Source organism: Haliotis cracherodii, unplaced genomic scaffold, assembly GCF_022045235.1.
Source record: "Haliotis cracherodii isolate W230 unplaced genomic scaffold, xgHalCrac1.p SCAF_5, whole genome shotgun sequence".
Lineage (NCBI taxonomy): Eukaryota > Metazoa > Mollusca > Gastropoda > Lepetellida > Haliotidae > Haliotis > Haliotis cracherodii.
The window spans coordinates 55,861,179-56,005,357 of record NW_027266308.1 but is presented as its reverse complement, the minus strand read 5'-3'; the positions used below and the strand labels follow the sequence as shown (position 1 = coordinate 56,005,357).

The 144,179-nt window shown below is 40.5% G+C and overlaps 7 protein-coding genes across 9 annotated transcripts in view; 4 read left to right on the top strand and 3 right to left on the bottom strand.

Annotated features, from left to right (window-relative positions):
• Positions 1-9,925, top strand: part of LOC139442537 (trichohyalin-like) — a 16,070-nt gene extending 6,145 nt beyond the window's left edge. For both annotated transcript variants that reach the window (XM_071223354.1, XM_071223353.1), the window contains exons 3-4: positions 3,969-4,469; positions 7,489-9,925. In XM_071223354.1, the coding sequence (XP_071079455.1) occupies positions 3,969-4,469; positions 7,489-7,713 (726 nt within the window). In that variant the 3' untranslated portion in view covers positions 7,714-9,925. The remainder of the gene's footprint in view (positions 1-3,968; positions 4,470-7,488) is intronic.
• Positions 9,926-54,574: 44,649 nt separating this feature from the next.
• Positions 54,575-68,268, top strand: LOC139443290 (beta-1,4-N-acetylgalactosaminyltransferase bre-4-like). Of its 2 annotated transcripts, XM_071224265.1 has the most exons (7): positions 54,575-54,632; positions 56,453-56,864; positions 58,303-58,544; positions 65,210-65,397; positions 66,224-66,346; positions 67,198-67,290; positions 68,094-68,268. In XM_071224265.1, exons 2-7 carry the CDS (start codon positions 56,624-56,626, stop codon positions 68,266-68,268), a joined length of 1,062 nt encoding a protein of 353 aa, XP_071080366.1. In that variant the 5' UTR covers positions 54,575-54,632; positions 56,453-56,623. The 2 variants fall into 2 exon arrangements, with proteins under 2 accessions (XP_071080366.1, XP_071080365.1); XM_071224264.1 differs by lacking the exon at positions 54,575-54,632 and having other exon boundaries at positions 56,420-56,864.
• A 3,930-nt stretch (positions 68,269-72,198) lies between these two features.
• On the bottom strand, positions 72,199-73,292 carry LOC139443394 (glutamate receptor ionotropic, kainate 3-like). Its single transcript, XM_071224383.1, has 2 exons — positions 73,146-73,292; positions 72,199-72,468 (listed from the first exon to the last, which is right to left on the bottom strand). The coding sequence occupies exons 1-2, from the start codon at positions 73,290-73,292 to the stop codon at positions 72,199-72,201; spliced, it is 417 nt and encodes a 138-aa protein (XP_071080484.1).
• Positions 73,293-82,047: 8,755 nt separating this feature from the next.
• On the top strand, positions 82,048-83,403 carry LOC139443781 (uncharacterized). Its single transcript, XM_071224698.1, has one exon. The coding sequence runs from the start codon at positions 82,048-82,050 to the stop codon at positions 83,401-83,403; it is 1,356 nt and encodes a 451-aa protein (XP_071080799.1).
• Positions 83,404-96,263: 12,860 nt separating this feature from the next.
• LOC139443479 (ATP-binding cassette sub-family G member 5-like) lies at positions 96,264-105,939 on the bottom strand. The gene is made up of 10 exons (XM_071224462.1): positions 105,676-105,939; positions 104,454-104,686; positions 104,009-104,141; positions 102,819-103,088; positions 102,151-102,367; positions 101,407-101,606; positions 100,584-100,722; positions 99,884-100,069; positions 98,731-98,858; positions 96,264-97,249 (listed from the first exon to the last, which is right to left on the bottom strand). The coding sequence occupies exons 1-10, from the start codon at positions 105,929-105,931 to the stop codon at positions 97,083-97,085; spliced, it is 1,929 nt and encodes a 642-aa protein (XP_071080563.1). The 5' UTR covers positions 105,932-105,939; the 3' UTR covers positions 96,264-97,082.
• A 7,607-nt stretch (positions 105,940-113,546) lies between these two features.
• On the bottom strand, positions 113,547-124,227 carry LOC139444007 (ATP-binding cassette sub-family G member 5-like). Its single transcript, XM_071224906.1, has 11 exons — positions 124,159-124,227; positions 121,500-121,748; positions 120,869-121,101; positions 120,224-120,356; positions 119,857-120,129; positions 118,909-119,122; positions 118,472-118,671; positions 117,359-117,497; positions 115,861-116,046; positions 115,264-115,391; positions 113,547-113,738 (listed from the first exon to the last, which is right to left on the bottom strand). The coding sequence occupies exons 2-11, from the start codon at positions 121,744-121,746 to the stop codon at positions 113,572-113,574; spliced, it is 1,920 nt and encodes a 639-aa protein (XP_071081007.1). The 5' UTR covers positions 121,747-121,748; positions 124,159-124,227; the 3' UTR covers positions 113,547-113,571.
• A 72-nt stretch (positions 124,228-124,299) lies between these two features.
• Positions 124,300-138,543, top strand: LOC139444050 (ATP-binding cassette sub-family G member 8-like). The gene is made up of 11 exons (XM_071224955.1): positions 124,300-124,409; positions 125,035-125,305; positions 125,871-126,106; positions 126,706-126,838; positions 129,433-129,556; positions 130,307-130,452; positions 132,692-132,917; positions 133,746-133,945; positions 135,161-135,237; positions 136,771-137,038; positions 138,014-138,543. Exons 2-11 carry the CDS (start codon positions 125,065-125,067, stop codon positions 138,277-138,279), a joined length of 1,917 nt encoding a protein of 638 aa, XP_071081056.1. The 5' UTR covers positions 124,300-124,409; positions 125,035-125,064; the 3' UTR covers positions 138,280-138,543.
• Positions 138,544-144,179: the final 5,636 nt, after the last annotated feature.

The following is a 144,179-nucleotide window of genomic DNA, read 5'->3' as shown; positions in this document are numbered from 1 at the left end:
GTCATGCATTCTTGCATTTTGCCCTGCTTTTTCAGGACGTTTATCGATTGAAGTTTATTTACCAGGTGTTGAAAATAAATTGTAGGGTTTGGCATAGATTCAATCTGCAATTCTATATTATGCCTGGCACTAAACTCCTACCTTGTGGAAAGACTAGATGTATTTAATGACAGCCCTTAACATTGGTTGGTTTGTTGGTTTGTTGTTTAACGCCGCACTCAGTAATATTCCAGCTATATGAAGGCGGTCTGTAAATAATCGAGTCTGGACCAGACAATCCAGTGATGATATCATGAGCATCGATCCACGCAATTGGTATCGATGACATGCATCCACCAAGTCAGCGAGCCTGACCACCTGATCCCGTCAGTCACCTTTTACGACAAGTATAGTCACAAACTTTTATGGCTAGCATGGGTTGCTGAAGACCTATTCTACCCCGGAATCTTCAGCCCTTAAAGCATACAAATGAAAAAAAGGATTGGCTTAGTTTAGTTGATTTTGTCAGATGGAAGACTTCCAGGGCCATTAACACCCTCCCACCTCTAAACTCAAGGAATTATTTTTTTTATCTATTAACATCAAACTTTTGAACTGGTCCCTTAGTAAAACTAGTGCTACATTTTGTTTCAAAGATCTTTGGTTCTGGTTCCCACACCCAAAGACAGAACCACTGATTTGCCTGAAAAGTCTCTCAGCTGATGTGTGACGCTTGCATTTCTCTGGCGTATGGAAATTGATTGTTCTGCATCAGTGATGAAGTAGGTGGAGCCGCCCTGGAGAATACTGGCCATTGTTTTCTTCATGCTAGTGTGCCAAACATAGATACAAATATGTTTGTTACTTTGTGATGTCATTGCCTTGAAACACCATTCATATGTAAAGGATTTGTAAACACGACCATGGAACACTGGTTCAACACGAACCAATGGCTTTAAGAAAGCAGCATGGCTTGTCAAGGGGGTTCTAGCTTATTAACACAGTGCCTTACTCAGGGGTTGTAGAGTGGGTCTAGTTGTGTCTTTGTCAAGACACAAGTGCGTTATTAATGAAGTTCAATCTCCCCAGGTCTTGATGTTGAGGTCCTTAGGTATAGTTCCAGGTCGTGAGCCAAGCTAGGTGCATGTTTAAGCTACTGTGACATTCCCATGGAAGTCCTTTATTGAATTAGAGTCCAAGTCTTCATGATTATCTTATTTTATGATTCCTAGCTTTGCACAGTTTCTTTTTGAAATAATTGTTTGCTTTCAAGAGGATCTTCTGAACTTTGTACTTTCATGAAGTATTACTCCAATGAACAGTTCTCCATTTTGAAATATAAGCTGAACCTTAAAGATGTAGGTTACGTATTGATGACCATGTGGAATCGTAATTGGTATTTTGCACAATAATCCATTTTCATCAAGCTGTAATTAATTTAAGTAACTGTGAAATGTTTAGAGGTAGGGGGAATCTTGGATTCATCACTGCTTCAAGACATGCTATTTTGCAGTGAATACTTCCAAATTATTTTTTTCTATTTTCTGGAACCAATTATGTTTACATAAAAATCCTTATGGTCAGTCCCTAAGCTGAAAAAGAAGTAAAGCATATCACTGTGACTTTACCCGCTAGTCAGTCTGTTCGGTTTAGTATGGTCAGCTAATAATAGTCCACGAGGTGTCTCCTTTAATCCCTTAGGATTATGCAACTATTTGAAAATATTTAATAGTTTATTTCACGCTAAACTGTCATGTGTCGCCGTTGCTGAGGTTGACAATTAGATGTCCTCAAATGAAACGATGGGTGTCATATAGGTGGAATATTGCTGAGTGCGCCATTAAACAACAAACAAAAAAACGATGGGTGTTCAAAACCCTGCTGGTCGCACATGTTTTTGACAAAATATGAAACCATTCCCTGGTCAACATATAACAAAATAGTTCTGTCAGTTTCATATGTAAATAATTTGAAATGTTGTTGCAAAATAATGAATAATTGACAAACAAGTCTCCATTCCTGAAAAATAATAGAGCGTTTAAACAATAGAATGACGTCACAGATGTGTTTTGATCAGTGTTACTGAAGAAAACACACTCTAAAAATAAATTGCCGAATGCTAGCAGTATAAGTACGTGCACACCCATTGCAGATACATCAGTGCACACACTCCCTCTGCAACAGTTCTTAGATATCTCCATACAACGCCATCAACATGAATATTGTATAAACATGCCTAGGTATCAAAGCTTCAATCTCGATACATATTCGCTCGTCTGACACCTAATGTGAAAGAGAGTCCCAATCAATTGGATGACATGGTGTACCATATTAGTAGAGACTAGCCTGGCATTTCATGTAAACAGATTGTGAGGATTGCCATGGGAACCTATACACATTGATCATGGCTGCTGTCCCCTGTTCCCAGCCCAGCTTCATAATCTATAGACACACACAGTACAAGTAAACACCATTGTTAAGTTCCTCTTGTCTGTCTCAAAGAGCTTCCTTGCACTACAGTGGGAAATGCGCCAACGCCCAAGCAGAATTGATTGGATTTTTGTTAAGAATTTTTTAAAGCATTTTGTAATGAAGCACATTTGACATTGACTGTGAGAGGGTGTACAGGAGCTACCCAAGTCTCTGTGTGACCGTGTGAATAAAAGAGTCATATTTATGACTTTTGGTGATTAATGCAAGCAGAACCCAACACACAACTATTGTAGGCAACAAACAGTAAGCTGTTGCGAAACTCTCATTCATTAAAAGCTGGAGCTCCACAATTTTTTTATCACTGTGAGGAACCTTTACAAATGAGAAGGGACCTGGGTTAAATTTTGCTGTGCCTTTGAAATGTAGCTGACATGTATATTTAATTTTCCAAAGAGGGGTGAGAAGGGTCAATCACTTTGGCTCCCCTCTAGTTCCACCTATGCACTGTCACATTGTTACGGGTAAACACAGAAATGTTTAACCTGTGCGAGACTCAAGGTTTAAACTTGTGGGCGTTACATGTGCTATGGCTGAGTTCACTGAAGACTGAGCTACTTGTGACCATGTGACAGCCTCGATCTGCTTCTGTGCATGCAGTTGTCAGTCACTCATACAAGAGAATCGCTACCTGATATCATAATGTTTCAAGGGGGCACGGTTGGCTCAGTCATCTGAGGCACCGCGGTTCGCTGTGCAGAGTTGCATCCCTTGGTCACGCCAGAAACCTATGATTGTGGGTTCGAATTCCGGCTCGCGCTGATTATGTTTCTAGGTTTGTCAGCACCATACCCGTGCTCGTGGGTTTCATCGAAGTGGTAAAGGTCTGAGACCTGCATCACTTCGGGCTTTCCTCCCACATTAAGCTGACACGCCGTGATATGACTGGACTACTGTTAAAAGCGGCGTTAAACCCAACTCACTCACTCACTCATAATGTTTCAAGGAAACGTTAACATGATTGAACTGTATTTAATTCCTTGCATGCTTGTCTCTATGATACATGATCTGGGCAATACACATAAAGCTAAGCCATCACCCTTGGAACATAGTGGATTATGCCACTCACACATATTCATTGGGGACAACAGTCAGGTCAAGCTTTTTCTTTTGTGTGTTCACCAGTATTGAAAAGATTTCTGATCTCAAACATTATGACATTTCAAATTAAAACTTCTTTCATTTTCCAAATTGTCTTCCTTGGTTTGTAAACATGGTAAAACAACTAATGAATTGTACGTGAGGATTTCACTTGGTGGTCAGATGAGTATCAAATGTACCGGTAGTTTTGACGTTCCAGAATATTGTCACTCATCCAATGTGTAAATAAAAATAACCTTCTTGAGAGACTTTGGAAACAAGTCATTTGAGAGGCATAGTTTCATGTTCTGAAATTGGGAACATAATTTGTACATTTGGGAGGTTGTTATCTGAAATAATTATCAAATCATTCCAAGTCTTTTCATCATGATCATATCCCCCATTTCTTTTGCCAATAGGCGAGGAGGGAAGAAGAGCTGGAGAGGAAGATGGAGGCAGAGAGAGAAAGGAGGCACAACAGGCAAATGGAGGAAGAGAGGAAGAAGAGGATGCAAGAAGAAGAAAGAGAAAGGAAGGAAGATGAAAGACTTCAAAGAGAGGAAGAGAAAATGAGAAGAAATGCAGAGAACAAGCGTAGGCAACAGCAACAGCGTCAGCGGCGAGCTCCACCACCGAGGGAACGTACTCCATCGCCCGAGGATGACTACCGGGTTCCAGACAACAATGTAGACTTCTATGCTCAGGCCGCTGCTGACAGTGAGGCCCAGGGAGAACACGTACATCTTCTTCCCTGTAAGATGTGTGGGAGGAAGTTTGCTGCCGACAGGCTTGGTAAACATCAGGCTGCCTGCAAGAAAGCCAACAAGAAGAGGAAAACATTTGATCCCACGAAGATGAGGACAGAAGGAACTGAGATGGCCAAGTATGTTGGGAACACCAAGACACCGAGGAAACAACCAGTAAGTTGAATTGTGTATGCTTGCTTTAAGGATGGGTTTGACTCTGTAGAAAAGTACTGGCTGATTTATTGACTTGACTTCTCCAGTCAGGTGTTCATGCAACGTTTTGCTAGTCCAGAAATTCAATCTATGTAAGCATGAATATTTGTATAATTATCTGCAAACGACTTGTTACTTTATTACAATCAGAAGTATTTACGGGTCATTGTAACAAACAGACAGAGACACAGACAGAGACAGAGACACACACACACACACACACACACCATACCACACCACACCAGACAGACAGACACACAGACAGACAGACACACCCAGTGAGACACACACACACACACACACACACACACACACACACACTACTAGCCCATGGGATACCTTTAACGCTAACACAATTGGTATGTGCCTGCTGTTGTTCTACATAACATTCCTTGTCATAATTTACTAGACTGGTTTCTGTTTTGTTTGTTTCACTGCTCAACCACCGGGTCCCAATTGAATAAGTGATCAAGTATTTAATTTCCGGATTTCCCTCAGTTATCCACATCAAATCCATTATGAATATTATATCACACATTAAGTATGTTCAATGTTTAACCACTTGTCTCATTGTTATGCCAAATATATTAAATGATTGCTAAAGCTAACTCCATAAACATGCCAACATCAAGTATGTCGTTGTTTCACCTCTTGTCCTTCCTGAATTTATGACATTTCTCTTCTCATAGTCGGGTCTTCAAGTTGAATTATAGTCACCGTTAAACCATAAACATGATGTTATAAAACTTATATAGCACAAGTGTTATAACACATCAAGTGGGTGTTTGCTGAACATCGGATCCTATCCTGTATAACATTTATAAGATTGTTACGATGAAGTTGAAATATTGGACCACATGCTAATATTCAAGATGACACCTGGTTATGTGATATAATTACACAATAAGTCTTCAGAACAGGGTGGCGTACAAAGCGATCTTAGTGCTGAGGTGATCATAACTCCCATACCTTAACATAGACCTAGACTGTTGTAGCACTAAGGTTGTTTTGTACAACGATACCCAGGACTTATCCAGTATCTCACAAACAGATTGTGATAGTGTTTGGTCACCCCAGTAGGGGGTACGACTGAATGGTTATCTGGGCTGTTACTATTTCAGCAAGTCTGTTGTGACACCAGGTAGAAAATACACACTACCCTACAAAGGTTCCTGTTTCAAGATTGGTAGGCGATAAGAGATTTAGGGTCACCCCAGCGAAGTCTTTAATCCGGGTGTTTTGTGAGTGCACGCCACTGGTAGAGTTGCCATGTTGCCTGTTTGTGTTGTGTACGGCATGCATGAATAACATGACTTCTCACAATGAAGACAGCCAAGGGGATATTGTTGAGAATGGTAGCATACTGACTAATGCCTGAGTGTCGAAACGTGTTGAATAACATGCAAGAGTTGGGCTATATTTTGTGTTCTCAGCTTACGCTTAACCTAAGACCTTCAGGTGTAATATGCTTACTGATTTGTCTCAGAGCGTAGAGGTTATCAAGGATAAAATTAATATTCAAACAACATTATTAAGCATACCTGTTGTTTTAATCCTCTTATGTGGGTGTTGACTGGAAATGACAACATTTGAGAAGTTTTATTGTTTGATTATGATTATTATTTTGAAATTGTCTCAAGACTGTGTTTTTAAAGGTTTTGTTGTAATTTGTTAGCCTTTTTGTTTGTGGCCGTGAAGTAGTTGTTTAAATTGGTTAGCATGATAAGAAAATTGTATTGTATAAAAAGTTCTTTTGTGCTTGTATGAGGTTTTATATTTAGGATGTCGTTTTATATGGATATTCATTAACAATTGCTGCCTGCTTTACATTTGTGGATAATTGTTAAATATTTATATAAATTGAAAAGATTAAAGTTTGTGAAAGGGAAGATAATTTCGATTAAAGGAAATTTTGCATATATTGGGTTTAGACAAAGATACTATTGTCTGAAACATTGGATGAACTAGGTTCCCCCCTTAGAGTGGTGTTGTTGTGTGGTGTTGAACATATTGAATCTATTTATCCCGGCATGGCGATTCAAAGTGTGTGAATGTTCAACAGGAAAGTCTTGCAGTAATGTATTTCAGTCACGAATGTATTTCTACATGTTATTCTGAGTCATTACTTTGGCAGCCTCAGTGACTAATTTCTATTTTTAAATGTAGTCTCTTGTTTTAGCAAAACAATACTTTGTGTAGTATGTGCCTATGTTACTACTTACTGCAATTTTCATGTGGAAAACATCTCTAGAGGAAACTAAAATCATATAAAAATGCATATTATTTGGTACTGTATATATAGTATTGTTGTAGTTTGTAAACAAGTATGTGTATACACACATAGAAACCTTCTTTTTATAACACATGGTGTATTTTTTTTATAAAAAACACATAGGGTGGTGGTTAAGATAAAAATAATAATAATTAGTTTTAAACATGGTTAGTTTAAACTTAAAAATGTAGGTATTGTCCATTTGGTGAAAGAGATAAGAAATGAAATGAAAAACATTTTATTGTGACAAGTTAAAGCATATAATGGAATATGAGAATATCTTGTATGGAAATATTCTTTTTTACATTTGCTTATTTCTACCAGGTATCCTTGTGGTACATCATAGTTCTCACGAAGGCTTTCGCAGGGACAGTGATATATATGTGTTGGTAATGTGCACAGTGGAGAGAAGGAAAGTGCTGTTTGAAACTAGACCTCTGCATACATTAATTGTACATTTAATGCACAACACTCTCCTCAAATGCATCAGGGGCGGTTGGGTAGCCTCGTGGTTAAAGCATTCACTTGTCACGCCGAAGACCCGGGTTCGATTCCCGACATGGGTAAAATGTGTGAAGCCCATTTCTGGTGTCCCCCGTCGTGATATTGCTGGAATATTGCTAAAAGCGGGGTAAAACCATACTCACTCACCCACTCAAATGCATCATTGGACTTAGAAATTATCGTTTTATTATTTTGTTATTTCAGAAAAAGAAAGACTGGCGTGCTCAGCATGAGAGTTTCATCGAGACAATCCGCTACGCCAAGAAAGTCAGTGAGATGGAAGCACAAGGCGTGAAACCACAGAACCTGCCCCCACCCCCTAGAACTGTTAACCCAGACTATGTGCGTTGTCCAAAGTGCAATCGCAACTTTAACCCCAACACAGCTGAGAAGCATATTCCCAACTGCCGAGCAAGACCGCGTCGATAAGTCTGATCTTTCTCTAATCCTCCACATGTGCAAGTGACTTTGTGTATATGGGATAGTCAAATTTCAAAGATGTATATTTATTTGCATGTAGAGTGCCGAGACCGTTGTTTCCTGAGTGCCAGTAATAAATTCTGTGATAACGTCAAGATTGTGTAAATTTGTACAAATTACATATAAATATGTTTTTTATGCCCTAGATGTAATAAATTACAATAGAATTTCTTTCTGGTTTCATTTCCAGAAGGATAAGTGCACAGCTACAGATAAGCTGCGTATTTGAGTAAAATACTCCCCAAAACTATTCGAAACCCAATTACTTTCAATTACCTTGCATACAGAAACGCATTAAGTGGAAATTGTTTGAAAACAGCACGTGTAAATACCCAATGAAGTTTTTTCAGCATGCGTACAACGGAGCTAATTTCCGAAACACACTTATGAGCTAATATACTTTCCGAGTCAAGCCTATATTTAGGACCGTTATATACATCTCAAACTTTATTTCATTTTTAAAAAATCTCAAAATGCTTACTCATTTTGGGAAAAAACCAATAGAGTGATGAATAGATGAGTGAAATGATATTTGTTGCCCAATGAAAAATGTAATAACCCAATTGAAATAGAAACCTTCGAGTAAAGACTCAATTGCTCAAAAAGTTCTGTAGCTTTGATAAGTGCAACTTAAAAAACCCATCTAATACACTTTATAATATGATACACATAAAAAATAGTATTATGGTGTTGTCATAAAGTTTTTCCAAATATTTTTCTGTGAAATGGTAGATTCACTGAATTTAAGAACCCAAACTGCTGTGAATGTATAGCAATTTATATTACACTAGACTATGTTCCAAAATCAATGTTTCATTAGAAATACCGATACCATACCAAAACCATTCAACTAGAGCAGTTTTGTAGTCACTATCATCCTATCCAACTGAGACTCCGAACGGTTTTAATTTGTTTTAGTTGAAGACATTGAATAGTTTATCCTAGAACTGGGTGCTTTTAAGAAAGTACTTGTCATGTCTGTAATGCTGAAAACATGCTGCTGGTCAACACATGTTTACTATCTGCAGTCTTTTTTGTGTGTAATGTATTACACAAAGATCATTTGTTGTTTCCTGTTAATATTGAGTACACTAGGGCTGGGACGGGTAACTCGGGTACTCGGGTCGGGTGGGTACTGAGGACCCGGGTACCCACAGGACTACCCGGACCTGTGGTCAGTCATGTGATATGTTGTTTAATGACCAAAATGATCTAGAACCATATGGTTACACTACAAGTCACTAATGTTCGCATTTCTTTCTGACTATGCACTCATTCCTTCTGACTTTAATATGTTTGAATAAAGATAAAACTTCAGTCAGCTTCGGTGTATGCATGACCAGATCGTTTTATATGTATCTAAACACATTTTGTCCAGGGCTACGGGCTAACTATTCCCAATCGGACATTTTGTGCGTATCTCTTGACACCTACACTGGGTACCCGGGTAGGGTCGGGTAATAGGGACATGGGTAGTAAATTTGGACTGGTTCCTTCACTGGTAAACCTTCGCTGCCAAGGTGTAGTGTGGTGTTGCTTTTTAGAAAGTGGTCAAATGTAACATGTTATATTTAGGATTGCACTTTCAGTAAAGAACAGATTCTGGTACTTATCGGGTGGAATCCCATCCAGGATTTGAACCCAGACTCTCAGAGTAAGGGGCCTGAACACCAGCACCCTAAGTCCTAACTCTAACTGTTGTGATGTGTCCTACATGTCTGATACTTGTACCAATGTGTATTAACACTGATGTTAACAAACCAATGATAATAATCAGAAATCAGATATATTCTTCTATGTATAGTTTACAAAGACCAAGAAATACTGTATTCAACGTAATAAGCACCCCGCTCTAATAAGCGCCCAAGGCGATATTTGCTAATATATTGGCTAGTGAACAATCCCAATTAGCACCCCTTCCGATTGATCAATGTACACAAGACTTATGTATTTGTGTATTATACAGACTTTTGTGTTATATCCACCCTTAATAATGGGCAATTAAATTCTGGAAAAATATATCTGTCGTATATAAACATTTCAGGCTGTTGTCATAAACCACGAAATTAATCTTTCAGCTCTGTTTTTTTTCACCCAAATAATATTCTAATAAGAGCCACCAATTTTTAATTTTTAGAGTGCCATGGGCGCTTATTTCGGTGCATATATGGTGCATGTGTTTAACTGCATAGTTTTTAACAGCCAAACCAATAAACATTACTCTATGATACAACCCTATTTGGTCAAAGAAGAATATGTATATTTTCAAAAAAACCTTCTATGTCCTGTGAATAAATAGAACAGCATACTATATCATTTTGAAACATTTTCATCGAAGGTTTTAATAATGTTCACTCGGGATATTTGACTTTCAAAATTAGCAATGGCTACCTGGTATGTAAAATATTGACGAAGTTGTTTTTGAATGGAGTTCCTCCTTGTCATTAATCTGAACTTGGTGTTGTGAGAAACATTATTAGCTGTACATAGTGAGGAGGTATTTATTTATCAGACAGGGTAAGTACATATGTAGAATATTGTGATCATAACATGTAAATTTGGAGCAATGCCTGCATGATGTATTATGGAAATACGGGATTACCTGGATGTCACTCAGTCAATGTCCTGAAATATTTCATTCATCTTAAAAGATATTTGATAGCATGCAATTCCTAAACATTCACTAACGGTCTCCCCATGTATTGAGGAGGTAATCAAAGCTATCAACGTTAAACCTTCCCCATATGCTTGTGAACTTGTAGATTGTTAATCACTCAGTAATCCATTTGGAAAGTTGCAATAAATACTATTTGCCTTAAGATTTAGATTCGACTCATGGAAAGAACAATTTTTAGGTTGCCATCGAAAAACATTCATTATAATCATACTGAACAACGCAAGAAAGGTTTGATAGACAGTTCAATTTGTGGATGACACTATCGAACTGGTGCTGTCAGTCAGCTGTGATATATATATACACACATTGTTGTTACTATTTACAAACTGTTTTCATTCATTTCAACTGCTGCCTGTTCCCACCTCTTATGACAACAACTTGACATTACTAGTCACCATGGGAACCAGACTTTCGCACCATCCATTCACCTATATGCTACTTCAGGTTTACAGCCTCTCCCAAATACAATGGACAAATTACTGCCGATCCTTATACCAGCAGTTGATGTTGTTATTCCGTGGTTGAACTGTCAGTGACCAAGTGGGCCTCCCAGGTCCACAATAACACAATCTATTATTTAGTATTGATGAGCAGGGGAAACTACCTGGCGATATCTATTGTTAATCAATGTATGTGGGAAAGTACTTATATAGCCTGATTTCTCCGACTTAGCCGTTTACCAACGATCAAAGCTGGTCAGTCGACCTATTGATTAGGAATTGATTTGCTTGTAGAAACAACAGGAAGAAATCTATATAATTCTGCAGAAAAAAACTAATATTCTTAAAGCATCAGTTGCCAGTATTATACATGAGACTATAGGCAAGTCAATGTCGGACGTAATTATTTCTTGTTGCATTTTCCTGTTTTTCGTGCTGCATCTTTGCATTTTGCCAGGAAAATCCATAGAAACAAGATGTTAAGTTGGTCTGGATTAACCATTTTTAAAAATATTCATATAGAAATATATTACTGTTGAATGAATTAACGTATGTACCCGTGTAGACGTTATAGCCATCGTCACATTCATCATTATGTCAAACTGAGTATCCAAACGTCATTTCAGGCATATTTTTGCAATAATATTTTGCTCAAACTGATTGCTTTGTTGATCAAAGTGCTCACTGAATGCATATGAGAGGAGTATATTGACCATTAAAAAATACATGTTGTTTGTTGCATCCACCATTTTATATTTGTATAGCACACATCTGGTTAGATATGCAAGTTTACTGTTTTACCTGTTTAGAATCCTCTGCCAAAATACCTGTAGATAATATGTATGTAGCCTCGCTGCTGTATTGTTTACTGTTGTCTGCTATTGTTAAAGCTATTGTGATTCTAGAGGAAGGTTTGGAAGGCAACAGGTTTCTTGGTTTACAGATAATCTTTTGTGAAAAAAAGGTGTGTCAAATTGAAACAAAAACATAACATGTCAGATCATATTCAAGATTTACATTTTTTAAAACAGATCTCTGTATTGATTTTGAGTTTTAGTTGTTTTTTCTATTTTTTCCCCCGTTTCATTTACTTTTAAATATGGGTTTCGTTGGCAGTAATTTTACTGTGGTGAATCTGTTATCCAAGATAATCAGCCAGCATTACCTAACTCCTTGACTGCTGAACCTCTCCATAATGAGGTTAACCCTATTTGGTCCCATTTGAATATACCTGTCAATGACCCCTCATTGTTTTTTCGCCAAATGAATTTTGTTGGGCAAAAAAAGATTTGAATGGTTTTATTACACATTATGCCACGTTTTCTTGTACTTTCTATCACCTTGTGTCATTTCAAGAACTCTGGGCATTGGATGTCTGTTTTAAGATGGTCCCTATTAAAGAATTCAGTGGCCCTAATCCAAGTGGTCATGTGACAGGAAGTGTGAACCGAATGTTATGCTTGTTATTCCTATCTGTGATCCTTACGCTGACCCTGGTGTTGGATACACCAGCATGATTTGCATATGCCAATTTTACTCTTTGTTGTGTTGAAATAAATCTATTTGAAGTTAAATGAATGCTTTCATTGTTTCATTCACTATTGACCGCTAGACATACACAACTTTGTATGACCATGAGAGACAGGGTATTGTCTTACGGTCTCATGGTTTTGACTTGCTGATTATATACGTAATTTATCTAACTACCCTGTGTCAAGATCTTTGCAAGCTGTATCATTTGTTGGCTATGCCATGAAATTTGAGAAAGGCTGGGACCAATCACTATAGTTATCTGGGCCCCGTTCCACAAAGCAATCTTGGCGCTACGATTGTCGTAAGTTGATGTTAAAGTATGGAAGTTATGATCACCTCAGCACTATGATCGCTTTGGGGAACGGGGCCCTGGTGAATTGGTTTGGTTTAACACCACTTTGAACTGTATATCAATATGATAGTGTGTCAAATTTAGGGTATGGTTTTAGCACTTTTAACACTTGATGAAACTCAGGCTTTAGTGCTGGCAAACCAAGCTTCATAGATAGAGCGAATCTGGGATTTTTACCCACGATCATCTGATCCAGGGATGCAACCAGTTCTGTGAGTGAGTGAGTGGGGTTTTACGCCGCTTTTAGCAATATTCCAGCAATATCGCGGCGGGGGGCACCAGAAATGGTCTTCACACATTGTACCTATGTCAGGAATCGAACCCACGTCTTCAGCGTGACGAGCGAAAGCTTTAACCCCTAGGCTACCCGACCGCCCCGTGACACCTTTGAATGACCGGCCCACTGGTTTTGAATGCTCCCAATTGTCTACTATATGAAGCGACATGTAAGTTCTAACATCCGGAGCTACTTTGTACTGAATAGTAAGATGGAATGCAGACTGATGGATATTTTGATGCAATCAGATCGTTCATCCTGTTTCATTACGCTTTAATTTTTTTTTAAAACGTATACAAACCAATGTATCTATTTTATATAAAAGTCTTATGCAAACTAATATTCCAAAGTGTTCATCTTAGTCCCATTAAAAAAACGTTTGGTCTTTCTTTTTATCTAGATGCACATTTGAAAATATCTGTTCAGAGTCCCGCTTCACAAAGCAACAAAAGTGCTACAGTTTTGTGGTTAAAGTATGGGAGTTACCATAATATATTGCCTTGTGAAACAGGGCTCTGTAGGACAAATTCGGTTACTGTCGGTCGTAGTTCACTGGTACCTTAAATTGTTCACCAGAGACATTGGAATTGTTGGTCACCCGGGTCTCCTTAATTGTAACTTCGTTGGTCACCTGGGTACCTTAAGTTGGTGGGCATCCATGTACCTTGATCTTTTCCTCACCTAGGTAATTTTACTTGTTGGTCATCCGGGCCCTTTAAGTGTTGGTCACCCGTGTACCTTGAGTTGGTGGGCATTCTTGACCTTGATCTTTTCCTCACCTAGGTAATTTTACTTGTGGGTCACCCGGGTCCTTTAAGTGTACCTTGGGTCGTCAGTTGAGGGGATTTTCGGTTCCTCATTCAACTGACCCCTGAAGATCCGGGGTAGAATAGGTCTTCAGCAACCCCTGCTTACCATAAAAGGAGACCATGCTTGTCGTAAAAGGCGACTATGCTTGTCGTAAAAGGCGACTAACGGGATCGGGTGGTCAGGCTCGCTGACTTGGTTGATGCATGTCATCGATCCCAATTGCGTGGATCGATGCTCATGATGTCAATCACTTGATTGTCTGGTCCAGGCTCAATTATTTACAGACCGCCGTCATATAGCTGGAATATTGCTTAGCGCAGCGTTAAACAACAAACCAACCAACCTCAGTCAACTTGTGCCCCGACTGTGTCGCACATGTCTCCATATAGCGACCCAATCCCTATAAATACATACATTAACATAGACTTGCGATGGTTGTATCGCAAAGATTGCTATGGAGTGGACCCTGTCGTGCATCAGAAGGTCAGAACGGCTTAGTTTTCATATTTAATCATTCAAAAATTATGATCTGCAATTGATAGGTTACGTGAATCCAGTCTCATTAAATCTGACCTTTACTGCGTTCATGCAGAGAGGTATTATGTCAGAGTAAAAGATCGACATCAATCAAGTAGTAAATACGCTCATACAATATCCCGTTCACCTGCGCCTCTATACATATGTGTGTATATGTGCATACGTGTGTAGAGATACATACGTGAGTATACTTGTCATGTGAACGCGTTTACTCATGTGTGTAGAAGCAAATTTGCATCATGTCTGGTTGGTTTGGTTGTTTGTTTGTTGTTTAACGCCGCACCCAGCAATATTCCAGCTATATGACAACGGTCTGTAAATAATCGAGTCTAGTCCAGACAATCCAGTGATTGATATCATGATCATCGATCCACGCAATTGGGATCGATGACATGCTTCAACAAGTCAGCGAGCCTGACCACCCGATCCCGTTAGTCGCCTTTTACGACAAGCATAGTCGCCTTTTACGGCAAGCATGGGTTGCTGAAGACCTATACTACCCCGATATTCACGGGTCGCATCATGTCTGGAGCAGGTACAAATGTAAATGTTAATTTGCACTTTGTGTATATGTTGCAATGTGAACGTTAATGTCAACGTAAGAGGATGATCTAATTAATATATGTTCTTTTGCCAACACCAAACAAATTGTCAACAGCCAACTTTTATGCGTATATACAGAGTTGAGCGGACGGTGTTTTCTTTTGGTTTCAAGGAGTTAAAACTTGGTGTACAAATTAAATCCAACACATGTTGCTTCACGCGAAAATTTTCGGTGAAGTAACTCTCTTCTCATTCAACTTTCATTGGAAAACAACCTGTTTTGTGTTGAAATTGTGAACAGACTCACGAATATGTGTGCCTTACATAATTTATATACTTTATTTACACACCTAAGATGCTTTTCATGTGAACGTATAGTAAATTTACATATACGCATGTATGTATAGTTACACATGTGTAAAATTACTTACGTTAGTAAATGTTGTGCATGTGAACGGGGTATACTCTTGGCATTACCCACAGACGTAAATTCCCGAATCTTCTTAACCGATATAAGTAGATACCAGAGTGCCGTACATAACAACGGGCTATGATTCATAAGAGGTCTATTGCCAAGTGTGGTGATAGAATTTCCAAACTCAAATATACTTGATAAATCTACATAATTGTATGTACATTGCAGTGGACAATGGGTCTGAGTGCCTGCATAGACCACGACACTGTCCACGTTAGCATTCAGTATTGATCTCATAAAACGTCTATAGATATGTTTGTGTTATTCATTTTACTGGTATATTTGCTTTTCACTTATCTGCCAATGGGCCCTGCTGGGGGGAAATGTGCTTTATGCTTTGAGCACAATAAAATATGGTTTCACTTTGTCATATGTGTTCCCCCACCCCCAGAATATGAAATGGTCGGTCCCTAAGGCCTAGTTCACACAGTGCCGATTATGTCTCCCGTTTGAGATCAGACAGCGCTACGACAAGAAAAGTGAAAAACAGTGATTACTATCCTCAATTATCTGGAATGTCCTATCATTGTTCGAACGCAGTCGTATACCTTCATAACAGATTCCTACGGATCGGGAAAGGTCCAGAGAGGTCGGCCAAGCACTCCGGACAGTATGGTGCGTCCCGTAACATTCGGGAAACTCAGCCGGTTTTGTCTAGTCGGACTACAATCGTGACTATGTCGTGACAGATTCTGTTGTATGGGATCAAAATCGTAACAATGTCCTGTGTTGTCTGGACGGTGTCCTGTGGATCGGGACGTGGTCGTGATGAACGGGCATGAATTGTTCATTGCCGTTTCTTGTCGATTGAGTCCAGATTGCGTCCAGACCTTGCCGAATGCGAACTTTCTTTGTCGGTTCACTGTCCGGTCACTGTCAGATCTCTGTCGGGTCGCATTCGGGAGAATCGAGACGCTGTCGGGACAGATTCGGTCGATTTTTTACCACGCGGAAGATACAAATCGGATTGAGAACGAGAGAATCGGGACGAACTCGGCTGGAAACGGCTGAATCGGGATGCTTCGTGAACAGTATCTGATTGTTTGTTTAATTTCCCGCCACGAATCACAGGATCTTGATCATACTTTTGACAAATGTTAATCGGGAATGGCCCTCTCAAGGACGGCAGAAGAAATCCTGAATGTGTGACTGAGCCCTTACATAGCTTCTGCTTGACGTTGTCTGCTTACATCAGCCAATCTAACTCATCAGCATAGAAATCAACTGTCAATATAACATTCATCATATGTTCGTGGAATGGGATAAAAGGATAGGCGAACTTCAATTGATACCATTAATCTAGGAATAGGATCTCAGTGACCTTCAACGGTCCCGGTAATAGTGTTGACGTGTTGGGGTGGCCGTGAGGTAACTATGGATGCTGCAAGTGATTACAAACATCACTCGCGAGGGACTGATTTATGTGTTGCAGATAGCAACAGTAACGGCGAACAATAAAGGCACCTCCAATATGACGTGTTGATACAGTGTTGACTAGACAGCGTCAGACGTGATGTGGCTGCTGATTCTGTCTTTCATTTTCAATCATCGACGTGATCATTCCTAGCAACACCACCGACTTCACCTACTGTCGTGTATTGCTTACTGTGGAGTCGATTCACACCGAACTATCATTATCTGGTGTTTGTTTGCTGATAAATAGAGAATTTAAAGTATCTTTCAAGATCAAGCATATCAAGACTAGTTTATAAAATATACGATGTTTATCTTTTTTTTCATCAACACTTGATATATTTTGAGCTTCGAAGACACGAGGGTGAGATTCTCTTCATCCATAATCATTCTTCTAACTTTTACTGTTGTAAATAACAGTAACCAAAGAGTCTTGATGAAGGGCTATTTGGTTTTCATCTACTGATGTCTGAATTATGTATTAAACTTATTTGAATCAATTTGAATGCATTGAATGGCTCAATTCATGCATGTATAGATGCATTTAAAACTCATTCAAAATAATTAATAAGTAAAAAAATGAATTATTTGTGTGTGTGTGTGTGTGTGTGTGTGTGTGTGTGTGTGTGTGTGTGTGTGTGTGCGTGTGTGTTTGCGTTCATTAACGATTTTGTATTTTGTTATTAGCATCCTTGGGAGAAGATTAAAATCATCTAAAAAAAATGCCTGAGAAAATGGTTAATACGCATTTGTAGTGTTCCAAAACGTCCCTAAAATGTTAAAATCACAACACTCTGCGTGTGCATAAAAATGTTCTTCTTTAACATTACCTCCACCTTCCCATATTAACATATTCAGACATTTTGCTCTCGTATTCTTTTCTTTTAGTTATAAATTATAATGAAATATAATCTATTTTTTTGAAACACAAATCTACATCATACAGGTACCAACTGTTCTTTTAGTGCATGCATGGTAGTTTCTGTTGTGTTATGCTATAGGAACATGCTATCTTGAAATAATCGCTAATTCATATATTTACTAATACCCGTTATGTTGTCATGGTTACTTATGTCGATTATTTCATCATCTTAACCAATTACTGACGACGAGTCAGTACCAAGGGTTTTATCACCACGAATATCCTGTCTGTGCTTATTGTTGTAGATACAATGGGAGCCAAAGTTTTCCAGAACCTCAAGTGAAAGGGGACTGTGGCAATTGAATGAGCAAAATATAATCGATGGGCAATCACCAGTTACGTCATTTGTACAACAAACTCGATCACTGAATATGTATTATCGTATGAATATTCAACATTATAACACCCTAATACGTTTCTCGTTCAGAACCACCGTGTTTAGATGTACTGCGGTCTATGAATTATGCATGGTAAATCTTAGTAATAGGTACTATTTTCTTTGTAAAGCCGACACATAAACACTATAACTTTTGGAGTCTATTTGTGTCCCTTAACCTCTCAGTCAGCTGGGGGCGGTGGGGTAGCCTAGTGGTTAAAGCGTTGGCCCGTCACGCCGAAGACCCGGGTTCGAATCCCGACATGGTAAAATGTGTGAAGCCTATATTTCTGGTGTTCCGAGACGTGATATTGCTGGAATATTGCTAGAAGCGGCGTAAAACCATACTCACTCACTCCGCAATACTGTCAGCTATATCATCACAGCGACCAGTACGTTATCAAGTCTGGACCAAGACCAGTGGTTATCAGCTTGAGCTGCGAAGAACACCGTCTTAGCATGCTGACATTTAACCGTCCGGGTCAGATACTGCAACCACTCATTCCTAAGTAAGGCCGGCTGTTACAAGCATGAATTTTTTAGATTTATTACGCCCTGAAATCCCCTCAGGGCTTTGTAGGTCTATGATGGAAACGGTTACATGTGTGATAATGGTTTCAATGGAGGAGCTTCGATAGGGAACCTCTTTGATAAAGAGGGTTTGAAAACGTTGTGAATGTTTGAATTTAAACTAACTGCCGGGCAAAAGACGTATACGCCATGTATGATGGTGGCAAAAAATGAAACTAATAAAAAATGGGTTTTCGATGGTGATGTATCTGGTACGAGTATCATAGTTGTGTCTTGGACCTTAAGTTTGCATTGTTTCGGAGACGTTTGGATAACATGAGTAATATTTTCTTCAAATCCAAAAATCAAACCTTTTGCCCGGCAGTTCAGTCATTGTTATAAAACAAACATAAACACTTGTCTGCTATGTAATATTATCCTCCTATGAAACTTATAGATAGAAAACGTGACACACCGTGACAAGGCTAAAGTACTCACGGAAATGAAAAAAACACGGTTTTTTCGATCTCAGATTTTAAATAAATGCAGTTAATATACAAAATATATAAATATTCAATCAACTCAATTAATACTAATTTGGCCTTGGCACAAATACAGCGCATCAAAGGTTTTTATGTCTTTTTACACGTAAAAGTGTGTAAAAATATTAACAAAACAGACTATTGTGAAACTGAGCATAACCAGGTGTTAGTAGAATGAAAGGTGAATGTCCATGACCTATGACACCTTGACGACAGGTGAAAACAGGTGCTTGAAACCCACGTGCATGTGATTTGTCAGTGGTAAGTGGTTTGTGAGAGGCATTGTGTGATAGTGAATCATCGTCAAAATATCAGAACGTAAAAGTAACATATTCCCTTCTCAAACAACAACTTACATGTCATTATTATTATTATTATGTACATAAACATAGCTGTTATTTTTATTGTTGTTTTGATAACTTTTTTTCCAGGCTAATTTGCATAATGCCTATAGCCTGTTTCTGCCATGTCAGTTTGGACATAGTTTTTTTTTGAATGTTGAAAGAGCCTACACATTTCCTCCTGTAAAGTACATTTTGTATTGAGCATTGAGATAAAACTAGCAAATCCAAACTAGTACTTTTCCAGTTGTTTTCTTATTTCGTACTAACATCTTCGTAATGCTTTGTGTCGATTATTAAATCCAGCAAAACAGGTTTTTTTCATTTCCATGAATACTTAAGTACTTCAGAAATCCGCCGTTTTTTCAAGATTTATCAAAACATTGTATTTGTTTATAGAATCTATTGCTGCGCTCGTTCCTGATCTAACGAGCCTTCGCAGATTAAAAGGATATTTTACAGACGCTTTCACCAGTATATGTCTTTTGCACTGTTTGCACAATATTCCAGCTATATGACGGCGGTCTGTAAATAATCGAGTCTGGACCAGACAATCCAGTGATTGATATCATGAGCATCGATCTACGCATGAAAGGGTTCCATCTCTATTCGAGTTCGTTGAGTCACAGCGTGGAGGGAGACATGTGTTATTTGATAGCTTCAAGTAAATGCTGAACAACAGACGGCTTACATACATCCACTGGAAGTGTTGCTGTTCTGGAAAATCACGGCTGTCGGTGCATTTTTCTGGAACAAGTTTCCGCACAATCATCCGTCAAAAAATGACAAAGAAAAAACATCCCTGAGTATCCTGCGTTTGTGTGAGGTCACTGAGTCCTTGTCTGTTCAGCGCATATACGATGAAGAGATCTCAGAGAGATTGGACCGTAAGATGATGCTTTTCTCTTGTCATATGATACCCGTGAAGTTTCCGGGGAAGAATAGGTCTTCAGCAACCCATGCTTGCCGTAAAAGGCGCTAACGGGATCGGGTGGTCAGGCTCCCTGACTTGATTGATACATGTCATCGATCCCAATTGCGTGGGTCGATACTTATGATATTAATAACTGGATTGTCTGGTCCAGACTCGATTATTTACAGACCGCCGTCATATAGCTGGAATATTGCTGAGTGCGGCGTTGAACAAAAAACCATCCATCCAACCATCATCTGATACCCTGCTCCCTGGCTTGTGTAGGAAACGAAAGAAGAACATCCCAGCTCTGCCGCGTTCCCTTGCAGAGGTTGACCTTCCCATCCATTGGACAGTTACTCAAGACAAGAGCTTCCTCTGTGTCAACGGTGGACATTCTCCGCTACACATGTGCGCCTACGCCTACGCTGTATCTTCCCCAAGCCATCCCCTTTAATGATTACATAGTGACCAGCTGGGATTCCTCCCTGGTTTATTGAATGGAGACCACAGAATGAAACAACCTCGCTCAATACCGCCATGGCGCTCGATCCCTACCACGAAAGAAGTACCTTGAACTTCGCGTCTTCCCAAGGCAGGGGAGCTAACTGACTATAAAGTCCAGTTTCCACGTGGAAACTGGACTTTTACAGTCAGTTAATTCCCTTGCCTCGGGAAGATGTGAACGTCATATCGTCAGAGGCAAGATCACATCTACAGATAGGTGTAGGGAGCACGCTCCAGTTCCTTAATGCTGCTGGGCCACTGCTAAGTGTGTTGGGTTTAAAGCTGCTTTTAACAGTATTCCAGTTATATCACGGCGTGTCTGCTTAATGTGGGAGGAAAGCCCGAAGTGATGCAGGTCTCAGACGTTTACCACTTCGGTGAAACCCACGAGCACGGGTATGGTGCTGACAAACCTAGAAACATAATCGGGGAGAACCTGGATTCGAACCCACAATCATAGGTTTCTGGCGTGCCCAAGGGACGCAACTCTGCACAGCGAATCGCGGCGCCTTTAAACGACTGGGCCACCTGTGCCCCCGGACTAAATGAGAACTGTAATTCTAAGATTGTGATCAAATCTATCAAATATATCTAATATTTATCAGTGTCAGTAATAACTAAGTATTGTAAGAGTTTCACATTGTTAAATACTTTTCAGTGTAAACAATGTATTTCATATTTTTATTGTAAGTGTTTTACAAATGTCAAATATTTTCATTATCAAATATTTAAAATCAAAATTATTATGATTCACTGCATTGCTCCATTGATTAATGCATTCAGTACATCATGTGCACATTCAAATAGAGCACAAACTAGTCTACTTCACTCGGCTCCCCTAATGTCACAGGTCACCTCGGGCAACATTCGGAAGAATCCACATTGAAACTGGATTTCATGACTAGTAACGTTACAACACCCAATCTCATTCAAATCAGACCTTAGTTCTCACTACCGCTAAACAAAGATCTGAAGACACCCCAGAACGACAATTCATCAGACCAATCAGAGCGTCGCTTACCAGATTATGAAAGTGACAGTCGGAATGTGATTTCTAATCATGCAACCTCGAAAACTTTAACATGGGGTATTCTGAACGATAGTTACGGGTTTAACGACTGAATCCTTACAATCTAGACCATCTATTGGCCATTCCAGAATGTTTTTTTTCAGGTTTCAAATTGTAATCGAGAATTTGTCAAAATATGTTTCGAAGTGTAGTCGCCAATTTGAAATATGTGCCGCAAAGCACAAGAAAGCTCCCTTCTGATTGGTCATTCTATTGGTCGGTCAAAGTTCGCGCAAGGTCGGTCTGACGTGACCCATAATGGGATGTCTTCAGATCTTTGTTTAGCGGTAGCGAGAACTAAAATCTGATTTTAATGAGATTGTACAACACCCAATATGGCGGCGATCATTACCCTTATATAGATGATGCTCGATATATAATAAAAGAAAATAGTATTTTGAAATTTGGACATAATGTTCTCTACGAACTGAATGCTGAGGAATCCTGCAGTATCACTATTCACTGCTGTCCCGGTTATTATGTGCGTAACGGAATAAGCCGAGAGAATGCGAATGCTATGTCCTTCAAATTGGACTCAGTTGCGTATGGTATAAGGATGACGTTGTTTTTCTGTGCATCATGCACAGAAGAGCAAGGTCTGCCATTAACTGTCCGAAGAGGGACTTTATACAGACTTGGTGGATATACGAATGCCGCCATGTGTCTACATTCCGCAGCTACTGGATTTTGCCAAAGACATGGAGATTGTCCTATTCATCGCGCCCGAAATATATAAGTGGTAAAGACTAGTCAGCCTCGTGAAATCTAATTGTAGGTCCCTGGTAAAACACAGACAAACTATACACCAGTCTACAAAACAATTTTCGCCGCCGGAGTACACGTACACACCATCCCCGTCTTTATTTGAGTCCCATGTAATTCGTAACATGTTGATGTCGACATAACGGCCGGGGAACTTGTAAACGCCACATGATATGTTACACGCCCTCACACATCGCCAAACACTTTCCGTAGTTATCAAAATTATTGTAGTTGCCCCTGCAGCCACTGTAGATGAAGATGTCGCAAGATTTGGTGAAAGAGTTGTAGAAGTATCTCGGGATAGACTTCCTGCACGACCCGGGATCCTGGGGTAGTCGGCATATTTGTCTCCTGCCTGCAACAGTCAACCAGCGAGTTATACCTGCCCACAACAGTCAACCAGCGAGTTATACCTGCCCACAACAGTCAACCAGCGAGTTATACCTGCCTACACCAGTCAACCAGCGAGTTATACCTGCCTACAACAGTCAACCAGTAAGTTATACCTGGCTATAACTCAGTGAGTTATACCTGCCTACACCCGTCAACCAGTGAGTTATACCTGGCTATAACTCAGTGAGTTATATCTGCCTACACCAGTCAACCAGCGAGTTATACCTGCCTGCAACAGTCAACCAGTGAGTTAAACCTGCCTACAACAGTCAACCAGTAAGTTATACCTGGCTATAACTCAGTGAGTTATACCTGCCTGCAACAGTCAACCAGTGAGTTATACCTGGCTATAACTCAGTGAGTTATACCTGCCTGCAACAGTCAACCAGTGAGTTATACCTGGCTATAACTCAGTGAGTTATATCTGCCTACACCAGTCAACCAGCGAGTTATATCTGCCTACACCAGTCAACCAGCGAGTTATACCTGCCTGCAACAGTCAACCAGTGAGTTATACCTGGCTATAACTCAGTGAGTTATATCTGCCTACACCAGTCAACCAGCGAGTTATATCTGCCTACACCAGTCAACCAGCGAGTTATACCTGCCTGCAACAGTCAACCAGTAAGTTATACCTGGCTATAACTCAGTGAGTTATACCTGCCTGCTACAGTAAACCAGTAAGTTATACCTGGCTATAACTCAGTGAGTTATACCTGCCTACACCATTCAACCAGTGAGTTATACCTGCTACAACAGTCAACCACTAAGTTATACCTGGCTATAACTCAGTGAGTTATACCAGCCCACAACAGTCAACCAGTGAGTTATACCTGGCTATAACTCAGTGAGTTATACCTGCCTGCAACAGTCAACCAGCGAGTTATACCTGCCTGCAACAGTCAACCAGTAAGTTATACCTGGCTTTAACTCAGCGAGTTATATCTGCCTACACCAGTCAACCAGCGAGTTAAACCTGCCTACAACAGTCAACCAGTAAGTTATACCTGGCTATAACTCAGTGAGTTATACCTGCCTACACCAGTCAACCAGCGAGTTATACCTGCCTGCAACAGTCAACCAGTGAGTTAAACCTGCCTACAACAGTCAACCAGTAAGTTATACCTGGCTATAACTCAGTGAGTTATACCTGCCTGCAACAGTAAACCAGCGAGTTATACCTGCCTACAACAGTCAACCAGCGAGTTATACCTGCCTACAACAGTCATCCAGTAAGTTATACCTGGCTATAACTCAGTGAGTTATACCTGCCTGCAACAGTAAACCAGTAAGTTATACCTGGCTATAACTCAGTGAGTTATACCTGCCTACACCATTCAACCAGTGAGTTATACCTGCCCACAACAGTCAACCACTAAGTTATACCTGGCTATAACTCAGTGAGTTATACCAGCCCACAACAGTCAACCAGTGAGTTATACCTGCCCACAACACTCAACCAGTAAGTTATACCTGGCTATAACTCAGCGAGTTATACCTGCCTACAACAGTCATCCAGTAAGTTATACCTGGCTATAACTCAGTGAGTTATACCTGCCTGCAACAGTAAACCAGTAAGTTATACCTGGCTATAACTCAGTGAGTTATACCTGCCTACACCATTCAACCAGTGAGTTATACCTGCCCACAACAGTCAACCACTAAGTTATACCTGGCTATAACTCAGTGAGTTATACCAGCCCACAACAGTCAACCAGTGAGTTATACCTGCCCACAACACTCAACCAGTAAGTTATACCTGGCTATAACTCAGCGAGTTATACCTGCCTACAACAGTCATCCAGTAAGTTATATCTGCCTACACCAGTCAACCAGCGAGTTATACCTGCCTACAACAGTCATCCAGTAAGTTATACCTGGCTATAACTCAGTGAGTTATACCTGCCTGCAACAGTAAACCAGTAAGTTATACCTGGCTATAACTCAGTGAGTTATACCTGCCTGCTACAGTCAACCAGCGAGTTATACCTGCCTACAACAGTCAACCAGTGAGTAAAACCAGCCTACAACATTCAACCAGTGAGTTATACCTGCCTACAACATTCAACCAGTGAGTTATACCTGCCTACATCATTGAACCAGTGAGGTATACCTAACCACAACATTCAACCAGTGAGTAATACCTGTCCACAACATTCAACCAGTGAGTTATACCTGTCCACAAAATTCAACCAGTGAGTTATACCTGCCTACAACGTTCAACCAGTGAGTTATACCTGCCTACAACATTCAACCAGTGAGTTATACCTGTCCACAAAATTCAACCAGTGAGTTATACCTGCCTACACCCGTCAACCATTGAGGTAGACTTGTCTACAGCATTGACCTGAGCGGTATAGGTGTACCAGGTGTATCAAATGTATTTAGCTGTCCCCTTGTTTACTGCAACTGTCGTATTGTTCGATATATTGTCATATCTGTCATATTGATCAATACAGCTTTCCTAACGCTCCCTGCATCTGTCTCATTGCCCTGTTTAGCTATATTATTGTTGGACACAGTTGTCATTTCTTCCACAGTTCAAAGTTCTGCCACTCACTGGATATGTCAGTTATTTAAATTATTATGGAGATCATTTAAAACATTTTTTTATTGGAATAGGTATGATATGTTCAATTATACAGAAGAGGTATGATATGTTCAATATTATGGAATAGGTATGGTATGTTCAATATTATAGAATAGGTATGGTATGTTCAATAATACAGAAGAGGTATGATATGTTCAATACTATCAAATAGGTATGAAATGTTCAATATTATGGAAGAGGTATGATATGTTCAATAATACAGAAGAGGTAAGATATGTTCAATACTATCAAATAGGTATGATATGTTCAATATTATGGAATAGGTATGATATGTTCAATAATACAGAAGAGGTATGATATGGTCAATACTACGGAATAGGTGTGATATAGTCAATACTATGGAATAGGTATGATATGTTCAATAATACAGAAGAGGTATGATATGGTCAATAATATCAAATAGGTATGATATGTTCAATAATACAGAAGAGGTATGATATTTTCATACTATCAAATAGGTATGATATGTTCAATATTACGGAATAGGTATGATATGTTCAATAAAACAGAAGAGGTAAGGTATGTTCAATACTATCAAATAGGTATGATATGTTCAATATTATGGAATATGTATGATATGTTCAATAATACAGAAGAGGTATGATATGGTCAATACTATGGAATAGGTGTGATATGGTCAATACTATGGAATAGGTATGATATGTTCAATAATACAGAAGAGGTATGATATGTTCAATACTATCAAATAGGTATGATATGTTCAATAATACAGAAGAGGTATGATATGTTCAATACTATCAAATAGGTATGATATGTTCAATATTATGGAATAGGTATGATATGTTCAATAATACAGAAGAGGTCTGATAATGTTCAATACTATCAAATAGGTATGATATGTTCAAAATTATGGAATGTGTATGATATGTTCAATAATACAGAAGAGGTAAGATATGTTCAATACTATAGAATAGGTATGATATGCTCAATAATACAGAAGAAGTATGATATGTTCAAAACTATCAAATAGGTATGATATGTTCAAAATTATGGAATAGGTATGATATGTTCAATAATACAGAAGAGGTATGATATGTTCAATACTATGAAATAGGTATGATATGTTCAAAATTATGGAATATGTATGATATGTTCAATAATACAGAATAGGCATGATGTGCTCAATACTATGGAGTAGGTGTGATTGTTCAATACTATGGAATAGGTATGATATATTCAATAATACAATTCTTACGTGATAGGTTTTTGAACTTCCCATGTGCGTGCTGTATTAATATGAGAAAAATCACAAGCATGCTTAAGAAGTGCGACATCTTTAGCATGGCTATTTCTACCTGAAAGATAAAAATGAAAGAGATATATAATTTAGTAAGGTATAATGATAATAAAGAGGATAATCATAACAATAGAACAGCATAATGATGAGAAACAACTTTGTTAAGCGATAGCGAAGTCATACTTTGTACTGTGTTAGCGAGGTCTTACTTCGTACTGTGTTAGCGAGGTCTTACTTTGTACTGTGTTAGCGAGGTCTTACTTTGTACTGTGTTAGCGAGGTCTTACTTTGTACTGTGTTAGCGAGGTCTTACTTTGCACTTTGATAGTGAGGTCGTACTTCGTTATGCAATCGAGAGGTCACACTTCGTACTGTGATAGCGATGTCATACTTCGTACTGTGATAGTGAGGCCATACTTCGTACTGTGATAGTTAGGTCATACTTCATACTGTGATAGTAACATAGTAACATAGTAACATACATAGTAACATACATAGTAACATACACACACACACACACACACACACACACACACACACACACACACTGCTACCTGCAGGGTACCCCAAGCAGGATTTACGCCATTCCTCTGTCTACAGGCGATTGTAAGACAGTTAAGTCGATAAATAAAATTTACGTGTATACTACGATTAAAACTATGGAAGGAATATAAATATACTTCTTTGAATGATGATGTCTTAGCTGATTGGTCCTTGCTCAGTAAACAACATTTAGTTCCTACATTGATATGTGATATCGACCCGAACGCCTGTTCCCGTCGTATAACACAACAACCTTGTCACGCACGTATCGTGTTCACATTTGATATGATCATCATATTCCATAGCGTATGCATTTCTCAGTACAGTGTTGATCAATGATGTTGACTATGAATTTTGTGAACAATTCAGTAGCATAATGTTACGTACCTTGCAGTGCTTGAAGGGTGTTACGAGTCAATTAGTGTGTCTCATAAGATCCATAGATTGATTAAAAAAATGTTTCCAATCTCATAATGTTAATACTTGTTTTAAGGTACGTAACGAATGGAAGTGGGTGTCGAGAGGTTTTCCTGACGTGTTCATATGTGACTCTGACATGTCACAGATGTGTGGGCGTGGCGTCACAGTGCGGCGACATGTGTTCCTTCAGATCCAGCGAATGCTTTCAGAATGTTTGCCAACCTTCATTATTCACACATTAGGAACACAGAAAATATTCATAAGCGTCACGGAGAACGGGTAAAAATAGATCCCCAGCAAACTACTGGTCGTGTGAAGAAGCGACTAAATTGCACCAGGTCGTGAGGCTTGGTGACTTAATTGTGTGTCATCGTACTCCATGACGTTGGACGGTGCTCATAATATCACCGGTTTGTCCTGATCATTTCCGGGCCTCCGCCATATACCTGGAGTGAGTGAGTGAGGTTTTACGCCGCTTCCACAATATTCCAGCAATATCACGGCGGGGGACACCAGAACTGGGCTTCACACACTGTACCCATGTCGGGAATCGAACCCGGGTCTTCGGCGTGACGAGCGGACGCTTTAACCACTAGGCTACCCGACCTCCCCTCATATACCTTGAACATTGACAGAAACAAATCAATAAATGGAGGCATGGATTTTGTGGTTGCTATGATCCTTGTATATTTTATGTAAAGTATCCAACTGTGTTGCATTGCCCACACCCTTCTGTATGACCTTCACCTGCCTATGTTCTTACTGTAACTTAGCGCGTCCTGTTGTGTACTTATTGTTTATTTGCGAGTCCGTCGAGGCCGGTTTTCTGGTGTACATTTGTTAATACACCACCTTGTATCATCGATATGATTTCTTTCTTACAGAAACGCCAACAGTTCGAAGGAAAAGTCGTTGTGGGAATTCATGGTCGATAAACAATATGACCTCATCAACAGCTGTTGGCTGACAACTGTATACATGTATGCTCAATAGTGCATGATAGTACATAAACATTTAAAGTTATGACTATGGTGGCTTTTACTCGGCTCACTCCAATACGTTATCTCGGCTAGGATTGGGGAAATCAATTTTGTAATTTGATTCACTAGTTTCACTAGTTCACGTGACTATCACATTACACTTCACACTCTGTCGGCCCTTAAATAAATGATGCTCAGTTTACATGTTATTTTGTATAACCATGAAAAAGAAAAACTTTGCTCAAAATAAGCTGACATGTTCTTCGAACAATACTAAAACAATATGCGATTCAGATGATCAATATGTACGTTCGGACCCTATCTCTTTATTCCGTAACCTACACAATACGAGAAATAGGGATATTTCATGAATTCACTGTAAACCGTATACCGATAGATCCCGCCGCATATAGTTCGTATATACGATGACAGCCGATTTTGAAAAATGCTTTAATTTATTTCATAAATTATATTTCCATTTTGCTGTAATTATTGAACCATGAGGTCAGCCAAACAGTCGCAACATTTGAACGTTTGTTTTGTTTCAGGCGAACAATTGAATTGAATTGCCTTTGCATGTGTTTATGACGGGTGCCACCGGTGGAGCAGTTACGCTCACCTGGTATCATCACTATTTGATAGTGATTCATAAACACATGCTCATGAAATAGTTCAACAGACTCATTTCATATGATCATGTTCGTAAATGTTTTGTGTCGCTTTTATTTAACTTGTTAACAATAGAAATATGGTCTTGACCACTCATTGACAAATACCTCTTTTGAATTGTCTTATTTCAGTTTGAATTAAAAGTGTAAAGGATTTTGTCTGGACCAAAGGATCTGCACAATATAAGAAACATGCCAACCATTCGTATGAACGAGCTTGTTGAATTTCTGTATGCTCTGGCCTTATTACAGCTCTAAATGTCTTCTATGAACTAATGCTGAAATGTGAGAAAGTTCCCATTTTGAACTTTTAACAGTTAGACAAATTCACATATTCCAGGGTGAGTAAATATTGCTGCAATATTCGGCTAATTACTCTTCTAGTGAGTGAGTGAGTTGGGTTTAACGCCGCGTTTAACAATATTCCAGTGATATCGCGGCGTGTCAGTTTAATGTGGGAGGAAAGCCCGAAGTGATGCAGGTCTCAGACGTTTACTACTTCGGCGAAACCCACGGGCACGGGTATGGTGCTGACAAACCTAGAAACATAATCGGGGAGAACTGGGATTCGAATCCACAATCATAGGTTTCTGGCGTGCCCAAGGGACGCAACCATGCACAGCAAATCGCGGCGCCTTAGACTGGGCCACCGTGCCCCCTAATTACTCTTCTGAATAGCTCAAATGCAGCATAACAACACTGTCTTGGAGAAGGTGTCGGTAGGGTAGGTACAAAATAGTAGTCAGAACGCGATGATTAGCTAATAGTTGACTATTTTTCTGATGAATTATTGCTGTCACTGACATAAAGACATTAAATGTGAGATGGTTTCACGCCGCTTTAAGCAATATTCCAGCAGTGTCATGCGGAGCATAGCAGATAGTCCAGGACCTTAGGGGGATATTGTGCAGATGTGTCTACAAGCACCAAATTTGGCACAGATGTAGACCAGAACATACTAAATCCACTTTTGGAGGGCGCCAAAGCCGACGCTCACTTGGGCGGCCATTTTGGCAAAATCCAAGATGGCCGCCAGTCCCTATTTGATTTGGTCCTAACTTCAAAACCATGAGTCATAGGATCATGTATTAAGGCTTGTTTACAGGTTTTAGACCTCAAGGATTCCAAACGTGATCTCTGTTTTGACATAGAAGTGCGTTTTGGCCAATTTAGTGGTTGAAAACATATTTTATTCGAACCAAATATTTTTTATGGTCATTTTACCTCACAGAAAAAGTTCACAACTGAGGACAACATAAGAAAATAAAACAAACTAACAAGCTGAAATATTTCTAAGGTAAGTTAAACATCACTGTGGCAAGGTTAATCTAATTGATCGAGGTATCATGATTGTTCACACATCCACCTTCACATTTGCATAACCCTGTGCACCGAACTCCAGCTCTACTGCATTTACAGTTTCCGGTGTAAGACCTTTCACAACCGCAATGCAAAAGGAAGGAACATGCTTTACTGGCATCCTCGAGAGTTGTCCAGTATGGTGATACCACCGCCTTCCTTTTGCCACCCCCATTCACTAAAGTCCGGGATTTCCTGGTGAACTGAGGCTGCTTGATTCCAGTAAAAGCTTGCCTGAAGCAGTGTCCTTTTTATGTGTTCAAACAAGGCTGCCTGAGTTGGTGGTATATTCTCAAGAGTTCCTTTACCAGTTGTAAAAAGATGATGTCTGGCTTCACTGACTTTAGCCAAACCACAGCCCTTACTATACATGATAACCACTAATCGTTCCAGCTTCTGCAAGTGAAGAGACTCGAGACTGAACAGTTCTGGTTGATTGGTTAGAGTCACCAGTATTTAGTGTCAGCTGGTGTGTTTTGCCAAGATGCCCAGGCAGTTTTCTTGTCACACCCAAGGAGCTGTGATGTCGTGATGTCGTGTCGCACCCTGTGATGGAATGGAAAAGCGGCAATGTCAGAGACCTTGCAGGCACAGGATGAGAACAGATATCATGGATGGGAATATCGCGAATTGTGTTCCCTTTACCGAAACACACCCACAGCTCTGAGAGACCAAGTGTAGAGAAGAAGCGTATGGCAAGGACTACCACATCACTATCAACAGTACGGACTTAAGCTGCCTGGTGCCCCTCTGCTACAGCATGTGCCAGATGAAGGAATATCCTTGTATCTGCTTCCGAGTGGTTACAGGGTTGGAGAGCTGATACATAGCATGGTCCCTTGGAAAGAACACTCTCAAATTTTGTACTGAGAAGGAGTGTACCACCAAAATCTTTTTTGACAAGCTCCTCACTGAGGAAAGAGAATAACTCCTTTTTGTTATCCTCGTTTTTGAGAAATCCACTGTTCCAGTCATGCTTTGGGATTCGTGTGTGACCATCCCCAATCCTAGTCCGTGGACCTGTACCACGACGCTGATGTGTGAGGGATTTGAGGTTGTTTTCTGGGTAGTTATCCCATATGGCATCTATACGTGCAACTGTTTCGGTTACCTGAGACTCCGGGAATGGCACAATGTGTTGTGTAACATACTCAGGAAATGTCTTCGCTGATGTGGGCCGCACCATATGAACAACAGCTGCCATGTCCAGCACAACAACTGTGGCTAATTTGGCTGGAAGTGTTCGACCAATTGGCGCTTTGAATGCATTTCAGAATATCAGACTTTTTGCCGAATCGATGTGAACCACGATCAGCCAAACTTGGTGGTTCCCTTTGATTTTCAAAATGAAAAAAAGTCTTCCATATCTAAATCTGGTCGTGATTGTAGTGAAAGGAAGAGCGTTGTGTTTAGAGTCATATTTTTCTTCTGTAAACCACTGGTTTTGTTTCCTTTTTTGGTCAGATCAGGACGATTGGCGAATGTCAGAATTTTATTACGTCGGATAGTGTTTGACACTGGCACTGTCACCTTATCGAGTGTCTGTGAAACGTATTGTGCATGAAGCTCTTCGCCAACTTCATGAACCCTAGACAGAGATGTAACGACTTCCTGTTCCATAATTTCTTGTGTGTCGAGTGCTACAAGTTCTTGACCAGTAGTAAAGGGATTGCCTAGCTGCTCAACAATCTCAACAAATGACAGGACATCCTTCCCATACTTAACTTGCAAACTATGTGCTTCTTCGTGATGAGCAGTGCTAGACTTTGGTGTGTCTAGGACAGTTTCAAACTCTACAACACATCTCGAGCAGTCTTGACCTACAAACATGAAGAGTCTAAGTGCTTCAGGGTTCTCATAGAGTCCTTCTGCTCCGCCATGTGCCTGTAGCCTCCTATTGGATTGTTCCTGTGACTAATCCTTTCCAATGAGGTTGAACTTGTGTGGTGACTTGAACGACAAAGTACCCTTTGAGAAATTCATCATGTATGTTCGGGTGTTTCTCTGACAGCTGGACCATATCCCGCACAAGTATTGGAAGCCATCTTGGATAGTTTGTGTGGTCCATCACATGAAACCATGGAGAGTGCTCATCACATACTCGGATATAGAGAAGGAAATCTCCCTCATGTCGAGACCGAATAAAGCGACACATCAATAGCTCAAGCTCCATGATGGTAGACCAGTACTTGAACTGTGGATTTTTGGCTCTGGAGCGTTGATCCCACATCTCCTGTGACTCAGGTGGTCCATGAACATTCGAGCAGTAAGTAGAACATGCCTTGTGCTTAAGGAGGTGAAGAGACATTACAGATACTTGGTGGGCATAACGTGTGCGCTTGATATGCTGCTCATTAAGAACTGACTCAGCACGGCCAGATGTTCGAACCTGTGCCTGAGAAAGAACTGGAGTCCAACCTGAATCACGCAACAACTTTCCAATCATATGATGAACTTTGTTTTCAATATGCAATGCTCCCATCATCAGAACCAACTTATCTTCTCCTAAAATGTCTGGAAATGTCCATTGTAGTTGCACTCAAAGCAGTGCCATAAAACTCATCCTGTGAACAGTTTCCCTTATTATGACTATCCAAGTTATCCACATCAAAGGTGACAAAAACATTGCATCGCAGATTAGTTGGCAGAACAATTCTATCCTCAGAATGGCGCTTGCAGACTGATCGTACAATAGCTTGTTTTACCTCTATAACACGGCTATAGGACACTGATGGGCCGATTTCGTGGGCATTCTCGATCTGTTTCTTCTTAAGTCGTGCATCTCCGTGCATCTTAAGGCCTTGGTCGCCGCGAATAGCTGCAAAATTGCTGATGCGGCGTTAAGCAATACTCACTCACTCACTCACTTAAGGCCTTGGTAAAGGAGGAATGGTGTCTCTTATACGCTTTTCTATGTCGTATGGTGCTTGTTTTGGTTGTGTGGTGTGTCCCACTACATGTGTTGTAAATGAGCAGTTGTGAGACTGTACGTGCAATTTTTACCCTCCCGTGTACACATTCATCCATTTCGAAAAGACCAGAAAATAACATTACTGTAATAACATTACTGCATCGAAATTAAGCCTGAACCAGGAAGTTTTTGCCCTCAATGCTCTGACAATTAAAGCTCAGTTTGTTATGGGATTTTTTATTTCTTATGTTGTTCTCATTTGTGAACTTTTTCTGTGAAGTAAAATGACCATAAAAAATATATTTGATTTGAATAAAATATGTTTTCAAACACTAAATTGGCCAAAAAGCACTTCTACATTAAAAAAAAGATTATATTTGGAAACCTCGAGGTCAAAAACCTACAAAAAGAGCCTTAATTCAGGATCCTATGACTTTTGGTTATGACGTTAGGACAAAATCAAATAGGGATTGGCGGCCATCTTGGATTTTGCCAATATGGCCGCCCCAATGAGCGCCGGCTTTGGCGCCCTAAAAAAATGGATTAATTATGTTCTGGTCTACACCTGTGCCAAATTTGATGCTTGTAGACACATCTGCACAATACCTCATAAAGGCTCCCTAAGGGCCTGGACTAAGAACCTGGGCAGAGCGCACGCTTTAACCACTCGGCTACCCAGCCGCCTCGAAAGTTAATATAGACGAGAGACTAATTTCCCATGTTGATTGGACCATGGCCATATAACGCATAACATTCTTTCATTTCAGCGATCTCAAGAAAATTGATCGAACATTGCTTTATTTCACTGAACTATATGAATAAAGGTACATTTGAAAGAAAAATATATCCAAATTCAGTTTTCTGACCGAGCATTCACTTTAAAGGATTATGTTAGAAAGGTATTATGATAAAATATTTGTCTGTTTCTGTTTGAGGATATCCTAGAATATTATATGTAATAAATTGCATACGCAAATAATAATACATACATCGTATTGTACTTTGTTTGGAATCGAACCCGGCCATCAGCGTGACGAGCGAAGGCGTTAACCACTAGCCTATCCCATACCCTTAGACAACTGAGGAGGCCAGGTAAGAGAATAATATCAATAATTGTAATGTCATTGGTTGTATAATTTTATTTCGAAAATATTCATATTTCAGCCTGTTAAAAAAGGCATACAAAACATAGATTTGAACACGGTCTCGAAGTGGCTTAGATACAAAAGGGCCTTCACTAAAGCATTGACGGAGAGCATATCATCGTTGAGACGACCCACCCGTTCGGATGAGGGTTATCTCCCTTGACCCCCTACAATGACAGCGTCTACTACCACCGTAGTTAGCCACGTCCCCCGGTTCCGCTCCCGCAGGTCCGTCTGCACTGGTTGAGGGTGGTGAAGCGGTTGCTGTTACCGCCGCAACCGCTATAGGAGAAACGCTGACAGACTCCCAGCTGCTCGTCGTAGTAGTAGCGGGTGTACATGTTGCTGTTGCAATTGCCGGGGTCCGGGTTCAGATGGCAAACTGGAGACAGAGGTTGTTAAATAGAGTTGTTTCTAACGTGTGACATCAATCACTTGAGTAATACTAGCTTGGTGATGAGCGTGTGAGTGAGTTAAGTGTAACGCCGTTTTTGACGGAGTTTCTTCAGTTATATCAGGACAAGTTTGTGTGGGAGAAAATCCCGAAGTTGCGCATGACGTAACCCCAACAATGAGATCATGTTACCTTGAGGTTTCATCCATGTTCGTGAATTTCACTCAGTATTTTCTGAGTTACCACAACGGCCATTCGACAAAGCCGACGTACGTACGTAAACTGTCGGGATAAAGAAACTATACACTTGAAAATTGGATTTGACCAAAAATTTACAAGTGTTATCTAAACGTTATTAGGCTGAAAACAGTCGAAGGAAAAACACCGCAAACTTAAGGTCTAACACACAACGATGATGTCTGTATCAAACACCTTCAAACACCTTTTCTTGTTTGTTTCATTGCTAGCCACCATCAAAGATGGGCGCGTACTTTCCTGTTCCCGGCAGTTTACAATCGTACCGACCCGTGAAGATCCGGGGTAAAATAGGTCTTCAGCTACCCATACTTGCCGTACATGGCGACTGTGCTTGTCGTAAGAGGCGACTAACGGGATCGGGTGGTCAGGCTCGCTGACTTGGTTGATGCATGTCATCGTATCCCAATTGCTTGGATCGATGCTCATGTTGTTAATCACTGGATTGTCTGGTCCAGACTCGATTATTTACAGACTGCCGTCATATAGCTGGAATATTGCTGATTGCGACGTAAAACAACCAACCAACCAACCAACCAACTGTCGTACTGAGCAAAATCGCCTCTGGAACATCAACAAAAACATCATACAACAATCCGATGACTGAAACTGTGAAGCGGGCATTAATAGATGCATATCTCTACCATGTTGACAATATTGCCCACAACAACTTACTTTGACTTTCAACGGCCAGATTGCTGCTTCTTCCAAACGAGCTCCGACCTCCACCCAGTTCACGGGGGTGTCCACCAACTACACCCGGTCCATGAACGTGCCCACCCAGTCCATTGACTTGTCCATTAAGTCCATGTTCATGTCCACCCGGTCCATGAACGTGCCCACCCGGTCCATGAACGCGCCCACCTAGTCCATTAATTTGTCCATTAAGTCCATGTTCATGTCCACCCGGTCCATGAACGTGCCCACCCGGTCCATGAACGTGCCCACCTAGTCCATTAATTTGTCCATTAAGTCCGTGTTCATGTCCGCCCGGTCCATGGACATGTCCATCCAATCTACTATTCAGCCCACCACCCAATCCACCTGTGAGACGATCAGTGATAGCACCGCCGAGTCCACCTTGAAGTCCGCCATTGAGACCGCCATTTATACCGCCACGTGGCACACAGTAGGACGTCCATTGGTCCACATACTCGCACACGGTCCGACGGGGGCATTGCTGCAATAACATGGGTATCTTATTCCACTGTCTAGCCTCGGCATAGTGATGAAACTTATTTTGAGCGTACTATCGTTTTCAAAAATTATATGACTATTGTCTGCCATAAGACGAGGACAATGACGTAAAAATTCAGAAAATTCAGAGATCATATACCGATCTGTATATGGTCTCTGAATAAATTAATTTTAGGGGCTACTTGATATATAACATGTATAACATTGATGAGCCATCAAGGCAGCTTTGCGTAGGTATATCCCTCTCTCAAACGCAGAGCTGCCACGATATGTTACATTATTGTACTTCAACGTCATCAACAGGGGAAATATAACTGGGCGTCAAAGCATGTGAATACGGTTATTAATATGTATTATAGCTAAAATGGATAGAATTATAAGTAAACCGCCCGCATGTTATCAAGAATCAGCGGGCCACTGTAACTTGATAATGCCCTCATATGGCTTGACGACGGGCCAATATCACGCCCGTTGTTAGGTGACGTCATAGGGTAGGCATAGGTGACGTCACGTTCAATAGTGACGTCATCTGGTTTGTTCTATGACGTTTCCATATTTGTAAAAGTGGGTCAGGGACATTTGTGTTGATTGCAGTAAATGTTTCAAAACCGATATTGTTGTTTCTTTTTATTTGATACAAAATTCCATCCATTTTAGCCATAATAACGGTAATGCTATTTTTCAGGGCATTATCATTTGCAGAAGCTCTCGTTTTTTTCAACTGCCCTCCTTTGTCGGGCAGTTAATGGAAGACCTCGCGCTTCTCCAAATGATAATGCCCTGAAAAATAGCGTTACCCTTATATGGACTGAAGTAGAGACACTAGATATAAATCTCTACTTTCATAAATGACATCTGTCTTTCTCATTTTCGAAAAAGATAACTCATTGATTCGGGCAATCATACCGGTTTGAATAACTACAAGTTTATAAGAGTTTATATCAGTTTATATAAGTTTATATAAGTTTCCAACAGCTCCAGGTTTGTTTCGGTGCAGCTTACACGTTCTCGTCGTGGAACAAGTAGATAAGTTGGAACTATCATTGGTATGCATGTTATAAGTAGGTCTTCCTGGCTGTCGATTTTTTTACAGTAGTCTTGTGCGGCCTCGCAAGATAACAACTTCATCTTGTACATCTTGTACATGTATGATCGTGCGGGTCATGATTGTAATGAGTACACGCACAACGGTGTCCATGACATCAAAGGAAGACGTAACGGTGATGGATCGTGACACTGGCTATGCCTGCACCCTCGGGGTCACTGACGCATTCACTTGCTATTTATAAAACATTTATTCTATGATGATCGATAGGTGTTTTTTTTGGTTCAAAATGACAAAAAAAACCGTCATAAAACTCGAAATCTAGGGCCAATATCTCCTTGAAAATAATATCATATATATATATATATCATCCATTTTTTCATTCACACAATTGAATGCATATTTTCATCATAGTTCACTATAGGTTTTCTTAAATTTCATTTTCTTGGAGTAAACTAATAATTTGTTCTCCGTCCTGCTCAATAAAGGCGTACGTAAAAAGATAGCCACACTCGAAGGTGGGCTTTATATATTTGAAATTTTAAATTGTCCTGCTAGATGAAGCATTGTACTATTCATGGGCATTTATTTGACATACAACAAATATCACAGACGTATTCAATTTTGGATTCACTTGGTGGAGAAAATGACCCGAAAACATTTCTTTTTGTCTATCCTTGCATACTAATTGTAAGAGTGAGTGAGTGAGTGAGTAAGTATGGTTTTTACGCAGCTTTTAGCAATATTCCAGCAATATGACGGCGGGGGACACCAGAAATGGGCTTCACACATTGTACCCATGTCGGGAATCGAACCCGGGTCTTCGGCGTGACGAGCAAACGCTTTAACCACTAGGCTACCCGACCGCCCCTAATTAATTGTACTAATTGTAAGATTACCCATCAAGTTACAATGAGGATAAATAAATGACCATTTGTGTGACATACTTACTCTACAGTTCCTGACACGCCTTCTTCTGTTCGATATACCGCCTAATCCGCCCAAACCGCCACCCATCAACAAACGCCTGAGGGCCCGGGGGTTAAACTGCCCTAAACGGCTGATGAGGCCCATGATGTTGCCTCGGAAACCCCTCCCTCGGCCAAGCCTGCCGCCGATAGCGCCGATACGGTTGATGCCACCATTACTGTGAATATTGCCGATGCCACCGATGCCTTCTTCTGCGACGGGTTCTGGAATTCCTATTCCTGCATACAAAGAGTCATGCATGATAAATGTGCTCGCAAAGCCTTACACATCACCAACCTTATCAGCTCTTTTCATTTTCAGCCACCATCGAGGGTGTATATTTCTGTGACCCGGCAGTTGGTCCCAACTAACCTTACATTGCACGAACTAGTAAAAACAAAACCTAAATGGTTCTTGCAACTATTCAGTTAGAGGAAAATATTTTCTTATTTCTACTTGTTTAGTCGATAAAGCCAAAATACTCTAATGAACCATGGGTTGATTTTTTTATGTTGTTCCACAAAGCCTTCTCATGTCAAGAAAGACTTACGACTTACTCAGCGCTAAAAAACTAATTTGTTCTACTTTTAAATGAACGACTAATACTTTATTGAAAAACTGATTTCTTTCTTTACCCAGATTCCATATATCACATATCCAATCCAAATATGGGATTCACGTACCTGCTCCAATAGCATGGCCTGGCTCGGGGATAGCACCTAAACATGACGTTTTATATGTAAGGAGATATAAACAAAAGCAATTGAAAAACAAATATTCATAACAGAGAACTTATATTGCTATTGTAAGTTAATCATCACGCTTGTGTCGTTTCTTAGTTTGAAATTAACATGTATTGTTTTGATATCTTAATGTTCATGATGCATAAAAAACAAACTTACTTGTATTATTATGGAATTTACAATTAAATATATATTACCTGCCCCTATTCCGTGTCCTGGCTCAGGGAGCGCCCCTACTCCAAATCCCGGCTCTGGGAGTACCCCTATAAACAAATAAACAAACAAATCATGATGCTTTTCTGTCCAAGATAACTGTGACCAAGATATTCTGCCAAAATTATCATGTATGAAGATATAGTCATCATTTTCAATGTACGATAATCAAGACCTTGTATCATTAAAATACATGTAATGTCCACTATATGTTCAAATATATGTTTTATACTGCCCCGAAGACATAACGCGCATAAAACTGGTTATTTACCATGTAGGGAACCGAACAAATGTGGCAAATATCAGGCATTATATATTTACATGGCTTGAAGTAAACTGCCAGGCAACATCAAGTATATATTTGAAAATTGTATTTGACAAACGATTACAAACGTCATCGAAACATTAAACATCACCAACCATATCTTGTTTGTTTCATTTTTATTTTAATATACACTTTATTAACAATAGGTTCATTTATCGATGTTGTTCCACAAAGCCATCTTGCGTCAAGATAGACTTGCGTCGGTCTTAGGGCTAAAATAGTTTTGTGGAATGGGCCTCTAAGCATTTGTTCTACTTTTAAAGGAACAACTAATACTTTATTAAAACAACTTATTTCTTTCTTTACCCAGATTCCATATATCACATATCTAATCCAAAGATGAGACTCACGTACCTGCTCCAATCCTATGGCCTGGCTCGGGAATGGCACCTAAATCAAGCGTTTGAATTGTGAGGAGATATAAAGAAAAGCAATTGAAACAAACAACTTTTTCTAATAACAGGGAACTTAAACAGCCATTGTTAGTAAACCATCATGACTGTCCCTTTTCTTAGTTTGAAATTAACATGACTGTCTTATTTAGAAATCTTAATGTTCATGATACATAACACAAAATCCAAATTTACTTGTATTATTATGGATTTTTCAAAATATATATTACCTGCCCCTATTCCATGCCCTGGCTCAGGGAACGCCCCTACTCCAAATCCCGGCTCTGGGAGTACCCCTATAAACAAACAAACAAACAAACATATCATGATGTTTTTATGTCCAAGATAACTGTGACCAAGATATTCTGCCAAAATTATCATGTATGAAGTTACAGTCATCATTTTCAATGTAAGATAATCAAGACCTTGTATCATTAAAATACATGTAATGTCCACTATATGTTCAAATATATGTTTTATACTGCCCCGAAGACATAACGCGCATAAAACTGGTTATTTACCATGTAGGGAACCGAACAAATGTGGCAAATATCAGGCATTATATATTTACATGGCTTGAAGTAAACTGCCAGGCAACATCAAGTATATACTTGAAAATTGTATTTGACAAACGATTACAAACGTCATCGAAACATTAAACATCACCAACCATATCTTGTTTGTTTCATTTTTATTTTAATATATACTTTATTAACAATAGGTTCATTTATCGATGTTGTTCCACAAAGCCATCTTGCGTCAAGATAGACTTGCGTCGGTCTTAGGGCTAAAATAGTTTTGTGGAATGGGCCTCTAAGCATTTGTTCTACTTTTAAAGGAACAACTAATACTTTATTAAAACAACTTATTTCTTTCTTTACCCAGATTCCATATATCACATATCTAATCCAAAGATGAGACTCACGTACCTGCTCCAATCCTATGGCCTGGCTCGGGAATGGCACCTAAATCAAGCGTTTGAATTGTGAGGAGATATAAAGAAAAGCAATTGAAACAAACAACTTTTTCTAATAACAGGGAACTTAAACAGCCATTGTTAGTAAACCATCATGACTGTCCCTTTTCTTAGTTTGAAATTAACATGACTGTCTTATTTAGAAATCTTAATGTTCATGATACATAACACAAAATCCAAATTTACTTGTATTATTATGGATTTTTCAAAATATATATTACCTGCCCCTATTCCATGCCCTGGCTCTGGGAACGCCCCTACTCCAAATCCCGGCTCTGGGAGTACCCCTATAAACAAACAAACAAACATATCATGATGTTTTTATGTCCAAGATAACTGTGACCCAGATATTCTGCCAAAATTATCATGTATGAAGTTACAGTCATCATTTTGAATGTACGATAATCAAGACCTTGTATCATTAAAATACATGTAATGTCCACTATATGTTCAAATATATGTTTTATACTGCCCCGAAGACATAACGCGCATAAAACTGGTTATATATCATGCAGGGAACCGAACAAATGTGGCAAATATCAGGCATTATATATTTACATGGCTTGAAGTAAACTGCCAGGCAACATCAAGCATATACTTGAAAAATGTATTTGACAATCGATTACAAACGTCATCGAAACATTAAACATCACCAACCATTTCTTGTCTGTTTCCTTTTTATTTAATTTATACTTTATAAACAATAGGTTCATTTACCTGTTGTTCCACAAAGTCATCTTGTGTCAATATAGATTTGCGTCGGTCTTAGGGCTAAAAACATTTTGTGGAATGGGCCTCTAAGCATTTGTTCTATTCTTAAATGAATAAATAATATTTCATTAAAACAATTTATTTCTTTTTTTTACCCAGATTCCATATATCACATATCCAATCCAAAGATGAGACTCACGTACCTGCTCCAATCCTATGGCCTGGCTCGGGAATGGCACCTGAATCAGGACGTTTGCATTGTGAGGACATACATGTGAATTGGGAAACACTTATGAAACGACACTGAAACGAAACAAACTTCACAATAGACATATACTGGACAAACGCACATTTTCTATAACAGACATTGTCGCCAAAATAAGACTGTTCACAGCTAACCGACTTCTTTCTTCTGTCAAAGTAACTTAAATGGACACATGTTTTGGACATGTCAACAAAAATATGAGCGCTTTATGATGTTCTTATTTATTCATTTACACTTCATTAGCTATACATGAGTGTTTATTTGACTCTTCTATATGAAATCCTACTATCTACTTTACATAAAGGTACATGTAGTTTCATTACCTGGTCCTATTCCATGTCTGATGTGTACACCTGGAGACAAAAAGATAATGTTTATAATAAATATGTAAACCTGTAAATACTAAGCCCATTGACAGAGAAAAATATCATATTGTCAACCACATCATGATTCCAACTTTGTTACCAAAGCCCAAATATTGCACTATTACCATTTGAACAATAGGTACCACAGTTTCCACGTGGAAAATCGGCTTTTAGAAAAAAGGACCAATTTACATACCTATTATACAATAAACGAGGACATATTTGTAATAGCCTATTAAATGGGGGAAGGGATGCTCTACCTGCTATGGCACCTGGTTCCGGCACTGGAATTGCACCAAACCCCCAAACTGAAAAAGAAAAACATATGATTTCAAGAACTTAAAAACAAGAGACGTGTCGATATGATTAAACTTATTATTATTGTCTGAAACCAGTCTGTGTGAAGCCCATTTCTGGTGTCCCCCGCCGTGATATTGCTGGAATATTGCTAAAAGCGGCGTAAAACCTCACTCACTCACTCTGAAACCAGCCGTTTTGTAAATATATGACCTCGAACTTGGGCCAGAAAAAACTGACGTTGATATTATCAACAACGTCCCACGCCATATTGACACACAATCAACCAAGACACCAAGCCTAACCAACAATCTCATTAAAATCAGACCTCAGTGCTAACTACCACTACACAAAGATCCGAGGACACTCCATTACAGGTCGCTTACCAGATCGAGAAAGTGAAAGTACGAATTTGTTTTCTTATTAAGCACACTGGAAAAGGTCAGCACAGTGCATTCCGTACGACGCTTATGTGCTGTATGACTGACTCCGTCAAAACCATCGTTAATCTCTCGCTTCAATAGGATGAACATTTGAAAGATTTTCCATAGCGCTCGTGAAGTACTCTCATATAATCTCAAATTTTGAATAGAGAACTTTGTTAAAATTTTCAAAGCGTAGTCTGGAATGAAAGTCGCCAGTTGTAACTGGTGCCGTACAGCTGATTTTCTAATGGCGATTTCCTGGAATTTACTGCTTCTGTTTTACTTACAGTTACTGAATCGTATTTTGCCTTTTATTTACTGCTGCTGAATGTCACTTTGCCTTTAATTAAGTGCTGCTGAATGTTATTTCAGAGACATGGTGTGACATAAACATTGTCACGCGATTTACATATATTTATCCCACACAACGGTTGGAGGAGTTGAAAATGTGTTTGCAAACATGGTGTATAACATGCCATAAATAGCGTTCATTGTCAAAGAATTATATATTTATTGTAAAAAAGTTATGTAATTTAAGATACGAATACAATCCAGTACGGAACAATGCAGTTTGAAGAATTACATAATAGTTAAAACACAAAGAAGAATATTCACCTGTGGTAAAGGAAAGAATAAATACTGTAAGTTCCTTCATGTCAACGGTCCAAGCTTAATAGTGTGAATGGTGTATGTAGTAGCCCTATATAGAAGCGTGCATGCGGGCCTGGTGACACAGTGATATTGATGGCCATATAATGCTTCAGTCACTGTCGCCCTCAAGGCATTCACGTCTGTGTTATTGATGTCTCCGTCTACGTCAACTATGCAATTACACAATGAAGTACTGATGAGTGTCTATATTTTGACACATTGTCTTCTGTATTGTCTCAACCGAGCTTACTCTTTGTGTACTCTTCCGTCTGACCCGGCCACCGAGTCAACACATCAAACTAACCTATTATTTTTTTAGATAATTTGTCATGCAGATTAAATTTATCATTTTGTTTCAACGAAACAGATTTCAAGGTCTCCTACGATCTACCAGCTTCTCATGCTGAAAGGACACATTGTCACTGTATGATTGAGGTATTTCTTGCTTATTCAATAGCCAGGTACGTTGTTATGGCTGTTCATCAATATCTACTTTTCATTATTCCAACCTAAGCTAGATTTGTTTTTGATTTTAATTTCAAAGAGGGTTGTGGAACTCAACAGTTGTTTGACTAGGGTTACCACATTCAAAGCCTTTGTAAAGCTTTCAAAGGGTTTTATGATAGACATATAGAGGACATTTCCACATTTGGCGTATCGGTGACCAAAACGATGTCCGATGCAAGTACAGTAAACTACGGTTATAACGAACTCAAAGGGACCACTAATTTTAGTTCGTTATAACCGTAGTTCGTTATAAACAGATATACTGCATATATTCAACAAAAGGCCGGGACTAAAAAATAAGTTCGTTATATCGGTCAGTTCGTTATAAGCGTGTTCGTTATAACCGTAGTTTACTGTTTATTTTGCTGATATCCTTTTCACGAACACCTCATCATAAGAAAACACCTTAGCAGAGCTATTTACACGCTCCAAACCCGTGAGATTCCGGGGTAGAAGAGGTCCCAAGCAACCTATACTGGTCGTATGGTTGGTTATTCGATGGTGATGTATTTAATTCGAATATCATACTTGTGGTTTGGACCTCATATGTTTGCAGTGTTTCGCTGACTGTTTTCAGCCTAGTAATGTTTTCATAACGTTTGAATATTTTGGTTGAAATCTTATTTTCAAACGTGTATATTTTTGTCCAGCAGTTTATACAAAATGGACGGAAAGACAATTTTGATCACAAAAAAAAGGTTTTTCAATCAAGGTTCCGCAATTGAAGCGTGGATAAACCATTCAGGGAATTTTATGGTAGAAATTAAGACCCTATTTTTACCGGATATGACGCGTCGCTTGCCTTCATGATGCTATCCAATGCTATGACCTGTACATGGAGTTTTCACCCCGCCTCGAAGTCATATGAAAATTGCGTGAGTGTTGAAATCTTTTTATTCGAGACTGGTTACTTTCTGGCTTTGTCGTTTTGAATAGCCCTTTACTATACATGTAGGTGTTGCTATATTTAAACTAATTGTTTTTGAAGTGATCGTTTATGTTGAATTTCAATGGCCACATGCGAGTGTTTGAAGAAGTTTTATTCCGCTTTTAACACTATTCCAGAATTATCACAAAACGCAAGGACAACGAAAGCTTTAACCACAACTCACTGCTTCGTTCGACCTGGTGAAAAGTAAAATTATATTAACAAGGAACAAAACAATGGAGGTCAAACGTGTCCTCAGTTATCACCATTAAGCGTCAATATATTCCGATTGTTACCAAGCCAGGTATGACTGGTGCTAATTGAGGAGTGTTAATGACGCCTTGTACTCTCAAATACCTGTTTAGATCAAAGCCTTTAAACGAAATAGACATCAACAAAGACTCATGACAGTTATTATGGAATGTAATAAATTATATTTGTGGCATGTGCCTCGGGCAGACCCACTCTTCCAGCCAATCATATTTATTCTTGAAACGGACCCACCTGTAGTCGATGGCTTATGATGATGACTTGAACACGTTATGCTGTAGATCAGGAAGGGAAATGAAAGTATTATTACGTTTAAGTCTGTTATTGGTAGACAATGGAGTAAGTTTTCTTGCAAAATGAAAGGGTAAAATGTAACAGTTACAGTACATGTAATGTATAGGCTGTATGGGGTGTCCTGGTGCCCGAGTACAGTCTGTCTTCTGGTGCCTGAGTACAGCCTGTGTCTTCTGCCGCCTGTGTCCAGTCTGTGTCTTCTGCCGCCTGTGTCCAGTCTGTGTCTTCTGGTGCCTGAGTACAGTCTGTGTCTTCTGCCGCCTGTGTCCAGTCTGTGTCTTCTTGTGCCTGAGTACAGTCTGTGTCTCCTGGTGCCTGAGTACAGTCTGTGTCTCCTGGTGCCTGAGTACAGTCTGTGTCTCCTGGTGCCTGAGTACAGTCTGTGTCTTCTGCCGCCTGTGTCCAGTCTGTGTCTTCTGGTGCCTGAGTACAGTCTGTGTCTCCTGGTGCCTGAGTACAGTCTGTGTCTCCTGGTGCCTGAGTACAGTCTGTGTCTCCTGGTGCCTGAGTACAGTCTGTGTCTTCTGCCGCCTGTGTCCAGTCTGTGTCTTCTGCCGCCTGTGTCCAGTCTGTGTCTTCTGGTGCCTGAGTGCAGTCTGTGTCTTCTGGTGCCTGAGTACAGTCTGTGTCTCCTGGTGCCTGAGTACAGTCTGTGTCTTCTGGTGCCTGAGTACAGTCTGTGTCTTCTGGTGCCTGAGTACAGTCTGTGTCTTCTGGTGCCTGAGTACAGTCTGTGTCTCCTGGTGCCTGAGTACAGTCTGTGTCTTCTGGTGCCTGAGTACAGTCTGTCTTCTGCCGCCTGTGTCCAGTCTGTGTCTTCTGGTGCCTGAGTACAGTCTGTGTCTTCTGGTACCCGAGTCCAGTCTGTGTCCACTGGTGCCTGAGTACAGTCTGTCTTCTGCCGCCTGTGTCCAGTCTGTGTCTCCTGGTGCCTGAGTACAGTCTGTGTCTTCTGGTACCCGAGTCCAGTCTGTGTCCACTGGTGCCTGAGTACAGTCTGTGTCTTCTGGTGCCTGTGTACAGTCTGTGTCTTCTGGTGCCTGAGTACAGTCTGTGTCTTCTGGTACCCGAGTCCAGTCTGTGTCCACTGGTGCCTGAGTACAGTCTGTGTCTTCTGGTGCCTGAGTACAGTCTGTGTCTTCTGGTACCCGAGTCCAGTCTGTGTCCACTGGTGCCTGAGTACAGTCTGTCTTCTGCCGCCTGTGTCCAGTCTGTGTCTCCTGGTGCCTGAGTACAGTCTGTGTCTTCTGGTACCCGAGTCCAGTCTGTGTCCACTGGTGCCTGAGTACAGTCTGTGTCTTCTGGTGCCTGTGTACAGTCTGTGTCTTCTGGTGCCTGAGTACAGTCTGTGTCTTCTGGTACCCGAGTCCAGTCTGTGTCCACTGGTGCCTGAGTACAGTCTGTGTCTTCTGGTGCCTGAGTACAGTCTGTGTCTTCTGGTGCCTGAGTACAGTCTGTGTCTTCTGGTACCCGAGTCCAGTCTGTGTCCACTGGTGCCTGAGTACAGTCTGTGTCTTCTGGTGCCTGAGTACAGTCTGACTCTTCTGGTGCCTGAGTTCAGTCTGTGTCTTCAGGTGCCTGAGTACAGTCTGACTCTTCTGGTGCCTGAGTACAGTCTGTGTCTTCTGGTGCCTGAGTACAGTCTGACTCTTCTGGTGCCTGAGTTCAGTCTGTGTCTTCTGGTGCCTGAGTACAGTCTGTGTCTTCTGGTGCCTGAGTACAGTCTGACTCTTCTGGTGCCTGAGTACAGTCTGTGTCTTCTGGTGCCTGAGTACAGTCTGACTCTTCTGGTGCCTGAGTACAGTCTGACTCTTCTGGTGCCTGAGTTCAGTCTGACTCTTCTTGTGCCTGAGTACAGTCTGTGTCTTCTGGTGCCTGAGTACAGTCTGACTCTTCTGGTGCCTGAGTTCAGTCTGTGTCTTCAGGTGCCTGAGTACAGTCTGACTCTTCTGGTGCCTGAGTACAGTCTGTGTCTTCTGGTGCCTGAGTACAGTCTGTTTCTTCTTGTGCCTGAGTACAGTCTGTGTCTTCTGGTGCCTGAGTACAGTCTGTTTCTTCTTGTGCCTGAGTACAGTCTGTGTCTTCTGGTGCCTGAGTACAGTCTGTTTCTTCTTGTGCCTGAGTACAGTCTGTGTCTTCTGGTGCCTGAGTACAGTCTGTGTCTTCTGGTGCCTGAGTACAGTCTGTGTCTTCTGGTGTCTGAGTACAGTCTGTGTCTTCTGGTGTCTGAGTAGAGTCTGTGTCTTCTGGTGCCTGAGTACAGTCTGTGTCTTCTGGTGCCTGAGTACAGTCTGTGTCCACTGGTGCCTGAGTACAGTCTGTGTCTTCTGGTGCCCGAGTACAGTCTGTGTCTTCTGGTGCCCGAGTACAGTCTGACTCTTCTGGTGCCTAAGTACAGTCTGTGTCTTCTGGTGCCCGAGTACAGTCTGTGTCTTCTGGTGCCTGTGTCCAATCTGTCTTTACGGTCTGCTGCCTGTGTCCAGGCTGTTTTTCTGGTCTGGTGGGTGTGTCCAGTCCGTGTCTTCAGGGCCTTATGGGTGTGTACACTCTGTGTCTTCTCGTCTGGTTGAGCCCTGTGTTCAAATTGTGCTGTCATGGTCTGGTAACTGTGTCCAGTCTGTCTTCTAGTCTGAAACATGCGTCCAATATGTGTCCTCACGATATGGTGCATGTGTTTAGTCTGTATTTGTTTTGCCATGCATGTGTTTTGTCTAAACTTAATCCAAGACAGTGTATTGATGGGCCAGTCTATAAAGTGATCTTAACACCGCGACTATGATAAGTCAGTGTCAAGTGGGAGTTAATTTCTTTTGTGGAACAGACAAATTATGAGTGGGGAATTCATGTTAAACTGCGGCATGGTATCTCAGTGGGCTAGCACTATAAATCGGCATCAGTCCGGACTAGTACAAGCAGCCATACACACACACGTGCATGCACGTCGCTATATAAGTGCAATAATCTTGGACGCGACGTTAAACCCCATTTCACCTCACCTCACCTCACCCCTCATACACATGAGATTTAGTCGCTTACAGTTACAATGGATATCATACACGTTTCGTGTCTGTGTGACTCATATACCTTTCAGATTTACATGTATGTCAACTGTAAATAAACATGCGAATGAAGTGAGTGCTGTTGAACACAATCTGTAAATAATAGTGAATGAGTATGGTTTTACGCCGCTCTTAGCAATTTTCCAGCAATATCACGGCGGGGGACACCAGAATTGGGCTTCACACACTGAATCGAACCCGGGTTTTCGGCGTGACGAGCGAACGCTTTAACCACTAGGCTACCCGATGTTCTTGTGTTTGTAGCACTTTATACCAAAGTGAGTCCAGAGTCTTGAGTGTTTTACTTGGTGGACGTTCTGTTTATTCTCAAGTTAAACGCCACTTGTAGCAATATTCCACCAATATGAGGGCGAGAGGCGCAAGGAATGTACTTTGCATACTGTATCAATATTTAGAATCGAACCTTGGAATACAACATAACGAGCGAACGCTTTACCCTCTCGGCTACCCAACCGCCTCGAAAGAAGATATAGACGATACACTAAGGTTCATGGTAAGATAATACATAACTTTCTTTTATTTCGGGGGACCCGTGAAGATCCGGGATAAAATAGGTCTTCAACATCCCATGCATGCCGTAAAACGCGACTATGCTTGTCGTAAGAGGCGACTGACGGGATCGGGTGGTCAGGCCCGCTGACTTGGTTTATGCATGTCATCGTATCCTAATTGTGTGGATCGATGCTCATGATGTTAATCACTGGATTGTCTGGTCCAGACTCGATTATATACAGACCGCCGTCATATAGCTGCAATCTTACTGAGTTCGGCGTTAAACAAAAAACAAACAAACAAACAAACAAACAAACAAATCATTTCGAACATTTGAAATGAATTTGAACATTGAATATTTACGGAAATATATACTGAACCAAATTAAAAACTTCACAATCCTAAAATTTTAACATTTTGACCAGTTATCAATGTGGGTCCTTATTGTGTATTTAAAAAGTAATGGCCACGTATTGTCTTCAGACAACACCCGTTTTTGTGCAGGTGAGTCGATCAAAATCATGTGCACAGCACTATAGTGGCAAAAGTGTTTTTTTAAGTGCAACTGGTCACGTGGCCATAATACCGCACGTGTTTTCAACCATTCTTGTTAGCAGTCATTAACAAAAAAAGAAAAACACAAGAAAACAAAAATCTTTACGGCCATTTGTCATGCCACGCCTTTCAAATGTGCATTGAACGTGCCATCGGCATGTTGCAGACGGGAACGTCCGTAGCTGAAGTCGCAAGGACGATGGGTTGTAGTCGACGGACTGTTTATGATTTACAGACGCGTCTACAGCAAACGGGTACCACCGCTGATCGCCCTCGGCCAGGTCGACCATGTGCCGTCACATGCAGAGGATCGTCAGATTGTCTTACGTCACCTCCGTAACCGATTTTTGACGGCTCTATCAACCAGAAATGAACTGTTTAGGGGGAGACTGAGTGCGCAAACTGTTCGAAACCGTCTGAGAACTGCTCATCTCCAAGCACGACGGCCATACTGCGGGCCGATTCTGACTCAATTACACAAACGTCAACGTCAATTGTGGGCACAGCGACACTTACGATGGACTCTTCAGTGATTAATCCCGATTTAATCTTCGATTTGCTGATGGTAGGGCGAGAGTCTGGAGGCGCCGTTATGAGCGTTACGCCCAGTGTTGTGTACAGGAAGTTGACAGATTTCGAAGCGGAAGGGACATGGTGTGGGGTGCTTTCTGTGGCAACGCACGTTCCAGGCTTCTTGTCATCCGTGGCAACCTCAACGCTGCTTCTTACCGCGACCATTTACTGGAACCAGAACTTCTGTCTTTTATGGCAGCACATGGACCCGGTTTGATCTTCCAACACGACAATGCCACACACAGCAAGTTTGACAAGGAATTTCCTTCAGAATGCGGGAGTCAACGTCATGGACTGGCCGTCAAGGTCTCCCGACCTCAATCCCATCGAACACGTCTGGGATGCTCTTGGCAGAAGTCTGCGCACTCTCCAGATCCAACCACAGAATTTGCAAGATCTTGGCACCATTTTGCAGCAACAATGGCGTCGTCTTCCTAATCATGTGTTCACAAGCATTACAAGGTCCATGCGGAGGCGTTGTGTGGCAGTTGTCAACGCACATGGTGGCCATACACGCTACTGAACTTGTGTGCCATCAGATTCTCGTGCTTGGGACTTATGATTTAAACTGTTGATGTTATTACCGAATACCGTAGGTGCTTGGAACAAATTATGGTTAGTATATCAGTATATCATTATGAATACAGGAGATACATCAATATGGGTCATTGTTTATTCTCCAATACATCGCCCCAATACAGCGGTTCTTATTTCCCAACCACGTGGCCGTTGTGGTGTCCATCTCCATTTTGCGGCGGTGTCGGGGTAAAGACAGGGAACCGACACACCTTCATGCACTCGTCTTCCGTCTTGAAGTTGTTAGAGTTGCCTCCGCATCCGCTGTAGGGGAAGATGAGGCACTCGCTCTGGAATGTGTCGAAGTAGAACCGGCTCTCGGCACCGTGGCAGTTACCGCTCACCGGCGGCAACAAACACACTAAAGAATAGCACATAGTGTTGGTTACAGTGTTAAAACTACCTTTAAACACGTTTTATTATTACATGTTGTGCTTCCAAAATAACAAATTGCAAACGTTCCAAGGATCCGTAATTTTTTGTTTTCTAAACTAATCATAGGCAAATATCCCTCACGTAACTAATGTTTCAACCACCATGTACATTGTAAAATTAGTTAACACCTTCAAATCACATTTTGCAGTAATCTTGATTTTTCCTATTTAATTCAATTTACGTTGGGTTTGGACCCCCCCCCCCCACCCCCACCCCCCACCCCCCCCATTATCATTGGCTTTATAACCGGGGAATTTTGCACTTCGGAAATCCGTTTTGAGTAAAACATGGCATTATAACCAGGGTGACATTATAACGAGGGGCATTATAACCAGAGAGGACTACTTTGCATGACGTTTCAGCCTTTTTTCAGCTCTTTCGCGGTTGTCTGTAAGTAATCGATTCTGGGTTAGACAAACCAGTGGTTGATATTATGAGACACACCCCACTTTGTCGGGGTACGATGACAGGTAATCAACCAATAGCCTCAAGATCCATTTTTAGTCGAAGTTTACTACAATTATTGGTATCTAGGGATTAACTCTAACCCGTGTCCCAACGCGGATCATTCTTTGTAAGTTAGTTTGTAATTACATTATAATGCACAAAAATACGAGGCATAAGGTAATCCAGAGATATTATATATTGTGTAATATTTATTATTTCTCTTGTTAGGCCATAATAAATATATATGCCTTGGTTGGTATATGCTCCTTAATCTGTATTTAACAAAAAACTTATCCATAAATAGCCTTTTTCAATAGGTGTACGAGACTGGAGGTACGGACATTGTATTCCAAAACGTTTAGCCTAAAACGGTTAGCTATTTTGGAAAAGAATATCATTTTAAAAATCATGTGCAATAATAACGTGCTTTTTCGATGTTCGGGAATTTCTTTCTTACAATGATTTCAGCACAAGATCTTGCACCACGTTTTACCTAAAAACATTAGATTATTTAAGATGGGACTCACAGATAACACATGTAGCCATTGTTTTACCTACTAACACTAGATTATTTAAGATGGGACTCACAGATAACACGTGTAGCCATTGTTTTACCTACTAACACTAGATTATTTAAGATGGGACTCACAGATAACACATGTAGCCATTGTTTTACCTACTAACACTAGATTATTTAAGAGGGGACGAACAGATAACACATACAGCTGTCGTTTTACCAACTAACACTAGATTATATAAGAGGGGACTCACAGATAACACATGCAGCTGTCGTTTTACCAACTAACACTAGATTATTTAAGAGGGGACGAACAGATAACACATGTAGCTGTATCAGATAATATCATTCTTAAAACAATCGAGGTTTAAGACGTATTTCACCCAGTAAAGTAACTTTGGAAACAGCAAATGACTACATACATTTACGCGGTTAGCAAACCTCCCCCTTATTTATATAGAGTTCCAGATGATTTACAGCCATGTTGTTTGTTTATCGAAACATCGTCATATCGGGAACTGCCTCCGTGGTCAAAAGACGTTAAAAGATAGTATTCGTTGTCAACCTGTTTGTCCAACCAAACAACATCTACGTCATTGACGTTTAACTGAAAGTTGACTTTGACAATATACACACTACTGGTTCATGCTATAGACAGCGAACGCTCCCAGTCAGCTGGGGAGCATTCAAGATAAAGATTCAGCAGCCAAGTGCACATGTCACCTGGTAATTCTCACATTGACTTACTTTCAGTAGGATGACGGTAATTTAACTAACGTCTTTGATTAGAACGCCCATCTTACCTATATCTGAAAACGAAAACAAATCATATAACTACAAATTTATGAATCGTGTTGACTTTCTAATCAAAAATACATGTTAACTGTTTATGAGCCACGTTTCAGCGATCGTAACATTGTGTACAATATTTTCGAATATCTTCCAAAATAAGAATCGATCAGAAAGATCGATACAGGTCAACAACATATAACCGTTCTGTTATCCATGGTTTCTTCTTATTTCTCTTATCTAGCAATACGGATCAATAAAAATACATGGAAACAATTGAACAGTTTCACCTTAGTTGTAACGAGTCTGACCCAGAATCCCGTTATGGTTACATATTTCTATTATTGTAACATATATGTGTCAAATCCTTGACCGTTTCACAGTTATCAGATTGTAAGATATTTTAATCATGTAAAATCTAAACATGTAATGTAAAATTATAGCCAAAACGTTCCTATTTTCTTTATGTTGCGAATGACTGTGTACAGTTTAAACACAGCACGGAGCATATGACATCCGACTCACTCAATACCATCAAAACCACTTACCATAACTGTCGATTCGCGACACACAACTGAATACGACCAATACGGCGACTGTGGACGCCCAGACTTGGTTCATGATTGGCGTTGGCGTACGTGAACGCGACTGTACGGGAACAGTAGGACAGCCAGGTGTGTTGTGTAACAATCAGTTGTGTTGTGCTGCATGTCGTCCCACAGGCGCGATAAACTACAGGCTAGGCACATCCTGACATGGTCTGTCTGGCGACAGTGTATAGATAACGAACTAGAGCCCCACATTGGTGAGAAACCAGTATCTGTCCTGTCGCCCTGCGTGACTCTCATGGAGCTGGCAATCTGTCCTGTCGTAGAGTATGACTTACCTGGTGCTGGTAAACTGTCCTGTCGTTATGGAGCTGGCAATCTGTCCTGTCGTAGAGTATGACTTCCCTGATGCTGGTAAACTGTCCTGTCGTTATGGAGCTGGCAATCTGTCCTGTCGAAGAATATGACTTTCCTGGTGCTGGTAAACTGTCCTAACGTCATGTGTGACATTCATGGTGTTTTGTGTGTGCTCTTTCGTAGAGTGTGACTCTCGTGGTTATTGGTGTCTGCCCTTTCGAAGAGTGTGACTCTCGTGGTGTTTGGTGTCTGTCCTGTCGAAGAGTGCGACTCTCGTGGTGTTTGGTGTCTGTCCTGTCGTAGAGTGTGACTCTCGTGGTGTTTGGTGTCTGTCCTGTCGTAGAGTGTGACTCTCGTGGTGTTTGGTGTCTGTCCTGGCGTAGAGTGACATATGGTGTTTGAAGTCTGTCCTTTCGTAGAGTGTGACTCTCATAGTGTTTAGTGTCTGTCCTTTCGTAGAGTGTGACTGTTATAGTGTTTAGTGTCTGTCACGTCGTCATGTGTGGCTCATTGTATTCTCATAGTGTTTGGTGTCTGTCCCGTCGTAGATTGTGACTCATATAGTAATTGGTGTCTGTCCTGTCGTCATGCGTGACTCATTGTGTTCTCATGGTGTCTGATGTCTGTCCTGTCGTAGAGTGTGACTCTCATGGTGTCTGGTGTCTGTCCTGTCGTAGAGTGTGACTCTCATGGTGTCTGGTGTCTGTCCTGTCGTAGAGTGTGACTCTCATGGTGTCTGGTGTCTGTCCTGTCGTAGAGTGTGACTCTCATGGTGCTGGGCAACACCTTAAGCATACTACGTTTAAGAACAAACATCCCACGATTGCCAGAGGTTGTTAAATGCTGAACAAAAACGTTAGGGATCATGAATATTTTGGTGACTTTGTTGTGAAGACACATACTGATGATATAAAAATATCCTTCCAATTATTCATGATCCCCAACTTATTTGTTCAGCGCATATTGTAATTGAGGTGGTTGAAGCAGTCGTAAATGCGTTGAAGGAAAGAATGCGATGTCTCCATAGCTTGATTTGATCAGCAGTCGTAAATGCGTTGAAGGAAAGAATGCTATGTCTCCATAGCTTGATTTGATTAGCAGTCGTAAATGCGTTGAAGGAAAGAATGCGATGTCTCCATAGCTTGATTTGATTAGCAGTCGTAAATGCGTTGAAGGAAAGAATGCGATGTCTCCATAGCTTGATTTGATCAGCAGTCGTAAATGCGTTGAAGGAAAGAATGCGATGTCTCCATAGCTTGATTTGATCAGCAGTCGTAAATGCGTTGAAGGAAAGAATGCGATGTCTCCATAGCTTGATTTGATTAGCAGTCGTAAATGCGTTGAAGGAAAGAATGCGATGTCTCCATAGCTTGATTTGATTATAATATGTCTATAAAGGCCAAATATGCATGAAATACGTGAAAATGGGTGTGTATTAGATTATCCTACTGTGTGGTGGAAAGTCCGAAGAGATGCATGTTGTGCTTGTGGACATTTCAATTCTTGAATGTGCTGCAATATATTGGTGTCGTCACAGTTCGACTCACCGAACTCTGTCCTCACCGTGGGCTTTCTTACTGAAAGTGTTAAGGCGGACAAAATCGATAATGATCAATGTTTTTATCACGTAGTAAATAAATCAACGTAATTTGTATAAAAGTGTTTTTTTCATCTCGTTCACATACACTTACACACATACATACTTTTAAATTAAATTTTGTATATTCCCGTGCATCACGCTATTGACAACTGCAACTCACTGTGCACATAGGACGGATTTAAAATTAACGCCACAGCTCCTCAATTCCAGGAAACATGTGTCACCATTAATAAAGAAGACGTCAATATTTATGGCCACGGCTGAAAGAGAACACCTAAGAGCAATCAATACATCTGAAAACTGTTCATTCAGGTGGTAAGTTTAGGATGTGCTCTGTACATGAAGCATGGGTAGCATGAGTAGCTCAAGAACATTCTGGCAATGTTGATCCGGCATCGTTTCACGTGTATTTTGGTGGTTTCGACTGTGGTCATCATTGTCGTTGCTGTACAAAGGACAACACGTGGCTACAAAAGACACAACACAGAAGAACATGTGGATATCAATCAGTTTTCAAAAGGAGAAAATATTTTAACACTGGACTCGAAACGTAACTCGGGGCAGTCATGTGTGTACCCTGCCCATGAACCAGGTGGTGCTTCGTGTCCACAGAATCATCTTCGTGAGTCATCTTTGTTTCTCTCCGGGTAATGAATGAATGAATGAATGAATGAATGAATGAATGAATGTCTTTATTTCCTCCAGATAAATCCGAAGATTCTCAAAACATCAAGATTGTGTAATTATATAATCAAATAACACAATAATCAAATATATATACACACATATATACATATCAATGTCCCGCATATTTACAGGCTATAAACAGTGAGAAATATTGGTAAGGTTACCACACATTGTTTAGGATATGCTTAATTTGATATAAATACTTTGAAAATTCAATAATTGTGAAATGCCACGTTATTTCATCAATGTCATTGTTGTCTGCACCAAGAAAGAATGCTAACATATCATGGTCTTCCATCATCTCTATTTTAACATACATTTCAACGTCAAGATTATCAATTAGAGTTGAAAAGAATAAATCTCTCTCTAAAAGTAGACATTCACAGTTCAAGATGACATGGTGATAAAAATCACGAGCAAAAGTATTACATTTTGTACATTCTTTTAATATTTTGCTTCTGGATCCAATCCTTATTACATACTGTATTTCTTCTCTCAATTCTGGATATAACATTACAATGATGGATAACACATGAGGAGTAAGTGTTGTGTGAATTTTAGAATATCGAGATAGGTCTGCTCTACATGATAGTTTATATCATCTTTGTTTCTCTCCGGGTAAGGTATCCGCTTTACTTAAGCTAACGAACAGTATTTTAGCCATGTCACGACTTCTCACCTTTGTGTGGTGAGGAAAGCCAAAGGTGTGTACGAGTTGCGCCACTTTGGATTCAAACACCAACATTGGGGGCACGGGTGGCCCAGTTGTCTAAGGCGCCGCGATTCGCTGTGCAGAGTTGCGTCCCTTGGACACGCCAGAAACCTATGATTGTGGGTTCGAATCCCGTTTCGCCCCAATTATGTTTCTAGGTTTGCCATCACCATACCCGTTGGTATACAGTAGCAGTACCTACACGTTGAAAACATTACAATTAATTTAGTTTGGGAACTAGAACTGTCAAGCCTGAGATATATTTGTGAGCTGATTTTGTCGGAGCTCAACAAAAACAAGTTATGAGTGAGAATTATTCTTTGATGACTGAACACTATCACTGATTTCGTATTGTTGTCTGCATATTTACGTGTGTTAATGATTAAATAATCAGGTCGGCTACGTGGATTTACATAGTGTACCGGCTTTTACTTTTATTGCTCTATGACGCAGAGACTGTTGAAATCATTTTTTTAATAAAATCCTGCGTAACATGTGGTTATCATGATGTAAATTTCAACATAACTGTACAGTGTCGGCTCAAAATAACCTTTAAACACTTCAAAAAGTATAAATATATATTTGTAATAGAGATTCTTTGAAAATAATAATTCCTAAGGCATTTCTGTATATCGGAAATTGTATCGGTGCTTTTCTTTAGGTGAGAAACGACGAATACTAAATGAATCGCTACCATGGATTGAACTTGAGACGACCTTGAATGCGTCCAAGACACTTCTCCCCGGGGGATACCACCAACCGCTTGGATGTGCCTCACCACAGCGACTTGCCATAATAATTCCCTACAGAGACAGAGAGGTGAACCTGAAGATCCTCCTCAACAACCTCCACAGAGTGCTCCAGAAACAACAGGCGGAATATGTCATCTTTGTGGTGGAGCAGGTTTGTTTTGTTTGTTTGTTGTTTAACGCCGCACTCAGCAATATTCCAGCTATATGATGGCGGTCTGTAAATAATCGAGTCTGGACCAGACAATCCAGTGATTAATATCATGAGCATCGATCCAAGCAATTGGGATCGATGACACGCATCAACCAAGTCAGCGAGCCTGACCACCCGATCCCGTTAGTCGCCTCTTACGACAAGCATAGTCGCCTGATACGGCAAGCATGAGTTGCTGAAGACCTATTCTACCCCGGATCTTCACGGGTGTGTTGACAGTACACCTCAAAACATAGAAATAGACAGTCGCCCCCTTGTAATTTGTTATGAATACCGCAGTTATTTGTTAAATTTCAAGATTAGTGTTAGAGAATTTTATTTCAGTAAATCTGCTATCGTGTCACTTGATGTTCGGGCCCATCACTTGATTGGTCAAGACACGATTGTTTACAGGTCGCGGTCGTAAGGCAGCGTGCTGACGTGCAGAGTCAGGCAACAAACAAACATTTATTTTTTATGCGTGAGTGGCGGGGGTTACCGGTAGGGCAGGATATGCTTACCTTTTTCGCAAATGCCTATTGTCATTATGGACTTGCAGGGATCCATTCATGTATGTTATATCTGCCTTACGCTCAATGGATTCTGTTTCGGCGGATAAACGTTGGATTGGAAGGCCGGAAATATCACTGTAGATGAATATCTTGATTGACAAATGTATTTTTTGCTTACAAAACATAATGTCAAATTGTCCTCAGATCTCCACGCAGACAGGGGTCGTATCGGAGTAAAAGATCTGATTAAATGAGTTTGGTTAGCGCTAAGTCTGTTGTAAGCCTATGCTGAAGAATGGGAGTTACGATCTTCTCAGAGGTAAGGCTAGTGTTCAAATAAAAAAATTCCGTACATCCATTCAGCATAACATCACGCAAATCTTACAAAACGAAATATTTATCGACATTGTAACAGGAACGTTAATTAAATCGATATTTAGGAGGAACTAATTTACTGAGCGCATGACACAACAAAACTGTCGTTGGCAATACGTCTCCTTGCGCTCACCTTCGAAAATGTGCATGATATTGGGTGCCGCGAAACCGATCAATGGTTTCGATGTACTCCAATAATGATGGTTCATTTTACGAAAGGGATGGCCACATGTTCAAGCCCATTTCTCAGAAAATAAACAAACAACAGGAAATATCACAAATTTAATTCTTTATCACAGTTCCTAATCTTACTTGTAATTTGTAGTTATGCGTATCTATAAAATACAAATAATCAAAATTAGAAAAGACGTACATACTGTTTGGCCCCTATACAAGATAGTGTCAACTCGCTGAGGTAGTGACAAGAGAGCTCAAACATGTGCGAGATTTTAGATATGCAGCTTAGCTGGGATGGAAAAAGTTGTTTACTGTCACAGTGGAATTACATATGTGAAAGAGGCTATGGGAATTAGCAGAAGAATTAACCTGGAATGTATCTCCTAGTTCAGGGGCCATCTCAGAACGGTTTTCAGCTTCAACAGCTGTTGTGAGTAATAAAAATAACAAAATTAGGTGGGTGTATGAAAGTCATAACTATTATAGAGTTGCAATAAATGTTTTTTACTCTGTTAAAAAATGATTTTCTCTTCTTTTCCCTTTGGCCTAGCCCAAGAAAATTACATCATTTATGATTATGATTGTGTAATTAATGAAAAAAGGTAAATTTCATTTACCTTCAAATTCTTGAATTATCTCAGAAAATGTCTCGTCGTCCCAATCACTTAATATTTCATCGAAATCTCCGATGTGGAAGTCAGGGTAAATTTCCATCTGTTCCTCCATGTTGATGATTTCAAAAATAGTTCCATTTATTAATGTATACATACACGGTGATGAGACCCCAAAAATTCAGCGATTTTATGCTCATTCGACAACGCTTTTTAACCAATCAGATCAGAGAACATACCTACTTTTATGTTACAATTTGTATTACTAGGCACTACACACTTTCTTGTTAACTTGGAACATTATTCCGATTTTCAGCAAAGCACGATTTCTTCTGTTTACAACATATTTAATCTACTACAAACAGAAGAACGTAATGTTTTGGTGTCCTTTAAAGTGACGTTTGAATTCACACGGATTACATGTAGGAGTGTAATTGGGTATTTCCTGTCATCAGCAATACTTCATTTTTTCATGTCGAAATGTAGGGTAATTCACGTATAGAAAGAACAATGATCAGTTTCTTGATGTAAACAAGCAGTCATGTTACAACTATTAAAACGAGAGTTGGGGCATCAGCTGAGCTACCATTGTACACACACGCCCAACCCACGCAGGCCTGAGTGAACAGTCTGTTTATTAGACAGCCATATAATAATATATGTGACCAGTCAGCAATAGAATGTTTACAATCAGTTATTAGAGCATGTTGACAATCAGTTATAGTGGAGGATATATGTGAAGGACATTAGGTGAACATGATATGGAATCATTACACTAGATGCACACAGTTCAGTAAGAATAATAATTTACCAGTGGATTGTATGCAACGAATGTTTACGTGGTACGGGTGATTTGATAAGGGTGGATGATAAACAGCTGTAGATACAGATAGAGATATTAACGTCTTATATGTGTTTACCTAACTCTATCTGACCTGGGGCGGTCGGGTAGCCTAGTGGTTAAAGCGTTCGCACGCCACCCCGAAGACCCGGGTTCGATTCCAGACATGGGTACAATGTGTGAAGCCCGTTTCTGGTGTCCCCCGCCGTGATATTGCTGGAAATATTGCACCATGAATGATGCGGGTCCTGTCTGATATGCGTTATCGGGTTGACCGTTGACAGTCTAAAGATAATGGAACGTGGTCGTTAGTTGTAAATATTCCCTTCTTTCACAATTTCCAATTCTTAATATGTGGCATTAAATATTTACGTGATAAAATATTTGTCAAATTTTGTCCATTTTCCCCATGTTAATACAACCAACGGAGGCATCGACTTGTACCATATGTTGCCGTGTTTGTTCAGGAGAACAGTTGGCTTGCCTTTCACAGGCGCGTGTCACTGGCCGCTCAGCCTTTCACGTACGCATTCTATTTCCTATGATGATCACCAATATCCGTTCATAATCAGCAGCGACTTCTCAGAACCCTCCAATATCTTACGACCGCCTCCGTGAACAATGATCAGTTTCTTGATGTAAACAAGCAGTCACACGCCCAACCCACGCAGGCCTGAGTGAACAGTCTGTTTATTAGACAGCCATATAATAATATATATGACCAGTCAGCAATAGAATGTTTACAATCAGTTATTAGAGCATGTTGACAATCAGTTATAGTGGAGGATATATGTGAAGGACATTAGGTGAACATGATATGGAATCATTATACTAGATGCACACTGCATTAGTCACAATACATTTTCCAAGGTACACAGCGCAATACTTCAGTTTACATATGACTGAATCTGGTATACCCGACCCACTCTAACTAACTTCTTTGATAGGCATTTAGAAGTTGGAATAAAAATTATGGATGAACAACTTCTTTATTACAATTAAGAGCGACGTTTCGGTGTAGGTTCTAACACCGTTATCTTGCTTGATAACGGTGTTAGAACCTACACCAAAATGTATTAGTTAGAGCGTAAGGATAAGAGTTTATGGATGAACAACTTCTTTATTACAATTAAGAGCGACGTTTCGGTGTAGGTTCTAACACCGTTATCTTGCTTGATAACGGTGTTAGAACCTACACCAAAATGTATTAGTTAGAGCGTAAGGATAAGAATTTATGGATGAACAACTTCTTTATTACAATTAAGAGCGACGTTTAGGTGTAGGTTCTAACACCGTTATCTTGCTTGATAACGGTGTTAGAACCTACACCAAAATGTATTAGTTAGAGTGTAAGGATAAGAATTTATGGATGAACAACTCCTTTATTACAATTAAGAGCGACGTTTAGGTGTAGGTTCTAACACCGTTATCTTGCTTAATAACGGTGTTAGAACCTACACCAAAATGAATTAGTTAGAGTGTAAGGATAAGAATTTATGGATGAATAACTTCTTTATTACAATTAAGAGCGACGTTTAGGTGTAGGTTCTAACACCGTTATCTTGCTTGATAACGGTGTTAGAACCTACACCAAAATGTATTAGTTAGAGTGTAAGGATAAGAATTTATGGATGAACAACTTCTTTATTACAAATAAGAGCGACGTTTAGGTGTAGGTTCTAACACCGTTATCTTGCTTAATAACGGTGTTAGAACCTACACCAAAATGAATTAGTTAAAGTGTAAGGATAAGAATTTATGGATGAACAACTTCTTTATTACAATTAAGAGCGACGTTTAGGTGTAGGTTCTAACACCGTTATCTTGCTTGATAACGGTGTTAGAACCTACACCAAAATGTATTAGTTAGAGTGTAAGGATAAGAATTTATGGATGAACAACTTCTTTATTACAATTAAGAGCGACGTTTAGGTGTAGGTTCTAACACCGTTATCTTGCTTAATAACGGTGTTAGAACCTACACCAAAATGAATTAGTTAGAGTGTAAGGATAAGAATTTATGGATGAACAACTTCTTTATTACAATTAAGAGCGACGTTTAGGTGTAGGTTCTAACACCGTTATCTTGCTTGATAACGGTGTTAGAACCTACACCAAAATGTATTAGTTAGAGCGTAAGGATAAGAGTTTATGGATGAACAACTTCTTTATTACAATTAAGAGCGACGTTTCGGTGTAGGTTCTAACACCGTTATCTTGCTTGATAACGGTGTTAGAACCTACACCAAAATGTATTAGTTAGAGTGTAAGGATAAGAATTTATGGTTGAACAACTTCTTTATTACAAATAAGAGCGACGTTTAGGTGTAGGTTCTAACACCGTTATCTTGCTTGATAACGGTGTTAGAACCTACACCAAAACGTCGCTCTTAATCCATAAATTCTTATCCTTACACTCTAACTAATACATTACCCGAGTGAGCATTCACGCAGTATACAGTCAGTTCAGCCATAATACATAGTCCAACCTAATACAGTTATACAGTTTACATAATTGGCATTATCTATCACTGATACACAGAAGTAGTACAATGGGAACATCTAAGATATATACACAATTATGAAACTTAGTTACCAATTAAACGTGCAGGTATTACCAAGGGTAATAGCATATAGCTAAGAATTAACATAGTACAAGATAGTAACCTTTCTTACCTGAGCGAATAAACTCTCAGTTTATTAGACAGCCACATAATGATTTGTGACTGTCTGTCGTCCGTATTTATACCTATTCTAGCTGCTACAGATATTCACATCGACAGATTAAACTGACGATAAAGTCGTTTTTGCGAACTTTAGTGGTGCTATCTGGAAAGAATTATATAATGTAGTTTGACCGAGGCATTGATGATAAAGGTGTTTTTGAGTGAAGTTCAGTAAGAATAATAGTTTATCAGTGGATTGTATGCAACGAATGTTTACGTGGTACGGGTGATTTGTTAAGGGTGGATGATAAACAGCTGTAGATACAGATAGAGATATTAACGTCTTATATGTGTTTGTCTAACTCTATGTGACCAGGGGCGGTCGGGTAGCCTACTTGTTAAAGCGTTCGCACGCCACCCCGAAGACCCGGGTTCGATTCCAGACATGGGTACAATGTGTGAAGCCCGTTTCTGGTGTCCCCCGCCGTGATATTGCTGGAATATTGCACCATGAATGATGCGGGTCCTGTCTGATATGCGTTATCGGGTTGACCGTTGGCAGTCTAAAGATAATGGAACGTGGTCGTTAGTTGTAAATATTCCCTTCTTTCACAATGTCCAATTCTTAATATGTGGCATTAAATATTTACGTGATAAAATATTTGTCAAATTTTGTCCATTTTCCCCATGTTAATACAACCAACGGAGGCATCGACTTGTACCATATGTTGCCGTGTTTGTTCAGGAGAACAGTTGGCTTGCCTTTCACAGGCGCGTGCCACTGGCCGCTCAGCCTTTCACGTACGCATTCTATTTCCTATGATGATCACCAATATCCGTTCATAATCAGCAGCCTTCTCAGAACCCTCCGATATCTTACGACCGCCTCTGTGGTCTAGTGGTAGAGCGTCCGCCCGGAAAGCGGAAGGTACAGGGTTCGATCCCCGGCCGCGTCATACCAAAAGACGTTAAAAGATGGTACTTTAAGCTGCTAAAACAAGGACTGGTCAGCTCGCAGTCAGTATACTGTGTCTGAGTTGGGTATTCTTGTTAATCTGCGGCATGATATCTCAGTGGGCTATCACTATAAATCGGCATCAGTCCGAACTAGTACAAGCAGCCACACACACACGTGTATGCACGTCGCTGTATAAGTGCAATAATCTTGGACGCGACGTTAAACCCAATTTCACCTCACCTCACCGATATCTTACACAAAACAAGAAGGACCGGTTCTGTTATGTTCATGAATACCCTCATGGAACATTCATTGAATACACATTGGGTCATCATAAATTTAGAAGTGTGTGAAGTCAGTCCATGTCTTTTTCAGTTATTTTGATGAGGTGGTAGTCCAATAGCGATCGTTTCATAACGAGAAATGATTACAATTACAGAAGATATACATAATAGAACTACAATAATGTTTTCACATATATTGCAGGAAAACGGTACACCTTTCAACAGAGGATTGATTAAAAACATTGGGTACCTTGAAGCCAAGGCTCGTTGTCATTTTGACTGTTTCACGTTCCATGATGTCGACTTGGTGCCTGAGAGTGAGAGGAATACCTACTGGTGTGGGACAAATGCTGTGCATCACGCTCGAAAACTCGACATATGGAAATATAGGTACACCCAACTCTGTACCACGCTCTCTACCTACACTGAAGAAGTGAGCCACGTACAATCATAGGCTTACCATGTGTAGAGGGCAGGGCATTTGCTTATCAAGTGTATCAACTCATTAACGGTCAGAATGCTTTGTCTACTATAATGCATAATAATAACATTTTTCGTTGTTTAACGCCGCACTCAGCAATATTCCAGCTATATGACGGCGGTCTGTAAATAATCGAGTCTGAACCAGACAATCCAGTGATTGACATCATGAACATCGATCCTCGCAATTGGGATCGATGACAAGCTTCAACCAACTCAGCGAGCCTGAGCACCCGATCCTGTAGGTTGCCTCTTACGACAAGCATAGTCGCCTTTTACGGCAAGCGTGGGTTGCTGAAGACCTAATCTACCCCGGATCTTCACGGGTCGCATAATAATAAAAGCAACAAAACGCTTTCCATATTCTTAAGAAATCCCTGCTAAAAGCGGGTCGATTGTACGATTCCGACTGTATCGTGCGCATGATAAACCTTGTTTTGAAGGCATTTTACCCCCGACAAAATAAAAACAACAACATACTTTAATAAAACAAGGGATGCTTTTTCGGCACAATATTAAGCTACAAATTTAGTATATGTGTAGAACGTTTGCGAATTTAGGTCTGGTCAACTTGCAGGCTTGTAGAAGAGGCTTAAGGGACAGCACTCTGTTTAACGATTGTGTGTAAAGGAAAGATCGATATATTTATAATGAAAGAGACGTTTGCACTGTGTAAACGGTTACTATATTTCTTATTAATTTCGTTAGCGTGAATTACCTTAAATTTACATTTCAGGGTAATATACACCTACCTCTTTGGTGGGGTAATCACCTTCAACGAGACGTTTTTTTCCACCGTCAATGGTTACTCTAACTTGTTCTTCATGTGGGGAGCGGAAGACGATGACCTGTTTCACAGGTAAGACGTTTCACAAGGAATGTTTCTGTTCAGGAGAAAACACGCCTCTGGGGTTGAAAATGTAAAACTCAAGCGGGAGGGTTTTTTTAGACCCCGACGATTACATTTTGTACTACAAACCGAGGAAATGTGTTTGTTTCGGAATTACAAACCGGTGAAATAATATTCAATAATATTTGCTTCGTATCATGCATAAAAGTGCGTTAAGATAGTCTAAAGAAACGCCCGTAAAATTTATATTGTCAGGAAATATTCGCTAAAGTTATTTACCATCTAGTGGAAGGTCAGGCCTATATTGTATTGTTTAGTTCAACCCCCCCCACCCCAACCCCCCACCCCCACCCCCACCCCCACCCCCACCCCCACAGCTGTTGGTGTTTGTGTTCGATGCGAGTGATGAGAAGCGGAATGCTGATTTACGATGTAAATATTCCAGCACCAGTGCCGGTTTTTTCACGTCGGTCTGTAAATAATCGTCTGGAAAATGCACACCCTTACTAGGCGTTGATAACACGGACAACTGTCCACTTCGTCGAATCACAGTGGCAAACAATCAGCCTAATCATACATTGTATGATCTGGTAGTTAAAGCGTTCGTCATGCCAAAGTGTTGCCGTGGAGTCCATCCTTGATGTCTCCGCCGTGATATTGCTGGAATAGTGCTAAAAGCGGCGTAAAACAATACTCATTCATTACTCGATTCCTAGGAAATCATATCCATTTCTACATCAATACTCGTATAATACAAAGCGGCGTAAAACAATACTCATTCATTACTCGATTCCTAGGAAATCATATCCGTTTCTAAATCAATACTCGTATAACACATTGACATACACACGCCTTTTCAGAGTGCGGAAGAAACATTTGAAGTTTGAAGTCAGCAAAGACCCTCGTTACACTGCACTGAAGCATAACAAAGAAACAAGACATCCTGAAGAAAAGTACGTAGAGTTGTGTCCGCCACGCTGTGGAACACACACACTAAACACACACACCCATGGACGTGTATGTGTGTGGCTATTTATCCTTCTTTACTCATCTACATTAAATAAGTTTAGTCCAGTTCGAATTAATGACCCTAAACATAGCCATCGATTCATGTCAAACACATCACAGACAAGTCTGTGGGACGTTACTGTGATGGAGATTGTGACATCAATTCACAAACGCAAAGTCGATCAACAATCGAGGAGGATAAAAAAGACGCCTCGTCAATATCATAAGACTGCGGTGTTGTCTGTGGTGTTGATAATAATAATCATAATATATTCTTATTAGGGGGATTCTTTACCTTGCGGAATGAACAATTTACGCAACACAGTGATGTAGTGTTACAGACATGTTTTTCCATTGAAAAGTATTCCAAAAAGGCGTAAAAGGTGTATAAAGAATGTATGAACATCATTTCAAGCAGACTGATATTAAGTACAGTTAACTATGGTTATAACGAACTCAAAGGGACTACTAATATTAGTTCGTTATAACTGTAGTTCGTTATAAGCATATATACATCATAACTACAGCAAATAGTCGGGACCAGAAAAGTAAGTTCGTTATATCTGTCAGTTCGTTATAAACGTGTTCGTTATAACCGTAGTTTACTGTAACTTCAAATAGTTGTTAGTTGGCGCAAAACTAAGTAGATGTAATTATATTACATTGAAATTGTTCAAATGTATGATAATATCTTCAATCACGTAAAATGAATTCAACAATTTAGGTTTGATTTGTTTTGTATTTTCAGGATAAAAATCTATACAAACAGCACTCAGAGGATGGACACGGACGGGCTCAGCGGCATGGGAAGGCTGTACAGAGTTATATCTGTGGACTACAAGCCACTTTACACTCGAATATATGTATCTATTAATCAAACAGAAATATATACTCAGCTAAGGCATCATGGCATAAATTTGTAAATACCAATTAATATTGATAAATTTGTTTGAAAAGAAGTGACATTCCTCTTGTTCCGGACCGAATCCTTCTTCTCTAACCCGTACAATACACACGGCATACAGTCTGATGAGCGTTCGGATGAATGTGTTTACATATTAAAGCACATTGTCAGATGTCTTTATTGAGCGGAAGTTCTCTGTTTACACTAATGATGAAGACCTCCTTTTGACTTGGGCGGTGGGGTAGCCTAGTGGTTAGAGCGTTCGCTCGTCACGCTGAACACCCGGGTTTGATTCCGGACATGGGTTCAATGTGTGAAGCCCATTTCTGGTGTCCCCCGCCGTGATATTGCTGGAACATTGCTAAAAGCGGCGTAAAACCAAACTCACTCACTTGTAATCTTACAGTTCAACAAATCACAATTAGGAGCAACTTTTGGGTGTAGGTTCTAACCTGTTATCAAGCACAAGGCACAAGTTTATACTCAGGTAGGAGGCAGTGTTTATACTCTAGAGTAGATCAAGATGTAGTTACACTGGACAGGAGAACTTCTTTGAGAGGCATTTAGAAGTTGGAGTACTAAGTAAGGATAGGATGTATTGATGAACAACTTCTTTATCACAATTAAGAAAATTTACACCGAAACGTCGCTCTTAATTGTAATAAAGAAGTTGTTCATCCAAAAATCCTATCCTTACTTGGATTGGAGAAGCCTGTTATGTACATAAAGGGTAAACATTTAGACCTTTGTAGTCGGTCAAAGACTAGATATTTCTAGCTTAACCCTTTTGTTTATATCAATGTACATGAATGTGACGTTGCACATGCAGACCTGAAGAGAATGGGACTGCACCGAGTACTCAAAGTGACATCGCATAACAGTCAGTCTGTGAAAATGAATGAATGTTGCGGTCCTGCTTGTTCACGTGAAAACGCATCAGCGTATAACACTGACACCGTGGCAAATAGTAACTTGGGACCAAAATGAACCATGACGCGAAAGTGCTTAACTTACATTTTGATTTCATGGGAAATTGAGCCGCCTCCATGGTCTTATTGTAGAGCGTCCGCCCGGAGAACGGAAGGTCCGGGGTTCGATTCGCGGCCGCGTCATACCAAAAGACGTTAAAAGATGGTACTTTTTGTTACCCTGTCTGGCGCTCGGCATTAAGGGGCTAAAACAAGGACTGGTCGGCTCGGAGTCAGTATACTGTGTCTGAGTGGTGTATTCATGTTAAACTGCGGCATGGTATCTCAGTGAGCTAGCACTATAAATCGGCATCAGTCCGGACTAGTACAAGCAGACACACACACACACACATACACGTGCATGCACGTCGCTATATAAGTGCAATAATCTTGGACGCGACGTTAAACCCAATTTCACCTCACCTCACCTCATGGGGATCGGAACTGAATATTCATCTTATTTGTTTTTCATGAAGAAATAATATTTTGTATTTAACAATGTCATAATAACTACAGCTGTATGTGAGCTGTAGCTATCTAGGGATGATATGGAAACATTTTCTACATAATCATACTTATTGTTGCTGATTAAAGAGTTAATGTTTGCAGATGTGGTGAAGTTTAACATATACGCAAAATCTATTAAGGCTGTAGAGTAGCCTGTTCCTCACTATTTAAAATATAGTATTTATACAATATATCTTACGAACAGCTTCTGACAGAACTGGGGACTTTTATCTATATACTGGTTAAACCGCCACAATCAGATTAATGTTTGCGTACTATACAGGTTGTGAGCTAGACGAACGCTTACTCTCTGAAAATATATAATTTAAGTTGAAAAGGGGTCCCAGTAATATGAAAGATAGACTTGCTTAACTGAGAACTATAGCATCACAGTAAGGTCTGACCGGAATTGAGATACGATGACATATATCAACCAAGTCAGTGAGCCTCGCCACCCAGTCCCGTTACTCGACTCTTACGACAGGCATAGTCGTCTCTTACGACAAACATGGGATGCTGAAGACCTGTTCTATCCCGGACCTTCCCGGTTCAGCTGTAGGGGTTTCAGGACGGTTCAGCTGTAGGGGTTTCAGGAGGATACCATGTGCTTCAATATTCCATTGTGTGGTAAGTCAAACCTCATGTTGTGGTTCCGACGTATAAAGAACTGCTTAGTTAATGGAGTATTTCAATGAGTATGGGTCATATATACTTGATCCGCCCGTGAATATTGTCCGACGTCATGTGCGTGTGTGCGTTCACGTGTATGCGGTTGTGTGTTTCTGTTGTTAACATTACTATTATTGTCAAGCATAATTGTTTTTTTGGTAAACACACAGTATTACGAAATCGGGCCCCACGCTTGCAGACAGACAGACAGACAGTTTATTTGGGTCTCACCTCATGTCGAGCAATATATACATAAAATAATATACATCTACATGTATTATCAAAGAACACAAGCCATTCTAAAAGAATTGCGAGAGACCATATATAAAACAGGTTATACAAAATATATTTAAAACAGCATTCCCTGAAATAAAATAGAATACATAATAATATCAGGAATATAAAAGCGCTCATCGCCGGGTTAAAATTAAATACAAGGTTTTGGCCGAAATTAAAACAAAGCCAGTAAATGACAGTAAAACACACATCTTATCACTATCAGACAGAGAGTTGTATTGCGGTAATAGTAGCGCTGCGTTCTGCTCTAGCTTGTAATTCAGGGTCTGAATATACTGCACAATGTAAACAAACAGGAAGTGACGTCAGGAGAAGAAACGTATTTCTTCTGCTGATAATTATTATTTTGTGGTGTGTATTAACTACTGCGTGTCTCATCTTCGATGCAGTTGTCACAAAAGGGGCATAACCGTTGTTGAATGGACAGTCCTTGCACGTGGCTGACTTCGCGTAGAAAGTTGGTATGACAGGGTTAGTTGATGACTGAATAAGGCGTCATCGGCATTGTCTGTGGACACGTTCCACGAGCAAAACAACTGTAGCTGCAAACAGACCAATAAGAATTGAGTAAAATGCAGACTGTACATCAACAAGGGTGACAACTTGGCCCTTTGTCTTTGCCGGCTGTGAACACTTGTCCTTCGGCCACCATGCTTGTTTGAGGCGATCAATGACACCCGTGTTGACCAACTGCAGGATTCTGGAAGTAAATAGGTGAGATGAATAGGGTTTAACGTCGCGTAAGATTATTGCACTTATGTGGAGACGTGCATGCAAGTGTGTGTGTGTGTGTGTGTGTGTGTGTGTGTGTGTGTGTGTGTGTGTGTGTGTGTGAGCTTGTACTATTTCGGACTGATGCCGATTAGCCCACTGAGATACCATGTCGCAATTTAACATGAATACAGTATACGGACACGAGCCAACCAGTCCTTGTTTTTGCCTCTTAATGCCGAGCGCCAGACATGGTAACAACAAGTACCATCTTTTAACGTCTTTTGGTATGACGCGACCGGGGATCGAACCCCGGACCTTCCGCTCTCCTGGCAGACGTTCTACCACTAGACCACGGAGGCGGTCCCTGGAAGTAAATAAGCAGTGTTACTTCTTCTTCATAGTGTCTTCTTGACTACAGTGTCATGTCACAACATGATACGATCATATTTACTTTAGGTAATGACGAAAGTAGTCAGAACAATAAACAGGACTTGAAAAGAAACAGAGCTGTGTGTGTGCCACGAAAAGACGTTAAAAGGCGGTACTTGTTGTTACCCAGCTCGGTGCTCAGGATATTGGGGACAACACAAGTTCCGGACGGTGAGCCAGTATGCTGTGTCTGAGTGGGATATCCATGTTAAATAAAGCATGGCATCTCAGTTGGCTAGCGCTATAAAACCGCAATTCGTTTGGGCAAGTACACACGTGCACGCACGTCGCTAAATAAGAGCGACAATCTTGAACGCGGCTTTAAACACCACCTCACCTTCGGTGTTTGGGATTAATGATTGTACTTACATGTCGGCAACAATCTCCTTGTATGGAGAACCGTTAGGAAACGCAATGCTGTATGTAACAGGGTAAAGATTATCTTTGAGCATGCGCAGTTGGCAGTTACGACTCCTCCAGTAGTTGGAGAGCGGGCGTCCTCCTATAAAGGCATAGTCCTCTGTTAATAGTCTCTTCAGGTGCACGTCTTGATGCGGACTTAGAATATCTGGATCGGATTTACTGAATCTCTGTATACCTTCAAGAAGGAGCTTGTGAACGGTCAGGTTGGACATCTAACAAAAGACATAATTCGAGGAATACATGTACGTTTTTCACTGTTTTGAGTACAAATTAGTGACTTAAAATAAGCTAAAACATTTCGCAGAAAGCATTTCAATTGCGACAAGAAACACAAACATCATATCATACCGCATGTGAACATAATAGGTTCCATGACACGTGATAATCATTCACGATGTTTACTGTTATTTGTTTCTCTTTGTCTAATACCTGAGTCAGCAATATTCGAGCCAGCAATCATGGCGGCCTGTAAATAATCGAGTCTAGACCTACAAGTAATTGATATTATGAGCAACGACTTACGTCGTCGGGTGCGTTCGCTATACACTCAGAGGAACCGTGAAGATCCGTGGTCGAATAGGTTTTCAGCAACTCGCGCTTGCCGTAAAAGGCGACTATGCTTGTCGTAAGAGGCAACTAACGGGATCGGGTCGTCATGCTCGCTGACTTGGTTGATGCATGTCATCGATCCCAATTGCGTGGATTGATGCTCATGATGTCAATCACTGGATTGTCTGGTCCAGACCTGATTATTTACAGACCGCCGTCATATAGCTGGAATATTGCTGAGCGCGGCGTTAAACAACAAACAAACAAACAAACAATTTAAACTCAGACACCAGATCCATTACGTACGCTTTTTTTTATTTTAGTAATCTGTTGCAAATACCTTGAACAGTGTCAGAAAGCTGCCTCCACTGACACAACCCCATTTGAAATTAGTCTGGGTTACCATCTCCAGTGCAGTCTCAAATGGAGGCGACTGGGCGTTGGCGGTGAGGAAGGCGACGAGGTTACCAGAGAACACAGCGGTCATGAGGCACGTTAGTACCCACCAGCAGCCAAGCAAAACACGACTGCGGCCATGCCGAAACATCTGCCCATTGCCTGTACAAGCGGAACAGCCATCCAGTAAAACTAGTCAAAAAATTTGGTTAAAGGCGGACTAAGCTCAGACAAATTGGCAATCCCAGGAAGTATTATTCAAGTCATTGTAATACTGCATTCTCTGCCTGCTGCTTCAAATTTCAGGTGATCGTAGCATAAAACTGGTCAAAACATTTAGTTAAAGGCGGACTAGGCTCAGACAAATTGGCAATCCCAGGAAATATTATTCAAGTCATTCTAATACTGCATTGTCTGCCTGCTTCAAATTTCATGATGTATATCAGTCTGACAGGGAACAATCACCCAAAGTACATTGAAACAATGTCTCAGTTTCACAAATCGCAAGGCCTAGATTTAGTCTGGAAATGGGCATCACACCATGGAGCAAAGGCTCTCTGGATGTTAAAAAAATTGTAAAAATCGTGTTATATGGTGAAATAAATTGATCGAAAGAACATAAAAGATTCAGCTCCAATAATTTAATACAATACTGGTACTTGCAATATATTTATGCTACGATCACCTTTTAACTAAGTTGGACATGTGCGGTCAGTCATCAGTACTTCATCTAATGAACGCGTAAAAGAATTTATGATCCCAAAGGAGACATCGCTTGGGTGAGATCAAGCGATCTCTACATTGCAGATGTCGCTGCATTGTGACGTCATCGTTACCATGAGGCCACAATAAAATGACATCACTAATGGCTCTTCTACTGAACCTGTTAGCAGTATCTTTTACACTTAAGACACTGCTTATTACCGTCTACAAACTGAACAAGTTGGAAGAATGATGTTGGATGATAAATTAAATCTCACCCTCGTGTCTTTGGATATCAAATATATCAACACTCTTTGATAAAAATGGAAAAACTCCGAGACTTGAGGAGGCGTTTTGCCACTTTTAACGACTTGTGTTGATATATTTGATACCAGAAGACACGAGGGTGAGATTCTCCATATTCCTCATACCAGAAATGCACAAAATGCACACCTCCATACACACAGAAACAATTTTGGTGCAGTTAAACAAAGGAATCTGAGGGTTGTGACTACAGTCAGTCTCTGTAGTGACATCAACTACGGTGGTTTCCAGGCATAGAACACAAACATTGAAACGCGCCCACAACAATTTTAACACATGGAATAAGAAACAATAACTTCAATTAGTGGCCTACTCACCTTGACGAAATGGTACTCCAAACATATACCAGAAGATATCAACTCTCTTACACGTCTTTCTCGTCCTTGTTGAGGTCATTGAATTCTTACAATCCCAGAGATCAATAGCAAGGGCCATCATAAACACCACGATAAAGGCCAGTGATAAGCACACGTATACCTCCCACTTAAAGGGAGACGTGAACGTCCAGATCTTCCTTGTGTTATCTGTAGAATCCCTGACAATAATGCTGGTTGCGTCGATCGTGAACGGGAAAGCAAAATCTACAATTCTTTCTCGTTCGTACGTTATGCTTATATCCGTGATTGCCATCTCCACTGCCTGTCAGAAAATGCATAAGTGACAAACTACATGAAAACTGCAAAAGAAAGTATACACTTGAAAATTGGATTTCACCAGAAATTTACTAACGTTATGAAAACGTTACAATGCGGAAAACAGTCCCGAAACACTCCAAACTTAAGGTCCGAATCACGACTATGTTACCCGTATCAAATACATCACTGTTGAATAACCATTTCTTGTTTGTTTATTTTTTTATCCACCATCATACATGGGTGTATTTTTCTTTTACAGGGTATTTTATACCCACGTTGCGAATTTAGTCTGTTTTGTTCCCAAGTGTTGTGATCTGATTATAAAAAAACATAATTTAAGCTACGTTGATTGTGACAATTATGACAAAGAAATAATAAACCTGTCGGAATTTTCATACATAAACTTGTCTACGACTGATAGTCACATTAACCATAAATTAAAAAAAGGTAAAAGAAATGTTGCAAATTAAATGTACCTTGTTTTGCAGCTGGCCGATAAGTCCGGACCATTTACCGTCGCCAATATGTGCACCGTACTGTTTATCTTCCGGTTGAATGAATTCGTAACTACAAACATAAGATGACAGGTTATGAACCTGGAACTCGATACTGAGGTAAAATGTCACTCTCACTGTGTAGTGACGTTTGCTGTTTGTTTGTTGTTTAGGCTACACTCAACTATATTCCAGCTATATGACGGCGGTCTGTAAATAATCGAGTCTGGACCAGACAATCCGGTGATTGATAGCATGAGCATCAATCCACACAATTGGAATACGATGACATGCATCAACCAAGTCAGCCAGCCTGACCACCCGATCCCGTTAGTCGCCTCTTACGACAAGCATAGTCGCCTTTTACGGCAAGCATGGGTTGCTGAAGACCTATTCTCTACCCGGATCTTCACGGTTTATTAACGTTTGCATAAGTAATCGCACGTAAAACAGGGTGGACGGGTCAGGATCAACGTGTTTCACTGTTTGAATGATATAAAATACCTTTATTCTCATGTCACCATCAGGAGAAAGGTTCCCAGAGACATCGTTCTTTATTTTTCATATTGTCTTCAGCAAATGGTTCTAATTTCTTCATGTGAATGTTGATATCAAATAAAACACTTGTTTGTTCGGTATCTCGGTATAATACTGTATTTTAGACTCTAGCATGCTTGTCAAATGAAATCACGATTTTCTTCGCAACGTTGAAATATTGAATACAATTTAGAAACATAACGTCATAAAAATCAGTATCGATAATCTGCCCAAACTGATTCCATTTGGCTTAATAGGCAACACAGTAACAAAAAATATCGATCACTGACAATCAGCGATAACATCAAATGTGTCCTTTTTTACCGCCACGCGCCACGCCGTTGATTCGCTAACTTTGAATTATTTACAAATGCAGAGATTCTACTGCTTACAAGCAAAGCGAAACACTTAGGAAACAAGGTCATTTCGCAGAATAGTGGGGGCAGTTTTAATATCTCGGCATTTGCTATGTCTTCTCTTGTGTCAATGTGCCCAAAATCTATCTATCGAAGGATCAAGTTACTTTCAGACAATGTTTGTCAATTTACGCCTTCGTGAACTGGAAACAATATTCTTTTAACAAATATGATCATGTACCTACACACTGTACATGACATACTAAGTATGCTCTCACGTGTATATATAGAACGTCAAGGCCAGGGAATAACCGGTCTCGATGATCCCCTGAAACAGTGAGTGAGTGAGTGAGTGAGTTGGGTTTAACGCCGCTTTCAACAGTATTCCAGTTATATCGCGGCGTGTCAGCTTAATGTGGGAGGAAAGCCCGAAGTGAAGCAGGTCTAAGACGTTTACCACTTCGGTGAAACCCACGAGCACGTGTATGGTGCTGACAAACCTAGAAACATAATCAGGGCGAACCGGGATTCGAACCCACAATCATAGGTTTCTGGCATGCCCGAGGGACGCACTCTGCACAGCGAATCGCGGCGCCTTAGACGACTGGGCCACCCGTGCTCCCCCCACTTAAATAGATTCAAATGGGGGTAAAAACGAAAATAGCGGTGAAAATGATATGAATGGATCACTGAAAATCAGTGTTTTACAAGTGTGTGAATCCATTTATGGTGTCCTCTGCTGGTGCATTGCGGCGTAAAACCACATTCACTCACAACGAGGTGTACTCACGTGAAGTTCAGTCGGTCCCTCACAATGTTGAGTATGTCCACACAGAAACCGGAATAGGTTTGATTTAGATGAAAGACGAATGGATGCCACTGAAACGTACATTGATGATTTATGCAACATGTTTCTGAGGAAAGCGAAGCAATGAAATGTTTCCCGTTTCCCGTTACCACAATAGACATCGGGACGGGTGACCAAGTGATCTAAAGACTCACAATTCATTCAGACTTAAATCATGTCTTGTTATAGGATCCAAATTTCCTTTCGTTCGACCAAAGTTCGCTCCTTAGTTGATTAGAATCATACCCGTGCTCGTGAGTTTGATATAAATGATAGATATATACGGCCGTGACATGACTAAAATCCTGTCAAACGTGTCACTTATTTCCAATTATTCATTAAGCCGTCAGACTTGAATGAATCTGATTCTATTATATTTTAATCTCTTTTTATTACTGAAAAATTGGAATTTTGTATATTAAACAACACTGAAGAACATATAGAATTTACCCACGTCAGAAGAAATAAATACAGTAAAGTACGGTTATAACGAACACGCTTATAACGAACTGACCGATATAACGACCTGATTTTTTAGTCCCGGCCATTTGTTGTATAAATGCTGTATATATGCCTATAACGAACTACGGTTATTACGAACTACAATTAGTGGTCCCTTTGAGTTCGTTATAACCGTAGTTTACTGTAATTGAATATTGTTACCAGGTTGTATTTGTGGAATGAGTAAAGGACGTACCGAGTCAGTTGTAGCACTAATATAAATCATAACAAGCGAATTTGAACCCGGGTTTGAAATAATACCAAGTAAAAAATGACTCGTTAATGGACTCTTACCCCTTCAAATAGCTGAATAGACTCACCTATACAGGCACACCCATGTGTAGTTAAGTTCAAGGGACCTACCATTTGATATTCTTGGGGGTGACTGGGATTTTGTATGGAGACTAGATATTGTGCAGCTACAATTAAAACTATGAACCTAAACATTTAAAAACAATTCCCCATACCTTGCAACAAAGTATTTATGGTGTCAGACAGTCTACGTCTAAGTGACAATGCATTTCATGATGGAGTGGTAGTCTTGTGCTTGATTGGTCACTCCTATGACCCGAGTTTAGCAGTTTTCAGCAAAGTGCGAGGAACTATTTTCAAAATATCGCCAAAAACGGAACAAATGTGTATGTTTGTTCTTTAACGACGCACTCGGCAATATTCCAGCTATATGATGACAGTCTGTAAATAATCGGGTATGACACATATAATACGATGATTCAAATTATGAGCAACGTTCCACGCCGTCGGGTACGTTGACAGGCCATGCACCAGGTCACCAGATCCATGTAGTCACCTGTTACGACTAGCATAGGTGGTCGGAATCCCCACTGAACGATTTTTTTGCGCTCGAACCTGGACGTGTGCGTTTTGGTGAAATGCTCAGATCAATTTGATAAGCGCGCCGAAAACCTACAGAATATTGCCTAATTTAAACAACCGCGAATAACATTTGCATTCATCTAAATTCAAAATAACCAATGTACTCTTTAAGATGACTTTTGTTTCAAATGGAAGCAAATAAGGTTTCCCCATGATCATGTTCGTCTAGCTTTGTCAGAATCATACCCAGCTCGTGGGTTTTACAAAAGTGGTTAAATCTAAGACCTTTATCTTAGTGGTTCTCCCCACCAATATCAATCTGACACGCCGTGATGATAAACTGCAATAGTGTTCAAAACGGCTTAAAACCAGACTCACTCTGTCATTCAGAGGCTGAAAAAGAGAAACGCGTAACGGACAAGGTTCACAGAACGCAGTGATATGTTTATTATTATCAGGAGGTTCATTAAACTCTTTTTTAACTGAGTCCTCAGCGGTAGGACTAAGTTCATAAAGGAGAAATTCTGATCAAGAAGTTGGTTGGTTGGTTCGTTGTTTAACGCCGCACTCAGCAATATTCCAGCTATATGACGGCTGTCTGTAAATAATCGAGCCTGGACCAGACAATCCGGTGATTGATAGCATGAGCATCCATCCACGCAATTGGGATACGATGACATGCATCAACCAATTCAGCGAGCCTGACCTCCCGATCCTGTTAGTCCCCTCTTATGACAAGCATAGCCGCCTTTTACGGCAAGCATGGGTTGCTGAAGACCAATTCTACCCCGGATCTTCACGGACCCTGAAGAAGAAGAGAGTCTCGAAGAGATTTTCAGAATTGGTCAAAGAATGGAAGTAACCCGTTACAATGATTTATGTTGCCTATTCATATTATTGTCCGAGAAAATGTTAAAATATGTATGTCATAACCAAACAGTCTAACTCACCTCAAGAGTACCAACAAGAAACTTGCGACCGTTGAAACCTCGTCGGCTGTTTGGGTATAGTTCTTCGTCCATGGAAATAGGCAGCTCTCGGTTGGTGATTCTGTGAAAGTGGCGCCCTTCCTTACTCCACAGCAATGTGTAACAGATTAGCCGTTCCTGGTTATTTCATTTTGTAAAACTTTTCAATTAAAACTATGAGTGATGACACTATATCAATGTTAAACAACAATTTCAGTAATTACATCATTTTCGAATCTGTTAAAGCAATCTGTTAACCGTGGCGGGTTCTCAGGTGGCATTTCCAGTTTGTATAAAAAATCATTGTCACAATATTTTGAGTTAACTCCCTATGAGATGACACTCTGCATTTCATAATCAAGCATTAGGTGTCTCACTTCCAAACATTCCTCATTCCTGAGTATAAGTGTTAGTTTGTTTTTGACTGAAGGAGCGCGCCATTTTGGTTTCTCTAAAAGATTTGGAGTTTTTAATATGAAATGAGAGTGACTTAATCTGGACATGTTTTAACCAATCGCCTGTCATATTCTGTGATTTATCCTTGATTCGTAATGTAGATAATCCATGCAATTTGTTCTTTGTGCTTTTGAAAGCGCTAAAAGTGTTTAGGAGAAAAATATCTCCTTTCGCTAAAGTTAACCGGTCTATATTTTGAAAGAATATATTTCTGATTTTTCTGATTTTGAAGTCTTTGAGGTTGGTGGTGAGGGCTTTGACTTTTCCAACTGGATGCTGTGGCTTGGTTGTCACGGATATTATCATCAAAGACCCCTACTAGTCATAATCCTGTTGTTGTTTATATTACTGGCTTCACCCTTTTGGTTATATTACAGGCTTCACCGGCCAATACGTTTTACCCCTCTGTGTACATAACAGGCTTCTCCACTCCAGCAGTGTAACTGAATTGTTATCTAGTGAAATCACAGAACATCCAGTGAGCGAAGTCTTAAAAAGTCTTAAAAAAGGTAAAACGACATGTTTTTTAATTAACAAGTATTAAACATGAGACAAATGAAACAGAATGATATATACCTCTGCACGTGAATTTTGTGTTGAAGGCGATGTGATGACAATTGCTGCAACGTTGTCGAGTACGACGTCCAGGACGGGTAGAGATGTAGGTTGACGTATTGTTATCAGCCATCTTGACGCGTGACGCAACATGGACTCCACGTGATTCTCCTGGGCGTACTGACTAGCCTGAAGAAGAGAGCTGATATTCAGGTTTCACTACCGGTTTATGTCTTAACTGTTTCTTAACGTTATATATTTCAATCAGTTTTAAACGAATAACAATAAAGATCTTCTGACCAGCACAAAGTCGTGAACATTTTATTTTAATAAGTAATACAGCTATATGTGACCGCCTCCGTGCTCTAGGGTTGGAGCGTCTGCCCGGAGAGCGGAAGGTCGTGTCATACCAAAAATGGCGCTCGGCATTAAGGGGATAAAACACAGACTGGCAGTCTGTCTGAGTGGGGTATTCTTGTTACACTACGGCAGGCACTATAAAATCGGCATTAGTCCAGACTGGTACAAGTAGCCCCCCCCCCCCCCCCCCTCCCCTTCCCCCTCCCCCCCCCCCCCCCCCCCACACACACACACGTGCGTGCACGTCGCTTTATAATTGCAATAACCTTGAACGCGATGTTAAAACCCGTTTAAAGTAATTAAAGACACCGTGTGGTTATGGTGTGGGACCTTGCTCATTGCTCAAGCTATTAACCTGTTGATTTTCTGTATCCACTCGATTAGTAATAAGTTATCACTAAAACACTTTCACCTGTAACAAGACGTGTGACAAACACGTGACCGAGCACATGATCAAGGTAGTGTCATCCCCCGAAAAGCTGCTGAAATCGATTGAAATGTTGCTTGTGTACGTATGAATACGCATTTGCATCCCTGTCGACGACAGTTTTTCTGTTAACCACGACGCCGACGCCTCTGCAAGTAAAAACGACAAAACGACATGATTGAAACAAAAGCAAACAAAAAACAAACGACAAAACGACATAATTATAAAAAACATCTGCTGAAAGCAGAGTCCATGTTACGTTTACGACCATATCACAACCATGTGTTTATATAAGAATCAACATCAATTAGTGATGATGCCAGGTGGCAACCGTCCCAAACACATGCAAAAGCAAATTCGATTGAACAAAAACACGGCAACTTTGGAAAAGAGCAGTATGACACTCTTTGACATTTTCGTAGAAAGAGCATCCTCCACTGTTCCAAAGGCACGAAAAGATTGTAATACTACTTTGTTTAACCAAATTAAATCATTATGGGTAAACACAAGGGTGACATCTGGACATTAAAACATCTGAAAAAAGATAAGCACCGCCTACTATAATACCACGGTATACTATTTCCATTTGAAATAAAAATTTAAAACGAAATCGTATCCTGTTTTGTAACTCTCTTGAAGAATGAGTGAGTAAGCATAAACTCCAAACCGTTGTGCTACTCTAAGTAAAGTAATTCAAAGACTGGATCACAAAATATTCGAGTAATATCTTACCTTCATTTGAGTCATGAATAATAGTAACAGTATCCCACCCGAGATTGACAAGAAGTCTGTAAATGATGCCTAAAGCCTTCGTCGTGCCAAGAAGGCTATGGAGATCTCTTTTTGCATAATGGCCAAACAGGGCATCTCTTGCTTTGCCTTCCTTGGCAAATATCCAGTTTGTGTGGACATTTTCATCCACTTTACAAGGTTTAGCTACACAGCACACTGTTCCATCAGAGCCACTGTGGACAGTGCCATCCACACTACAAGGTTTAGCTACACAGCACACTGTTCCATCAGAGCCACTGTGGACAGTGTCATCCACACTACAAGGTTTAGCTATACAGCAGACTGTTCCATCAGAGCCACCGTGGGCAGTGTCATCCACTCCACGAGGTTTAGCTACACAGCAGACTGTTCCATAAGAGCCACCGTGGACAGTGTCATCCACTCCACGAGGTTTAGCTACACAGCACACTGTTCCATAAGAGCCACCGTGGACAGTGTCATCCACTCCACGAGGTTTAGCTACACAGCACACTGTTCCATAAGAGCCACCGTGGACAGTGTCATCCACTCCACGACGTTTAGCTACACAGCACACTGTTCCATAAGAGCCACCGTGGACAGTGTCATCCACTCCACGAGGTTTAGCTACACAGCACACTGTTCCATAAGAGCCACCATGGACAGTGTCATCCACTCCACGAGGTTTAGCTACACAGCAGACTGTTCCATCAGAGCCACCGTGGACAGTGTCATCCACTCTACGAGGTTTAGCTACACAGCACACTGTTCCATCACAGCCACCGTGGACAGTGTCATCCACACTGCAAGGTTTAGCTACACAGCACACTGTTCCATCAGAGCCACCGTGGACAGTGTCATCCATGCTACAAGGTTTAGCTACACAGCAGACAGTTCCATCAGAGCCACTGTGGACAGTGTCATCCATGCTACAAGGTTTAGCTGTACAGCAGACAGTTCCATCAGAGCCACTGTGGACAGTGTCATCCATGCTACAAGGTTTAGCTATACAGCAGACTGTTCCATCAGAGCCACTGTGGACAGTGTCATCCACACTACAAGGTTTAGCTACACAGCAGACTGTTCCATCAGAGCCACTGTGGACAGTGTCATCCACTCCACAAGGTTTAGCTACACAGCAGACAGTTCCATCAGAGCCACCGTGGACACTGTCATCCACTCCACAAGGTTTAGCTATACAGCAGACTGTTCCATCAGAGCCACCGTGGACAGTGTCATCCACACTACAAGGTTTAGCTACACAGCAGACTGTTCCATCACAGCCACTGTGGACAGTGTCATCCACTCCACAAGGTTTAGCTACACAGCACACTGTACCATTACACCTATTGTCATCAACTACATAAGTTTTAAGCACATCAAGCCGAATCAAGCCGACGCATCCATCAACAAGGACATCGGAGAAATAAAATGCCCATACCACAATGAACGTTGATAACAGCGATGGGATTTTTCGCGATATAGACATGTTGAATACCAATTGCAGTCAATGCAGCAATGTCAGTCAGTATGTACTTTCCACAAGCACCGCTGTCGCTTCTATAGATTATTCGTTCATCATTTGCGCGAAACTTGCTGAAATGTTAAGAGCATGGTAAACTGCGGTACAAATACATTACCAGATTACTTCCGGTACGAGATGGTTGGTAGCGAACACGATACGTGTTCGCCATTACATTCTGCATCTGTCCATAGAGTATGACGCGATACTTGATATGGGAACATGTACCCAGAGAATATATTTTTACCTCGCCACACAACTTGCTTTATCGGTTGAACACCATTAAGCGAGATTCTATTTGCTCTTTCCTCGCAAGAAAGATCAAATATGTAAAATTCTCTTCAGTGTGAGTTGGAAAAAAACATACCAGTAATTACACACACAAGAACACGTTTCTGGTGGGTACTAAGAGATCACGGAGTAAACAGAATTAGTAGTCGGTGTACTATCTTAAGTAGTATCCGTAGATCATTGATTACACCTATTCTTTGTTGCGCTAGCCTGGTTTGTGCTTCAGAGAAGAAAGTGTTGTAGAGAGAGTGCGTATACATTTATTAAAGGGTATATTGTGTTTCGCCCTTTGTGTATTGAGATCTTGGTATTTGTCCAATGTTTGTCCCCAGACTGCTAAAGATTATGAAATATTGGTGTGCAGTAATGAAAACTAACTTACAGTTGTGATATACAGTTTATCATTGCTTGACGACTCGTATAACGAAAACTTGAAATAGGCTATTCACTAACTGGTTTTGGTGAAGTATGGATTTATTCCAGATGCAAATCAAACTATTGTCTTAAAATATTTCAACAGATAGTCCTTTCTCCAAGAAACTGATCAAGAAAGTATATACTATAAAAAATAGAAAATTACACTGACGTAACATGATTGGATTAAGTCCCCGTTTCCAACGATGGCAACGGACAGATGGGTCACGATACATATATAAAATATTAGAATCACATCTGGGATATATTTCGACACTAATATTTTATATAGATGACATTTATCCAGTTATTGCAAAGTTCACATTGAAACATAATTCTGAATGTGCCACAAGTAGGATACTAGTACAATGTGGTTTAAAAATATTTATTTCATTTTAATATTGAGGAGCGATGAACCGGCAACAAGATGCCTCCTCTCCTTGAATATTATACAAAATTTGCATTTATACATAAGAAATAAATATTTGGAAAATGACAACATACAACAAAATATATAAACTGAGTAAATTGAATAAAATGGAACACGGGAAAAGGTTGCCTAAATAGGCGTATACTCACTATACATATTTGCATGTGTCTCACCGACACATTAAAGGCATTAAACAATTTGATACAACATAAAATGTAAACTTAGGAAAAGTATTGTTCATAAAGAAGTGAGTGAGTGAGTTCTACGCCGCTTTTAGCAATATTCCAGCAATATCACGGCGGGGGACACCAGAAATGGGCTTCACACATTGTACCCATGTCGGGAATCGAACCCGGGTCTTCGGCGTGACGAGCGAACGCTTTAACCACCAGGCTACCCGACAAAGCGATTAAATAATTTTGGTTACTTCTGGTGTGGCATGGTAAATATGATACAAAATATCGTTTATATTGTTGCAAGACATCTGGAAATGTGACAAGTGTTAAATGTGAAACTGTCACAGTGTGGACATGAAAGGATGAAGTGATATTCATATACGTGAATGTGAACACCCGAGTGTGATGTCTACGAAACATGTGGACGTTGTGATCTGAACAGCCGAGTCGCAGGTGACTGTGGATTATGTGGGAAGCCAGAATATATCTTACATACAGTTGTAATTGACTGGCCTTTGTGTCTATTTGTGACCCTTGCCATCGGTGGGGCAGGATACGCTCACCTTTTCGCTAACGCCTGGTATCATTAGGTTGAAAAAGGAAAGAGTATCAGTCTAATTTGAATCCGGGAGATCATTCCATATCTGAATGATGCTAAATATTTGCTAAAGGTAGGCCCCTTTATGTCGACGCTTGGCGATTTATGAGTGAAATATGGGTGTTGTACACATAATAACTATTAATTTCGTGCTAAAACAATTTAAAGAGGTTTTAGGATAAGATTACCTTTTCACGAACACACTAAATGATAGTGATTAATAAACACAATTTATTTATACATTTAAGCAAATAACAAGCGATATGTTCATGTAAGAATGGTCAGATCGTATATCTAATTCACCAAGCCTAGAATTCTATTTCAGCTACAAATCTGTATTACAACCTGAACACCATCTGCCCTTAACTCAGATTGTACATTTAAGAAGACATTTTGCAAACATTGAAGCTGTTTGAATGGTTTTAAAATACGAAAATATAGACTGTCTGGTGATCATGGTTTTTCAGACTGTTTATGCAATTTCTGTGGCGAAGACTTAGATGATGAGTATCATGTACTATTTATATGTCTAGCTCATACTAACTAAAGGTCAAGATGTTAGCCGTTATATTGTTATGTATATCCTTCGATGCATAGGGCCGCCACCTACTGGCAACCGGTTTAAAGATGGTCCAAAACCTATTCTTTGTCATCCCCAGAAACATTTGAGACAAAACAACAATCCTGATATCAACAAACAGGTTAAAAGGACACATTGTCAGCATATCCAAGGGTATACCCAGTTGGTGATGGAAACACGTCGAAAACTAAAGCCTTTCTGGACACAGTAAGAAAAACAGATAAATTTGCGACAAATCGAAAATGAGATATATAAGCTAACCGAAAAAGGTGCTGTGAAGACCCCCTCCCTCCCCAACACACACACACACACACACGCACGCACGCACGCACGCACGCACGCACGCACGCACACACACGGGTGTGACGACGAGTTATACAAGCAGAAAGCGGTGACCAGGGCCCGGGCAATGACACTTTAACTGTACATCTGATAACGAAGAGACTTGCAATAGCTACTGGAATGTAGAAAAAGAGAAACTTACAAATAGAAACGTTATCAACTTATTATCTGGACATGACTGAATGTCATGTGTAGAAACTTGGGCTATTATGAAGTCTGGTGGAATATCAGGTTTTTAAAGATGAAACACAGCATACATAACTTTGTACAAAAATCAACATCCAGTTAACTCTTATCGCTAAAAATTGAAATTCAAAATGCGTTCAAACTGTTCCCTTGTGTCATATATTACACATCTTAAAGATCCAATGCTTACTCGTGTGAACCTGTCATCGACAAGTTAGAGGAAGACATCGCATCTGTCAGACTACAACACAGGACAGGTATCCTACCTGACAACATCGACAACGATGATGGTACTTGCCTACCCGTGGACGACAAAGATGAGTATAATTTAAACATATTTTTATTCAATAAATTAATCTGGATTGGTAAAGAAGTTATCTGACTTATGTTAATACCGCTCCAGTACAACGTAATAGAAGCAAAATATATTTATTACATGTTGGTTGTACCCGTATACATACATTAAAACCGAACAAACATGAGTGGTCAACAGTTTTGTGCAGTTGATTGAAAGGTGTTCACTTACTAAGAAAATCAAGTCTTTAACTATTTAATACTTAGTACTTATATTAAAACGAATCGTTTCTTACAATATTGTAGTTAGGGCATGCAGTATAAATAAATAAATAAAATAATGCAGTATCTCTTCAAAGGGATAGCCACAAGAGCATGATGCGTTGTCTTAGGTATGTTTTTTAAGTCGATGGAAGTTTAAACCGCTAAAACCGACTGTGAGGCGAGAATGGATTCTCTGACAGAATCTGGTATGTCTGGATTCTCCAAACCAGCTGTCATCGCAAGATTCCGATGCAAACAGACGTGGCCATGGGCGACTTGATATGTGCACAAACACTGGGCTTCGCATATGCAATTGAAGGTTGCTTGGTGACAAGGATGTAGGTAAAATTACATGCTTATCATAGAAGTAGTGTGGTTAATTATGTCCTTGGCTGGGATAGAGTATGTGAATTGCTTACTGATGTTACACATGTATATGAAGTGGAGTTAAGTCATATGCCCCTCCACTACGCTCTCAACGTGCATGCAAATGTGATAGGTGATGTAAACAACAAATGTGATTTAATACCTACAACCCGCTATGTAGATAGCATAATAAATTTAGATTAATTTTACCTATTGTTGCAAATATTATGATGATATACAAGTCACACACAAATGCACATATACATATATCGGTACATAAACAAACAGCATACCAGCATATCACACATACAAACAACTATGTGATCGATGTAATCACTAAGAGGACATATTTAGATTTTATGATCAGTTTACAAAATGCACGTTAACCTTTGCAAATAAGCGTAAAAAATATGTTACTATATTTAATCGACAAGAAAATAAAGATTAGTACGACAATGAGTGTCACGAGGCGAGATCTGTGGCGTGACATCTACAACGTGTATGCCATTGCACAAGTTCTGCACGTGCTAAACAGAAATATGTTGATGAACATAAGTTTGTATCTTTACTCACAACAAATGATGGCCGCATCTTATTCCAGCTAGCTCTTTATCATGAATTTTTTTAATAGAAATTTCAAAACCAGTGTAAATTGAAGCGCTCTGCCAGAATGTGTCTGTATTATCTGATAGTCCGTAATATTGGCCTCATGGCCAGAATATATTATATAAATTCTGTTCTGATATACAAGTCGTCGAAATCGTACTACGGACTCTGCTTTTGGCAGTGACTTCTTATGAAATGAAAGTTGTTTCTCTCTATTTCCTTGTGATACATTGTAGTAATAGCCACTTAGGTAACAACAATCGTCACATTTTCCAAGCTGATTCGTTCACCATTAACGATACGTAAAAATATCAGGATTTCGAATTTAGGTGTAATTCATCAACGTACCTGTATGATAGTCAACGTGAATACGTATGAAGTTAAACACCATTACATCAAGATGTATTCTGTGAATAGTAACTCTATTTTTCGTGAAACCGAGTGCAAAGCAAACAATACTTAACACATAATAGTCTTGTTTGTTCACTTTAATCGACCGTAACTAGTCCCGAGGCTTTATTCATAGATGAACTGGAGATAATCGGTAAATTCAGGCTTACACGCACACCTCGGCACATTTGAAGCCTTCATTGGGTGATTAATATTGGAGGAATCCTGAATAGACTGCTATCACAACACAGACTAGACAAGCAGTTTCAATTTCACACCAAGCCAGTCAGGGTGTACAGCAAGGTGCTTCCTTTGTACCGTTGCCTTTTTCCAGTGAGCTTACCCTGAGTTTGTTTTCTTTTCTGTGAATAGATTTATCTTTGAATCCTTTAATACCCCTTCCACACACAGGTATAAGGCGAGTGGAAATGCAAACATGTTGATTCCACTATAAATACGGACCTCGTTACATTTTGAATGGCATTAAGAGACAGACACTGACAGAGGCACATCCTAGGAATATCGCACAACGTCGCCTACTTTTCTATCTGGATATGAGACAATCCCGTAATATACGTAGTCGGCGAAGACTTGTTGTGAGTTTTGCAAGATGGTCTCATACCAGCTATGACATACTATTCATATGATACATGTGTGACAGTATAAATGAACACCACGTTGCCTTTTATACTCGAAACCATGGCGTTCTCGCTTGGTACTACTTGCCCTTCTTGAATGTTTTAAGAACGTCTTTGATATTACTAATTGCCGCTTCCAATATTTTGTGACTGTTGCTTTCTTCTTCTGTCTTTTTCTTAAGAAAGACTCAAATATGAATATAAATGAAAACAATGTGAAGTTCGTTTTCGTTTTGATATTATAATATTACTGTTGCAATATTTATTATATTCTATTTCTTAAAAGAAAACAATCCGTTATACAGACTATTGATGAAACTTTGTGTTAAATATAACCACATGCTAGTCATTGATTGAATGTATATATAAATGGTATTTCTTTGTTATCCAGTATACTATGGCTTCGTCACCAGTGACGGGGATATCGAGACTCACTCTCCAAAGTCCAAGTCACGTCACGTCACCCCATGACAGCCCACGTCCACTTAATGACATCATTCAAATCTTTCCTGACAATGAAGATTCACGCGACAGTGGATTTGAATCATCCGAGAGCAGCGATGAGGTAAAAGTTCAATAGCATATACAGCGTATGTAAAGATCGGAATATTGATAAAGTGACTTGAGGTGTTTTGTTCGAATTGAAAATTAATTAAAGTCCTGAGTAAATACAGTCCTCCGTGCATCAGTAAATAATAATACCTATATTTGCTTTTAGTTGACACCACCCAGCAGAGCCAGTGGTGGAATTTATCCAGACACAAGTCTGTCAAATGTCAGAAGAAGCCTATTTTCAAAGAAACGAGCACACGACGACATCAAGGGATATCCTTGCACCAAGAAATCAAGACAAGGCAACAGTGACGCGCAAGTGACATGTGACGTAAATCTATGTATCCATGGCGCCATATTGATGGACATTGACTGATGTCACGGCGATGTGCTTCTTCAAGCACATGTGCTTCCCGAAACAACATCATTGTTGACATATCGCTCCCTGTCCATCCCCAGGAAATGATAACACCACAACGGTGATGGTGAAACCATCGCGCTTGGGACAGGAAAACCACGTCTAACGATTATAAAGTGCAACACACATTCTTGTAATACTTGGGCCATGTTGGTTAAGGATATATATTTGTGTGGAATACTCCGGTGACACAGTGTTACTGTTATTTGATTCCATAATCATATATCTTAAGGGATTTGTTTTCCAGTGAAAGATGTGTGGCTTGGATGATGAAAGAATACACAGTGGAATCCCGTTAATCCCATTTACGAATCATAGACATGGAGTCATTTCTCTTTCTCATCAGTAATCTCGCAGAAGGCTTATGGCTTAATGGGGACCCGAGTGATAAAATTGGCGTCAAGCAACAAACAGATACAGTCAAGTCCCGTAATCCGACATGGTTGGTTGCATATGATTATGTCGGATTAACGAGTATGTCGGATACCTACATTTGTATGGGTGAAAGGCGGGTGCAACCGGTAGAGCAGAACATGCTTACACAGAATTTCAGTGATCAACTCATATAATTTTGCACCGCTTAATTGTCTTTACGTCCCATGGAATCGGAGTCTAGAGACTTGTCATTCTCTGGTGTTAACATTTGATATTCACTTTTTCTTTACTCAAAAAAGTGAAAAGATGAACATGATGATGCCAAAAACTGACACATGTTCAGGTTCATACGAGAGGGGCTCGTCACGCCGAAGACCCGGGTTCGATTCCTGACATGGGTACAATGTGTGAAGCCCATTTCTGGTGTCCCCCGCCGTGATATTGCTGGAATATTGCTAAAAGCGGCGTAAAACCATATTCACTCACTCACTCATACGAGAGGGTATTTCATTATGAACATAATGTTGAGTGTAATCATAATATTGCTACACTCAACGAAGCACGGATTACATTGTACGTCACGTTGTGTTCGACGACAGGACAAAGTATAATTGTGTTGATTGTCAGACTTGTTTTGACCCGCTATGTTAAGGTCAAGAAACCGTTCTGAAATTGTTTTTTCATGTGTGTCATTCTTGTATGTTTTGGTAATATATATCAACGTTGTTATTCATGTATGTACGTACCCATGTGTATAGTAATTTATATTTATCGAAATATCGTTTCGGAACAGGACAATCATAACGGCCAGGTAATGGACGTGCATTGATCAAATAAATGATGCTTACGTATACATACAATAGTTCGATTTTTTCCTACTGTTTATTAATCACCATACACTTTTCGAGTATATCGAGAAGCTTGTACATGAATTGTACTTCTGTATTTTGTTGCAGCATTGCATATATTTTACCAATTGATACAGAGGAACGAGGTCCTTGCTTCAGTCTGTTTTGGTTTAAAAATATTCTTTTTCACAAAAGTGTGAAAATGGATTGGTAAACAAGCGAAGCACATATGTTAATACCGCCCCATTACACATAGGACATATTACAATAAATACATCAATGAAGGTTAGATGTTACAAATAAATTGTACATGCCAAGCTAGATGTGTATATATAATAAATCTATTTGCAGTTTATATTAAACAATTCATTTAACTGACTTAATACAACAGATAAGACATACTGCGTGCGAGTGCTAGTTTAATGTAAAAAACAACACGATTCTAATCAGTAAATGAGGACACAAAGAAATAAACAAACAAAGTGGCAGTTCTTACGTCTTATTCTCTTTGTATGAGCTTTAACTGGCTGGTCGCACCCGGCGCCCGCTGAAGACGATATAGCCGTCACACAGGGTTTCACAGCGCGTTCACGGGTACCATGGTCGGAAGCCAAACTGTTCAACTATGTCAAGAGGCACGATACGAAGAGCAGAGAGTCGGTGCACTTTATTCTGACATTGAAAACTCACAATGTCTTCACAATCTTTAGATACATGCTTTAGATACATACTTTATATAAAAAACAAACACACCAAAAATCCGTAATCTGATTGTTTGTAAAGGCGACTATGCTTGTCGTAAGAGGGGACTAACGGGATCGTGTGGACAGGCTCGCTGACTTGGTTGATGCATGTCATCGATCCAAATTGCATGGATCGATGCTCATGATGTCAATCACTTGATTGTCTGGTCCAGACTCGATTATTTACAGACCGCCGTCATATAGCGTGAATATTGCTGAGTGCGGCGTTAAACAACAAACCAAACGTACAAGTAGCCTGATACTCGGGCATGCGCGTCGCTACATAAAGGTAATCATCTTGGACGCGAAGTTAAAGCCCATGTTACAGCTCACAAACGTATTTTTGAATCGGGGAGGTCTTCAGATAGGCATTGCGCCGATTGTCAATATATCCAGAACACCAGAAATGGTCTTCACACACTGAACCCATGTGGAAAAAAAGCCTTGACTTACTACTTAACTTTAGCACCATGTAAATCAATATGACCCCCATGACCGTTTGGTATAAGGCCAATGTCAACACCAACATTTGACATGTTGCAATGAAACCCTATAAGGCCAATGTTAACAAGAACATTTGCCATGTTGCAATGAAACCTTGCTCCATGAGTGAATAAGTTGTAATCAGTGACGTTGTGTGTTTAATTAATACTTAGTATGTGTTTACTCTTTACACGTGTATAAACCGAAAATATAAATATTTGTGAGCTTAATATTGATGAAATGAATTCACATCGAGGGATACACTAGCCCTGCAGGAGCAGGGGCAGAACAGCGATCACAGGAAGGTGTTCACCCCAACAGCATGGTAATACAGACTAGAGCCTGCTAGTCACCGATACAAAAACCCTAATCCCTGAGTGGGACTAACCCATGATTCCGTGCACCACAGGTCACAGATCCTCATTGATGCTTTTATGTGAGAGAACGCCTCCGTGGTCTCGTGGTAGAGCGTCCGACCGGAGAACGGAAGGTCCGGGGTTCGATCCCTAGCCGCGTCATACAAAAAGACGTTAATAGATGGTGCTTGTTGTCACCCTGTCTGGCGCTCGGCATTTAAGGGGCTAAAAAAAGGACTGGTCAGCTCGGAGTCAGTATACTGTGTCTGAGTGGGGTATTCATGTTCAACTGTGGCATGGTATCTCAGTGGGCTAGCAGTATAAATCGGCATCAGTCCGGCCTAGTACAAGCAGCCACACACACACACATACACACACACACACACACACACACACACACACACACACACACACACACACACGCATGTGCATGCCCGTCGCTATATAAGTGCAATACTCTTGGACGCGACGTTAAACCCCATTTCACCTCACCACCTTCTATGCGAGAATACACACACTAGTGAATGACTGAGTTCCATGGCGTGTCAGCTGATTGCAGGAGGAAAGCCCGTAGTGATGTAGCTATAGATCTGTTTACCACTTTGAAAACCAAGAACACTGGTATGCTGCTGACAAGCCATGACTTATAACAAGTAGACTAAAGGGCGATTCCGGCAAAATAAGGGACCAAAGAACACATGAAGTTGCACGACTGGGTCACCTGTGACCCAAATAAACAAAGTAAACAGATTTTATCGATTTTATTAACTTTGATCTGAGAAATACAACACCAACCGTATTAAATATTTACAAATATGATAATACATGTAATATGGTACTTGCATTGCTTTGTTGAAACAATCATCCGAATATACAGGCATTAGACTGAGAGTTACGTCTAACAGGGAATTGCGTTGTGAAGGCATATATCTCATAGACACAAGACACGTAAAGTTCACGATATCAGGAAGAAGAAAAAAATATTTGATTTATGTGTCACATGTTGTATGTGTACACATTAGACATAAAAAAACTTGCATAAAATACAAACAACATCAGGCCATAAAAGGCCTATGAGACACAATAAACAATGAAAAACATTATTTATATAATAGAATTATAACTTACAGAATTGCAAAACCCAATAAAAAAGGATTACAATTTTAAGTAATGAAATTTTGCCAACGTGCAAACATTTTTTAAATAAGTGCGACAGGAGGTTTTATATACGTCTTACATTAAACTGTCTGGTCCACAGGAGAGAATAAGATAAACGTAGGATCAGACTATAATTCTCAACCATAATTCATATCTTAAGTCAGAATAAAAAAGACAATTGATGAGAAAATGTATCTCATCTGCTAGCGTTATTATTACATAATTTACAAATGAAGGTGTGATAGGTCTATCAAATCTACCAAATTCAACTTGTAAGGGTAATGTGTCGCAGCGTAATTTGCTTAGGATACTGCGATGGGACCTGTTTACAATACATGTAGTATAGGGTTCAGCTGACAGCGAATGTTTGAACAAAGTACGAAGCTTATTTACATTTTGTAAACCTCTATAGTTCCACCATTCTAAATACCAATTATGCTCATCTGACGCTAATAACTGATGAGGCTGTAGAGGCCTTTAACGGACAAGAAGTGGCCCTGACAAACAATAAAGCATTTGTTGTCCATAAAACGTTTCATGTCTTCATGTAGTTTAAAAATATATATGATTGAATCTAACTTTCCAAATTAAAAATAAAGAGGATTAGCGTTGATTTAGTTGCGCTTGTCGCACTTTGTAACTATATGTACACTGCTGAATTAACACTCTGTAGCGACTGATAGGGAACTCACTCACCGTGTTTACAGTTTTACACAAACGTATACTTATGAGGATGTAAACTTTGAAATTATTTTAACCATGTATAAAACGTTCATATAAGATTATTATTTATATATGTTAGCCTGCTAGTATGTCATCAGATGGATAAAAACGTGCGCATTTACTCATTTTCCACATCTTCTAGCGTGTATACAATGCCACGACGTCACCACACGAAGGTACAATGCAGTGACCTCATAGATTCAAGAACGTTGCGGCGCAGCTCTCCTAAACCTTTTCTGTAAGAGTGAGTGAGTTTGATTTTACGCCGCTTTTAGCAATATTCCAGCAATATCACGGCGGGGGACACCAGGAATGGGCTTCAAACATTGTACCCGTGTCGGGAATCGAACCCGGGTCTTCGGCGTGACGAGCGAACGCTTTAACCACTAGGCTACTCGACAGCCCCTTTTTCTGTAAGACATACGCGACGTATGTTGCAATAGATTCACTCTATATATGTCGTTAAAAAACTCGATATAAACGACAGATCGAGTTCCGAAGTCAACACAAAATCATACCCGAGACACACTAGGCATTAAAAACATACAGGCACACCGCGTTTACATGTATGCACGTTGCTACAGAAAGCGCATGTTATTACTATACGATGCGCCGAAATGTGAGCTAAACACAGACACATTAGCTTCAATAGTTCACGTCAAATGGCATATTGGAGAAAATATAAGGCACGACCAAAGCTGAAAACGTATTGAAAAACCCACCCTAAAACAATAACTCAGCACAGTCGTTTCTATGACAAATCGTCAGAGGACCGACAGCGAAAGACCTGATTGTAATAACCCCACGGGGCCCTTCGAGTCACGTGAGCTAAACACAGACACTTTAGTATTTAACCGAGGCCTTGCATTGGAATGGCATCATACATTAATTCACTGATTCTTAAATAACATAATGTATTAAACTTGCATTGTAAAATAGTTTGTACATTACAAACACTAGGATATAAACTACACTGTATACAAATTGCATTGCTCTGGCATTATAAATAACACGGGTGAAATGATACAAAATATTTTAATATCTATCAATAAGGACAATAATAGTTGTATAATATGAAAAACGACAACATGGTTTGAACACTCATCTTACGATAAAACGTTGCATTGATCTGCACTGCACTGCGCTGCACATGTTCCTTACGCAGAAGAACATATTAACCACATGTACATCAACACATTCATGACACTCAGGTAACATTACTTTGCAAACAACATGAATACCACAGTTTATGTATAGAGTGAGTGAGTTGGGTTTAACGCCTCTTTTAACAGTATTCCAGTTATATCGCGGCGTGTCAGCTTGATGTGGGAGGAAAGCCCGAAGTGATCCAGGTCTCAGACGTATACCACTTCGGTGAAACCCACGAACGCGGGTATGGTGCTGACAAACCTAGAAAAACAATCGGGGCGAGCCGGGATTCGAACCCACAATCATAGGTTTCTGGCTTGCCCAAGGGACGCAACTCTGCAAAGCGAATCGCGGCGCCTTAGACGACTGGGCCACCCGTGTTTAGAGTATACATATACATATACATATACATAAGCTAGCCTGCTCCATCAACAAAAAAAGTCACCGTGTTCACCACATTGCCGAAAAATTCCTGGGATACAGACATACGTTCATCTTTTCTTTGTAACCTTTTATTATTTATTGCTATTAGTATTATACATTAATTACATATAATTGGCAGGGATTGTACTCCACGGTTCTGGGACAATAGTGAGGATGCCACCCCTTTTGGTATTCCGGATGTTCAGGCCTATTAAGTGCTGTTCCGGATGCCACAGTCAATGCAGTACGCTGATGCCATGAAATGTTCATTTGTTTCGCGGATGACAATATTGCAATGTTAAATAATATTTTTCTTTTTTTTTCGTGCAAAGAATGACAAATCAATAAACTATTTAGACCTAATCTTATGAGAGCGTGTGATCATGCATCCAATGAGAAAATCCCAGTCTAACTTGCTTGTACCAGCTGTATACACCGATATGACTAGCACGTTCTTAAATTGGATACCAAGGCGCATGGAAGCGGTTCTGTTTGGCACCCTCAAAAGTCTGTCCAGGTCTAAACGTTGTGATTTGTGAGCTGGCTCAAATTGAGACATTGTGTCTGTATTATAAGACACATCATTAACGGCTCGATTGATGGACATTAACGTTTCAATTTGTTCACGAACATAGCTAGTTTTGAATGAACTGAATCAAACTTGCTAGGAATGCCGACTGGAACAAGCCTAGTTCGCTTAATGTTTTCCTCGAAGGCTTTCCGAACATTGAACGAAAAGGAAAACCTTCTTCCAAACTATACCCCCCTTTCATCCGTTTCCCAGAATGGCTATGGTGGGTAATCCAGGGTTTACTGTAAGTTGGGGGTACCTCTAACCTTGTAGGTGACACACGCTAACACAAAGAACCCACCAAGGAATCCCATAATGGCGCCGAAGTTTCTCTGGATGTGCCCCAACGCTTCAGGGTAGAAGAGTGACAAGTACCGATCTCCGTTGGGAAACACACAAGGAACGACTGGAATGTATACACAAGCATGAATTATAACATACAGCCATTTGACATTGTCTGATGTGTTATGATCAGCATGATGCGGAATATTGCTGACTTCCATTTGAAAACAAAATATCAGTCTCGTATATACGTACCTTGATGGATTGTTTCATATAGCCAATGTACATTGGTAGTGTTCATTGTGGAAAATCAGTACACTAAAACACTACTCGGCTGAGGGAATAACCTAACGTATGGCTTAATAGAGTGATTGACTATGGTACATTGTACCCATGTTGGGAGTCGAAACCGGGTCTTCGGCGTGATGAGCCAACGCTTTAACCGCTCGGCTACCCCAAAGCCCATGGCCTAACAGACGAACAATGCCATTTCCTTGATGTTAAAACTTTCACTGGCCAGTATACATGCTCTACGAAGTTTCTTGACTATGCAGGCGTTGTGAAGCAAGCATTTACAAAATATCACAAGAAAAGGGATATTAAAATACACAATACCCACATACTTAACTGAAGAATGAGTGGCAAGCAAAAAGGGATATTTTATGACATACCATAGATAAATACTCCTCAAATATTTGACTTAGATTCCAAAACGTTAAACAGACTGGAAAGAAATACATACATACCACGTCGTTTTCATTTCAGTTCAAAACAATGGTTTCAATATACCAGGGAATCATCAATAACAGAATATATTGCCAACAAATTATCTTTTAAGAAAAATAATTGTATACATGAAAGCACAGTAAGCATCATATGTACAAAAAACGTGGAAACACTTGTACATATCTTTTTGAATAAATATATTGAGACCGATAAAAGGAACGGATGAAAAAAATATAATCTGAAGAAACATAGTCGAAACACAAAATTGTATTAGGATATAAGAAGGATGTAAGGATATAAGAAGGATGTAAGGATATAAGAAGGATGTAAGGATATAAGAAGGATGATTCGAGGATGTCAAATACCATACGTAACTTTTACCATATCAAGCGAGAAATATTCAATACACACCAAGTTGACAAATACAAATGTTCGAATAAAAAAGAACAGAACACAAGACTGATACAGGAAACATACACATATTTCCTGCAGCCTGCACTCCCCATGTGACAACTTACATTTTTAAACAGTCGCGAACTTCTGGTATCTATGCCATTTACTCTTTGGCTTATATCAAAACTCAAACCATTTCTCCAAATATTCTATATTGATGAATTGAAAAAATTAAATGTCTTGGAACATCAAACTACTATCCTTTACTTCCATGACAAATTACATAATATTCTGTGTAACTACATGTGCTATGAAACAAATGTTGCGAATCGCTGTGTAAATAATACATGTGAATTGTGAAAATAATACAGTGTGCATGATTTATTTTTATAAAAAACGTTAAAAAGGAAAAGAACAGAACACAAGACTGATACAGGAAACATACACATATTTCCTGCAGCCTGCACTCCCCATGTGACAACTTACATTTGCTGCTGTCATCACACGTCAGGTTGAGCTTGTGGAACTCGTTGGCAACATATATTTCACTGGCATACTTCTGTATGGTTCCCCAACTCAGCCATTTCAGGGGCTCGGGAAGGTTGTCCAGGGTCCTGATGTGTGAACGAATTCTGTTATCTCAAACAGGAAGTGAGGTGAGGTGAAATGGGGTTTAACGTCGCGTCCAAGATTATTGCACATATATAGCGACGTGCATCCATGTGTGTGTGGCTGCTTGTACTTGTCCGGACTGATGCCGATTTATAGTGCTAGCCAACTGAGATACCATGCCGCAGTTTAACATGAATACCCCACTCAGACACAGTATACTGACACAGTAGTCCTAGCCCCTTAATGCCGAGCGCCAGACAGGGTAAAAGCAAGTATATTGTACCATCTTTTAACGTCGTTTAACGTCTTTTCGTATGACGCGGCCTTGGATGGAACCACGGACCTTCCGCTCTCCGGGCTGACGCTTTACCACTAGGCCACGGAGGCGGTCTCTCAAACAGGAAGGTTACCATTTCAACAGATTTGTGGAAGATGGCCTTAGCGTCATTCGCTTGGCAGTTAGTGTGGAGTTAACGCCACTTTGAGCAGTATTTCTGTATCACGGATGACAGCTTCTTGCTGGAGTCAAACCAAATGTAAGTAAACGTGGGTCGAAGGCGCTGACCACAAGCTGAAACCGTGATAACTTGAATTGTATGATGCTAACAGACCAAGGAATCTGATCAGGGGGAATCTGGGATTCGAACCGGCGACCAGTAGATCCTGGCAGCCAACGACTGCAACTCCACACAGCTAGTTACCGTGTCTAATAGAACAGTGCCCCGTTCCACAAAGCGATCGTAGCGCTAAGACGATCGTAACCCCCATACTTTAAAACAGACCTATGGCAGTCTTAGCCCTGCGATCGCTTTGTGTAACGGGGCCCTGGCCCATCCGTTTCCCATATTGTTATAAGAAGATGTACCAGACGTTTATCACTTTCAACATTTGTGCATATTTCTTTTATTGAACCCCCCATTATAAGCTATGTTATATTCAAGAAATAGTTACCACCTGGAAAAGGTTACACAAACCCAAAAGAGACCATTCCTAAGATAATTAATGAACACTGAGACGTTTTGGCTACCTGAGGAATCCCGAGGCTAGTACAGTCGATGCCGAACAGATGAGGGCGGTGGTGTTGTTGGCGAGTTGGGGATCAAAGTAGAGTCCCATCATGGACACTGTGAGGAGCTCCCCGCCGTAGTGAAGGATGAAGACGACAGCCAGGAACTCCCCAAACAACACCGGGTCAGAGTTCATGCCAGATATCCTGATTATGAGATACAATACAGTTGGGTCATAACGGCCTTGGTGACACAACATCAGGCACTTTAGCACAACTATTTTACTCTAAATGTTATTTCAATTTATAAATATCGCCACTTCATTTATATGGTGTGGTATTGTCTGAGGTCCTCGGTCAGGTTCCTTTGCCCGATAAGGAGAAGTGAACACTGTTAAATGTTGAAGTGACGGGTGGTGACTACAATACCTTGAATCCTGTGGCAGTAAACATGTTCCACTGGATATTAAAAGAAAAAATAAGCTGAAGCATAAATCTGCTGGGAATGATTGAGTTAGTGAGTGAGTGAGTGAGTGATCGAATGAATGCATGAGCTGGGTTTCACGGCGTATCAGCAGTAAAGCCCGAAGAAAGGCAAATCTTAAGGCGTTTACCAAATATGGGCTTATTGTGCAGAGGAATATACCAGGCGTACTACCACCGACCAGTATATATCACAAAGAAGGAACTGACCAGTATATATCACAAACATGAAACTGACCAGTATATGAGCGTGGCAAATAGAGCACTGGAGACTATACAGAAAGGTAGCACGTGCAAGGCGTATGCTATCAGGAAGCTGAAGGACGAATAGAGACCATCCCTGCTTTCTCTGTAGTATACTTCTCGGATAGAAGGAACTGAAACAGCGTACATCCATAAAAATATACAATGTTATTGCATATGATAAATGATAATCTAAATGTTAGTATTTATTTTGATCTGACATTAGTTCGGATGTTACATAATACGAAATCGTATGAACACTACATCACATTGCATCCCTTTACGGCCCGTGAAGATCCCGGGGTAGACTAGGTCTACAGAAACCCATGCTTGCCATAAAAGGCGACTATGTTTGTCGTAAGAGCCGACTAACGGGATCGGGTGGTCAGGCTCGCTGACTTGGTCAATGCATGTCATCGTATCCCAATTGCATGGATCGATGCTCATGATGTCAATCACTGGATTGTCGGGTCCAGACTCGATTCTTTACAGACCGCCGTCATATAGCTTGAATATTTGCTGAGTGCGGCGTTAAACAAACTTTACACATTGAGCTGATACGCTGAGATACTAGTAAAATACAATCCAAACTTACAAGCATGTCAATGCAATTTATAGAACATATATTCAAATTAATTAAACCAAGTCGTATACACTTGTGCTGATAGGGACTGTTGCACATGCCACTGTTGTCAGCCCAGGGTCATAATCGGGACCAACTATCGGTGTCCCCCGCCGTGATGTTGCTGGAATATTGCAATATTAGCGTACAACCCATCCCACTCACGTATGTTGAAAAGAATCCATGACCATCTTACACAGTCCGACGACATTGACGATGGCGACCCAGGGGGGCACACTGATACACTGGTACAGCAGCCCCGTCCTGTCCTGCACGCTCTCCTGGTTGTACTTCAGGCGACCCAGGAAGATCACCACGAAGAACACAAAGTTGGGCAGCATGGTCAGGCGCCACATAAAGGAGCTCCGGTCCCGGCTCAGGTTTGTATGCATCCGACTGAAAGAAAACGTCCGTTAACAAGCAGGAGAAGCTGTATCAACCATGGAAAGGATAGACGCTATGTATGTCCTGTTGGGTTTACTCGTGTTCATGAGATGTACTTGTACATGAGAATAACATAAATGTCCTATGTGTTTTTGTATGCTTAGGGCGCCCAGTTGTCTATTCGCTGTTCGTAGTTGAATTGCTCAGTCGTGCCAGAATACACAGATTCATCCTGATTTGGCCTCTTGGTTTCGTTCATGAGATGTTACTGTACATGTGAGAATAACATAAATGTCCTGATACGTTTTTGTATGCTTAGGGCGCCCAGTTACCTATTCGCTAACAGGATCGGGTGGTCAGGCTCGCTGACTTGGTTGATGCATGTCATTGTATCCCAATTGCGTGGATAGATGTTCATGATGTCAATCACTGGATAGTCTGGTCGATACTCGATTATTTTTACAGACCACATTCATATAGCTATAATATTGCTGAGTGCGGCACCACTGGCACAAGAAAACAGCCCGAGCAAGACTGAGACACTATCGTGACCTACTTGAGTAAAACCCACAGTACTCTCATGGCGCCTGCACCCGTGTGACCTCTCCAGTAGCCGCTCTTCACCATCGCTGAGCGGGCAGCGGAATCGGTCATGTTGTGTCTCATTTCTTCGAACGTCTCCGACTCAGCATAGGCGTTCAAAATGCGGCGAACACGTTTGTGCGTGAACTCCTCGCTTGCAGGAGTCCGTCGGTCAACGCTTGACTTGTCAACTGTAAATATTTCCATCATGGCGCATATTTATCAGATAATTGACTAAAACCAAGTGAATACAGCGTAAATAGTCCATGATGGAAAATAGAACTATTAAGCACATCACGATGTTAAATGTCAATGTCGTAAAATAATTGTCGCATGAATACCCCAAAATATATCTCAACAAGCATGGAAAATGCATATCAACATATATACCTACATCCACGACTCATTACATTTGAAATAAAGTTGACTTAATTAATACGTCTCTACGAAATCAACCATTTGTTTTCATTTCTATTATGTCATCGATTACAGTGGATGGTCGGTAACTCGATAAATCGTTGAAGACGAAATTATGGTCCCGGCAGTGTCGTGCTCGACACTAACGTCTGAAATCGACACCACGCTTGTCTCGAACTGAAGGTAATTCAAAATAGTTTTATAGTCTAGGACAGAGGAACTTACTGTATTCATCAAGAGGGTTGGCGTATTTGGGACAAGGGTACCCTAGGTTGGTGAAGTACGGTACAAGGTCATCTACTTTCCCAAAGTAGGCTAGTTCTCCAAGGGACAAGATGGCGACATGGTCAAGTAGCTTAAAAATGTCAGAACGAGGCTGATGAATGGAAAGGACGACAATCTTCCCTCTGTGTGCCAAGTCCGCCAGGTTGGACACAAGGTAACGCGCCGTGTAGCTGTCTAGCCCAGTGGTTGGCTCGTCCAAGAGGAGAATTTCTGTCGTAAATAGTGAAATATTGTCATCATAATGTCAACTGCGACAAAGGATAGTTAAAACATCTTGCCATACACCAAGAGTTGCTTCATCAAGTGTGACTATGTCTGGATTTTAACTTGGTCCTTAGCCCAAACTTTACTTCTAGGTAAACCAACCTCTCCAGACTTAACCACGAGCTTCTCGATCAAATTGTATAAAACAACAATAATGTGTAAATTATACAACAAGATTGCTAGATTTATATTGTTTCCCAAAGCGATAATACCAGAATATTAATTTGGGTAGACGCCTAATCCGAATCTTTTTAAAGCTTATTTAGTTTTCTCCCCAGTAAACTGAGAATAAAACATGAATAGACACCGACTTATTGATTTTCACGTAGCTTTTGGCGGTAAAGGATATTGTGCTATTATAAGTATTATTATTATTATTATTATTATAGTTAATACATACAGGGATCCAGAGTAATAGTAGTCCGCACGCCAACCATTTAAGCCATACGAATCACGTTGTCGTATTTAAAAATCAAAAACGTATGACTTAACCATTTAGTGACATGTTTTCAACAAGAATAACACTTAATTGACTAATTTTGGGTAACAAACGAAATTATTTCCCGAACTATTGTCATTCATTTTGTAATCTGTCATTTTATGATGCATACTTATTCCACTGGCACGGGACAGGCGGAAACATGACGCGCATACATGAGTATGAACGTACAGTAATATATATTTAAACATTACATGGTTGCCACATTCATAAATATTCCAGGTAGGTCGCGGCCGCTTCTAAACAGGCAAACCAGTCATTGATATTATGAACAACGTCCCTTGCCGTCGGGGTACGATGACACGCCATCAACAAAATCAAATGACAAGCATAGGTTACCCGGAATCCCAACAGGCGTTATAGTTACCTGGATCCTGGAGAAGCTGCAGTGCGATGGTAACACGTCTCTTTTCGCCGCCGGAAATACCTCTGATGATAGCGCCACCTATGCGGCTGTCGGCTACTTTACGAAGTCCCATGTCCATGATGACCTTCTGCACCTGGAGTGAGTTACGCAAGTAGGTGATAATGTCAGCTTAGATTCAAACACTCGCGGTACGATGCCACCTAAATCTTTCTGAATGAGTCAGAACCCCATTTCGTCGCTTTATCCACACCATTCAGCCATTGTGGACAACGAATCCCCGTACTAGCCAGCGCGAGGCACTTCGGGCTCAAGAGGACGAATCCAGTATTAATGGCGTCTTCAGGATGAGGGAAGGGTGCAGAATTTCTGTCAAATTGCAATAGTTTTTGGATAATCTTTTAAGGAGCTCAAAAGACTGAAGTAGTAAGACAAGTTCTACATCTACCTTTGCCTCAACATCGTCCTTGCTGGTACCCCCGGGGAGTTTCAGGTACGCCGTGTACCTTAGGGTCTCTCGGACAGTTAAGTTCGGAAGCAGTCGGTCTGCTTGCATGACGTAACTGGCATACGTCTTCATCAGGCTACGTGTACACTTTCTGTTCCGGAAATGGGTCTCCCCACTCACTTCCCCCTCTCCACGACAGGATATGACGTCAAGCAGTGACGTTTTACCAGACCCTAAGGGTAGATTGCAAAAGATATTACTTGGCACAAAGGACACGATTCGTACTGTGCGAGATGTAACAGCATTTTATCAAGGTAGTTACATTTATTTTGTTTCTATTTCATTGAAATAGAAAGAGATGCAATGGAATTATACATGCTTATGTTTGTTTAGAAATCGAACCGAGAAAAGGGATTTTCGAAAGAGATTTTACACCATTTTCAAAATAATTTTATTTACGTCCCTAAAATGTTGTGTAGGTTGAAACAGAATCAGTTTAACTAAATAAAATCTACAAAACCTTTCCAAAACCAAAGAAATATCTGCTAAAAGTGCATTTTACGATTCCCACTGTATCATGAGCATGTGTTTCTGGATCACTATCAAGTGGTGATGATATCAGGTGTTCGCGAAAAGGTGAGCGTGTACTGCCCCATCGGTGGTATCTGATACACACATACACAAAGTCACGTATTTTTCGTCTGACGAAACACGGGAACATTTGGTACAAATCGAAGTAGGGAATTGCATCAATCATTTTAGTTACTGACATCATTTTGGTCATAATTTGAAATACCCTACACATGTCGATCATTTTAAGAAACAGTCGTGTAAAACTCTTTGTAGACTTCTCAGCAAGAGTATGATCGCTTGTACCTCAAACGTTTTGAAATGTAGGCACCAATGGATGGAGCTGCTGGAATATTGATCGACATAAGGGAAAGTTGATATTGGGAATTAGAAATCATCCCTCCTGTCATTCAGTTTTGTGGGTAGTATTTTGTGTCACTCTGAATCTTTATGCACAGATATAAATATGAAACAGATAAGGCGGTTTCATTGGTCTCTTTTCAGTCTAAAATTAAGCATACAAGAAAATAACAATCCATTTGAATGGCAAAAACTGTAATGATTTGGACTCCGTCCAAGAAATATCTTGCTTTTCTTAAACGCACATTTAGAATAGACAGAATGGACACTTGAATGAAATCAGTCCACAAACCAGAACTTCCAATGATGGCTGTGATCTTCCCGCTCTCCAGCAGCATTGAGATGTTCTTGAGCACCTTTCGTTGTCGACGTTGTCTGAAGCACATACCCTTCCACCACGGCCCCGCCCACTCTGTCACTGTGTAAGACACGTCGTTCACGGAGACGACGCCGGCCGAAGTTCGATCATTTTCACAAGCCACCTCCCAGGACACGGCTGACATCGGACGTACAACGCCATCTACCTCCGTCAACGTGGAGAAGTCCATTTCTCTTTTTTACTGTTTCAAAACATTTTAGTGAAATACTTGTTTGAGTTACGAATAAATCAAATGTAACTGTTGCTAACTATGACTCCAAATGATGTTAGTGGTATTGATACTTATCAATTAATATTAGAGTAAACTCCTTCCGAGTATTGACTGGGTTCCTTCTACATGATCCTAAACGAGTAGACAGGCGGGGGCAGATTTCTCGAAGGCTGTGGCTGGTCGCCACATAGCGTAGCTTTCATTGGTCCTTGGTATCGAACGAAGGTCAAATTGCTGACTTCTTGAAGACTTATTTTAGGATCCCACACAGGCGCATCTATAACCGGATGTGGTACAGATTTATACCTCGTTATCCTTGTTGGCTGAAAGCGCTAAGCTAGCTATGCGAACTAACAGTGGAACAAGTTTATCGTGTTTCGAAAGGTTGTCCAATTTCCACGCTCCTTAATGAATATATATGACATCCATGGTGGTTATAAGTGATGATATTGATACGTCAATTATATAAGTTGTGGCACATTATGGACTTAATTGCATACCCTGCCTTGACCCGTTCCACATAGCGATCGTAGCTGTCGTACGTCTAAGGATGGGAGTTAAGGTTACCTTTAGGCTGCGAACGCTTTGTAAAAGCCAGTGGGTTTCACCAAAGTAGTAAACATGTGGCCAATGTTTCTTTGGGACTTTTTTACACATTCATGATGATATGCTGCGATATAAATTATCACATAGCTGATTTTGTTTTCAAAAGAAACCGTCACCGTAGCGGGCAATTTGTGCTGTCGTCAAACACCAAACAATACAGTATTTGCTCTGTTAACAGCGCATTCCGGATCATTGGACTGATCAGATGGAAACCCTGACACGCCGCAGTTTATGTATTATTTAAATATTAATGCTGGTTTTTTTTACCTGTAGAATATATTTGAACATGATTATTGAATTTGCGTCTTGACGTACAAGGCGTGCGAGATTGGATTAATTGTCCTGAAGAGACTACGCGTGGATTTGAATCCTGGTTCACCAGTGTTTTCATAGAGGAACTCGTAGGTAACACAACCACTAGTTTGCATGCATGATCGTCTGTTTGTTCCATGTTTTACAGCTAACTGCAGATAAACTCTCTCATCTTATGTGGTCCCTCGACTCAAGTTTGCTGTAATAACGATCCTATCATGTTTGGGCTTAAGCACCTTTTAACCTAATTCAAGCGAAATACCGACCTGTTAGCTTCATATGGATTGAATGGGTTGCGTTTAACGCCGCTTTGAACAGTATTCCAGTCTATCACGGGGTGAGAGCTTAATGTGGGAGAAGAGCCCTATTTCATGCAGGTCTCAGACCTTTACCCTTTGGCGAAACCCACGAGCACGGATATGGTACTGACAAACCTAGAAATGCTTCATAACTAGAAATGCTTCATCTGTGAGGAAAGAGGGACAAACCAACGACGGCTATGTTTACCCGTTACAGGAGACCGCGATGCTGAAGGCCGTCCGGCTTCTTAATCACGGCAAATGTTTGATGCCAGAGAACGAATAGCGCGTCCTTATATGGTCTCAGGCGTTTACCACTTTGGCTAATCACACGAGCAAATCTAGAAACATAATCGGGGCGAACTGGGATTCGAACCCAACATCATACGTTTTTGGCGTGCACAAAGGTCACAACTCTGCACAGCGTATCAAGGCGACTTAGACGACTGGTCCCCTGTGGGGACCGTGCCCCTGAAATATCTGTTGTGAATAATAATAATTCCTCAAACAAAACCCCGATATCATTTTCGTCTAAACAGCCACACCGCTTGCCCTTCCGCAATGTTATACCACAAACCAGATATACGCATATGTACTCCGCCAGTATCTGTGTCGACTGCATAACATATAATTATACCACTTATTACCTTTTAATAACCCATTTCTTCTATGTCTCTTTATCGCCAATAAATCGTTTTGGACAAATCGTTAAATATATCCACGAATATATGGTTAGATCCGAGTGAGTGCGTTGATTTTAACCCCGCTTTCAACAGTATTTCAGTTATATCACGGTAAGTAGTCGTGTTGGTCTTAGACGTTCACCGCTTTTATGAAGCCCTTCATGTATGGTATGATGCTGGCAAATCTTGAAACATAATAAGCGAATGAGGATTCGGTTCTACGATCAAAGGTTAATACTATCAGATCAACAATGACTGTTCTAGATTTATATATAAAATAAATACTGAGGTATAATAATAGCTTACTCTTACCTTTCCTCTGCATTAAGCTTTCACTTCTTATATTACGCAGCACATCCTAATGGGCAGTGCTTGGACTTGACTGATATACATTAATTCGTTGTAATAGCCACAAGGGGTATCTACGCAATTTAAGTGGCCGTGTTCACTTATGTATCTGATAACAGTCCAGGTCACTGTAACCGATTTAGATTACTCATATATCATGGTATCTCCGACATGTACAAGGGTAGCAGCAATGGTGTAACCATACAGTATATTAGCGTGACATTTGTAAACAAACCCGATAACCGACTTAGACATATGCGTTTTTTCCTACAACATATGGGGCACGGGTGGCCCTGTCGTCAAAGGCGCTGCGATTCGCTGTGCAGAGTTGCGTCCCTTGGGCACGCCAGAAACCTATGATTGTGGGTTCGAATCCCGGTTCGCCCCGATTATGTTTCTAGGTTTGTCAGCACCATACCCGTGCTCGTGGGTTTCACCGAAGTGGTAAACGTCGAAATCCTGCATCACTTCGGGCTTTCCTCCCACATTAAGCTGACACGCCGCGATAAAACTGGAATACTGTTAAAAGCGGCGTAAAACCCAACTCACTCACTCACTCACTCCTACAACATATTGTACATAGTATTAGTTGAGATAAAACTATGTAGGACCGGAGCTTGGCCTTTTAGTTGACGCGTTTGGTTGAATACCGGGGTTCGATTCCATACATAAATATATAACGTCAACGCCTGATAATAACCAGTCTCGATTTTGTGCCGAAACAGATTGCATTGGACGTAAAAGGTAAAATAGTGGTGGGAATTGATTCAATGGATCACTGTAAATCAGTCAGCGAAAGGGGTAAGCATATTCCAGCCCTACCGGTGGCGCCCGCCATTCACACTAATAAAAAATATATGCGAGTGTTTGAAGTGTCGATTCTTAAATAGAAATGATAAGTTAACCCAGGAATCTGTAGTAAAAGAATTTTGTGTGGAACCGACAAACAACCAACAAAAGTATTACAAACAACAATCGTATTTCAGAATTAACGAGAATGGCAGTACACGATATAGTGGTACAATAGTCAACATCAGTATAACATGTGGGAGGAGTGGAAAGGACAATGACAAACAATAATCACCTCGCCAGAGGTCAAACTTCCGAGATAGGCCTAGGATGAACAACAGGGTGAAAAAGATCTTAACGGAAACTGGTCTTGATGTAATGTGAGATGAAATGTGAGAAGAGACGGGCGCGCGCTCGATTCACTTATTTTGTCTAACTAGCTTCCAGCACTTTCCACACACTGCTAGACCAGTCCAGTGTCACTCGAACATCACACATATTTCTATAACGCTTGACATCCATACAACCTATTCCGGAAGTTTACAGATAATTCGGGCAACTAAAAATAATAACATCCTCACCACTGCTTACATTAAATAGTACCTCATTCCTGACAACCAATCATTGTCAAAATACAATGCAATGAACTTCTACTGAATCCCAACAGAAACAATGTAATTCAGTTACAATCATTGTTTAACAATAAATTACAGTACCCTATAGAAGTGTTGCCTGACATCGTACAGCATTACTCCTGCCTTACGACTGTGGCCTGCAAACAATCGAGCTTTGACCAGAAAATAAAGATATGGACAAGACAATACAGTGGCAATTCTTGGTGCTCCCAGCTGTGACGTGGCTATAATATTGCTAAGTGTAGCGCAAAACACCACTCACTATGAAGTATTCTTACTTATTTTTTGTTAGTATATATGATAAAACCTGATTTTCATCCCAATTTGGTCTGTTTTTCGCCTCATGATTTTCAGGGAAATTTGCAAGAAACTGTTCAACCAGGGGGATTTGCTAGAATTCGGGTTTAACGTTCCGTTCAGTATTATTTCACTTATATAGCGACTTGCATGCATGTGTGTCTTTTCACGTCTTTTCGTATGACACGGCCGGGCAACGTACCCCTGGCATTGCGCCCTCCGGGCAGACGCCCCATCCACTAAACCTCGGAGGTGGTCTTATAAAAGTTAAGATTTGTTTGTACTTCATAATACACGAGGAGGTATGTAGATGCGTGCATTAAAACACGTGGTACACGAATTAAGTCTTATCAGCAATGGCGGGATACATTCATACAGCCATACCTTATGTACTCTGTCCTCGCACACAACTTGGAAAGTATCAGCGGTGGTAGACTACGCAGGTAAATTCTAAGTGAACATTGTTATAAATTACTCCTCTCCACATAACATGACAACCCTTTTTCAGAGTTGGCAGATAAAGAACGCATGGGAGTTTACTGATTTCAACTCGGTTGGGTCCACTCGTACACTAGCATTCGATAACAGCATGACACACGGAAAGCCGTTGTGCTGTTGGCTGAGGGGACGGCTGTGTTCCCTGCGTGATAACAGCCATCGTCATTTCCGACATAGCTTGAGAGGGTAAAGGTCTAGGTTATATTGATTTTTTTCAGGGTGAGTGAGTGAGTTTGGTTTTACGCCGCTTTTAGCAGTATTCCAGCAATATCACGGCGGGGGACACCAGAAATGGGCTTCACACATTGTACCCATGTCGGGTCTTCGGCGTGACGAGAGAACGCTTTAACCACTAGGCTACCCGACCGCCCCGATTTTTTTCAGAACAGATTACATAGTTGTTGATGCTGTGGTGTCAAAAAACGTCCATTTCACAATAAAATAAAGTATATTTAATGGTGCGTTAACGCTGGACTCAGTAATACACTTCTTTTACTCTGGCAGGAATTTTCATATAATTGTGTTAAGCACAACAAATCAACTTTCCGCAAATTCAACATATTTTGTTTACTGTAAAACCCGAGGCCCACATTTTCAGGAATAGTTTTGTTTTATTCAAAATAAAACAAGCACCCGTTATCAAATGATCATCTTACAACTGGGACAACGTCATCAAGGTACAATCAACCAGGTCACGCATTCCAACCATCCTTGATTAATTGTGACTTTTTCTGTAGTATGTATACGTTGTGCTTAAAGTAATTGTTTGTGTGAAACATAAGCGAGTTAAACATTAGCTCACACAGTAGTAAATACAATTTCGTCATATGACATTTGTAAAGAACACAGATTTAAATTTATATTTTACTAACATCAGAACCAAAAGTAAACGACTAAACACACATGAAATACTGCAGCAGCTGTGACGTAATACACATACACTTTGGAAAATTAAGCACCGTTAGGGACCACTTCAAAAGTTCGATATCGGATAAAAACAAAATTCCTTAACTTTTAAGGCATAACCCCACCCCTACCCCCAAAGTTGCAGTCCTGAGTTTTGTGGGCTCTGTTGTCTCGCATTTACTTGTTTTCCCCTGCTTAAAAAAATAATATTCTTTCTGGTGAAGTTTATTTACTACGTGTTGAATATCATTTTTTTAATGGATCAAATCTGCCATTCTATAATGCGCACTGCACTAGATGGACTTACCACTACTGTCGGCGACAATAAAACCCAATTGTGGAAGACTAGATGTACTTATGACAACTCCTAACAGCATTTGAATGAAAATAGAAACGGTTTATTTTCGTTAGTGCACAACACATTGCTATTTGAGGTAAGTTGACTTTGTCGGATGGAATAGTTGCTGGGCCATTTACAATATCAACAAGAAATATTTGACACAAACATATTTATATGAACATTTACACACCATAACACAAGATATACAATACACCAACACATACGTATGTGTTGATAGTGCCTTATTTACATCAACTGTGTCATACAATATGGACATTGTTTCACATTAATTTTACATTTACAGTTTCGAGCCTTCAGTACATATACTCAATGACAAAAGTTCCTGTGACACCTATATTTTAGTGTATTTTTCAAACAAGTAAAGTTTGGTTTTCAATATTGTAGTACATGTATGGAATCAAGTCACAAAAACGCAACTGCTACAGAAAAGCAATGCATTCCATGCAAAAGTTGACTTTTATGGAGGCCCCATGAATTTCACCACCCAAGAATGGGTATAAAAACGTGTGCGTTAACGGGATTCCATATGCATTGTTTAGCATCGTGCTGACAACAACCACTCAGAAAAACAACAAAATTACGCAATTATTCAACCTTACGAAATGCCACGCCTGTCCGAAAATGAGCATAAATTGGAAGCAGGATCGAGTCAGCGTGATGTTGCAAGACAATTTAACGTCCACAGAAACACCATTTGGTGTTTATGGCAACGTTGGCAACAGACGAATGCAGTCAGAGACCATCCTCGGAGTGGCAGGCCACGCGTAACCAATAATCGACAAGACAACTGGATTCGAACAACACACCTACGAAATCGATTCCAGCCAGCAACAGTGACTGCAAGAAGCATCCCTGTCCTTCGACGAATATCTTCACAAACCGTACGTCGTCGCCTCATATGTGCAGGAATTGTCGCCAGAAGACCCGCCAGACGTCCCATTTTGACAGGAAACCACCGTCAAGCACGTCTACAGTGGTGCAGACACAGCTACGCTGGACGACCATGCAGCGGGGACAAGTTCTATTCGCTGACGAGTCTCGTTTGCACCTCAGCCACTGCGATGGACGGATTCGAGTGTACCGACGTCGAGGTGAACGTTACGTCAATCATTGTGTCATTGAAGAAGATCGGTTCGGGGGCTGCAGTGTTATGGTATGGGGTGGGATTACAGCAAGACAGAGGACCCGTTTGATAGTGGTAGAGGGAAATCTTAATGCACAGCGCTACCGCGACGAGATCATCGGTCCTGTTTTTCTACCGTTTTTGCGTCGCCATGGCCCCGACATTACCTTTCAACATGACAACGCCCGACCTCATATTGCGCGACTTGTTTAGTATTCTCTTCAACAAAACAACGTGAATGTCATCCCCTGGCCGGCTTGCTCCCCTGATCTCTCACCAATCGAGCACATGGGGGATGAGATGGATCGGCGCCTTCGACGTCAACCACGTGTTCCACAGACACTCCAGGAACTTCGATACATGCTCCAGTAGATATGGACAGATATCCTACAGGACTTGGTGCGACGCCTGGTCCATTCCATGAGACGAAGATGTGTTGCTTGCATCGCAACCAGAGGTGGACACACACGCTACTGATTTGTAAATTGACATTTTGGCATGTTCATGTTTTATTTAGGAAATCACGCATTTTCTGAAGTCAGTATGGCAAATCAAACCATTTGAACACTTACAGGAGTCTTTTATCTGTTGCAAACCGAAATTGTTTCAGATTTGGTAAAAAACATAACTTTGCATTAAATCTTAGGAACTTTTGTTGTTCAGTATATATACAAGAATAAAGGTGTAAGGTCACACTTCCTTCGCAATCTCACATAGATCGAGCAAGCGTCAAAATTGAAATCAATGTAGATTTGGAATTCCACGAACTTTGAAAGCAATGTAAGCCAGGACGACAAATGAGAGTGAAAACCCAGTCAAGATGCCGAAGTTCCTGTCGATGTGGTCGACAGCGCCGGGGAAGGCCACGTTGAGATACGCACTGCCATTGGTAAACACACATGGAACAACTGCAACATATACACATTATGGATCAGACAGTTTAATGAGAATGTAACATTTGTTTGTTGTTTAACGCCGAGCTCAGCAATTATCCGGCTATATGTAAATAATCGAGACTGTGCCAGCCAATTCTGTGTCTCACATCATGAGATGAGATGGGGTTTAACATCGCGTCCAAAATGCGACGTGCATGCGGGTGTGTGTGTGGCTACTTGTACTTGTCCGGACTGGTGCCGATTTTACAGTGCTAGCACACTGAGATACCATGTCGCAGTTTAACATGAATACCCCACTCAGACACAGTATACTGACTCCGAGCCGACCAGTCCTTTTTTTAGCCCCTTAAACCCGAACTCCAGACAGGGTAACAACAAGTACCATCTTTTAACATCTTTTGGTATAACGCGGCCGGGGATCGGACCCCGGACCTTCAGCTCCCGGTCGCTTACCCAAATGGGATACGATGACATGAATCAACCAACTCAGCGAGCCTGACAAACCGATCCCGTTAGTCGCCTCTTACGACAAGCGTGGGTTGCTGAAGACCAATTATAAGACAGAATGCAACTAATACATATCTTAATACCCACCTGTACATGCATATATCTGCCAAATCGTTGATGTCTGGTCCTGGGCTCGAATCCCACATTTGACCTGACTGATTCCACAGTGACCTGCGTCACGCTTGGTTTGCTTCAATATGATATTCTGTTATATGACTGAGCAGTGGGCAGGTTAGGTTTTACGCGCTTATAATAGTATTCCAGTTAATCTTTAAGAATGTTCATCATACGACAGTGGAATCTTTGTGTTTGGCATTTTAAGTGATCAACCACACAGTAGTATTTGAATAATATATGTCAGTACTTATATGCTTATACATAAAGAGCTATTTTTTTGGAATGTGGTGGATTTTCACTTTCCTTTGATAAATACAATACCGTGCAAGAATCATGGATTGTCGTGACTGGTCAAGACGCGATAGTCCGTCGTATGCTGGAGTACTGCTGCGCGGCGTTAGGGATCAACACAAACACTTACATTTTCATGAGAATTGTGTGAGTGGCGGATAATACCAGAAGGGCAGGACATGCTTACCCTTTTCGCGAACTCCTTGTGTCATCACTGATTTTAATTGATTCATATAAAATTCGCAATTTTGCCTTTTAAGCCAATTGGAATCTGTTAATAGATATTGGGGGCGGTCGGGTAGCCTAGTGGTTAAAGCGTTCGCTCGTCACGCTGAATACACGGGTTAGATTCCCGACATGGGTACAATGTGTGAAGCCCATTTCTGGTGTCCCCCGCCGTGATATTGCTGGAATATTGCTGAGAGCGGCGTAAAACCAAACTTACTCACTTACTAATAGAAATTACATATTCTCTGGCGTTTTATATTTGCATATATGGAGAGATGTACGCTTATTCAAGTCATCTGACCTGACAAAGTTGACGTTCTCACCTACGTGGCTGCGGCATTAATGAAAATATCAACGATAATTATCAAGCATTGAATGTCAATTTTCAACTTACATTTCGTATTTTGTTCACAGGTCAGGGCGAGGCTGCTGAATTCATTGGCTGCAACTATCTCACTGCCATACTTATGAATCATTCCATAGCTGATATACCGGAAGACCTCGGGCATATTGGGCACAGCCCTGTTGGAAGAGATGCAAGGTAAAGAACTGGATACAGAGCCATATGACAGAGTCTGTATGAACATAACGGTATGCTAAATATCACGACAACGGTGAAGACCTTGACCAATAAAGTTGCCACTGAAAGGTAGCTGGGAATGTGTTTTGTCGTCGAGAGATGTTGTATTGTTACATACATAGGAATTTAAAGGAAAAAGGTAACGTTCTTCAAATCAAGATACTGTAGTCTGAGGTAGTTATGATTACTATTTCTGTCAGTATACATATGATAAGAGTTTCGTATAGCAATCCGTCAATGTATTAGGTCTCACCATGCTCATGTCTCTGTCACAAGATGCCAAAACAAATTGGATTTACATATTCATGACCAAAGGAGCTCTTCACGAATCAGGATGCAATGATCAGGATGCAATGACTGCATGTCCTGTCCTACCCAGGCTTATATATGCACAAACAGCTTAAATGTTACCTCAAAAACCCAGATGATAGAACAGCAGATGCTGTGAACAGGAGGCTGGTTGAGTTGTTGACAAGTTGAGAGTCCATGAAGACACCCATGTTAGCCACTGTGAGGAATTCTCCAGCAAAGTACAGCAAACACACAACACCCACGTACATCCCGAACTTGTCAGGATCCTCCGACATGCCAACTGCCCTGAAAAGATGGTGAGGTGAGGTGAAGTGAGGTGAGGTGAGGTGAGGTGAGGTGTAGTTGGGTTTAACGTCGCGTCCGAGATTATTGCACTTATATAGCGACCGCATGTACGCGTGTGTGTTTGTGTGGCTGCTTGTACTAGTCCGGACTGATGCCGAATTATAGTGCTAGCTCACTGAGATACCATGCCGCAGTTTAACATGAATACCTCACTCAGACACAGTATACTGACTCCAAGCCGACCAGTCCTTGTTTTAGTACCTTAATGCCGAACGCCAGACAGGGTAACAACAAGTACCATCTTTTAACGTCTTTTGGTATGACGAGGTCGGGGATCGAACCCCGGACCTTCCGCTCTCCGGGCGGAAGCTCTACCACTACACCACGGAGGCGGTCGCCCTGAAAAGAGACACACGTGATGAGGAAACTGTAGATTAAAGTAAAGGACATTGTCTTCCGCCGATTTCAACTTAATGAGAAATTATTTGTCATGACCAAACCTTGCCTCTATGTGTGTAGGTCTCTATCGCTTTAAGTAAATTCTAAGGCTGCTGTAATTACCTGAAGTAATGTTTTATTTGGCTTTCCATAAATCTATCTTTAAGATATTATGTAACGGAACAGATTATCCTTCTAGAACAATTAAATTCAATCTTGTCGATATCATGAATAAGTGAGCGAGTGTGGTTTTACGCCGCTTTTAGCAATATTCAGCAATATCACGACAAAGGACTCCAGAAATATGCTTCATATATTGTACCGATGTGGGAAATCGAACCCTGGTCTTCGGGGTGACGAAGGAATGCTTTCACAATAAAGCTACCCGACCGCCCCTATCGTAAGGGCAGGTTTGACATACACCCGATCCCGTTGGTCACCTCCTACGACAAGCATAGTCGCCTTTTACGGCAGGCATGGGTTCCTGAAGACCCATTCACCGTCCCTTCGATGTCATGAAGTTTTCCAAAATTTAAAGCTAATTTCTATTCGCATTTATCTGTTTGTTACTTCTGCATCGAGGAAATAGACAGTGTAGATGGAGATAATTCATAATTATGTTTAATTCCAATAGTACATCAGAACTATTTAAACAAACGCGCCACATCCTGCTGTGCATATATCAATGCCAGTATTCGATAGTCTCAGTTGGGCTCCGATTAAGATCCTAGGTCTGACACGACTTTGGGTGCTCCTTCCACATATATTGTCTTGTCAGGCTATAACTGAAATACTTTAATGGCAAAGCGACCTTAAACCACAAACACTCACTCACTCACAACTACACTGAAAGAGAATACGATGACATTCTTACCAGTACAAGAAGCTACTGAAGATGGCGCTGGCAAGGATGGAGAATGGTAACATATGGATGGTGTAGGCGGCCAGGAACGTGGTGGTGGAGTACAGGCCGTCACGGCATTCTCTGTAGAACACCTCTCGAATACAGGGAACTGAAACAATGGTTTTATGATCACGTTGTTATCTGACAGTGTTGAAATGGAGTCATGTTGATTCGAATGTAATTGGGCAGCTTGGGCATGGTGTGATTACGTCAGTGAATATTAAACACGGCAGTCAGCAATACTAAAGTTATCTTACATGTAAATAATAGTCTGGACCAGTGACCAGTGACCAGTGACCAGACCCAGATAGTCACAGAGTCTCGCTAACAGATTCCATTTTATTCGGCACTTAAGCAACATGACACAGAATGAATGTGTTTTGTACGGAGATGTAAGTAAATGTTTATTCGATCTTGAATGGGAAGTTTTACTTACGGAGCTGTAAGTAAATGTTGATATGCATTAAAAACCGAGAGGGTTTATAGTTGCTTTTAATAAATGCTGATATGAATTTAAATAGGCAGTGTGGTAAGGTGTTGTAAGTAAATGTTGATACGAATTTGAATGGGCACTTTAGTTATCCTATATGTATGAATGTAATATCATCACAAATTGTACCATTTACATATCATCATGGATGGAACCAGCAGTCAGCACATTCTGGGTTGGAGTGGTGAAATGGAGTTTAACGGAGCGTTCAAGATTATTGCACTCATACTGCGACGTGCATGCACGTGTGTGTCTGCTTGTACTAGTCCGTACTGATGCCGATTTATAGTGTTCGCCCACTGAGATACCATGCCACAGTTTAACATGAATACCCCACTCAGACACAGTATACTGACTCCGAGCCAACCAGTCCTTGTTCTAATCCCTTAAAACCGAGCGCCAGACAGGGTAACAACAAGTACCATCTTTTAACGTCTTTTGGTTTGACGCGGACCGGGATCGAGCCTCGAACCTTCCACTCTTTGGGCGGACGCTCTACCACTACACCACAGAGACGGTCTTCTGGACTGGGGACTGAATGATAAAGTGCTGCTTGATTGACCAACCGAAACTATTCTATAATCACTACGTACACAAGGGCACGATGTTGAGGATGGCCACGTGAGTGGGCACTGACACTGACTGGTATAGAAGACCAGCCCGATCCTGTATACTCTCCTGGTTGTTCTTCAGGCGACCCAGGAATACAGCTATGAACACCACAAACGCTGGCATCAACACAATCCGGTTCAGAAAGCCCTGTTTGTCCCGTGACAGGTTCAGAGTCATCCGGCTGATATCAAAACACGATGAAATTAGATAAGTATATGACAGATTATTAGGCTTTTGTAACACTGAGTCATTATTATTAAAAAATTTTTCGATATTCCACAAGCTAGTACAGTCATGAAAATTATGTGTGTCAACCGAAGGCAATTTTACTACTGGATTTGGTTAATGTGTCATCGAACAGAAGATAAAAAGGATGATTAATTTACATTTTAAAAAGTTGTAAAAGTTGTTATCATACCTGACAAGCGTCTTAACAACTCGGAACCAGCGAGGTCCACTTCTCCTGCCGACACTGGCTCTATTTGCTGGGTACTGAGCTAAGGACTCGCGGATGCTAGACTTTATGTCGCTGTACAGTGATGAGTCTCTGTAAGCTCCTATTATTTTGTCAACTCGCTTCTGGGACACTTCTTCCAGTCGACTGTTCCTCCTGTCTACACTGGACACATCGACTAAAGAAGAACGGAAAAGTGACAGATTGGATATAAAGATATTGCTCTGAATATTCACCTTAAGAATGAGCAGATCATGACATGGGTTATTATCATATTCGTTCGCAGTTGTAATAACACACACATATGATCGTGATCGACTTTAGAGGGTTACGTGTATGTGAAGCAGTGAACACAATGTTTACGTTCGGACAGATATAACGTATAGACTATTTCCACAATGATCATGCTTTTACGTTTTAAGGTAGTAACGAAATCGTGTTTTGTGGGTTTTGTATGTTCCATCGACTATTAAATAATTCCAGTAAGGATCAGTAGGGAAAGAGACCAACTGTTGATGTATCCTTAAGCATAAATCGTCTTTGAAGTCTTCGTATTTACTTTAATTCCACCAAACCGACAATTCTTTCATTTCCCTTAGGAAACACCAAAGAATGCACAGTCTCGATTATTCGCCGAAGCAGAATCCATTTGGCGTAAAAGGCAAAAATAGCGGAGTATATCATATGAATGTATCACTGTTGTTCGCGAAAAGGCTGAGCATGTTCTGCTCTACCTATTTCATCCATCACTCATACAATTTTCATAAAAACAAGTAAGCGTGTGTTGCCTGACGCCAATGATTAATAAAAAAATATTTCGTGTTTCAACCGTCGACCATAGTTTTCGAAAAGCAGTTAAGACAAAATCTGTCTACAACACTTCCATTGTTCGGCTTGCACGCTAGCACTCACTATATACATCCAGGGGGTTGGAGTAGCGGGGACATGGGTAACCAATGTCACTGAAATAAGGCACCATTCCACTTGTCTTCCCAAAATATGCCAGGTGACCCTGCGTTAAGATGGCTATCTCGTCCAAAATTTTAAAGATATCAGAGCGAGGCTGGTGTATCGACAGTAGTATGATCTTGCCCTCTCTGTGAGCTAGTTCCGCCAGGTTCATCACTAGGTAACGGGATGTGTAGCTGTCAAGACCGGAAGTAGGCTCGTCAAGGAGCAGGATTTCTAAAGAAATGAACAAATGAACTTTAGATAAAACAACGCCACCGTTTTCTGTATTTATTATGGACATACCGCATTGGTACTCGAGGATTAATACCTGGATCCTGTAGAAGTTGTATTGCTATGGTAACGCGCCTTTTCTCTCCCCCCGAAACGCCTCTGGTCACCTGGCCACCGATACGACTGTCTGCAACATGGCGGAGTCCCATCTGTTCGATCACTTCCTGCACCTGAGTGTAAACATTACATCATGTGATAAAATAAAAACAGAACAGGAACAAGAACAGGTAAATCTATAAATCAGGGTAAGACGTATTTGTTTGAATGCGCTACACTCCTGAATCAAGCGAAAAGCTTTCTTGGTTGCTTCTTACTATATGGTTGAAATCACAGCAATCAGGAAGGAATTTACCGCCACATACCATGATTACTATGCATGCCACCTATAAGTTCTGTCCAACTACTGTGTTAGCAGAGTCATTGTTTCTTCCACGGAATTAATTTGCAAATGACATGTTCAGCATTCATCGGTGAAAGTGAGTGAGTGAGTTTGATTTTACGCCGCCTTTAGCAATATTCCAGCAATATCACGACGGGGGACACCAGAAATGTGCTTCACATATTGTACCCATGTTGGGAATCGAACCCGGGTCTTCTGCGTGACGAGCGAACGCTTTAAGCACTAGGCTACCCGACCGCCCTCACTGGTGAAAGCATGATCGACTATTTGAAAATGTTCTACCTTTGATTCGACGTCTGCGCTGCTCATATTGCCGGGAAGCTTCAGGTAGGCAGTGAAAGTTAGAGTCTCCCTGACCGTCAGGTTAGGAAGCAGTTTGTCTGCCTGCATCACGTAACTCGCGTGTCGCTTCATCACTTCCTGTTGACATGGCTGGTTCCGGAAGTACAACTGGCCAGCGAGTTGACCTTCACCTCTACAAGCTATCACATCCAATAACGATGTCTTGCCTGATCCTAAAATAACATTGAAATATTTATACAGTGTTTGTTGAGTTATGTTTGTTTCTTTGAAATATTCTAAATCTATTCTGCTTTGTAGAAGCTGAGGCTTACATTATCACTCTAATTAGTCTTGTTTTGTACACAAAATATCCTTTCAGTAACTTTATTTAATAAATACATACTGGACATCAAGTATAATATGAACCGATGGAAAAAGTGTGTTTATTATCACAATTGTTGCTGTTCAGACGACCAGCCATCCATTTCACCGAGGGACATTGATTTGTTTTTAGTTAACCGTGACATAATGCGTCTTTATTCAAGTGTCTTCGGATAGCCTGTTCACCAAGCTAGTACCTGTTTAGCTACTTCAACATTCTTCAAAGGGCATACACCTTCGTCAGACATACCAGAACTTCCTATAAGTGCTGTTATTAGTCCTCCCCTGAGGGACATGCTTATATTGTTGAGAACTGTTTTATTTCGTCGTTTCCTGAAGCAAGCTCCTTTCCACCAGGGGCCTTCCCATTCCTGTACCGTGTACGTCACATCCTTTATGTGTAGCACAGGAGGAACTGTGTCACCGGAAGTGGGCAGGGGACTGATTGAGGTAGGCCTGAGGATAGGGGACGCATCTTGTAGTGTAGAGATGTCCATTTCTGATAATTAAAGTAATCATACTGATGAATAACCTTCCTTACAAAAAAAAAATGATCACACTAATACGACTCTTTCTTCATCAATTCCAAGTTCCATCAAATCTACCCGCTAATATACTTCCAAATCGCTGTCTCAAAGCCTAATCACTTAATCATAATCCTCAATCCAATCAGTTTTTATATTAACAGACAAGTAAAATATTTGCTTGAATTTTCGCAATCTTTGAAAAGAGTCCAATTTTAAACATTTTGATTTTCAATTATCACATCGTGGTGTCCATAGACATACTGACGTCTAAATCTTCAATCATACTCCACAATTTGTAAAAAATGAAAGTAAATGTCATGTGATGTTTACTGAGAAACAATATGTGAAATGCTGGATTTCCTCGTATATGACATTAATGTGGAATTTCGCGAAAGGACAGTTAGTGCCACGAATTAGTCATCACCATGGCCACCAGTTACGGTCCTTTCCTTGCTGATGTCTTCCTTTATACATATGAATCAGAATTCCACTCGGATTGTCAAAATCAAAACACGGGAAATTGGCTTAACTTTGACTATTGATCTCGTCGGAATCGTACAGTCACCTCTGCTTTTGGCAGTGATTTCTTATGGATATGGAAAGGGTTATATTTATTTATTATCAATATGCTTCGGGTATATCGATGATCTGATATCATTCAAAAACAGTCAAATAGCCAGTTCCCTTCCGCTGATTTTCCCATCTGAGTTGAAAAAAGAGATATTCAAATCTATGCATATAGAGTCAGGATGACATAATCTACCCACAAGACTGTATGGCAAGTGGGATGACTTAAACTTTCCTATGGTCAATTTTCCCTTTATGCCTAGGATCTACCATAGCTTTTGAGCATGTTCTTTAACGAATATTTCAAAGAGCATCATATATTCCTGCTCAAACGTTGTTTGGTCAAGCTAACAACATTCAGCAAAACGTTTTATGGAGACATGTGGAGGACATTTCTAAATTTTCCGCATCAGAGACTTGTACCATATGTTCCCCTGTTTTTTCGCGTGAATTATTGTTTTGCCTTTGCATGTGTTTGTAAAGGTCGGCACCGATAGGGTGTCATCGCTATATGATGGTGATATAGTCGGAATCGTACAATCGACCCTGCCCTTAGTAGAGATTCTTAATGAATATGGTAAGGATTTTGTTTGGGACGGGTGCCACCGGCGGAAAAGGATATGCAGCTCAGATTTTCGAAAACTGAGTGCCTCTATTTTGTAGTGAATCATTAACATTAAATGATATAGTCGGAAAAGTACAATGAACTTTTAGCATATATGATAATTATGGAGAGGGATCTTTCGCTTTATGTACTACATACTTTTTATTCAAATATAAGTACGCTGTTGACATTATTATATGTTTAATTCACTGTTATTTTCCAGCACAGGAAACAATGGTACAGCTATTCAAAGGTGACGTCTCTGTGTGAATAACCGAATCGATTTCTACGACGACCAGGACCCTGCGGATGTTAGCAAAAGATGCGATCTACGCTTGGGGTACGCTGACAGACAATCAGCCAGTCATAATAACCTCGATGGCCGTAAGTTGGTTGTACGACAAGCATAACTGGAGAGACCCGTGAAGATCCGGGGTAGAATAGGTTTTCAGCAACCCATGTTTGCCGTAAAAAGCGACTATGCTTGTCGTAAAAGGCGACTAACGGGATCGGGTGGTCAGGCTCGCTGACTTTGTTGAAGCATGTCATCGTATCCCAATTGCGTGGATCGATGCTCATGATATCAATCACTGGATTGTCTGGTCCAGACTCGATTATTTACAGACCGCCGTCATATAGCTGGAATATTGCCGAGTGCGGCGTTCAACAAACTAAACCAAAATCTTTGCCATGTGACAATGGACACATATAAACACCAAGAGAGCATGCTTCACTCAATACATACACTGCCCGATGACATCCAGGACAATCATGTAGGGGTACATGACGCTGATCATGTAGAGCTGTAATATTGCTAAGTGCGGCGTAAAACAACAAACAAAACAAAACAAACAAACTATAACTGGCGACTGTTGTTCCTGAACACCCACAGGGCGTATTACTTCAGATACATGGAATCTGTTTTAGTGCCAGTATTGACATCAAATGCATGAAATCTGATTGTGTTTTGAACCACACAAGACCAAAACAAAAGAAAAGCAAAACAACACGTACCTACATTTCTGGTAATAACCCTTATTCAAGAGCGAAATAAACATCAGGAAATGTAGATAAAAATGAAGTATGACTTTACTGTCAATGTCATCTATGCTTTAAAATGCCATTGGAGAAACGATCATTAAATACGTTAGACCAAAATATTGAATATCTGTATACAAACATACGTAGAACGCAGAGGACGCAAACCTTACCTTTTAAATTTGTAAGGCCACACGGTAGAAAACAAACTGCATGTGCTAAGGTCACATGATAAAAGTGATCTAGATCATGCTTGGGTTTAATGTCGATGTGTTATCAGACCTCGTGCCTGCGGGTCCCTGGTGATAAACACCCCTTGTGAAATGTGGGACTTGACAAGAACTACGTGCATGCGTCCTCTACCGTCGACATAACTGACAACCATGGCGCAATATGAACGGGTCTCGTGTCTGCGACATAGAAGGTAAATATATACATCTCACGTTTTACTAAACAGCTCACAATGACTTCATCAACGGCGGGGTAACCTCGTGGTTAAAATTGTCCCCGCTGTGGTATGACTGGGTTTAAGTTGAAAGCGGCGTTAAACCCAATTTACTGACGCATTCATCATGCATTTTGTTTCAAAACAATGAAATCAATTCACATTAGCTGCAGATGGATTAAATTTTTGGTTTCATCCTTAAAGGGGAATGATGTACTGATGGTTTATGGACCAGGGTCCAGTGACACGAATGGGTTTTGCACCAAGGATTGATAAGATTTCGTAATGATAGTCACGGTTAATATATGAGCTCGAAGTGTACATGGTGTTGACATATTGTTGACATCGACTAGACTTGGTAAGATAACGATACAGGACATCGTGATAACGCGGTGAATGACATTAGAACTTTCCTGCTCATAGATTGAAGTTCAATCTTCCAGTCATACAGTATTCTTGATCTCGAATGATATTTTTCCTGTAGGATTAAATGAGATTGCATGAGGTAAATATTTGATTTTCAGACTTTAAAATATGAAGATTTAATTATGATATTCCATCACTCAGAAATCACTTCATGAGCTATTTCCTTCTTCATCGACAGTTCCTGAATGCATAATTACCACTGACGACAATGGTGGACATCGATAAAGTGTTCACCGTTGACCTCAACTTCAACAAACATGCTCCCATTGATGTCCGTGTAGAAGACCTGTCCTACTCTGTCAGTGACAGACCAGTCAAGATATGGCAGAGACTGGCGGCACTGCAGATGCCCTGGGAATGGTTGGAAGAACCACAGACTAAGATGGTGCTCAGAAATATCTCCTTCGGAGTCAAGAGCGGGAAGATGCTGGCCATCATGGGAAGCTCAGGTATGTGTTTTGTTTGTTTGTTGTTTAACGCCGCACTCAGCAGTATTCCAGCTGTATGTCGGCGGTCTGTAAATAATCGAGTCTGAACCAGACAATCCAGTGATTGGCATCATGAACATTGATCCACGCAACTGGGATCGATGACATCTCAGGTATGTGAGTGAATCAGCTGGGATTAACATTTCTTAGAATGGTATGTCAGTTATCTCAAAACGTGTAAGCTTACTGTGGACGGAAATCCCGAACTGATTTTAATAATTATAGGCATACACATAAAGAGCAGTAAGAGTTTAAAGAGTATTTGTCTGTGAATTAGTTGTACAAACTTCTTTTACATACCGGAGAGACATGTTTGAAATAGTTGGCGATTATGACAGCAGAATCAATGTTTTAAAAGTCGTTTTTTAAACAACTAAAGTGAAACAACAAATTTGAAAAGTAATGGTTTGAGAGTTTATAATTGGAACTCAGAAATGTTGGCTTTACTGGTGTCTCGCTTTTAAAAAATATTACAACGTTACGTATCCTTCTTGGTGTCGCCTTCCAATACCCAATTTACCAACAGGAAGCGGAAAGACATCACTGCTTGACGTGATGGCGTGCAGGACGATGACAGGGGAGGTAACTGGTGAGGTCTACCTGAACGGTGCTGCACGAACAAGGACTATGTTAGACACCTGCTCAGCCTATGTGCGACAGGACGACCGGCTGCTGGGAAACCTGACTGTGAGAGAGACACTAATGTTTGTAGCACAGCTCAAACTTCCCACCAATATGCAGCAGATTGAGGTGGAAGACAGGGTGAGTGATCGGGGAATGTGTACACACAAAAGAGGAGTGTATGTATATAGTTACAAAATAATAATCCGATAACTCACGATAACTTTCTTTGCACGCCTAATTAGGTCAGGATCCTCCTCTCTTTTAACGCCAGTCCGGTGTAAAATCGGAGAATATATACAGTAGACTACGTTTATAACGAACACGCTTATAACGAACGGACGGATATAACGAACATATTTTTAGTCCCGGCCATTTGATGTATATATGTTGTATATATACTTATAACGAACTACGGTTATTACGAACTAAAATTAGTGGTCCCTTTGAGTTCGTTATAACCGTAGTTTACTGTTGTGAGTTATTTCGAGTGAAAATGAGTTCGTTGGTCGAAACTGCCTACCAAACTGAGCATGGGGTGTTTAAAAAGTGAGACCTAGATGGTTTGCGTCTATGCAACTTACCACGGCCAGGAGTTTTTTCATGACAACAACTGATTTGCATCCAAGTCTTTAATGTTCTTCTAAAGAAGAATGATAAACAGCTGCATAAGATCCATGGTAAATGTGCACTCGTTGTAAAAGTCTTAAAATATCATTGCAATTGCTTTGTTGCCGCAGGTAAAAAATGTGATGTCGGAGTTGGGTCTGTCCCATGTTGCTGATACCAGGGTGGGAAACTCCGAGATAAGGGGCGTGTCGGGCGGGGAGCGGAGAAGGATCAGCATCGGGATACAGCTGCTGGTAGATCCGAGTAAGTCATCGACAGTTCAGTTTCATGTATATCTTAATATGTATAAACTTTCTAAGGTTAGTTATACTCTTATCTGTCTCATAACAAGTGATGCACCAAACACAAATGGGAGCGAACTATTCAAAATACCCTGCACACACGAATAAATCATAACAATTTAAACTACCAGAATAGTTAGTGAACGTATTTTGTGTTACCTTTCAGTAAATCGGTGAGACAATGACTCAAGTTGTGGCTGTAGCCGGGCATGTAACGTCACGTGGGGTATTGTTTCAAATGGTTGTCGGTGATTTTGTTTCTCGTGGTTGTTTATCCGGGCATACTGTTCCCCGTGGTTGTTTATGCGGGTATACTGTTCCCGTGGTTGTTTATCCGGGTATACTGTTCCCGCGGTTGTTTATCCGGATATACTGTTTCACGTGGTTGTTTATCCGGGTATACAGTTTTAAGTGGTTGTTTATCCGTGCATACTGTTTCACGTGGTTGTTTATCGGGGATTACTGTTGACGTGGTCGTTTATCCGGGTATACTGTTTTAAATGGTTGTTTATCCGAGTATACTGTTTCACAAGGTTGTTTATCCGTGATTACTGTTTGACGTGGTTGTTTATCCTGGTATACTGTTTCACGTGGTTGTTTATCCGAGTATACTGTTTGACGTGGTTGTTTATCCTGGTATACTGTTTCACGTGGTTGTTTATCCGAGTATACTGTTTGACGTGGTTGTTTATCCGGGTATACTGTTTCACGTGGTTGTTTATCCGAGTATACTGTTTCACGTGGTTGTTTATTCGGGTATACTGTTTCACGTGGTTGTTCATTCGGGTATACTGTTTCACGTGGTTGTTTATTCGGGTATACTGTTTCACGTGGTTGTTTATTCGGGTATACTGTTTCCCATGGTTGTTTATCCGAGTATACTATTCACGTGGTTGTTTTTCCGAGTTTACATTTTCACGTGGTTGTTTTTCCGAGTATACTGTTTAACGTAGTTGTTTTCCCGATTAAGTGGATTGACTTGTTGTCTCCAGGTATACTGTTTAAGTGGATGGAATTGTTGTTTCCAGGTATAGTGTTTAAGTAGATGGACTTGTTGTCTCCAGGTATACTGTTTAAGTGGATGGAATTGTTGTTTCCAGGTATAGTGTTTAAGTAGATGGACTTGTTGTCTCCAGGTATACTGTTTAAGTGGATGGACTTGGTGTCTCCAGGTATAGTGTTTAAGAAGATGGGTGTGATGTCTCCAGGTATAGTGTTTAAGTGGATTGACTTGTCTCCAGGTATACTGTTTAAGTAGATGGGCTTGTTGTCTCCAGGTATACTGTTTAAGTGGATTGACTTGTTGTCTCCATGTATAGTGTTTAAGTGGATGGGTGTGATGTCTCCAGGTATACTGTTTAAGTGGATTGACTTGTTGTCTCCAGGTATACTGTTAAGTGGCTGGGTGTGATGTCTCCAGGTATACTGTTTAAGTGGATTGACTTGTTGTCTCCAGGTATACTGTTTAAGTGGATTGACTTGTTGTCTCCAGGTATACTGTTTAAGTGGATGGAATTGTTGTTTCCAGGTATAGTGTTTAAGTAGATGGGCTTGTTGTCTCCAGGTATACTGTTTAAGTGGATGGACTTGTTGTCTCCAGGTATAGTGTTTAAGTAGATGGACTTGTTGTCTCCAGGTATAGTGTTTAAGTGGATGGACTTGTCTCCAGGTATAGTGTTTAAGTAGATGGACTTGTTGTCTCCAGGTATACTGTTTAAGTAGACGGACTTGTTGTCTCCAGGTATACTGTTTAAGATGGGCTTGTTGTCTCCAGGTATACTGTTTAAGTAGATGGACTTGTTGTCTCCAGGTATAGTGTTTAGGTAGATGGACTTGTTGTCTCCAGGTATACTGTTTAAGTGGATTGACTTGTTGTCTCCATGTATAGTGTTTAAGTGGATGGGTGTGATGTCTCCAGGTATACTGTTTAAGTGGATTGACTTGTTGTCTCCAGGTATACTGTTAAGTGGCTGGGTGTGATGTCTCCAGGTATACTGTTTAAGTGGATTGACTTGTTGTCTCCAGGTATACTGTTTAAGTGGATTGACTTGTTGTCTCCAGGTATACTGTTTAAGTGGATGGAATTGTTGTTTCCAGGTATAGTGTTTAAGTAGATGGGCTTGTTGTCTCCAGGTATACTGTTTAAGTGGATGGACTTGTTGTCTCCAGGTATAGTGTTTAAGTAGATTGACTTGTTGTCTCCAGGTATAGTGTTTAAGTGGATGGACTTGTCTCCAGGTATAGTGTTTAAGTGGATGGACTTGTTGTCTCCAGGTATAGTGTTTAAGTAGATGGACTTGTTGTCTCCAGGTATACTGTTTAAGTAGACGGACTTGTTGTCTCCAGGTATACTGTTTAAGATGGGCTTGTTGTCTCCAGGTATACTGTTTAAGTAGATGGACTTGTTGTCTCCAGGTATAGTGTTTAAGTAGATGGACTTGTTGTCTCCAGGTATAGTGTTTAAGTAGACGGACTTGTTGTCTCCAGGTATACTGTTTAAGATGGGCTTGTTGTCTCAAGGTATAATGTTTAAGTAGATGGACTTGTTGTCTCCAGGTATACTGTTTCTGGACGAGCCAACTTCAGGACTAGATTCCTTCACAGCTCACCACCTCGTGAAAACATTGGCAAATCTCGCAAAGAATGACAGAAGTGTTCTTTTATCAATACACCAACCAAGGTACGTGCGTGCAAAGTGTTTTGCTGTTTCTACAGAAATAATCCGGGCATACTGTTGAATCATAATTCCATAAATCATATCTTCTTAATGTGTTGCTTGTTTAGCTTGTCGGTTCTTCTCGGTTTTGTACCTCCATCACCCATGCATTCAAACGGCCTCCATGATGATCCTACGGGAGGGAAAACCAGCGAGTGCTCAGACCAATGAACGTTCAGAATACTTCGGCAATATTCCGCGTGAAACATGTGCAATACATTCGTCACCACTCGCCCCTTTCCGTAACCTGCAAGAAGACTCGTCCCCCTATCGATGAATGTTATGTGCGAAAATACGACAAACCAATCAGAATGCACAAAGAATCCCTAAGAATTAATTTTTCATTTGACATATGTCTTGCATCTAAAAATATACACTGGATACAGTCATACTGTATAATTCGGCATGTCCAGATGTGCTTTAAATTGCATCTGAAATATATGTTATATATGGAGAAATATACGTGAACCGTTACGCAACGAGTTGACAATTGTTTTATGTATGCCCGTTTGCGCTAAGACGGAACCCGGTCCCAGAAATGGCCACAAGAGGGGCACGAGTCGCTATTCGGCTTGTCTCGGAATAACACGAGTTGGTCACGAATGATGTGCAATAGTCTTGCTGCTATTTACTCTACACACTGTTCCAATACCAGGCACGGGTATGGCATCTATGAGCCCAGAAGTCTCTTCTGACTGTCACCTTGTCTTGCAGGTCTGACATATTCGAGCTGTTCGACCTGGTGTTGCTGTTGTCCCGAGGTCAGATGGTGTACTACGGCGAGGCGAGAAAGATGGTGGACTACTTCACGGACCTCGGCTTTCCGTGCCCAGAACTCACTAATCCCTGTGATCATTACAGTAGGTAATCGGGTCATTTGAGTAGGGAGGCTGTGTCTATTCGCACGATATCGTGTACATAAAGAGTACATATTCCACACTGTACACGATATCGTGTAAATAACAGACAATTTATCACAATATGCAAGATATCGTGTAAATAACAGACAATTTATCACAATATGCAAGATATCGTGTAAATAACAGACAATTTATCACAATTTGCACGATAACGTGTAAATAATAGACAATTTATCACAATATGCACGATATCGTGTAAATAACAGACAATTTAACACAATATGCACGACGTCGTGTAAATAACAGACAATTTATCACAATATGCATGACATCATGTAAATAACAGAACTTTAACCATTATATGCACGATATATCGTGTAAATAATGAAACATTTACCATAATATGCACGACATCGTGGGAATAACAGCACACGATACTCACACGTTATGGTATATATATCACGGGTTATATTATTCGATCTATCAGCAGCCATTACGAACATTATATCAACTCGCTATATATTGTGCTGCCAATTGTAGGTATGCTGATAAGTTAATTCCAATACACATATTGTATAGATATAATGAAAGAAAGACGTCTCATTAATGTAGTCAAACAATCTATGCTACGCGTGAGAGCTGGAGTGTATGTTGAAAAGTATTGATAGTATTCGTTCTCGTCTGTAATTTCATTGGATGATTGTTCTGTCAGTTATCCAATCACATGCGTACTCATGTTAACAGGCACGTTTTAGTAAGACTGTTGCAAATAGATTTTAATTTATTAATATTTCAAACGAATGTCAAAGGGATGTCCGAGACATATTAGTGTACGTCAGTGTGATTGCCTCGATGACGTATATAAGTCAGTACGTCCCAGAAAGTTACACTAATGAAAATCGAAAACACAGAAAAAATAGAACTTTTAGTTATAATTATTGGCTTTTATTCGCTAGAAAAAGTACAGCTACGTACGCCTACACGCTGAACTCTTATTCATAAAGATAATTACGTCATGAAAAGGTTCTTATCACCGGGTACTTGAGCACGAGACGAGTCGAGTCGCAATATTTTGACCCATTGAAACCCATGTGATTACTGATCAGAACAGACTCCGCTACCACAGGCCCTGTAACATCGCGTGCTCGTGCCCTGGTGATGTAGATTGATGCTTGTGCTTTAAGTCATTGGTTTGTCTGGTCCAGATGTACAGAAGACCCGTACGACTACGGCGTTATTCAACATTCACCTACTTATGTACTTCATGTGATGTGTCATCATGAACCAACCTAAACTATTATGGCCTTTACAAAAATTGACATAGGCACTATTATAGGTGATTATTTATTATCCACTGACCTGGTATCGCAATTCTTACCGCTGGCTGTCAAAACGTTCGTGTTTGTAAATTGTCATAGCACACGCGTAGCATCGTCACAATACTAATAGTTCTCAAATGGCTACTATACGGGAAGCCTATCCTCAGTGTTGCCTTTCGTGATGTGGGAACATTAAGTAATAACGCACTCACTCACTCATTCTGGTATTCGAATACCCGTGTACAGTATTTTGCGTTCCCTTTCGTAATATTGTGGGAACATTATAAGGGTAAAGCTAATTTTTCAGGGCATTATCATCTGCAGAAGCCCGAGGTCTTTCATTAACTGCCCGACGAAGGAGAGCAATTGAAAAGACCGAGGGTTTCTGTAAATGATAATGCCCTGAAAAATAGCGTTACCGTTATTATAGCTAAAATGGATGGAATTTGATATCGAATAAAAAGTATCACCATTATCGGGTTTGGAACATTTACTGCAATCAACACGAATGTCACTGACCCACTTTTTCAAATATGGAAACGTCATAGAACAAACCTAATGACTTCACTATCGAACGTGACGTCACCTATCCCTATCCTATGACGTCACTTAGCAATGGGCGTGATAATGGCCGTCGTCAGACAATATGAGGGCATTATCAAGTTACAGTGGGCGGTTTAATGATAATTCTATCCATTTTAGCTATAATAGGTGATAACCCACTCACTCATTTTGGTATTCGAATACTCGTGTACAATATTTTGTGTCCCCCTACCGTGATAGGGCATAGAACTTGCTCAGCTACTCCCTGGTCATGAGGATTCGAAACATAACATCATCATTTCTTTGTTTCGGAATACAGGATTTTGTTTCTGTTTTGGAAGTGACGACTCAACCCTGTGCATGATCCTCCTTTGCAGTGGATCTGGCGACGGTGGACACGACAACAGATAACACGGAAAACAGGAGTTCCGACATCTCCGACAGTCTGGTGGCGGCCTACACACGCCATGCTGCGTCTGCAAGCCTTGAAGACAATAGCGCTGATGGTGAGACCAAGAAACCAGGATTCGACCCACTCCAGGCAGCCTTTAAAACAAACAAGTACCAACCCGGCGAGCTAAGACAGTTTTCAGTGCTCTTCAAGTAAGATATTTTATAATAGATATGTCGTGACATAGAAATACATGATGCCATTGTGTATTTGATCTTTATCTAATTCTGTGTTTGGATTTGAAATGTTGTTTTCACTCGTGTATTCTTAATACTTGGTATGTGTTGAATACATTAGTCTTGTGTTGAAGGGTTTGTTTTTTGCGTGGGTTTTTGGTCAAAAAGTAAACACTGACCTCGGGTTTATACCCATTTCATAGATGGCCTGATACTTGGATACTCATTCCTTCACTAAAGATTGAGTGAGTAAAGTGTTACGCCCCGTGTAGCAATATTCCAGCTATATAACGGCGGGGGACAGCAGCAATGCCTCAACAATTAAAAGCGGCGTTAAACACAACTCACTCACTCACGACTCTCCGCCGACTCTTCCAAAGGGCGTAAAAGGCAAATAACAGGTGTTCGCGAAAAGGGTAAGCATGTCCTGTCGTACTTGAAGTACCCATTACACTTAATTTACCTAAAAAGGCTAATGTTTGTTTACTGCCCGACGCCGAACAGTGGTACCCCTGCCATGCGACGGGAACTTATAAACAAACCGGGTAGCGCTTATATTGATTTTGTTGAAACTAAAATGTATATATTAACTTTGAAATACGTCTGCTAAATTTGAAAGACAGGCCGTATGTACAACACTGAATCGACGTGGTTGACAGCTCACGGTGACGTCACACAGTATTCTTTGTCAGTCTCATGTGGTAATAGTTCAGCAATTTCCTGGTGGTATCAATGGGGCAGTGAGTGATAAATCTTAACGTCATTCGAATGCATGTGCCATTTGTATTTGTTCATCTACTTCAGTCGGTCAATGAGGAATTTAGTAGAAGACTATGCTCTGCTCTTGGTCCAGTTCCTGCAAGCTCTCTCCATGTCCCTTATCCTGGGTTTCGTCTTCTTCGAGCTCAAGAGGGACCAGTTGTCTTTGAGGGACCATTTTGGGTTGCTCTACATGATCAGCGTCATGTACCCCTACATGATTGTCCTGGATGTCATCGGGCAGTGTATGTATTGAGTGAAGCATGCTTTCTTGGTGTTTATATGTGCCCATTGTCACATGGCAAAGGTTTTGGTTTAGTTCGTTGTTTAACGCCGGACTCGGCAATATTCCAGCTATATGGCGGCTGTCTGTAAATAATCGAGTCTGGACAAGACAATCCAGTGATTCATATCATGAACATCGATCCATGCAATTGGGATTGGTGACATGCATCAACCAAGTCAGCGAGTCTGACCACCCGATCCCGTTAGTCGACATTTACGACAAGCATAGTCGCCTTTTACGGCAAGCATGGGTTACTGGTGAACTATTCTACCCGGGATCTTCACGGGTACACATGGCAAAGGAACAGATCACCCAAATGGAAACGACAAACTGAAAACTGAGTCCGTTTGCGGTTACAAGTACCTATTAAATGCAATATAACTAAATCCACATGCATATTAAAGCTTGTGCTCAATATAAGGCTTCCTACATAGAAGCATAAAAAAGAATGATGAGTTGGTATAGGTAAAGAAATTCAAAAACATCCGTTAGGTATTTTGCATTTATTACTCACGAATGATTAATAATCACGAATGATTAATAAATGACTATGATACTAGGTGTTAACAAAACGGGTGACCATGTTTCTCCGATTCCGGGATAGAATAGGTCAGCAGCAACTTATGCTTTTCGTAACAGGCGATCTAATGGATCGGTGGTCAGATCAGTCTCATATGGTAAGTATTACATGATCGAGTCAGAAATCTTTTGTTCTTTTAAGATTTAATGGTTTTTATGCAAGTAAGTTGTACTTTTATGAATGTTTCCCCCGATTTCTGGGTACCATTTTGTTAAATATGCGAATTTTCAAACGTATTTCGATATACACGGAGAAATTTGGAAAATGATGGCAATCAAATGTGTGTGAATGTCTTGTTTGTTTGTTCTTTAACGCACTTTTCCAGCCATATGACGACGAGTGAATATAAACAGTTAAAAGGGAATTGTGCATTTTGGGGTTTACTGGTAGCTCTATCTCACTGACCAACAGAATACAATAAGGTGCGAACGTAAAATCTACACACTTCAAGAACAAATGCCTCCCATAAATTAAAAACTAAATGCTGGGTAGCATATTCTCTTACTATTCCTATATAAATTATGACAGATATATTGTAGGTGTCGTTAGATTTTCTTGGGTTTTCTCTCAGAAAAAAAACTTTTTTCTTTTCAGGTCATAAAGAAAGACGATATCTATATTTTGAGCTTCAAGATAAACTATATTCAGCGGGGGCTTACTATTTTGCGAAGGTAAACCATTTGAGTGTGACTAGGACTTCAGCTAATCCAAGTACTGAAACCAGTGAAATTGATACCAAAAACTAAAATTATATCTGAAAGGAACCAAGCTTAATTGTCAAAACATTTGATTTTTTCACTTTACACACCACTTTCCCACACAAAAACGTAAAAAAGCTAATTCGTTGATCCACTAAACGAGCATCTTCCCAAGGCAAGAGAGTTAACTGACTGTAAAAGTCCAGTTTCCCCCCTGGCCGAACAAGCCTAGTATTATGGAGTTACAGTTTGGCTGGACTAACGAGTCTATGCAAAGTCCATTCAAAATCGCGCACCGAAATCGAAATCAGGTTCGTAAACTGTCGTGCAGATTTCGGTCGATTTTAGGATTTGCAAAGCATGTGCACCGCCAACTCGTTGTCAGCAGATACTTTCCAAATCTTTTCAGGTTTTTAATCAAGGTGCTCGCGTGATTTGATGAATTTCGCGATGTAAGACCCCTTTTATCACAACATACATCTTGATTATCGATCAGGTCGACCAAGTGGCGCCACCATTTTGTGTGAAGCAAACGCAAGTGATACGAGAGGTGGAATCTGATTGGTCCATAGGAGAGGCATAGAAGGGACATTACTGGTAATAGCTACTGGTGGCGCTACGGTCGAGCCCAGTAATTCCAGCCTAGTTCGACAAGGGTCGAAACTGGACTTTTAAAGTCAGTTAACTCTCTTGCCTCGGGAAGATGCTAAATGAGGTGTCCATTGGTATATTTACATTTCAAAAGTTAAGGATAATTTGTCCAGAATACAAGCAATGTCACCTGAACTTTACTGAGAAACATAAATGCTGGACTTCCTCGTAGAAAACATCTGTGTGAAATTTGGAGATAAGCCATTTAGGCGAGAAGTAGGCATCTTCATGGGGGGCACCAAATTCGCACCCCAGCTGGCTGATCTGTTTCTTTATGCATATGATTGGTTGGTTTGTTGTTTAACACCGCATTCAGCAATATTCCAGCTATATGACGGCGGTTTATGCATATGAATCGCAATTTCTCCTCGCGCTTGCAAAATCACGTGAATTTAGCTTCAGGTATATCGATGATCTGTTATAGAATAATGGTCAAATAGCCTATTCTGTTCAACTGATTTATCCACCTAAACTTGAAATAGAAGGAGCCAATAAAACCGCCTCATCTGTTTCATAACATAGGTGCAAAAAGTTCAGAGTGTATGACAAGAGTGGTGACTTCAACTTTCTAATGGTCAATTTGACCTTTATGTCAAGCACAAGTCCAACAACTCTAAATTTCGATTATTTCAAAGAGCACAGTAAGACCCTTGGTAAAAAAAAATATGTTTTATCAGGTTTCATCATCAAGGCATTAGTAAAGCTTTCAAAACTTTTTATGGTAGACATGTGGGGGACATTTCCAAAATGATGTCAGATACAATTTCCCTATTTTGACTTGTACAATACCAAACCGAGTAAGTTCAGATGAACACTTGACTTGGTTTTGTCAGTGTACATTTTCCACATTTACAGTTGCTGAGCGAGCTCCCATTCCACACGTTCTACGTGACAGTGTACATGATACCTATGTACTTCCTCGCCAACCTGGAAATGGACGCATGGGTCTTCCTCAAAGTCTTCGCCATTATCTTCATCTCTGTCTACTGCTCACGTAGCCTCGCTATGTTCTCAGCATCTCTCATGCCAACTTTTCAAATCTCGGGATTCTTTGCACAGAGCTTTTTCTCCATTTTCATCATGTCCGCCGGCTTCTTCATCAACCTCGACAACATTCTCTCCTGTGAGTATTAACACCGCGCTGCTGGTGACGAAGGTTATAACTTGGTATACCATGACAAAGTAAATCAGTGATGTGGTTTGACATAGTATAGTATTGTAGCTGTCGACAATGAAAAAGATGGCAGCGTAGTATGTTTCTACCAAGGTATGATATGGTATGTTACAGCAAAGATATGTGGTATGCTGTTGAAAGATATGGTATATCACGCACCCGCAGAGATGAGCTATGGTATTATATGACCCGCCTGCAGGTACATATCGTATATATAGTAAATATAGTATGGAACCCATCCGCAGATATATCATATGGTATGGCACCTACCCGCATATATATGATATGGTATGGAACCCACCGGCAGAGATAGGAAATGGTCCTGCACCCACCCGCAGATATATGATATGGTATGGCACCCACCGGCAGATATATGATATGGTATGCCACCCACCGGCAGTGATATGATACCGTATGGCACCCACCGCAGAGATATGATATGGTATGTCACCCACCTGCAGATATATGATATGGTATGGCACCCATCTACAGATATATGATATGGTATGGCACCCACCTGCAGATATATGATATCGTATACCACACACCTTCAGGGATATGATATGGTATGTCACCTACCTGCGGAGATTCTATATAGTATGTTGTGGAAAAGCTGATATATGTGTGTGAAATGGTATGTCATTACACGCAGAGATGTGATATGGTATGTCGTGACACTGTCGATATATGGTATATTAGGGCGGTCGGGTAGCCTAGTGGTTAAAGCGTTCGCTCGTCACGTCGAAGACCTGGGTTCGATTCCCGACATGGGTACAATGTGTGAAGCCCATTTCAGGTGTCCCCCGCCGTGATATTGCTAGAATATTGCTAAAAGCGGCGTATAACCATACTCTCTCACTCACTATGGTATATTATGTCTGACTGAATTCCAAGATATGTAAGGAGTACCATATTTTGTTGCAGGGTTAAGATGGGTGGCTGACGTGTCGTATCTTCGATGGGGGTTCGAAGGGCTGTGTTTGGTTGTAGTGTCCCCACTTAACTTTACCTGCGACGGGGTCCCGGAAGCTTTCTGTGTGGCGACGGGCGAGGAAGCTATGTCGATGTATGCCTTCAGAGATGAAAAGATCTGGGAAGCAGTGGTCGGAATATGTGCTTCCATTTTTGTCTTCTTATTGCTATATTTTGTAGGACTCAAATACATCCCACAAAAACCACACGAAGCCTGAAGGTTTTACAATTCATGAATGTGGATCAAGCAACTACCATTGTCTCGGATAACTTAACATATCTGTTATATTACAAATGTGCACGTGTTTATCTCGAAAAATCTATCCTCGGACAACCTTACATTTATGTTATCTTCTAGTCGTGCATTTGAAACCTTAATATTTCGACATAATTATAAAAAACCTTTAAATCGCGATATATTTGTGTTCCAAATCCCGATATCGCGATGAATATAATCACAGTTGACATTTACGAATATGATTCTGTGAAGTTCCTGTTTCATGACCTACCTTTCCTCAATTTTCCTTCTCCTGTTGACGCATTGAACATTATTCAGTTATACCTGTTAGCATGATGTGTTATGAAAGCCAAAAGTGATCCAGATATTTGACGTTTACCACTTTGTGAAACCCACAAGCACATTTGCCGACAAACCAAGAAACAAAATCAGGGCGAACCCTCTTTCTTTTGAGATTGTGGTAGTTGGCTGTAATGTGATCTCTACATTTCCGCATTTAATTCCACTTATGACAGACTGTGAGTTCCTGCCACCGGACATGTCCCTATCATGTATTCTATAACGTGTCCAGTGACATATACTAGTTACTGTTACTCAGGCTGTCATTACGCGACGCCTAATATAACGTCACCAGACGGAACCTTAGTTATATAACAATTTATATGTATGTGCTCATACCATTAGGAATGATCAGACAGGGTGAAGATGAAATATTTGCCCGTTTAAGAGTGACGTAGTGAAATATAAGTAAATAAATTCGCTATGCATTTTTAGTCCCACCCTGTTCATTTAAAAGAATTCGGTCTTTCGCGTTACTATACAAATAACGTGACTAGACATAAGGTTGCTAGGGACAAAGCTGTTACATAAGTGAGTTTGGTGCTTACTCTGTATCGAACACAAACACGCTGACGTCACAGAGGTTGCCAATATTTTGGCAAATTGGCAATTTCAATCGCCTTGAAAGCACCGTTTTTCTTTCAGTGAATGTATGTTTGGCTCACGTATACGAGGATATTAGGCGATATGTGCGCTGTCATGTTTATATATATCTGCCTGTGTAGATAGTACCATGTATTTATTAGTTATCTTGAATCACTTTTGACTAGACTAATGTGATATGTTTGTGAAATGATTCATTGCATGGGTTGCTGTAGATATGAATATGTGTACATTATTGACATGTATGAACATATATCTATTCATTGCAAAGTTAAATATACCGAAGGGTGATTACCAAAATATTGCCCGCATTTCAAGGAGGGAAAACTGAAAATATTGCGTTGGCATAACAAATTAACTAATACAACAATATTGATTGGCTGATATATTTTAAATTTTCTTTTTGCAAATACTAGTAATTGGATTTTAATTTCTCTCAAACTGTGTAATCTTTGTAATCCTACTATTTTGGATCCAAACAGAAAGATGTAAAATACGAACACAAGACTATTTCTGACTGGAAACGAAGGGAGATTTCTGAGACCAGTTTCCTAATATGCCGAGACCTTAGTTTAACATAGAAAATGCTACCCAAACTCATTCCTTTAGCAATGCAATGCTGTCAATATTGTTTTACACAACTTATATATATATCGTGCAAGTATTATGCCACTAAGGTTGGTGCAATCGAATATGCACACACAATGCAAGGGAACGGCACAAAACAATGCAAAAATGTTCATTCCCTAAGTTAGAATATGCAAGTTTGTTCTGTGTGATGTGTTTTGGTAATGGTGTTTTTGGTAATGTTTTGGTCAGACTAAGTGTACAATCAATTTACTTGTGAACGAACGGCGAATAAGTATTCTTATAATGTACACTCATATAATGTGTCTGACATGATTCATTACAATAACTGACCCGTGAAGATCCGGGGTAGAATAGGTCAGTAATGATATGCCAATGCAAAGAACAACAGTCGTGCAAACCATCTTGGTTGGTTGGTTCGTTGTTTAACGCCGCACTCAGCAATATTCCAGCTATATAACGGCGGTCTGTAAATAATCGAGTCTGGACCAGACAATCCAGCGATTAACATCATGAGCATCGATCCACTTAGTTGACATGCATCAACCATGTCAGCGAGCCTGACCACCCGATCCCGTTAGTCGGCTTTTACGACAAGCATAGTCGCCTTTTACGGCAAGCATAGTCGCCTTTTACGGCAAGCATAGTCGTCATTTACGGCAAGCATAGACGCCTTTTACGGCAAGCATAGTCGCCTTGTGGGGCTGTTTGTACTTTTGCTTGTTTTACAGTGCTAGCCCACTGAGATACCATGTCACAGCTTAACATGGATACCTCACTCAGACACAGTACACAGAGAGCCCTTGCTTAATTCTCTAATGTTAGGTGTCAGGGTAACAACAAATACACAGCTACCCGATCCCGTTAGTCGACTTTTACGACAAGCATAGTCGCCTTTTACGGCAAGCATGGGTTGCTGAAAACCTATTCTTCCCCGGATCTTGACGGGTGGCAAACCATATAAAATCCCCATATCCAATTGTTTAATTATATATAGTAATGTGGTTTCATGGTCAGTGTTGTTTTCTTTTATAGACAACCACCTATTTTGCAGCATATTTTGGTCCTTTTGTCTACATACTAGTAATCTATATTAAAGTAGGTGTATTCAGCTTGGTATATTTTAAATTCTTATGCGATAACTTACGGTAATAATTTTGCATTTCTTCTGAATAAAAAATGATCACATTTATGTTTAATATTTGTTGATTTCTTCATGATGCTATGCATAAATCACAGGTTACTGGAAACACAATGATATGCTCGTGTCACCATCGCATGTACTCACCACATTTGATCACAAATATGTATTTTAAAGGGAAATAACTCTGATGGCCATATGGTTTGATTTTATGTTACAAACATTGCATCATTTGAGCCGGAAGGTGACACTAAGATACATAAATGTTTCTATCTATCACGCTCATACGTAAGCAGGGCATTTTTTTAAAATCCCTTAACCGCCCATTTTTCTCAATGAAACGGTTGTAATCACGCCAACTATGCATTATTAACCCCAGTTTGGATTCCGGGTTAAATTCTTGTCGTAAAAGGCGACAAAATGGATCCGATAGTCAGGTTCTGTTACTTCGTTGATGACGTGTCATCATACCCCAACGACGTGAGATGTTGCTCGTTATATCAAACATTGAATTGCCTGATCCGGAATAAATTATATACAGGCCGCTGTGTTGTCAATCTAATTAAAATCAGATCTTAGTTCTCGCTGCCGCTAAACAAAGATCTGAGGACATCCCATTATAGGTCACGTCAGACCGACCTTTCGCAAACCCTGACCGACCAATGGAATGACCAATCAGAAGGCAGCTTTCTCGTGCTTTACGGCACAAATTTCAAATTGGCGACTACGCTTCGAAACATATTTGACAAATTCTCGATTACAAATTTGAAACCTGAACAAAACAACATTCTGGAATGGCTAATAGATTGTCTAGATTGTAAGGATTCAGTCGTCAAACCCGTAACTATCGTTCGGAATACCCCATGTTAAAGTTTTCAAGATTGCATGATTAGAAATCACATCCCGACTGTCACTTTCATAAGCGACGCACTGATTGGTCGGATGAAAGGTCGTTCTGACGTGACCCCGAATGGGATGTCTTCAGATCTTTGTATAGCGGTAGCGAGAACTAAGCTCTGATTTAAATGAGATTGCTGTGTTGTAGCTGTTATATTCCTGAGTGCAGCGTTAAACAACGAACAAATAAGCAATACTTGTTCTTCTCTTTGGGATTTTGCGCATTGAGCATGCTTGTCAGTGATGTGGACTTTGGGCTATATAAATAGCCTTATTATTATCATGTACAGATTAAAATAAAAATGCAGCAAAGAGAGTTTGGGTGATCCTGGCACAGTCAGGCTGGTTAGGCTCATCATCAGCTCAGGGCCCTTGCTCCCTCTACACGCAGCCCAGACAGCGAATGGGACTTCTCCCAGGAAGCGCTGCCTAGTCAAACCCACCCAACACTGCAGCCTTCTGCATTACCCAGATTGTCAGAAGGGCTGTATTCCTGGCAGCAAACACGGGTACTCTCCCAACGTCAGTCAACAGATTGGGAGGTACGAAACCTAAGGCACCAACAATGAGCAGTCGGAAAACTTGGTACTTAGGATGCAAGAGTGACATTTCGAAAGCGAGGTCTGAGTAATTGCCATGTTTTTCTTGAATCTTGTCAATCACATTGGTGTGAAAAGGGACAGAAAATTCAATAATATAAATGATTTCATTGGATTTATCAAAAAGGACAAAAAGGATATTATTATTATTATCATTATCATTATGATGATGATGATGGTAATCATGAGCTACGTATATTGAACATGTTATTTAACAAATCCAGGGTTATGCAAGGTTAGTCACTATGTACGATGGAACTGCTTCATTGTCACCTTGTAAAGGTAAGAACGACCGCGACAGTTACACAATACGCGCAAATACATAATAGAATGTTTTTATCAGTATCCCAAGGTCGTGGTAATTAAGCATGACACGTGGAAGCATGAATTGTATCTGTGCTGTGACAATGACATTGACAAATGCCTCGAGCCTTGAAATGGTGTGTGACACGTTCGTGGTAATCTGCTCAAATTATGATTTATCGTTAAGAGCGTACAAGGCTATACCGTTTAGTGAGGATCGGATGTTCTCCACTGTCATCATTTTCATAATCAAGCTGTAGCAACCATAATGATATTAACGATGTATACCATTTGTGAAATAAAGCATTTGTTTCAAATTATGCAGACATCATCCTAATTGATAATACTGAAATTTTAGAGTCGCCTAATGTAATTTCTATATAGTGGGCTATTAAATCAATAAGTAACCATGACTCCAGCTTTCTGATTGCCCACGAGCGGTACTGAATTTACGTTAGAACTTGTTTTTGTTGACTTTGAAAGAAAATATTTATGTGAAAGTACTTCTTTCACAAACCCAACTGGAAGGCTATTTTCAAATACAAATTTTATTTCATAAACGTTTCGCAATACCGTGTTGTTGGTTGGTTGGTTGGTTGGTTTGTTGTTGGTCTGTAAATAATTGAGTCTGGACCAGGCAATCCAGTGATTGATATCATGAGCATCGATCCACGCAATTGGGATCGATGACATGCATCAACCAAGTCAGCGAGCCTGACCACCCGATCCCGTTAGTCGCATCTTACGACAAGCATAGTCGCCTTTTACGGCTAGCATGGGTTGGTGAAAACCTATAATACCGTGTTGTATTAAGTGTGACCATGTATAATAGACACGAGCAGTCTGAATAGAAGAGTACCCGAAGATCTACATTTCATACAGTTCGCATGACATGACATGTGATTCATTTAGTGTTTGGTCACTATGAGCTGAGCTGATTGAGGAGGAAACGCAACAATATAACCGACTAAAACATAAATTACACTCTTTTATGCAATATAATCCAATGTAAGGATAATTTTAAATAAAAGTGTTATACACACCCGATGCCACATCACTCGTTTTCCCCACTATTACGAAAGAGTTCGTGTCATGGTAGAATGATTGGTTGGTTGGTTTGTTATTTTACGCCGCTTTCAGCAATATTCCAGCTATATGACAGTGGTCTGTAAATAATCGAGTCTGGACCAGACAACCCAGTGATTGACATCATGAGCATCGATACACGCAAATGGTTGGTTGGTTGTTTAACGCCGCATTCAGTAATATTCCCGCTATCTGACGGCGGTCTGTAAAAAAATCAAGTCTGGACCAGACAATCCAGTGATTAATTTCATGAGCATCGATCCACGCCATTGGGATCGATGACATGCATCAACCAAGTCAGCGAGCCTGACCACCCGATCCCGT

Bases quoted from the DNA above. Each gene is read 5' to 3' on its own strand.
- LOC139443290 (XM_071224265.1), top strand. From the start codon at position 56,624: ATGTTGATCCGGCATCGTTTCACGTGTATTTTGGTGGTTTCGACTGTG. The intron at 56,865-58,302 runs GTGAGTCATCTT...GCTTTTCTTTAG, and splicing joins GTGTCCACAGAATCATCTTC to GTGAGAAACGACGAATACTA. The intron at 67,291-68,093 runs GTACGTAGAGTT...TTGTATTTTCAG, and splicing joins ACAAGACATCCTGAAGAAAA to GATAAAAATCTATACAAACA.
- LOC139443394 (XM_071224383.1), bottom strand. From the start codon at position 73,292: ATGACCGCTGTGTTCTCTGGTAACCTCGTCGCCTTCCTCACCGCCAAC. The intron at 72,469-73,145 runs GTATTTGCAACA...GTCTTTTGTTAG, and splicing joins GCTTTCTGACACTGTTCAAG to ATGTCCAACCTGACCGTTCA.
- LOC139443781 (XM_071224698.1), top strand. From the start codon at position 82,048: ATGGCCAAACAGGGCATCTCTTGCTTTGCCTTCCTTGGCAAATATCCA.
- LOC139443479 (XM_071224462.1), bottom strand. From the start codon at position 105,931: ATGGACTTCTCCACGTTGACGGAGGTAGATGGCGTTGTACGTCCGATG. The intron at 104,142-104,453 runs GTAGATGTAGAA...AACTCACTCCAG, and splicing joins AGGACGATGTTGAGGCAAAG to GTGCAGAAGGTCATCATGGA. The intron at 100,070-100,583 runs GTCAGTTTCATG...TCTCATAATCAG, and splicing joins TTTGCCACGCTCATATACTG to GATATCTGGCATGAACTCTG.
- LOC139444007 (XM_071224906.1), bottom strand. From the start codon at position 121,746: ATGGACATCTCTACACTACAAGATGCGTCCCCTATCCTCAGGCCTACC. The intron at 118,672-118,908 runs GTATGATAACAA...TTTTGATATCAG, and splicing joins GTTGTTAAGACGCTTGTCAG to CCGGATGACTCTGAACCTGT. The intron at 115,392-115,860 runs GTAACATTTAAG...CTCTTCCAACAG, and splicing joins CTATCATCTGGGTTTTTGAG to GGCTGTGCCCAATATGCCCG.
- LOC139444050 (XM_071224955.1), top strand. From the start codon at position 125,065: ATGGTGGACATCGATAAAGTGTTCACCGTTGACCTCAACTTCAACAAA. The intron at 130,453-132,691 runs GTAGGTAATCGG...CCTCCTTTGCAG, and splicing joins TAATCCCTGTGATCATTACA to TGGATCTGGCGACGGTGGAC. The intron at 137,039-138,013 runs GTGAGTATTAAC...ATTTTGTTGCAG, and splicing joins CCTCGACAACATTCTCTCCT to GGTTAAGATGGGTGGCTGAC.